The 124,254-nt window shown below is 41.9% G+C and overlaps 2 protein-coding genes across 7 annotated transcripts; one reads left to right on the top strand and one right to left on the bottom strand.

Annotated features, from left to right (window-relative positions):
- Positions 1-26,773: 26,773 nt before the first annotated feature.
- Positions 26,774-55,879, top strand: FRRS1 (ferric chelate reductase 1). 6 transcript variants are annotated; one of them, XM_065409721.1, is made up of 19 exons: positions 26,821-26,850; positions 27,664-27,771; positions 34,342-34,637; positions 35,435-35,578; positions 37,475-37,670; positions 37,977-38,113; positions 38,659-38,753; positions 39,906-40,056; positions 41,607-41,786; positions 43,381-43,479; positions 44,438-44,585; positions 45,186-45,302; positions 46,977-47,089; positions 47,404-47,490; positions 48,426-48,523; positions 48,756-48,814; positions 50,881-51,024; positions 53,489-53,550; positions 53,637-55,879. In XM_065409721.1, exons 4-19 carry the CDS (start codon positions 35,561-35,563, stop codon positions 53,727-53,729), a joined length of 1,797 nt encoding a protein of 598 aa, XP_065265793.1. In that variant the 5' UTR covers positions 26,821-26,850; positions 27,664-27,771; positions 34,342-34,637; positions 35,435-35,560; the 3' UTR covers positions 53,730-55,879. The 6 variants fall into 6 exon arrangements, with proteins under 6 accessions (XP_065265792.1, XP_065265793.1, XP_065265794.1 ...); XM_065409724.1 differs by lacking the exon at positions 27,664-27,771 and adding an exon at positions 28,391-28,532 and having other exon boundaries at positions 26,826-26,850; positions 37,995-38,113; XM_065409719.1 differs by lacking the exon at positions 27,664-27,771 and adding an exon at positions 28,391-28,532 and having other exon boundaries at positions 26,826-26,850.
- A 3,719-nt stretch (positions 55,880-59,598) lies between these two features.
- PALMD (palmdelphin) lies at positions 59,599-97,477 on the bottom strand. The gene is made up of 8 exons (XM_065410096.1): positions 97,433-97,477; positions 90,572-90,652; positions 81,302-81,432; positions 68,491-68,605; positions 67,371-67,404; positions 67,150-67,263; positions 65,160-66,266; positions 59,599-59,642 (listed from the first exon to the last, which is right to left on the bottom strand). The coding sequence occupies exons 1-8, from the start codon at positions 97,475-97,477 to the stop codon at positions 59,599-59,601; spliced, it is 1,671 nt and encodes a 556-aa protein (XP_065266168.1).
- Between the last annotated feature and the right edge of the window lie 26,777 nt (positions 97,478-124,254).

The following is a 124,254-nucleotide window of genomic DNA, read 5'->3' as shown; positions in this document are numbered from 1 at the left end:
GATAATTTTAAATGCTGTGCAACTAGCTACTGTATTTATTTAAAAACAGACGCCTGTGGGTGGACTATCTCCGCCCAGCAGGTCGGGAGGGAGAGCTGACAGGTCAAGCTAGGGCGCCTCAGCTTCCATTCACTACTATAGGAGAAGTTACCCCAACCCTACAGTTTTAATCATCTGTCTGCCCGCCCTGACAGCTGTACCCATTCCACAGTTCTGTCTTCTTCCACCGCGTGTAATTCACTCTAAGGTCCCTGGACACGAAAAGCTTTCAGAGATGGGGGTAGGTAGTGTTACCATTATTCAGTTTTTCTAACGGATACTTGCTACTAACTGTGCCAATGAATTTAACATGGTGTAGGTGTTTGCATATTATACAAATTAAAGCACCCACCACAGATTATGTAGCAGCTGTAATTAAAGAAACGTTTCTGGTAATATAATCTGTCCTTAATAGCAAAATGGACCCAAATTTAAGTTAAGTTATTTTAAACCGGTTTCAAAACCACATCACATAGAGTTGTCTCTTACCAAAGGCCTAATCATTTAATGTTCTGTACACCACCAATTCTCCACAAGCTCTTTCAGCAGAAAAAGGGACAGCATACAGTACACACAGATAAGGTGACAGTGGACAGAAGTTGTGGTAAATAGGCACACTGCTCCATGCTTCCAGGGGACAAAATCATCCATAGGTTCCAGTTCTTCTGCTATACTCTATGGTAAAAAGGTGATGTCAGCTGGTGTATACACCACCAGCAAATAAGATTAAAGTATAAGGATCTATACTGAGCCAGAATGTAAGGAAGGAAAGAAACCTTAAATGTCTACTACATGTACAATACATAATCTTGCTTTTGTAAACTGCACAACTTCTGTGAAGGCATTTTCATAGTTTTCTGAAGAATACTGTAATCTGAAATATGGTCACCTAGCCTCTCTGATCACTGCCTTAGCAGCCTAATATTGCAACAAAATAGTCAGAACAGTTGCTACGAGCATCTCACCACTGATCTATCATTAACTGACACCACCAAAAAGGTCAATCTTGCAGCTAGGGAAGGTCAGTCTATTTTCATTACCTAGGACTATAAAAACACACTTCTCAAGTTACAGTCACTGTCTGACTGTTTAGTGCTTTTTATGTTTGCACAGGCAGCATGTTGCTGAGTGAAATGAGTAATAAGTAAAAAGCTAGTGAGAAGAGAAAATGGAGATAATTGTTGAAAGGTTTCTTCCTCTTCTTCTACAGAGACTGTGTACCTCACAGAGCACACAAAGCAGCAGAGCAAGCAACTCTTCTTGTAGTAATTAAAGCAGTTAGAGTGGTGTCTGAATGCTTTCACCACTACAGGAAAGTAAAGGTTTGTGTGTTGGGAGTAGGGTGACCAGACAAATGTGAAAAATTGGGATGGGGGGGCGGTAATAGGAGCCTATATAAGAAAAAGACCCAAAAGTCAGGACTGTCCCTATAAAATCAGGACATCTGGTCACCCTAGTTGGGATATGTGAATGAATTCTAAAAAGTGTAAATAAGCATATTTTTAATTTCATTGTTCAAATGTTTATTTTTGTAACAAGCTAAAGAGACTAGTATCCTATTAAGTTAAAATAATATATTATTCTCCTAAAGTTCACCAAGACGACTCCTAACTTTATATACCAGGTTTAATATTTTTCAAAAAAATTAAAAAGCTTTCAAATTTATGAATTTTAAAGATTTTATTCTCCATAAAACCACCATTAGAACAACTTTTCTCCATACATAAGCACCCCCAAAAGAGCAGAAGGAAATCATACAAGATTATAGGAGAAATTTTGAATCCTAAAGAGGATTAGGACATAAGCAGGTAACATTGCAATACTTTTTTCAAATTGAAAAAACTCAGTAATACAGCATCTGGAAAGATATACTGATCGAGAAACTACCCTGTTCATCTAGCACATGTTCAGTGAATGATAGAAGGCAAAGCAGCTAGCCATTACTGGACATACAGCAAAAGTCCTTGTGGGTCTGATTCTGCAAAATACCAAGCATCTTCTGAAAGGTGATGACCAGCCTCAAATTCCAAAATCCATTTTGCAGGATTGGCCCTATAGTCCACATCTGTAATACATTTAAAATAAAATCCAAATATAAAAGTGTGGAGTTACTTAATGCAAGATTCCAGTGCTTGTAATCTTACATGAATACCGAACCAGATTCTCCCCTTGGGTACACCTTTTCGCACATTAAAAGTCAACAGGAATTGCTGGGGAAGATTTTTCCAAGCCTGTACAGGGTTTAGGACTATAAATCTTGGCTTGTCTCTGACATCAACTGGTGCATGTCTAATAGTCAGCTCAAGCTCAATGTGGCTAAAACAGTGCTCACAGAAAAAGAAAAAGAAAAAACCACACATCCACCCCCCCCCACCCCACACACACAACCTCCCTGCTACCTCAACATGATCATGATTGTCGCTCAGGCCCATAACCTGGGTGTCATCATTGGCACAGACCTCTCTGCAAGTTCTCATATCCAGGTTATGTCTAAATCAGGCAGATTCTTTTTGCATTGCATCTATAAGAGAAGGTCTTTCCTATCCATCTACACAGCTAAAACTCTTGTTGCAGTAATCAAGACACAAGCTGAGAGCCTGGACATCTCTCTGGCCTTGACAAATATAATCTTGCCCCGCTCATACACATTCAGAATGCTGCTGCGAAGATCATTCTTCTGAGCAATTGCTTTGACCATTTCACACCCCTATTTGCATCTGTCCACTAGCTCCCTCTTCTCTACCATATCAAACATAAGCTACTTGAATTAATTTTTGACCTATCCCCATCCTACCTGTAAAGGGTTCGTGCCGGGGCTCAACCCTCCTGGGCAGGAGGGGAGCCACACCGACTCCCTACTGACAGAACAAGCAACCAGTTAGCTCAGGACTCAGACCCTCTGGTGCAGGGGCTGAGCAAACAAGCAGTTCAGGAGCCCAAGCCCTCTGGAGCAGGGGCTGGGCAGGCAAACAGTTCAGGAGCCCAGGCCCTCTGGTGCAGGGGCTGAGCAAACAAGCAGTTCAGGAGCCCAAGCCCTCTGGAGCAGGGGCTGGGCAGGCAAACAGTTCAGGAGCCCAGGCCCTCTAGTGCAGGGGCTGGGCAGGCAAACAGTTCAGGAAGGCCCAGGGCCTGGATCAGGGCGGGGCACACACAGTCACAGCTCAAACCCTTTTGGGGCAGGGGTTGAGCAAACAAGCAGTTAATCAGGCCCAGGTTCCTACCTGAGCATTGGGTGAGGGGGAAGCCTGCCACCTGTGAGTGGGGGTGGCAGGGGGGGACGCAGGCCCACCCACTCCACTGCGTCCCAGCCCGGGGCCCTAGCAGCGGGTACTGCCGCTGCCGGTCAGTGGGGTATCCTGACCGAAACACACTGACATTGGCTCACATGCGTCTGCAGCCTGACCGGGGTCGGCTACCCCCGGGCTACTTCCAAGATCCCCCTCAGGGCCTACCTCGTCCGTGGCACTGGGCCCGGTCCAGTCCACCAGCATGGGCTCCTCTCGGCCGGGGCTTGGTGGCAGGTCCGGCAGCTCCGTTGGGAAATCCGGCCAATTGCACTCGGGCGGCTCCTCCGGGTAACAGCAGGGGCGGAGGGGCTCCGGCACGGTCTCGTCTTCGGGGTTTGTGTGGGGGAGTTCCACGGGCTCCTCCCAACGACGGGAGGGGACAGGCTCCGGCAGCTCCTCCTCGTAGTGGGCCCGGGGTAACTCCGGCCAGTTAGGGCAATGGCCTCGGGCCTTGGAGGTCTCCCAGCCCGGAGCTCCCTGACGCACGTCTGCTCCCTGTGGTGGCTGGACCCAGACTGAGCTCCGGCGGCCGGCCTTTATACTTCCTGTCCCGCCCCTTGACTTCCGGGGGCGGGAACAGGCGGCGATGGCTCCGCCCACTCGGGGGCCTGCAAGGGTGCTCCCTCTTCTGGGCAGGAGGGGAGCCATACCGACTCACTACACTACCTATCAGTCCTTCAGTATAGAGAGGTTGACTTGTGCTTCTGATTGGCTCATGGTGCAATTCTCCATCAGAAAAAGAAATGCACTTGTCTTTGTTGAACCTCATCAGAGTCCTGCACTTAGGACAGAATACCATGCACTGCTACAGACTAGGGACCGACTGAGTGGGTAGGCAGAAGTTCTGCAGAAGAGGACCTAGGGGTTACAGTGGCCAAGAAGCTGGATACAAGTCAGTGTGCCCTTGTTGCCAAGAAGGCTAATGGCATTTTGGGCTGTATAAAAAGGGGCATTGCCTGCAGATCAAGGGACATGATCATTCTCCTCTGTTCAGCATTGGTGAAGCCTCATCTGGAGTACTGTGTCCAGTTTTGGGCCCCACACTACAAGGAGGATGTGGAAAAATTGGAAAGAGTCCAGCAGAGAGCAACAAAAATGATTATGGGTCCAGAGCACATGATTTCTCAGGAGAGGCTGAGGGAACTGGAATTTAGTCTGCAGAAGAGAAGAATGAGGGGGGATATGATAGCAGCTTTCAACTACCTGAAAGGGGGTTCCAAAGAGACTGGATCTAGACGGTTCTCAGTGGTACCAGATGACAGAACAAGGAGTAACGGTCTCAAGTTGCAGTGGGAGAGGTTTAGGTTGGATATTAGGGGAAAAAAATTTCACTAGGAGGGTGGTAAAGCACTGGAATGGGTTACCTAGGGAGATGGTGGAATCACCTTCCTTAGGAGTTTTTAAGGTCAGGCTTGAAAAAGTCCTGGCTGAGATGATTTAGTTGGGAATTGGTCCTGCTTTGAGCAGGGGGTTGGACTAGGTGACCTCCTGAGGTCCCTTCCAACCCTGATATTCTAGGATTGCCCACTTATTAAATTTTCCAAAACAAATATTTGTGTGCTCTCTCCCCTGCTGCCCTTCATGTTTGGGAGGTACTCCCTGTAATGTGTAAAGCCACTTTGTTGTTCTCTTTCAAATCCCCCCTTAAAACTCTTTCCCATGATGCCTACAACTGTTATGATGCTGGAGTGTTGAAGCCACACTCATGCCAACTAATACAGTCTCTTTTCTCTGTGCACCCCTAGCAGGCTGTTATCTCATCTTATATTTGCAATGGTCAGATCTTTAGGGAAGGAACTCTTTGTTTGGGTTTGTATGATCTAGTACAGTAGGATCCTGATCCATGATTAGGGCTCTTAGGTATTGCAATACAAATTAATAAATCCATGGGATTTGTGCTCCTAAATCCCTTAGGCCAGTGGCTCAATCTTTCCAGGTTACTGTACCCCTCTCAGGAGTCTGATTTGTCTTGCATACAACACTCCTCACCTAAAAAACTACTTTCTTACACCAGACACGAAAACGCAAGAGTCTCAGCACTTGTTACTGAAAACTTGCTTACTTTTTCATTTACCATATTATAAATGATAAGTACAGTATTTATATTACATTTCACTGCATAGTATACAGAGCAGTATAAATAAGTCAGTCAACATGAAATTTTAGTTTTAGTGACTTCGCTAGTGCTTTTTATGTAGCCTGTTATAAAACTATGTACTCCTGGTTGGGAGCCAGTGCCTTAGGCTATTAGAAAAATCTCCTTTGCATGCTTGTATCTAAAGACATTTGACCTTAAGTGTCCAGGTTACCTGGAGAATTAGGCTGAAATGAAGTCCTTTTGTGGAGTTTACGTGCCATTTGAGTCTACATAATTTGATTTTCTTTTGATACATGCTGCTAGTTAACCTGTGTTAAGACATATTCCCTTGAAACCTTGCACAGCATCTACAGGATACTCTCTCAACGTACTTTACCAACCAAGAGATTAGTTTCTTCTGGTGTCCCCCATACCAGCTTCTGCATGCCCCATATACACGACTTGTTTGAGACTCTTCTCCCTCCCCACCCTCCCCCACAAATGTTGCAAAGTTTCCTTTGCCTTTATTGAGCACCTAGACTATAGTACCTTCACTGTTAATCTCTGCTGTGATTATCCCTTAGCATTGCAGTCAACACTTCTAATCTGAAAGAAATCAAGCTTATTTAGCATACAAAATAAAGGGAAAATATAAAAAGTAGTCTAACATTGTGAAAAATTTAGCTAACTAGGCTGGATCTTTTAGTTACAGCACATTGGTTATACAAAAGCTACCATATCAAAATCCCATTGCGCACACTCTCTCTCTCATATGTACCTGTGTGCATGTATACGAGAGAAGGTTTTATGCTATGGCAGATTTTATCTTGTGTGTGCAGAACAAATAAAGTCACCTGAACCATGTTTGCTATGTCAGTTCCAGTCTGTTGATCAACCTCCTGTCTCATGGCTGCCTCTCAGACGAGCATTGTGTAACCCAAGAGCACCTTTTTATAGTTCTTTAAGCTGTGTGATGCCAGGTGTAAAAAGTCTTTCATTACCTTGTTAGAGGTTTATCGCAGACATCAATGCATGATTAACATGCTTGCAGTTGTGTCACCATGTATTTAAGGTCATCTGATTAAACTCAGAGCCGGATCTTAAACTTGTTGAAGTTGATGTAAAGACTCCCACTGACTTCTGGGGTTTTGGACCAGACTCTAAGCTCACTACCCCAGCTAATGAATCTTTCTCCTCATTTACACACACTGGACATCGGAGTCCTTTTGCTCCTGCATTATGCTTATCCAAGCAAATATCCATGTCCCCCTCACATATTTTGAGAGAGAGGAAGGCACTTCAGGGAGATAATATTCAAGAAGAGGTCCCCCTCACATTGTGGGGGGGCGGGGGGAAGAGAGAAGAGTAGAAGGGGAGACTCTGCAGCTACTCTGAGCTGCATGCCAGGGAAGGGAGGCCAATTTTCTATGTGGCCACAGTTCCCTGTAACACCCCTAAAGTTATTTTACCTTTACCTAGGAATCTCCATGGGGCCAGAAGGATGACAACATGCGCCACTCCTCCCCACCATCCTGCCTATTCCTTAGCCCAACCCAGTAATCTGTGTGCTCTGATGTACAAGGCACACTTGAGTCCTTGCTTGGTGTAATTTAACATGTGCCAAATTTCTCACCCTGGGATGAGAAAACAATGAACATCTTACACATGCTTAAGTTCTAGGAGGAAAAAAGTGCTTTGACTTGAGTGCAGAAAACTATACAATTTTGTCACACTGTTTTCAAGCAGTACTGAGTATGATGCTCCCAATGGTGACAAGAGCATGACTACCAACCTCTGGGTAAACTGTTAAAACTCAGGGCAGTATCCCTAAATTGGTTGGGAGGTCTCAACTTAGATTTCACCAACCAGCTGCACCAAATGCAAACTCCTGAGTTGCCTTAACACATACTCCAGTCTATCTTGCCACCCAGGTGAATGCATCTCTGTGATAGATAACCCCTTACACCAAGGGGTCACAGCAATACTCAGGTTACTTCTAATCCCAAAGGATCAGTCACTCACCGCAGGTCAATTATGTTTTAGGTCTCACACCAAAGACAAAGCTTGTTGCCAATCCTATAGTAAGCTACATGAAGATTTATTAAATAGGAAAAGGAAATTAGAGAGTTATTTACAAGAGTAAAGCCAGAAAACAGACATGCATAAGTTACAATTTTGTGTTTCCAAAGGTAATGTAGGCTTCTATAATCAGCAAACTCTGATTGTCCTTTAAGGCTAACCTAGCCTAATCATCTGGAGATCTCTTGCTTATGCCTAGAAACATCCCCCCCCCCCCAATATCCTGAGTCCAGGCAGCAGAGAGCCTTATTCCCTTTGGTTTGGGGTTTTTATCCCCCCCTCTTGCCTTGTGCTCCGAGCTGCACATTCAGCTGATGGAGGAGTCCATTTGCATGACTCCTTTCCACAGGAAGCAGAGCAGAACAATAAGTCTTTAGTCCTTTTGCTGATGGTTTCTACTTGTGAGATCCAGTATAGCTCATCTAGTATTCATGGGTCTCCTCATTCAGAAGGGACCATTTCTGTAGGTGAGCAGCTCTTCAGACTAATGTCCCTCTCCTGTATGGTGATTCAGACAGTCAGAGGTTCACAATGCAACTGCTCAGATATTTTCTGTATTGTAATGTGATATTCCAAGAAAGATTGATTAATTAATTAATGCAGCAACTCAAGCAAGCCTAAACACTTCTGTAGAATTCTTATACTGGTCCTACCCATATCAACCCACAAGCAAGCCAGATAGACACATAACTGGAATCTGTCCAGGTCTGGTTGGGACATGGGGACCTTGGTACAAGTTGGCACCTGGCCTGCAGTAGTCACAAACATAGGTACTTTAGTAATAGATTTCTCTATTAAATTTTATGTTTTCAAAAAGTACTCTGCATTTACTGTAGGTAGAAAGACCTTTGGTTTTAAAACAGTTTCCCCACTGTGATAGGGTTCCCTCACCAATCATGGCACCTCCTATTAGCCATCCTGGAGATTAGTTCTGCCAGGTACTGTACCCTCCACAGCACTCTCTCAACATACCTTCTTCTCTCAGTCTGCAGTCTCTTTTACTCACAGAGCAGCAGCAGCTTCCAGTTCATGTCTCAGTCCTCTGGCCAGATCACTAAGTTCCTCCATTCCAGAGGAACCACAGTCCTTCTGGACTAGCTACCTGGCTGACACCTGTGCCACTACCCAGGGGCTGGCAGGGGAAACACAGAACCATCCTTTACAGTGGGTTCCTGCCCAGGATCCCTATAACATACAACCAAGGCCTGTACTATCTTAGCATTTGCTGCTATTTGCTTAGGTATCTTCCTACATAACTTGCTGCCTTGCCTCTCTGGGTTTGTTAGTCTACTCACCTACCTCTTAGGAAAAGGCTATAGATTCCTCCCCTACAACCCCAACTACTGGTGGCTCCTGGGCTTTATACAGGCACTGTCTGTTCCTGTGCAGCTGAGCCTGTTTCTAATTAGTGGCCTCTTTGTAGCCTATATCTCTCCCCAACCTGCTGCTTAATTGGTTAATTAGGCCTGTCTGGCCTAAGGTACCCTCTCATGGCCAGTGTGAGGAATACACTCCATCACACTCACAACATTTAATATGGGATTTGCTATTTCAGGAAATAGGCATTTAATTTGCTTTTTTGAAACTAGTTTAAAAAGAATTTCAGTATTTATCTAAAGTACAGTGAAACAGAAGTGGCCGTCTCCATAGAACAGAGTTAAGCTTGATACAGCACCTTCATACTTGAGTTGCTTCAAATCACTTTACAAAATAATGGGTTAGATTCCAGCAGTGCAGTGGCTGAAACCAAACACTACCATCATTAGACAGACATTGTACGTTCAGTGAAAGTTCACAAACAGCCTTTGGACAGAACCTACAATTGAGAAAGACATCATTGGCCAGGTCACCAGGGCTATCCCCTCTAGCCTATATTGTTCTAAAAGAGTCACAAAGATCTTCAGCTTCCTTCTAAACAGCCAGGTAAACTGAAACAGCCAGATAGGCACATTTAATAATGTAGGCAAGGAGTCATGGTTTGAAGGAGTTAAAAAGCCATTTAGGTGAGCTACAACAACACTGCATACATTTAGGTGAGTTATCAGATGATATGTAGAGATCTGGAGCCTGGCTGATGGTATGCTAATACAAGTAAGTGCCTTTTACTCTGGCCACCTGACAATAGCTCTTTGACCTTTGAAATCTGAACCTTACATTGTTAAAAACATTTGGATCAAAGAGGCTTTTTCTAATCCCAACTCTGCCACTATTTGTGTGGCTTTGGGCAAGTCATGCTATCTGTTTGCTTCAGTTTCTCTATATACAATCTGGATGACAATAATTACTTCACCAGGAAGTTGGGAATTTAATTAGGTTATGGTTGTTCAGCTTTGGTCATGTAATGAACTAGTTAAATACTAAGTATAATTATTATAATTTTCAGCACAGTTGCTGAAGACGTGTTTGTTTGAGCTTCAGCTAACAGCATCAGTTTGACTAATTTTGCTATGAATATTCTTAGGGGAATGTGGTGGGATGGCAAACAGAGTTTTTAAAAGTGTGGGTTGATACCTTTTAAAATTTATCCATGACATTCTTACCTGCACAACTTAATTTAATGAAAAAGTGTAAAAATGGAGAAAAAAAATCCTGTTTTCTCTCTTATTTACATATCATACAGCACCAGTTTTCACTTACAAAGTGAAATATGGTATGTTCATGTTCAGGGCCTCTCCCATAATTTCTGCTCTTTTGGTTCCTATGCATACTTGTCAGATATGCCAGTCCTTGAGATTTTTTTTAAAAGCCCTGTTTCGGAAGGAACTCAGGTATTATTTCACTACACTGAACTGTGCTTTAGCCATCTGAACTTCTTCCTCAAAAAGAAATGTTGAAAATATGCCAATGGTTCTTGTAGCTTTGCCATCACATTTCTACAAGAGCCTTCAGATCACTGAGCCAATTTATGGTCAAAACATAGTGAAAGAAATGGCCAATAAAAATAAAAGATCCTTTAATTTCATCTGTGTAGCTCTTAATGGAATTCACAAGCTAAATAATTGAATAGTCCTGCTGCTATTCTATCCTATGAACACATGATTGTTCACCAAAAAGTACAACATGTTCAGGTAGGGGCAAAATCTGCCCTGATATATGACATTCTGCCTTACTGAAGTCAATGAGGTTGTACAGGGTGTCAATGCAGGCAGAATTCAGACCCTAATATTTTGAACAGTCTATGTACAGGGTGCCAAAAATGGGACATTGCATATGTTGTGGTGGGACAGTAGGCTGTACATCGTTAAGAATGTAACTAGCTTTAAATTATAAACTCAATTTTGATCTCTTCCTCATCTGACTTCCTCAAAACAAATCCCTTGTGGTATCATGCCTTAAAAGAACTGACATTGCTAAATTTGCAGTGAGTTGGGGTGAGGTGCTTTATAGAGTTTCAGGCATTTGAAATATGGAAGGTTTTTGTTACTGTGGTCTAACATTTGTTAGAACTTCACGTCCCAGGAATGGCTTGGCGTAGAAACTCCAATTTTTTTATGCACTTATCTTAAATAACTTGCCCTTATGAGTATTTTTGAGAAACTGGTCCTCAATTGTTGATTGCCAGATGATCTTAGTTATGTGTTAACTCTCTTCTCAAACTTTACTGGGCATTTCAAATGCAAAGATACAACAGTGATGGCACATATGATTATAGTCTGGTCTGGTAGCACCACCTATTATTAAGGTTGCCCGACACTTCCCATTATAAGACCCTGTTTTCAGTTGCTCATAACTTTGCCAAACTTTAACTATTTGGACTGAAATTTCTTATGCTGTGTGTCTGCATTTTTTCCCCCCAGCCAAAAGTATTCAGCTATTTCTGAGAACAAGATTGGGGGAAAATATATTGGTTCACTCATGTTAAAAAATTCTTGAGACTTTTTTTGAAATGCTCTAGTGCCCCATATTTTGGAGCAGGAGCTTGAAATTTGGCAGTTGGGTGGCCTTTGTGTCCGTGATGTGCCTTTTGCTATCCTGGAGACAATCCACCCAAATTTGGCCAATTTATAAGCCTTTGAAACTTTTCAGTTCACGTATATTCAACGGAGACTTGGTTTTAACAGTTAAAATTGCTGTAGATCCTATCCTCACTGAGCGTGCTTGAGCCTTTTACAGCTCCTAGTGCTGACCAGACTGTGCAACCAACATCTGCACAGAGTGACCAAGAATGCTTGAGCCTCTCACAGCTCCTAGGGCTGACCTGACTGACATGCATCATCCTCACAGAGCACCTACTGAATCCTGGGAAGGGGGGCCAGGCACAAGCTGAAGGCCCCTCCCCCAGCCTAAAGAGAGAAGCCACTGAACCCAGGGTTCAACTGTATGCGGGGAACAACAAATGAATAAACAGGAGCGGGCATGGAGGTCATAGGGACATAATAAGGGATCTGGAGGGGGACACTGAGCAGAGAACCCCAGACAGCGCCCACTGCTCCTGAAAGGTGTCTAGGGAGCCAGCAGATGCTGCCCAGAGGAACTCTGCCTGGATACGTGACCATCCACACAGAACAACCGAGCATGCTCTCATCCCATCACAGCTCCCACATGTGACAGGACTGCGCATGTGCCTTGTCTGCAGAGCAACTGAGCATACTTCAACCTAGGCCTATATGGTCAAAGCTGGACTTTCTCTGTAATGACCGCTCCAGGCTGGGGTGGGGTTGGGCATCAGAACTGAGAGCAGGAGCTGGTCTCTCCTGTGCTTTCAATGAACCTTCCCTCCCCCTGCAGACACCCATAAGAAGGAGAAAGCCACCTGACTCAAATGTAGAGGAGACAAGAGCTGGACGGGGGAAGGAAAAGAGATTGAGACAAAGGAGTCTGGTGAGGCTGGAACTGGGAGGGGCAGAGAAACTGCGTTTAGGAGTTGGAAGGGGAGAATGGTATTGGCTGGGCAAGGAAACTGGGACTGGGAGCCTGGAGGGAAGGGAGACTGGGATTGGTTGAGCAAGGAGACTGGGTATGGGAGTCATGAAAGGGAAATCTGGGGCTGGGAGCTGGTGAGGGAAATGTGGGGAGTGGGAGCCAGTTGGCTGGGGGGACCTAGATTGGATGTGGAGCTCAAGGGAGTAGGGAGACTGGGACAGGCTGGACAAGAAGGCTGGAACTAGGATTTAGTGGGAAGGGAATGGGGCTGGGGGAGAGAGACAGACAGATCTCACAAGGAAATGAGGTTTGGGGGCAAAGAGACTGGGACAAGGAGCCAGGGAGAGGGATGGAGGAGGAGCCTGAGATTGGATGAGGAGCCTAGGGAAGAAGACTGGGACTGGGAGCCAGTGGAGGGAGAGAGACAAATCGGATGAGGGTCTGGGAGGGAGAAACTGGGACTGGCAGGGAAAGGAGACTATTATTGGGTGTGGGGAGGAGGAGAGACTGGGATTCAGGGAGGTGGAGAGATTGGGACTTGGACAGCAAGTCTGTAGTGGGAGACTAGGCCTAGTTGTGTAAGGAGAATGAAACTGGGATGAGAAGCCTGAGGAAAGGAGACTGGGACTCAAGTAGGCAAGGAGAATGGGACTGGGAGAAGGAGCTAGATGTGGGTGAGGGACGGGACTGGGACAGAAACAGGATGGGGAGAAGGGGTCAAGGTTGGAGGAAAGGGGCAAAAGCGTCTGTGCACACAAAAGTACACTATTCTTGATCCCGGAATGGAACCCAAAGCTCCTGAGTCTCACCATTCCTCTGCTGTCAGCAATTCTCTGTAAAACACACTGTCACAGCATATGTCTCACCCCCTTCTTGTGTTGGTACACCTGGAGGATGACAACCTACTATTGCTATCAGCTACTCCATTAGCTAAAGCAGCAGAGGTCTGTGCAGTGGATCTCAAGGTTCTAACCCTGCTGATGAACCATGTGAGTGTCAATATAATGCCACATGATGGAATTTCTGTTTTTTTAGTTTTCTTTTTTAAAAACATAGGAAATTACACAAAAACTATAGAACACTAAAGAACATTATTAAGGTTCAAAGTCAAGCTCTGAAAAGTCAGGAAATGCTAGAATTAAGGTTGCCCCCCCCCCCATTGTGCATGTGCATTATGATACTGTCTTTAATTATGTGATCACAGAGTTTTTTTTCCCACAGGATCCCTGCCTCATTCAGTATACAGGATAGACCTCCTTTGGAGATGAATCAGGCTTCTGTAGTGAAGGAGGCTGCTCTCTGTAGGACCCTTACTTCATTTGTTGCAGAAGTTGGAGGGTGGGTAGGGAAGAAGGCAGGGGATTATAGGAAGAGAAAGGAGGGTCTTATGGTTAAGACAGTAGAAGTTGCCCTGGAGAATCTGATTCGATCTCTGCTTCTGTCACAGAGTTCCTATGTGATGCTGGGCAAGTCACTTAAATAAACTTTTCATAAGTGGTCACTAATTTGTGTTCATCATTTTCTGGGTGCCCAACTTGAGACCCTAGGATCTGATTTGCAGGAGTGCTGAGCACTCATAGCTGCAACTGAAGTGAATGGAAATAGTGCTTGAGTATATATAAAGTGCTATTATAATGCTAAGTACTCTGGAAAATCAGGTCCTTGACATCCTAAATTGGGCACCCCAAATTAGTGGTTAATTAATGTTTGTGAATAAGTCAGATACCATAATGATGAGTGCCATAGGAAAGCCCATGAGGAAAATTAATAATTTTGTTTTCAGAGCAGGGTTTGAATAGTGTGCAGTAAATAAGGCATAGGGTCACACACTGGACAATGAGGATAAAAGAAAATATTGAATAGCTGCTCATTACGTGAGCATTGCCCATTCTGTGCACTGAATGGGGCAGAGGTCCCGTGGAAGAAATAGCATGTGATTAATGATTGTATCATAATGCCGTGCACAAGGGGCAGAATTAAGGTTACCTAGGCAACCCTAATTTTGGCATTTCCTAATTTTTAAGTACTTGACTTTACAATGTTACTAATATTATTTTAATGGGTGTGTGTAATTATCTGGATAGAAAGAAGTCTCTAAAGATATAGGTCTCTTTTAATCTATGTGCCGGGGTACATAATGTCTATGCTAATACTTTGCAACAGTGAAAACTTTACAGAATATGCAGATTATGTCTGGGTCATATAACACAGTTGGAATATGAGTGGAAAATTAACTTCTGTGTATATATGTTTGAATATACTGTATACAATCTCTCACTGCATCTAGCAGACTTGGCAGAGGTAATACTGAGGAGGGAAGTTAAGATATAAAACTTGTTAAGCAATTTGTGAACATCTTGCTAAGAAGCTATTGTGTGTGTTCCTTAGCTGTTGTCTTTCAATACCGGTGATTCAAAAAGAAAATATGTTCATATTCAGCCATTATGAAGTGGAGAAGCATATCCTGTTTTCCTGGTGTCTGATGCCATCATGTGGCCATTTAATGTACAGCATGATTTGTTTGTGTCTTTTCCATAACCTCTTCATAAATAAACTTACATGTACATAATTCAATTAAACGCACATAGTCTTTTAAAAGAAAAAGTAAAAAAGAGGGAGTAAAGAAGTGATTAATATTAAGAAAAAAGTGCAAACGAAAAGGAAAGCAGATAAGTGATATGAAGATTTTAGAGACAAGGGGAATAGGTTTAACTAGCTCGCAGGGTACAGGGAATAGCAGGTGGCAGGGCCGGCTCCAGGCACCAGCCAACCAAGCACATGCTTGGGGCGGCACCTTAGAAGGGGCGGCCAATGTTGGGGTGGCGGGGGCCGCTCGCGGTGGTTTTGTTTTTGTTTTTTTGTTCGGCGGGGCGGCGCTCAAGGGTTTTTTTTTGTTTTTGTTTCGGCCGGGCAGTGTGGGGGGTGTTTTGGCGGCGCTGGGGGGGAGGCGGGGGCTTCGGCGGCTCAGCACTCGGGGGGAGCGAGGGGGTGGGGGTTTGGGCGGCCCGGCGCGGCGGAGGGTTGAGCGGCCTGGCGCTCCGGGGGTTTGAGCGGCCCGGCGTTTGGGGGGGCGGGGGGTTGAGCAGCCCGGCGCTCCGGGGGTTTGAGCGGCCCGGCGCTCCGGGGGTTTGGGTGGCCCGGCGTGGCGCTCGTGGGGGGGGCGGCCCGGCGCTCTGGGGGTTTGGGCGGCCCGGCGAGGCGCTCTGGGGGGCGGGGGTTTGGCTGGCCCGGCGAGACGCTCGGGGGGCGGGGGTTTGGGCATTGCGTCGCGGTGCTCTGGGGGGTGGGGGTTTGGCTGGCCCGGCGAGGCGCTTGGGGCAGGGGTTTGGGCAGCCTGGCGAGGTGCTCCAGGGGTTTGGGCAGCCCGGCGAGGCGCTCGGGGGGCGGGGGTTTGGGCGGCCTGGCCCGGCGCTCGGGTGGGGGTTTGGCTGGCCCGGCGCGGCGCTCGGGGGGTTTGGGCGGCCCGGCCCGGTGTGGCCCTCCTGGGGTTTCGGCGGCCCGGCGCAGCGCGGCGCTGGGGGGTGTTACGGCGGGGCAGCGCTCTTCTTTTTTGCCTGGGGCAGCAAAAAAGTTAGAGCCGGCCCTAGCAGGTGGTCAATAGATTCTACATCTCTTTGAAATGGTCCCACGTGAAAAATAATATATATAAAAAGTCAAGATCATCATTTCAAGACAGTGTAATTTTCTCCATAATTAATGCTGCAATATCTTGTATCCACTAATTTGGGCAAAGAGGATCAGGATTCTTCCAATGACTCAAAAGATTTTTTTCAAAAGAGCTAAGGCTGTTAAGGCTGGTTTTCTTATGTAGGTTGGTCTGGGTGAATCATCATCTAAACTCATGCATGTGTTTTACTGAGAGTGTGACAAAAAAATTAAAGCTAAGATAATTAGGCCTATTAAGAAACTTCAGACCAAAGTGTAGAAGCTTTGTCACCGAACCATAGTATGCATGATAGTGACATGGGTGGAGAGGCAGACATGTAAAGTGCCTCCACATGTAGATCAAGTCCAGGCCTGTAGCCAGCCAGGCATAAATGTGCAGAGAGTAGGGAATGTTGTGGGGAGCTATGGAAGGCACCATCTCTCATGTGGTACTGGTATTAGTGGTAATAGATACCCCTATACATACACTAAACACATGAGAGGAGATTGCTAGAATAAGGTTAAGAAATTTGTAACCTATTTTTCCCTTTATGCATAGACCTTTACATTACCAATTTATAGTCTAAGCAATATAAAATACAGTAACCTGAGAACAAGGTGTTTACTGGGGGATTCTCATCTTCAGCTCCTAGGGCACTATCGTAATACAAATAATAAATACATAATAATAATGGAGATAAGTTCCATTGAAATCATCCAGAATATCTCAAACTTATTTGGTGTATATTTCCATGTATATGAACACATCCCTTCAATTAGAACATTCTGTCATAAATCAAAATGACTGGAGATGGCTTCTGAGAAAATTTCCTGTAGATACACCAGGGAGATCTAATATGGGTTGTTAGATCCTAATTAAATGCTAACCAAATAAGATCAGCCTTTCTTTTTTTCCAGCATTGCTCAATGATGTGGTGTAAGTATCCAGATGAAAATAGGGAATGTGCTGTCACAGGCAGCAATGCCAGTGTAGTGGAATTACAAGTAAGCTAAATCCCTAGGTTGACTTTTGTCTATGCCTCTGGTCATTTTGTGTTTATATAAACTGGCTATATGTGTATTGAGCAAGTACAGGACTGAAACACCAGTGTGGTTGTATAAACACCCTAAGAGTTAGGAGACAACCTGATTGCCAGGAGCCCCAGAATATGGGGACGACCACTCCTTTTACAAACTGGACACCATCAAATTAGGCCTGAATAAAGACTGAGAGTGGATGGGTCACTACAAAAACTAATTTCCCCCTGCTGATACTCACACCTTCTTGTCAACTGTTTGAAATGGGCCACCTTGCTTACACTGGCCTCATTAGCACTACAAAAGTGATTTTTCCTCCCTTGGTATTCACCCGTTCTTGTCAACTGTCGAGAGTAGCCCACTTCCACCTTAACTGAATTGGCTTGTTAGCACTGACCCTCCACTTGGTAAGACAACTCCCATCTTTTCATATGCTGTGTATTTATACCTGCCTACTGTATTTTCCACTCCATGCATCTGATGAAGTGGGTTTTAGCCCACAAAAGCTTATGCCCAAATAAATTTGTTAGTCTCTAAGGTGCCACAAGGACTCCTCGTTGTTTTTGCTGATACAGATTAACACGGCTACCACTCTGAAACCTATATTATATTGCTCAGCCACTAGATGGCACTGTATAAAATACAATAAATTTGTTAGTCTCTAAGGCCTGGTCTACACTAACCCCCAAATTCGAACTAAGGTACGCAACTTCAGCTACGTGAATAACGTAGCTGAAGTCGACATACCTTAGTTCGAACTTACCGCGGTTCAGACGCGGTCCACACGCAGCAGGCAGGCTCCCCGTCGACTCCGCGGTACTCCTCTCGCCGAGCTGGAGTACCGCAGTCGACGGCGAGCGCTTCAGGGATCGATTTATCGCGTCCAGACCAGACGCGATAAATCGAACCCGGAAGTTCGATTGCCAGCTGTCGAACTACCGCGGTAGTGTAGACCTGGCCTAAGGTGCCACAAGGACTCCTCGTTGTTTTTGCTGATACAGACTAACACGGCTACCACTCTGAAACCTATATTATACTGCTCAGCCACTAGATGGCACTGTATAAAATACTTTATTTAAATGAACCTCAGCTATACCTGGCAGAGCATTAAAGGATCTTATGACGAACACATCTGGGGTCTATACCATATCTGGTACAGGAGCATGACAGTCACCACTTGATAGGATCATCTAATAGTCAATCCTGTAATAAGCAGATGAAGTTCCTTAGAGTCTCACTTCACATCTGGGATAGCTGCTGTCTCCATTAGATTATACTTGCTACAAATAGTCCAGACTAGTCGGATAAAATGGGGTGTATAACCACCGAAATCATAACATATCTGAAAGACACATATGGTACAAATGAAATTAGAATACCTTGAGTTTTTATAGTGCTTACATTTGGGGTCCAGGTCACCCAGGCCTGGCTCACCTAAATCAACCTTCTTTTTATAGTACCATTGGTAGCCCTTAATTCCTGCAGTGAATTATTTGAAGCAAGTTCTGTTCTGTATCTTACCTCTGACTATATGATCCAGTTAGCTGGGGAAAGCGAACCAATGATCTGAGCTACAACAGGCCATTCTGGTTTGTTATTTTGACTAGTAAAGCTGCAGGCTCAGTAGATACCTTTTAATCAAGAGTGGTTAAATCCTGTATATCGGTGGCTCTCAAACTTTTTTACTGGTGACCCCTTTCACATAGCAAGTCTCTGAGTGCACCCCCCCTTATAAATTAAACACACTTTTTTATATATTTAACACTATTATAAATGCTGGAGGCAAAGTGAGGTTTGGGGTGGAGATTGACAGCTCATGACCCCCCATGGAATAACCTTGCAACCCCCTGAGGGGTCCTGACCCCCAGTTTGAGAACCCCTGCTGTATATGGCTTAGCCATTCCATTGTTTCATCACAGGACCACAGAAATAGCCTATTGTATAAAGATACCCTGTCCCTCTTTGTCTAGGTCTTCACTGCATGCTAACCATGGGTAAACTAACCCCTACCATGAGTCCACTTTGTCACTGGCCTTGCATCTGGCTGTGACAAGCAATACAGCTTTCTAGACGTGTATCCTGTGATTCACAGTGCAACAACGCACTGTATCGCTCGATGCTCATCGCTGAAGACTGTCGTGGGTCATCTTGTCTGCCCACTCTGGGGACTGTGGGAGGAAATGAGCTAGGCCCAGGAAATTCATTTCCTGGCAGGACCCACTCTGGCAGGGTGATGCATTGTTATGTGCCGAAGGTATGGAGCCCACTCTCCCTAATAATTGGGACTAACAGCTGCTGCTTTTCAGGGAGACAGTGTTTATTTGGCATGCCTCTGCAGACACTGCTTCCAAGAGATGGTGGCAGGTGTTTCAAAGGTGGCATTTAGCCTGCAGAAGATGGAGGCAGTGGCTTACAGTTACAAGCAGAATCACAACAACAGACTGGGATCATGTGGACATGGATGCATGGAATGAGCTGATGCTATTTTGCACCAAGATTCTGGTATCATCCCTGGCCAGGTAGGTGCACATTGATATATGGGCTTCTTACAAGGCATTCTGGAAATGAGTGAAACTGAAGGAACTGCAGGCAGGCAAGCAGTGTGGGATTAAGGATGCTGAGCAGAGGCATATGAAAGTAGACTACTTCCGGTCAGGGGTCAAAGCACAGGTAGATTTCAAGATAGTACACAGGAATGGTTGCCCAGGCACTTGTTGAAGGGAGTGGAAGACCATCATCTATCAATTGCCATGACTGGCTGTGGCTGTACATTTTCACTGCAATCTCCTGAGTTAGAAATACACAGGATACGCTATCTCAGTGTCTGCCTTAGGGCTGCTTTTCCATATGGCACAGATAGAGGCATGTGGATGTATGAATGAATAATGTGTTATGGGGAAAACCCATTGTTGAACATGAGTTAAGTCTGCAGTGAAGATAAAGCCTTTGTCTAAGAAGGCTTTTAAGTTTCTGATCACTATAGACCAGAGGGGGGCAATCTGCGGCCCATCAGGGTAATCCGCTGGCAGGCCGCCAGACAGTTTGTTTACATTTGCACGGCCGCCCGCAGCTCCCAGTGGCCGCGGTTCGCTGTTCCTGGCCAAAGGGAGCTGCGGGAAGTGGCAGCCAGCACATCCTTGCGGCCCGTACCGCAAATGTAAACTGCAGGCAGCCATGCAAAGATAAACAAACTGTCTGGTAGCCCGCCAGCAGATTACCCTGATGGGCCGCATGCGGCCAGTGGGCCACAGGTTGCCCACCACTACTATAGACCAGTGGTTCTCAAAGCCGGTCCGCCACTTGTTCAGGAAAAGCCCCTGCTGGGCCGGGCCGGTTTGTTTACCTGCTGCGTCTGCAGGTTTGGCCGATCGCGGCTCCCACTGGCCGCGGTTCGCCGCTCTAGGCCAATGGGGGCGGCGGGAAGCGGCGCGGGCCGAGGGATGTGTTGGCCGCTGCTTCCCGCAGCCCCCATTGGCCTGGAGCAGTGAACCGCGGCCAGTGGGAGCCGCGATCGGCCGAACCTGCAGACGTGGAAGGTAAACAAACCGGCCCGGCCCGGCAGGGGCTTTCCCTGAACAAGCGGCGGACCGGCTTTGAGAACCACTGCTATAGACTACTACATTGCTTCATATGCCTTCGTATTGTGATGAAGGCTTATGAAGCAAAATCAGAAATTATATCAGTAGTCACATACTAGTTAAAGTATGATTAAACTTGTTGAATTTGCTCATGACATGGATAATGAGGCAGGTGGCTATGACAGAGGTTCCATCTTAGACTTAGCATTTTACCAGAATCCACATCAGACTCAGTTATTACAAACAGAAAACTGTTTGCCAAAGTCTTAGGATCCAAGAGCTCCATATGTATTACATCCATCAGCCTTTTGATCACTATCCCATGGAGACTATTCCTATGCCCACAGGAAAGGTTCTCAGTGTTAGTACTATATTGGTAGCCACTGGAGTCAGTGGATACTGACCTGTACCATATAATGGGGTATACCCTTTTGTAACCTTGGCTCATGTCATACAAATGGAGAGAAATAAAAAAAATCAATCATTTATCAACACTTCTGTGTCACAGCTTTATTACAAATGTAATTTCTGCCTCCATCAGTCTTGAATGATTGTGGACACACCCTTTCTCTGCTTCAGTTTTATGAACATCTTCTGCAATAGTTTCCCTGTTCAATGAGGCCAGGGAGGGAGTAACCTTCTTCTGAATCTCTAGTAACATATTCCTCACTTCAGCATGGATTGTGATACCCTGCAGCCAGAGTAATCTTTCCACTTGGATCAACTGAAGAGCTGAAAAGAAAATAACTCAGAAGGGCTGTCAATGTGCCATTCTGATCCTGCCACCTCTCAGCAGTTGTTCATTCACAACCAAGGAATGCACAGCCTCTGCTACTGCTGGACAGAATCCATTACACTCAAAGAGCCCCATACAAAGTAAAATGCTGATGTGGGTATTAATCCATTTCCTCCTCTGTCTCGCTTCCCAGGTGCACCAGGCAGCTTTGTATTTAATGAGGAAACATGCGTTCCAAAACCTCTAAATGCCTGCTTCCAATTTTAGTATCTTGTTGTGATGAAGGCATATGAAGCAGAATCAGTTCGTGCAGCTGGATTTGCAAAATGACCAAACTTTCTACAAAAGAAACAGAAGTTGGCATTCTTCTCTGAGTGCTTGTGTTGTTCCCTTCTTGAGTGCCATGCTGATCACAAGGACTGCAGACAAGTCTAGTTGCCAAACTTTACATTAGGATGTTAAGGGAGAATCAGACAGATCTGTACAAGATCTCTCTCTATCTGTATAGAGAGACCTTGAAGAGAGGACATTTTTATTCTTTTGTACTTATTGCTGATCCCAAGAGGATAACCATAGTCAAATGGAAGATACTGTACAAAAACAATGTTTATATTTACACAAATATTGTATCAGTTACTCTCCAATTATAGGGCAGTAAGACTATGAAACAAGAAAGCTGTTCTGACCTGGGGAAAATGACAGAGCAACCCCCGAGGAGCAGTTTTCTATTCCTAATAATAACTACAATTTAAATGACTGCATATGTATACACTATTACCGAAAGAAAAAAGCATATTTAATCCAGCCTTGAAGTCTGGCTGCAGCCTTCTTCTTTTTCTTTTCTGGGGTATGAGTCCTGGGTTCACCTATAAGGGCACCAGATCCCTCCATGCAAGGAAACCCCTTCTAGTGCAGACAGCACAGAGGCTCTGTCCCTTGTGTAAATATTCTCATACAGAGGAGTGTCAGTGAGAGCACACAACCATAAAATAGCTATCACAATTCCCAAAGTAACAAAACTGTACCTGGCCATTATTAAGTATGGGGCACTCAGGATAAGGGACAATGGAAACCAGGGATCAGGATAATAAAAGACAAAAACAACAATATATAAACTGTATCCCTCCAAATGTTCACAGCCAGTACACACCACCCTGCGCTCTCTCCCAGCACCTGCCTAGGCAAACAGTGAGTTTAGGCACAGTCTTTGCTGGGCGGTGCAGTGCTGAAGTCAGAGAATGGCTTAAAACACAATATCAAAATAAACAAACAAGGGTGTTCTTAAAGTATCCACACTAAGAATTGTAAGAGTGTCTTTGTGGCTCTCTGGTCTGGATTCAAATGTGGAGTTAGGCTGCCTCTTGGTAGCCTAACTATGACTCTCTCCTCAGGCTCCTGGGTTTCTGGTCTCTGCTGAGATGACACTGTCCAATGTCCCAGAAATCCCCAAAGGGCTCAAAGTCTTCCCTTGGGTAGGAGTGTGGATAACAGAAGGGTTCTCCCTAGCTGTGATGGTTCTCTCTCTGCTACACTCCATCTCCAAACAAAAGCCAAAACTGAAAGCAAAACCAAACCCGTTGTCTCTGAGTTCTAGCTTATGCTTGGGTCTGGTTGTGTTGCTAGCAACTTCCATCTGTGCCCTGGAGCCTAAAATAATCTGAGAAGCGGGGTCCTGAGCCTCTATCGCCATTGCTTCTGGAGTCCAGGGGCTAGTCTCCCTGAGGCTCAGTGTGGTAATACAGGAGCATCTCCTCTAAAGCAGTGCTTGTCAAAGTCGGGCCGCTGCTTGTTCAGGGAAAGCCCCTGGTGGTCCGGGCCGGTTTGTTTACCTGCTGAATCCGCAGGTTTGGCCGATTGCGGCTCCCACTGGCCGCGGTTCGCCGCTCCAGGCCAATGGGGGCTGCAGGAACCCTGTGGGGGTATATTTCCATGATATAACTGTTACACTCTTTTCTGGCTTTGACTGCATATTGTGCAGAAATATTAAATTTAAAAATGATTTGCCTCCTACAGCATAAGAATCTTGTTTATGGAAACATTTTCACTAGGACTGTGCACCTGTTCGTGTATTTTGGAAATGGGATCAACAAGCTTGAAAAGCTGCAGAATCCCTGGAGAAAGATTAAGGGCCGCTGTTTTAGGGGGAGCATATGCACCTGTTCTCACTTATTATTATTGGTTCCTTCTTTTTTGTGTGTGTAATAATATTTGCCAAACTGTTATAAAACAGTCACTAATAGCTATTGAAATCAGAGGAGCTGAACAAGTGAGCAACAACAAAATGTCATCCCCTCCTTTTGCCCAGTTTAACATGGAGGGACAAATGGATTTACTTTTCCAATGTCTAACTACTGTTATCAGCAAAATGTACACTAAAACGGCATCAAGGGTTACATTTCAAAGCTGAGCCTCCCTCTGTGAAGATGAAAATCAGGTAATTAGCTGTATCTTTTATAATTCCAGCCCATCGTTCAGAGGCACAGATCTTCATACTGTAATGAGATCTGCACAAGCCGACTGCTGAGACCTTAATTCCAACTGAGTTCTCCTAACTTGGCTATATTTTAAGTGGTTTACAAATAACAGTTACAAGCAAAGTGGTTGTAAATTAGAACAGAGAAATGGATTGGGCACTTTTCAATTCAGATTTACCTTATTTTGGTGGGTTTTGTGACTCATAATTTTATCAAAAAGACTGTATTTTTAGGTTTACTTATGAGTGGAAAGTGGACATGAAGTAACCTTATTTGCTACTGACCTGGAACAAACACCCCTATATTTTGATTTTGTATGGTGTTTCTTTAGATACTACACAATAAGGATACTACACTGCTTATGCAATGACTTCACTGAGGAAGATCACTGCAGGATCGGGGCCTTAAACACTAACAATTTGATGGCTTATGGAATCGATATTTCATTATTATTTTGCACCGTAAACCTACCTTGGAATATGCTTTTATAGATCATCTCTAAAATGCATCATAGTATTGAAGTTGGTTGGTGGTCGACGTAATCTAGGAAAAGTGGGACTAGAGAGAAATTATATGATACTAAGCAAGTCTCCTATATTTCAGTAGATAGTTATATTTTTCTAACTAGCATTAATTATAACTGAATGCCAATGAGGTCATAAAAATTGTTCCAGTTTACTAGTAAATAAGCCGCTGAGTGGATTAACTGCACATCATGTCAAAACATAATATAAATATAATATTGCTACTGTGCATCATCATAAGTGAAATTCACTCCTGTGCAGAGGCCAGCAATGCATTAGGGGAGTTAGGAAGGGATATAGTAACTCAGATCAGTATCTTTATTAAAGTCATGATTTTTCATTGAGAGCACGCTAGGGAAATCATAATGTTATGTCATAATGCTCAGTTTAAATTCCCACACACAAAAAAATCTTTAATTTACAGTTGAGTTTGCATAAGTGCATTTCCTAATAAAGCAACATCTAAAACTCCAGGAAGTCAAAGTCACCATTTAAGACAAGATACCCCTCCATACCAGCCCCAAATACCACATCAAGATATCTAAACACTCTCAGACTCTTCGTTCCACAACAAACTCCCCTTCAATTTTAACATATAACCAGCTAAATATAGATATACAGTTTTGCCCAGCACTCAAACACACAATATGAACATTTGATTAATGTAATTCATTGGAAGACTTATACTCTCTCTTAAAGTCTGTGGGCTGAGACTTCAGCTGTGCTGAACTATGCTCCCTTTATTGGCTGGTCTGGAAAAGAGGATAAGAGCTTGTTATCTCATGGCCCTATGTTGTTATCTCAGTGAGTGGGGCTGAAACTATGGAAACCTTAATAAAACAAAAAACTTCTCTCTTTGCAGTAAATAGGAGAGGCTCTACAGGGCTGAAAAGGGACGTACTTACTGCTTCTGAATATCTTTTGAGTTTTTATGAATATTTGCTGCGGCTACTTTCCCCTCCCCTCCTTTTTTTTAAGGATACTGTGGTTTCTGAGCAATAAAAGATTTAGTCAAAACATGAGGGACATTAAAGTTGTGACAGAAGATGTCTGCATAAATACTTAGGGCCCCCTGGCAGTCTTATGCAAGCAGACTTCCAATTAAAGACAGTATATATTTGCTTTGCTGGTAATAAAAGCTGCAATCTGGCAAACATGCACACCCAGGACTAACTTTACACTTCTGAGTAGTAGTCTCATTGAAGTCAGTGAGATTTCTCACAGGCATAATGGTTTGCAGGAAGGATCGTTGCATAGCCACAGAGGGCCAGATCCTCATTGATTTCAATGGGAATTAAGTGCCTAGATGCCATTGAGGATCTGGACCAGAGCCTCAATGAAGTTAACAGGGCACCTCACAGGTACAAAGGTCTGATTGTATCTTGAGAGCATTACTAGGTAACATTTAACATTTCAAGTTTGCAAAACAAAATATGCTTATTGATTGCACTGGATCCTGCAAGGTTGACTCCTACAAAGCCCCATTGACTTGATTGGGGGGTCTGTATAGGGGTGCAGCTGTATAGGTCAACTTGCAAGATCAGTCCTAAGTTTTACACAAACCATTTTAATTTGCCTTTCAATGGAAGCAACTGGGGGAAGTTCTTATATAATGATAGCAAGACAATGCCCTTAATTACAAATTAACAATTATTAGAAATAGTGCCCCCACCAATAAATTATTCTAAAATATCCTCAAATGTTTTCATTTGGAGGCAAATATAGCTCTCCTGCTTCTATAACTTTTTAAGATTTCCCTGCAATTTGCTTTAACACATCTTATTATTAATGAAAATTAAAATGAAAAATACATATTAATGAAATATGAATTTGATCTTTTAGGACCCAATCTCAAAATGAACATGCAGGCAGAGGCATGTGCACACATAAAGCCCCTCAGAAATTAATACAGCTATTCATGGAAATAGGTCTGCTTGCCTAGAGCTCATTACATGATTAGGACTTTAGCTTTCAGATCCTCAGATTGATTTCAATGGGAGTTAGGCACTAATTAATACCTGTGAGGATCTGGGCCTTAGTTCTCAATTCTGCAAACATGCATTTGTTTAACTTTACTACTCTGAATGGTCCCATTGAAATCAATGGGCTACATCCAGTAGTGAAGTTAAGTGTGTGCATAACTATATGCATTAATTGTTGCAGCCTGGCAAAATTCTTCTTGCCTATTTGCCTAAGAAGAGTGTTTTTCCCCCCAGAGTGAGTAAAATATCATGTATTTTTCATTAGGGTAAAGGGAAGTAAAGTAGACTTTATATGTGGTGTGGTAAATGTTTATGACAATTTATTAAGACAGGTATTTCTAAAAGTTAATTTAAAGCATTACTATTTTTTCCCTTTCTTCCTAACCTCCTGCTTGCTTTAACGAGCTTTCCCTAGGGCCTGTTCCCTTCTGATTAAAAAGCTGTTTGGCTCCACCCCTCTGCTGAAGCATGATACAACTTGTCAGAAAGCAGGAAGTCTAGCTAGAGCATTCTGCATGATTTGATAAGGTAAGCGTGATGTTAAGATTCTCTTGGTAGCCAAAATGCTTTGAAAACCATTTACCAAAATACTAGTTTTAAGAGTGTTTGTGGTACTGGGAGAAGTGACTGCTTTATGTTGAGCAAGGTGTATGTAGCAAGTAAAGAACAAGTGTCCTACAGTCTGGTTCAAGAGCTTCTGTTGAGATACTGTAGGTCAGGCATAAGGTTAATGATTGCTTTCCTGTGATTAGAAAGTAATAACTGTAAATAGAATTTTTAAAAAATGTATGTTGATGGGGGGGGGGGGAGGACTCAGTTTCTGTGTTCCTTGTACTATAGAGAACTGTAGGTATGTATAGCAAAAGTCAATTATTATAATTTGGTATCTGCAGAGAATATAACTTTTTTATTTTAAGCTTTATATATATAAAGTTTTTCTGGAAGTCCAGAATTTGTGTTCATTCAAAAGCATTAACTATTTTAATGCCATACACTTCCAGCATTGTTTCTATATTATACTAAAGTCTAAATTTCTTAAGACATGTGCAAAGAGAAAGCTATGTTTCTAACCATTATAAAATAAATGAAAATGCTTTGCATTTAGTGTTTTATAATAAAAATGTTTATACAATGCCTTTCACGGAAGACTTCAAAGAGGTCTAATTATTTAGTAAGCATGTTCATTGCTGTAAGTTTGAAATAGTAACAGAGATACTGTTTAAACTAAATTTCAGCCTACTTTATATTGAAACAATTTTGACTTTAAAAAAAAATACATTTGCCTCTAAGTGTTTTACAATTGTATCTTTTTTTTTTTTATTATTATTATTATTATTAAAGAAAACTCTCTTCTCTATTCCTGGGGGGGGAACTATCCAAAGGCCCTGATCTTGTAACTCAACCTGCACAAGTGGACCCTATTAACTGGATGCAGGATTGGAGCCAAAGGTGGGAAAGCTGACTCCCCTCTTGCACATATTCTAAACCTGTGTGTAACTTTACTCCTGTAGTAACTTTAAGCATGTGCATAAATGTTCGCTGCAAGCCCCAATCTTGCATAGTATTATTAAGTGACCAAAGTAAACTGGATAAGGAAAAAAGAGAACTTTCTTCTCTACTCTTTCACTTCTATACCTGTTCAGTGGAATATGTTCTGAAAGAAGTATGGCTTATATTTGTTTTTTAAGTTGCTATTATCCCTTTCTTTCTTTTTAAAAAATATGAATTTTACCTGGCACAAAGCAAAATGTGTATTATAACCAGAAATTATTGTATGAAATTACAAGGCAAAAATGCATTTTCAGGAACAAGTTGTCAAAGAAGCTTCCTGATTTGTACTAGAAAAACACGTGTGTGCTTAAAAAAAACAAAAAAAAGCTCTGATCCTGTACTAGCACAGCAGTCTGCCAATGTGCAACAAGTTGCAAGATTAGCTCCTTGTTCACCGGTGTACTATTTTACATACATGCATATGTGAAATGTTTGTGGGTTGAACTTGGGAGGCTTTAAAAATGACAATGTCAGGTTTCTTTATTTTAAAGCTAATGCACTTTGCTCTTTTGTGTAGCTTTTGTATCTCTAAGAGTATGTCTACACTAACCATGGATTGATGCTGCGGCGATCGATCCACTAGGAGTCGATTTAGTGGGTCTAGTGAACACCCGCTAAATTGACCGCAGATTGCTCTCCTGTTGACTGAGAAGCGTAAGGTAAGTCGACAGGAGAGTTTCTCCTATCGACCCAGCGTGGTGTAGACACTGTAATAAGTCGACCTAAGTTGCATAACTTAGGTCAACTTAACCTTGTAGTGTAGACCTGCCCTAAAAAGACACTTTTAATCTTCCATGTATGCAGCTTTAATGTTAACTGAAATAAAAAACTTTGTAATATGTCCCACACTACAAACAGCAAATGAGACCCAATTTTTCCTTTGCTCAGACTTGAATTGGTCTGATTATTCCTGCTCTTGCACTGAAATGTATATTTGTCTTTTGCGAGCTAACAAAGAATGTGGACAGAATACAGAGAGCTTCTAATTTAAAAGGGATACTATATTGCTCAGGATGATAGGACTAAAATATAACCACCTTCCTCTATTATAAAATAAATTTTTGAAATACAACTTTTTCTTTCACCCAGATTGTGAAATATGTATCTGTCTTCCTATTTCTCAGTCTTAAAGTTCCAACTTCTAAGTGACTTACTAGTACAGGGTGCTGAGTTTATTGCTAACCTGAATATGCAAACAGCGCTGTCCTTCTGCTTTTTGTGACTGCTCTGTTCTTTAGAGCTGGCAGGGGATCAGAAGTGACCACAACCCTCCTTTTTGTATTGCTCAGGGACGTGGAGCTCAGACAGCAGGGCTCTCTGTTCCCTGTTGCCTTGTGAGAATAGTGAAAACATGGCATAGTGTGATATGCACAGAAGTGCATGCAGAATCTGAACAGCAGCGCACCCAGTTTCTAATTCAGATGCTCAGTCTCCCTCTTCTGAAGAAATTCCTCTGGGATGGAGTGTGTGAACCTAGACTGTTCAATTTGGGGAAGGGTGGGTGAGCTCTGCCATCACGCCAGTGGAACTAGTTGTTGGTTTCCCCCCCCCCCCCCCCTTCCTGCCCACAAAACCTCATGGAGCTTGTGGGACCTGCTGGATGCCAGGGCCTCCGGTATAGAGGCCGGTGGTTATGCACTGGCGCTCTTTTCCCTCTCTGAATCCCTGGCAGTATGGCTTGAATGAGGCCATGCTCTCAGAGCTTCCTTGGCAGTTGCTTCAGGGCCCCCTTTATGAACATTTCCCCACGTGTAGGGGTTTGGCATGGAAGATAGCACAGACTGAGGCTTTGCTGCTTTTTCTGCAAATTCTCCATGCGTCCATCTGACTTTTTCTCTTCAGCTGAAGATTGTTTATCTTGCAGAGAACCCTCCATGATGTCCTGGGAGGTGGGATAGTGCTGGTGCTACAGAGGTACCTGACTACCTAGTGTGGGCCTCTCATCTAGGGGTAGTTTGTGTGCACACGCATGTCAGGTGGGAAAAGGAATGATTAGGTCCTGGGATTCTAATCCTCTTCTTACAGCCTTTAGTTCTCTAGAAAAATGTGTGTGAGGGGTGAGGTACGGGTGCATCTTTTTAGCCCATTAATGTTAAATATTGTCCCTCTAAAAATGCAATATGGTGCTTGGGTGTGGCAGGATGGAGAGGGAATGTTGGCACAGCTGGGCACATTCAGCAGGAATCCATTTTCATTTTTTAAAAACCGATCTTTTCTGTGGTTTGTTTTATTTACAACTTGTGATCTGCACAAAATCCAAAGCTAAAAATTCTCATACCATACATTGTCCTGATAATAGCTGAAGTCAAATCCTGTATCTTTCAGTCCTCACTGTCCCACATCTACTAAGGGCCTGATCCAAAGGTCATTGTAGTCCATGAAAGTAGAATCTCTTATTTTCCATCTCTCTCCAAAGGACTTAGCCAGTGCTAGGTACTTCAGTACTTAAAATGGGGATAAACCTTTAAGTTGGCAGGTCCTGTTATGAACAATCTGGCTTCTCGATCATAACAGCTTTTGTGGACAGACCCTTCTGTCTCTCTTCTGAGGTCAAAATGACCTCTGTAAACTCCATCAGTTAGAGGTTACAGGTAAAGAGGTACTCTTGCTCTGCTCTATTACATATCTAAATAAGCACAGCTGTTTCCCCTTAGTTCAGACAAGCTGAAGAGCGAGGGACTTCAGTTCACCAGTTGTTCAGGAGTGTCTCTTGCAGGTACCCAGAAGACCTGACTGGAAATCCAGATCCTGTTTAGAACCAAAATATCTGTTCCTCACCTCTGAAATAACTAGCTTCCTGGGAATAATATTTGGGTTTTTAGGCAATCCTTGCTGGCCTACTAACATGTTTACCCTATTTGCATGGATTGTCCCCAGTGCAGGAGTCAGGGCTGGGTGCCTCTAGCACAGAAGGCTCCTGCTTGAGCCCTCAGTAGCTTGCCTATCCTATGGGAGACTTCTTAAAATGGAAGGCATTGGGTAACACATGGCTCGGGGAATAGACTGAAGATTACAATTCAACTCCAGCTCAGGCCAGTACTGATTACAAGTTATCTATCAGCTTTTGGCTGTTTAGGTGACCTCTGTAAAACTTGTTTTATAGTCATAGTCCTGTTCCAAGTAAACAAGTGTTTGTACCACAAATACTAGCACCAGAGCTGGCATTAACTGTTAATTGGGTTAATCTGATCATGGAGAAGTGAAGGATGAAATGGACCTGGAAACTAAGCTATATTCATTTCCAGAGAGAGTCAGTCCCTCCTGAATTAGGATTGGGCGCAGAGACAGGAAGTAGGCACTGTCAAATATCATGATCTACTGAACATTGCATAATTAGAAGGCTTTCAGACTCTGTGGAAAGTTCCGGATTCAGTACTTTTTATAGCTCAGTGTTTGAAGCATTGTTGTATAACACTTCTGCAAGTGGGGGTTTATTTAGATCAGTATATTTTGAAGCTAGTGGATTACCAATTCTCTCTAATGAGAGCGTGGAAAAGGAGTAGTGTATTGCATAGAAATGAGTTACAAAGTACATAATGAACATACAAAAGCCCCCCTCTAACTGGCATGTTCTGAAGCATTTCCCAAGTAACCACTGTAAATAAAGATATAAATCCTGTAACAGTTTGATAATCTACTGTGCTAGAATACATAGTTATAATATGATTAACTGTAACTAACAATCTGCTGACATTAAGGTCTGCCAGTGCTCACACCATATAGGACAACCATGTCATAAGGTCATAAGAAAATACTTCTGGACTCTGAAAATACTTCTGGACTGTAAAAAAGCTAGGATAAAACAGCTTGACTTTCTTCTCGTGATTTACTGCAGTTTGTTGTTGGATGGTGCAGTTTGGTTAACTTGTGAACAAAACCTTAAACTCAATGATGGTTTTTCCATTTCAAACTGTATATAGATGGCTCTAAAGTTAATATAAACGCTAGAGAATATTAGTTATCCAGTACTGCTGTCTTCTAATGGGTGTGTTCCTGTTAAAAGGTCACTATGGATTTTTCACGTATGGCACCAGCTGTGGGTAGCCTTCAGTTTTATTTGTAGTGTGGCTTAAGGGCTAGTCTTTTCCCAGTTAAATGCTACTAAATCTTATCTAGAGTCTTGGATTGAATGTGACCTTCTGATTGAGCTTTCCTTAGGAGATCAGCTGACAAAAATCAATTCACTGCTTTTGAGCTGGAAATAATTTAATAAGCCATACTATTGGGAGAGAAAAATCTAACTAAATCCTATTTTTCATTTTATTATAAGACATTTATAGCTGCCAAATCACTTCCAAATTATTCAATACAGGTTGGGGGAAAGGAGGCGTGTTTAAAATTTTTGAAAGTCCTCTTCCCTTTCATGGTGAATTATAAAAATAAACAACAAAATGCGGTATTCAAACAAAATAACTCAAATGTGATCTATGTGCATTTTTACCCCAGAAGAGCCTGATCAAAAAATGGGATGCACATGAAGTCTAATTTTTCTGGTGTGTTTTCAAAGCACCGTGATTAGGAACAGTGTGGTGTTGGTTGTGGTTTTTTTTTTTTTTTTTTTTTTTTTTTTCCTTCCTAATTTTCTTCCTTTCCTTAATGTAAGTATATCTCACTGTTACCCTGGAAAAATAAATCTCTTAAGCGCTACAGTATATTGTGTATACACTTATTGCAACTTTAATAGCTTTTGGACAGACTATGACATTTGAATTTGTTCACCTACTGGGCAAGTGTAGCAATAATCTTAATGTGTTCAGAGTTTTATTTTTTTTTTCTATGATGGTTGCTCATTTTTAGCAAATAACATGAATGACTTCATGTTTTGGAAATTGCCTATGATGATAAAGCAAATCTATGCTACTGACTGGAAAACTGTAATTATTGGAAAAAGTAGCCCTATTAATTTTATGGAGGGAAGGGTAGCTATTCTAGATTCCATTAAGATGTTACATGAGAAAGGGTTCAGAGAGTTTGGCTGTATTGAGTGAATACAAATGTTCCATAATTTTACTAAAGATTGATACAGATTTACCGGGTTTGTTATCTTACCACTCTTGATTTCAACACATTATTTGAATTATTGAGATCTTATGGTATTTCCATCATTGTTTATGGTGACTTTTCTGAAGCAATTATTACTGGTTCAGTAAGTTAATTAGCTAATTCCCTTAAAACTCTGAATATCATACCATTCTGACCTACTGATGATATATATTCAATTTTCCAAGCAATTCAATTTTTCCTTCATGGCTTTTAGTTAATGTGTGGTTAATGGTGTCATATTCACAAGGCTGTGAAGTGTTCTGTCTCACAGTTATTACTGCTATGGACTTAACGGCAAACAAGTCACAAGTCTCAAAATGTACCTATGCTGAGGCTTTATTGCAAGTCAGCTCCTTGATATTCTCTCCTAGTCTAGTTTTTCTAGTCCCTTAAGGAAGGTAAGATATGCAACAGATTGGAGGTGAGATTGATCTTTGGCTCTACACTTTAATTCCCAAACTTCAAGGTGTTTAGGTTTACTACTACACCTCTACCCCGATATAACGCTGTCCTCGGGGAGCCAAAAAATCTTACCGTGTTATAGGTGAAACGGTGTTATATTGAACTTGCTTTGATCCACCGGAGTGCGCAGCCCCGCTCCCCCCAGAGCACTGCTTTACCGCGTTCTATCCGAATTTGTGTTATATCGGGTCGCATTATATTGGGGTAGAGGTGTATGTGGAATGGTGTCTGGCATGACATTCTGCTTTGGATTGGGTTTCAAACACTGAACTACTTTCAGAGAATTTGGGCAACTTTGAATCTGAGGTATTTGGTTGGACTCAAATCTTACAAAAATTGTCTTCTCTTCAGTGCCAAATTCCTCTTCTCTCTGACATTCCACAGAAAGTGAATCTCCAAAATAATCAAAATACTGCTGTATATACATGTACTAGAAGGAACTGAGTTTCAGAGAATAACTTCCTGTTACTGGGAGAAGAACCCTGAGAAAAATGTTATGCTGTGAAAGAATCTTAACTCAAAGAAAGTAAGGGACTTTCTTAGGAAACTTAGCTGTTTTTGTTTTTGTTTTTTGAGGACAAATAAATGTTAGTAGAAAAATTGGGATACCTAGCAGAAACTCACTTATTCCTGTGTAAATGTCTCCCCACCCCATCTCCCGTTTTAAATTACTGTTCAGCATAACAATTGTTTCACATCTCCCTCTTCTCTCCCCTCTGCAAAGCCATTTTTATCTTTATGGGAAAAAGTAGCATTGTTACCAATTCAGTTTGCAGAAGAATAACCTTGGCTTCTCTTAAAAAAAAAAAAAAAAAAAAAAAAAAAAAAAAAAAAATCTGTACCACATCCTCTACTATTTAAACTGGAACCCTAAACATTGTTTTGTTATCGCCTTATCACATACAAGTCTTATCTCTTGGCAACTGTCAACATGTTGAAGCTTGTTATACCTTCTGTTACTAGGAGCTCATGCCAGTGAGGGGAAAAGTTGCAGTGACTTGAGCCATCATACAGTGATCTCAACAAGGACTATGCAAACTTTCTTTACACCAAAAATCCAGTGCAACTTAGTTCTTGCATACTATATCCTCTATGTGCTCCTCTGCCTCTCCAGCGCAGAACTCTGGTGGTGATTGAGAATTGTGACGGATTTTTGAGACGTGCTCGAATGGGGACTAGGAGGAGCTCACCAAATTCATTTTAATTTGTCATCTGCAATAAGCTTGGAAAGCAGCTCTCTAGAAGTAATCGATGACACAGTGAGTTTGTATACTAGCCTGTCTTGTGTCTCAATATTCTTAGGGAAAACAATGGTTTTGTTTTTAGGGTTGTTGTAGTAGTCGTCGTCCCTGGAGTATAATCATTCTGAAGACCTGGATTTTTCTCAAATTTACTGAACATAAGAGCTGTTTGCTGTATGTAGAAGCACAAATCCTGCATTGTTTTGTACAATTGCATCCAGCACTCTGGGAAAAGAGCTAATATTACATGCTTCTAGAGCAGCAGTTCTCAAACTGTGGGTCAGGACCCCAAAGTGGGTTGTGACCCTGTTTTAATGGGGTCGCCAGGGCTGGTCTTAGACTTGCTAGGGCCTAGAGCTGAAGCCGAAGTCTCACCCCCTGGGGTCAAAGCCCAGGGGCCTCAGCTCTGGGTGGCAGTACTTGGGCTTCGGTTTCAGCCCTGGGCTTTGTCTTTGGGCCACCCCCCCTCCCCCCCCCCCCCCCCGGGCTCAGGCTTCAGTCCCCACTCCTGGGGTCATGTAATAACTTTTGTTGTCTGAAGGGGGTCGTGGTGCAATGAAGTTTGAGAACCCCTGTTCTAATGGTTACTCTGGCCTTGTAGCCTTTCTGGTTTCTCTTTTATCAGAGGGCAGGGCTCATGTTATCTGAGAAATGGTGCTGTGCCTGTGTTATCTTTACATCCATAGTAAGCTTCCTAAGCACATAACTCAGTTTTTCTGATCTATTTGTGTAAAATAGACTGTACTTCCCCAGAAAGCAGATCTTTGGACCTCACATTCGTATACTTCTGACTTGGGTATGTCTCTCCTACACAGTTGAACGGGGGCACTCTACTCTCTGGTAATCTGCTTTCAACCTTGATGCCTCAGTGAGGGTGAAGATTTCAAGAGTCTTTCTTACCATTTTGTTTGACCATAATAGAAACAAGTTCTTTTCATCATATGGTAAAGATGCACCAGGTACATGTCAAAACCCCAGATACCATTTAATGAGTACACCCTGAAATAATGCTGCCACCCTCAGCATCTGTCTTGGAACAATATTGTGCATAATATCAAATGTCTACCTTATACCTGTAAGTACAGAACGTATTGTTGTGTATACAAATAATGTTCATGTAACAGTACCATAATGCAAGGAAACACGAGGATGAGGCAAAATCAGTATCAAATGTATTCTTATTTTGAACAATTTCCTCATAATAATTGAAAACTTTATTTACAATGTTCTGCTTAACATGCAGAATAGCAACCCCATCAAAGATCCGACTGTACATAAATGTAACATTAAAAACCCAGACCTACCTTTCTTTCTGCCACAATGGGGAGTATGGCAGAACAAAGTAAATTTTCCTTCTTTTAAACCTCTGCTGTGAGATCTACATTGCCCTTCGTCATGATCTTCAGTCCTAATAGATCATGGTTCTTTGCATCAATATTTGTTTCTCATGATGAAAGGTGGGGAAAAAAAGTCCAGAACTACTCTGTTCAAATTCCATGGGGGAGTGCTTTGGGAAAACCTGTTTGTAGCTAATAGAGATACAGGTTTCCCCCCCCCCCCCCAAACTAATAAACAGACAAATATTTTACTAGAGCATAAGATCAGAGTTTAGTTCTAGTCAGAACTTTGTACTTTGAAACAGTAGCTTGATTTTTTTAGGATGTCACAGTAATAGTTTGTTTCATCTGACTTTAAAGAAATGTTTTCCACTACTTGGCCATTGTAATCACTGGGGAAGATCTTGTCACTGGCGAATCTTTAGTCATGTAAAAAGGAATAAATATATACTATGTGACTGGTTCACCATCAGTACTGCATGATGTAGATTTGGACTTCTTTGTCACTCTGATTAATAAACATCTGGACTTGTCATAGGCTTTGTTGTTCCTCAATACTATGATCCTTTGCATTTGTATTTTATTAGGTTGATTTTGAAGCTGCATATGTCCCATGTAACTGGTGGGCTTCATCTGACTGGAGTGGTCAGATGAGAAAGGGTGTAATGCCATGTAGGGAGGGTTTTGAGTCCAGTCCCTGCTTGAGGCTGACTTATCTTTTCTAGGACTGACTGAAGAATGCAACTGAAGATTGTAGCATGGGCTGAGCACGAGACTGGAAAGCAGGAATTCCTGAGTTATACTCCTAGGATGCAGATTCTTTGCAGCCTTGATCATGTCACATAATCTCTCTCCCTCTGTTTCCTCATCTGTAAAACAGGGATGATATTTACATATGTGAGAATGTTAGTGTTTTGTGAAGCATTTTGAAAATCGAAAAGGAAAGTGAGGAGTGTCCTGTACCGTGTAATAAGTGCCAAGTATACTCATTTCAAGTATATGAATATAGAAGAAGCAAAGGATGAGCCCACACATGTTTGGGGGCTATTGCTCATGGTCCTATCTTCTCTCCACTGTTGAGAAGACCCATAAATATCAGCAGGAAGGCAGAAAAAACTCTTCTGAAAGTTGTGAAAGGGCTATTTTAAAAGGAGGAAAATAAACATAGACCTTGCTTTAAATGGTAGCCTGTCCACAACACAAATCTGGTCAGAGAGGACAAACAGTACCACATGACTGGATGATCTGCCACAACCACAGGAGTTCTTGAACAAATAATCATTCATACTAAAATTTTGTTAAATGCTTGGTGTCTATAAACAATCTCATGAATGCCTGGCAATTGTCTGGATACTCCAGTTTGCTATGATTCTTGAACCTGGTGCCTTTGCTTGTTTGCAAACCTATTTTTTTTTTAAATTTAATCATGTCTACTAAAGACAACATTAGTCTTCCTACTCTATAAACAGCATAGCATTTACAGTGTTGGTTAATAATGTGTGACTTTAACTTATTCAGATGGAGCCTCCTGTACTGGCTTTCACTCTTTGGATATTTGCCTTTCTTTCTGTTCCTGCGGCTGGTTATCCAAATGGAAAAGTAAGAGAGGCCTGCAGTAGTATGATGCCTCGCCATGAACATTCTCCACAGCCATCACCTGAGCACACTATATCAGTGAATGAGACCAAATTTAGACCAGGGGACCATATAAAAGGTATTGTCCAGCATTGCAGTTGTGGTAAAGTACGGTGGTCAAAGAAAGTGCTTTGTCTTGTCTCACTCACCTTTTGGTTACCTGGTTCAAGGAACCATAGACAGCCCCATCCTGAGAAAGTTGAAATGTCCTGGTGATGCTCATGAGTGTTCATCCAAGTCAGTACAGTTAACCTCTAAAATAATGTTAAACAGTGGTCATTGCTAAGGCATGGGGTTCAGGGGGCAGGGGAAGCATATTTGTTCACTTCCACTTTTACAGATTACATTGGAAACATCTTACCTTTCCCCCGCCTCCTTATTTTAGTTAATTTATCTGGTCCAGTTTTTGAAGGATTTTTCATACAAGCCCGGAATGCAGAGAACTTGGCAGGCCCTGCAGTTGGCTCTTTTATGCTAGCTGAAGAAAGGATTTCTCAGCTCCTGACATGTGGACTTGTAAAGGTATGATATGTGCTTCAAACAGGAACTAAGATGCATTGGTGTAGCTACACCAATAGCTAAAATCCCCAGTGTAGACATGGCCTAAGCTGTTTAGGCAGGCGGCTCAACACAGTTGGGCAGTGACTTGCAGATGGAGGTGTGGCTCTCTGCACTTTGCTCCGGCCAAAGCCTCCAGCTTCCACTAATGTGAAATGGTTAGTGCCAACTGTCTCTGCACACAGCAAGTAGACTATACCTCTTAGTGTGTTAATATTAAGTAGAACACACAGCACTCCATACAGCATATATTGCAGACATTGATAATTGCCACAGCCAGGTTATAACTGATTCCCTTTCATAGGACCCAACTGATTTCCCACTAAAGTCAGTATGGAGGCTTTCCATTGAAATCAATGGAAGGTGGGGTGGGTCTGTGGGCTTGTTCAGGACTCAGTTTAACTGCATCTCTGGTGCACCATTGTGTTGCCTTGTAGAATAACTATAGGAGGGTTGCTATATGACTCCTATGTGCAGGTTCTCTCTGATTCTGGATATATCTGTTTCAGAATTCTGCTGTCAGTCACACAAGTAAATCAAAAAAGACCCATGTAGAGGCTTATTGGATTGCTCCTACAGATGCACCAGAACATGTACAATTTCTGTAAGTAAACACAATATTGGAGATCCTTTATTAGAAATCCAAAGTAGGTGAATATATAGTGTTCTATCTGTCATAAATATTGATTAGCACCCAGGAAATGTCTCTGGGGGAAACTGTTTGTTAGCTTCCTCCCTTTTCTGCCCACACCAACTCCTGCTCAAGAACTGGCTCTGCTGCCTATGGAAGGAGCTGGGAGGTTTCAATGAAGAGTCAATGGTTCCACTTGGGCTGTATGCAGGGCAGCTGGCATTAAACTGGGCATGGACTCCATATTGTTTGGAGCTCACAAAATAAGATGAGGGTTGGTTGATCTCCTACTCACTAGTGGTGCAGCAACAGCTACAACCGTCACCTGGTACCATGTCAACAAGAAAGCAGCATGTTTGATGTCCTCTTATTTAGCTTGGTTAACTTTTGGCTTCTGTGCTCAATTACTGCATCTGGAAGGACAATAAAAACAAGAAGCAATCTTAATACAGAACCTTGTGGAAGAGAATATCAAGGCAGAAGATCTTTTTTGTGCATTTCCCAAATAAAATTACAATCCTGAAGGAGGGTTTAAAAAAAAGAAAATTATCAACTTTCTCTCCTCTTCTGAAGTGGGGAAGTTGCAAGGCATGTTACTGGCTGACAATGGCCTACTACTTGGCAAGGGGTGATTTACAAATGTAGTGATAGAAATATTTTTTTGATGTGGAAATTTTAGTTTAATTCCTAACCAAAATTGCACATGTGTTCTACCGTTATATGGCTTTACATTTTGGACCCAGAATGTATGGTATGAGCAGTGACACTCATATGTTTTGAAATAGAAATTAAATGCCACCCTTCTGTGATGCTGCAAGTTATGCAGCAGGCAGCTGAGAAGTGACTGCCTTGAATCCATTTCTGAAGCTTGATCTGCTGTGTGGTGGATCCTTCTGGCTGGAGGGTTCTCCCTCATCCCCCAAAAAACCCATCAGGTGCCTGTGTAGATGCCAAGTTTGGAGAGATTAGTTGTATGACACAATATGACAAGTATGTTTCTTTTTGGCCAGCTAAATAAAGGAGTTTCTCCCTCCTTTTTTGTAAAGCATGATTTAGTAATTCATTTAGTACTTGCACACCCCTCACAGTACTGAATTTTTGTGTGGTTTCCTCCCTGCCCTTCAGAGCCACAGTTGTAAAGAAATATAAAATCTTTTGGGTGAAGATTCCTGGTCCCGTCATTTCCCAACCTAATGCACCACCTTTGACGACACCTACAAGTATTACACCAGAGACTCTACCAACTTCACAGCCAGTTTTCCATCTAACAAAATCAGTGGGTATATTTCTCTATTATGAACTAAATTCTGCAACCTTTATTCAGTTCTTATGCCTGGCTTCAATAGGAGTTTTTCCCAAGTAGGGCTGCAGTTACGGCTTTCTTAGCCACTGTGTTGACAGAAGGTGGAAGATGGGAAATGACCTATCAGATTATTGTATGCAGTGTTGTTGTAGCCAGGTTAGTCCCAGGATATTAGAGACACAAGGTGGGTGAGGTAATATCTTTTATTGGACCAATTCTCTCTCTTTGTCTCAACTTGTCTTTCTCGCCAACAGAAGTTGGTCCAATACAAGATATTACCTCACCCACCATGTGTGTCTATGAGATTATTAACTATTGAGATGTTGAGAGAAAAGGAGTGGGGGAAGGAAACTCAGTTCAAGCACCATTTAGTAAGATGGTGAAAAAGACAAATACCTAAGCTCATCTGGGGAGTCATGTCATGCTTTATGTATAAAGAGCCATGCTGACCTGTGGTTCTGTATAAATAAAATTCAAGTTTAATAAAATGAGGGTGTGGGTGGGCAGGAACAAAGTAGATTATTTCTATATATGAGTGGGTAGGCTTAATTTATAATTGCTTGTTCACATGGGTTTGTCTTTGTTTGGACTTCCATTACTGGTTCTTGAAGTTCTAGTTAAAGTTGGGCCATAGTATTCTCATTTAACATGACCAGGCTTAGCAATATGACATCTTTTCCACTTACTGCTATCTTGAACATGCTTGTTCTGAATTTGTTGTATTTAAAGTACTCCTAAAGTTAAATATATGGAGATATACCTATCTCATAGAGCTGGAAGGGACCCTGAAAGGTCATAGAGTCCAGCCCCTGCCTTCACTAGCAGGACCAAGTACAGATTTTGCCCCAGATCCCTAAGTGGCCCCCTCAAGGATTGAACTCACAACCCTGGGTCTAGCAAGCCAATGCTCAAACCACTGAGCTATCCCTCCCCCCCATGCTATGTATTGGGCATTTGTGCAGCTTAACTTTTCTTGGTGGGTTTTTAACCAACCATTCAGGAAAAAATAGACACTTTTTTCTCTCCCCAGAATGTGTTATTTCAGGTTTGTAAGAGTCCACAGGAGCATCTTTCTAATAATTTAAGCACTATGGGGCTGTTAATGACTTGGAATAGTCTAGGGAAAGTGAGACACCAGGAAGTCTGAAAAGTATATAGAAACTTTTTACTTGAGTTAATTATAACTTATTTTATTAAACAGAAGAAATGTCCTTGAACAGGAGGGGATTGTATTACACTTCCAAATTATAGCCTTGTTACCACTATGATGTCGAACTCTTTCATTTAAACTGATTGGTGAATTCAAAGCTCACAATTTAATAACTACCATGACAGTGAATTCTAATCCTGGTTAGTAATTATTGGCTATGTGGGGTGGGGGAGAAGGGGGGTTTCTTTATGCATTTTCTGTGTAGATCTTCACTTCTATATTAGTTGGGACTATAGTAATTTTAGTTGTGGGTGGGGTGGGGTGGAGAATGACCAGCTTGTTTGTTAACTTAATTTTCTACTTGTCCGTCCAGTTTAATGCCTCCGGCTGTGGAAGTACAAAGTTCTGCATAAGGAATCCTCCAAAATGTGATCCTGGGGCTGCCTATTGTTTCTTTCTGTCCTTCAAACAAAATAACCACTCAGTACTTATTGAAATGAGTGGTCCTAGTGAAGGATATATAGCCTTTGCATTATCTCATGACCAGTGGATGGTGAGTATCCCTTTTACAGTATTTCCTATGCCATCTAAGTAGCACAACAAAATACATAATTTATTCTTAGTCAAGAAATTGAGGATGAAGACTGGTGTAGCCCCACCATTCTCAGCTGCATGTCCATCAGATTTTATAAGTTAAATAGACCTGAGCCTGAGTAGTAGTCAGATGAGAACCCTTCACGAGAAACTGAAAAGGTGATAGTGGGACTTCCCCCACTAATAATTACTCCCATGTGGTGCTCGAGAGCACTGCTGGATGGAGGTGGCCTCTTACAGGTATGGATAGAAAAATGTAGTCCCGGACTAAACAGTTGCATTTAAGATCCTCTGGCACTCTCTGAAAGAATGAGAACTTGCCTTCTGTCTTGGTCAAATTCCAGACAGTTATGTTGTGGCATAACTAAATTCCTGGGTAGTTGCAGTTAGAGGTGGTGGTCTCCACTGCCTATCCTAAAAGGAATCTCTGTAAGGTGCTCTGTATGTTCACTGTGGTTTCTGTCCAAAATAAGTATGCAGTTCAGGGGTGGATGCAGTCATTCCCGAAAGCCCTTTGGAGATTCTTATGGCTGAAGAGAGTTACAATGTGCAAGAGTATTATGCACTAGTCTGTATATCTAACTTCCTTACTGAACAGAGTAACATTCTTAAAGCATTTCTATGTGTCCATTGTCACAAGAAAAAGTAGTTCTTCACTCTACAAATATAGGAAGAAATAACATTCTCTTCTTTGACCTCAACAGTTAATTCCAGTTTTAATCACATAATTTGATAATGTAAATTGATCTATTTAGCTTAAATAATCAGAGGTATTTATTAATACTCCTAGAAGTATTTGTGACTCTGGCGATGTGGATGGGGATACTTTGTAGAAAAAGTAATAGAGTAATTTTATTTATAAACAAGTATCCGAGGGGTAGCCGTGTTAGTCTGGATCTGTAAAAAGCGACAGAGTCCTGTGGCACCTTATTGACTAACAGATGTATTGGAGCATAAGCTTTCATGGGTGAATTAAAATGCCACCCCTTTTTGGCACTGATGTTCAAAAGGTCTAGATGAAAACACTTTTAGCATCCCCAAAACACTGTCAATGGGCTGTCAGATACCAGGATCAAACCATTTTACAGACTATCCTGGTGCTCACTGCATAAATACTTTTAAAAGTACATGTACCATTGACCCCTGGTGGTAAGCCTTTATCATTTCAAGCACTATATCTTACAGTGTAGGGTGTATTGTGTTGGAGTAAACTTTTTAACTATAACATTATCTTCTTCAACTTAACAATGCAAAGATTGGTATTGGCATATAGCGTGCAATTAAATAACTTTTAATACCTTGTATATTTCTAGCCAATGTCATTCAAAAAAGTAGTTTTTCCATTTGATTTTGAAAGTTCAAACTTTCAACTCTTACAATACTTCAGGCTATACTCTCAGTTTAGTTGCACCATTGTAAACTTGCTGTAATGGCAATGAAGTTACTCCGGGTATAGTGCAGGTGGAAAGGAGAGCTTGGACTAAACCATTCATCTGCATATAGCTTTGCCTATAATTACTATCTAAATTGGGGGAAAATGCTTTTATTTTCAGGGTGACGATGATGCATATCTGTGTATTAATGAAGATCACCGTATTAATGTAAACACGGCCTATCTTAGTGGGCGAATTCCTCCTGTGTTGGACTCAGAGGTATGGTGTGTGACAGTTAAGACACTTTGCATGCAGCTGGGTTCTAATTTGTCAATATTTCACTGATGTAGTCTTCTTTTTTTTTTAAATCCAATAGCTTTGAATGAAGCTAGTAAGGCAGTAGTTCTATAAGTAGCCATCTTATGATAAAGACCCCAGGATTTTTCCCTTTCTGGACTCACTGACCCACCTCACATAGAAGGTGCTTATTTCTGATGCATAAGACATGTCGAGACCCAGATCTGTTGCTGGCTTCTTTATTACTTCTATTTGAACAACCTGTGAGGTAGTTGTCTGTTATTGCCCAGTCTATGCTAGGGAAACTTTCTAAAAATCTCCTACCATTGCTGATGGAACTCCACAGTGTAAGTGATTTTTCAAGAGCCCTGCAGTGACTCTACAAAAGGTTAACTGAGAGTAAAAATGGTAGGAGGGAAGTGACTTGCTCAAGGTCATGCTGAGATGGCAGACAAATGGGTAATACAATGCAAACTTCCTGATTCTGTTATCCAGGGAAGCACTCTGTCTTTACCCTTATGCCCTCTGTGTGACCTTGAGCAAGTAATTTAACCTCACAGTGCTCCTGTGCATCTATTGTCTTTTTAAAATAGCTTTCTGTAAATACACCCGTGTAAGACACAACTTTGTTAGTCACCATTTTGAAGACCATGCCCTAAAATGTAGTGTGTGAAAGCATGTCCCTGCAGCTGTTGCCTAGAAGCCTACCACACCAAGAGAACTCTCAGATTCTTGCTGGCATCGCTGACTATGCTGGTGCAGCTAACTCTTTTTATGATATGGGCTATTAAGAGATAGTGAACATTGGCTCATTGTCCAACATTGGTCAAGTAGAGCCAGGCCAAAATCACTGGCCTTGAGGAAGGAGTGGAGTAAATGTGTTTTCAAGTTTGAAAGACCCCACACAACGAGTATTAAATGTTCATTGTATGTTTCATAGAATGGCCTTGAAGATATCTCATGGAGGGTGGCTGACGGACTTGTTCAGTGCTCTTTCAGAAGAAACCTTCGTCTTCCTGCTTATAAAGGGAGGTTTAATCTAGATGCTAATTATTATATATTTCTGGCAGATGGGGAGGCGAGTGAGGGTAAGTCTGATTGAAGATATGGGTTAAATATTCACATTTCTCAAACCATGCTAAACAAGGACTATCCCCTATAAGGTGTATTAAAAATAAACATGAGAAGTAATCTGACTTCTGTCTCAAGTTTCACATGTAACCAGTGAACATGACCTTAATGTGATGAGCTCTGGCTCATCTCTGGAAATGTAACAAAAATCTGGTTTGCTCTTAATATAAATGTGTTCCATAACTATCTGGTGCTTGGAGTAGTATTCTTGAGAGAGAATCCTATACAATTTTTAATAGGGATTAAACTAAAATGGAAATAAATAGCATTGTGTACAAGATGTTCTTCAAAACCCTATAGATCTAATAGAGAGTGATCTCTTTTCTTTAGGTAGATTATGCATGTTTATATTTTTTTGAAAAAATCTTGGGGGGCGGGTGGAGTTTAATCCAAAAGATTCCAGTCAGAATCTGCAGAGGTGAAATTTACAAACACAATCGCCATCCCCCTACAACACATGGTGCTCACTGAATTGTAAACTAAGGATAGGAGGGGAAGGGATACAAGCACAGCAACTTTCATTAACTATCTATAAACTACTCTGTATCTTTGCATAGGAGGTCTAATTCACAAACATCATCGTCAGCCTCTGATCACCAATGGAATGTACAATGTCACAGACTCTCCAAAGGATGTAGGGGGATCCCGCTCTCCACTTCTTCTTAAACTCCATGGCAAGTTACAGTTCTAACAGCAAATACTAGATTTGCCCAGTGCTGAAGAAGCTACTGTTGATTGCAGAAAGAAGGATGAAAATTTTGTAAAGAGGCTATTTCCTGTGGTGTCAGTCCACTGGGGTATCTGCTTCCCCTGATATAAGAGCTGGTTTGGAAAACTAGGGGGGAAAGTAGGGAAACTTTTTTTTCTTAATTTTAAAAAAACCTGACAAACTGTAACATGGTTTTGCAGGATTCTACTCATCCAGAGAGAGGAACTTGTTTTACTCATTTGTCAAGCATATTACTAGCTCCCTTGTTTTAAAGGAATTTTGTCGTCTTATTTTTAGGACTTGGCAGTCTAAATTTAGAATTGCATCTCTATTTTGAAGTTCCCTTTTTCCAATACTATGTAAAGTAAATGTGTATCATGAGTAAGGCTACATTTTAGTCATAGATATTTTTAGTAAAACTCATGGACAGGTCACAAGCAGTAAACAAAAATTCATGGCCTGTGACCTGTCCATGACTTTTACTATATACCTTTAACTAAAACTTTGGGCTGGGAGGCTGGTGGTGCTGGGGATGGTGGTGGTCCGAGACCACCGCAGGTGTGGTGTGTGGCCTGGGACCCCTTCTGTGCGGGGGAGAGTTGGTGGGGCTGGCAGGCTCCCTACCTGGCTCCAACCAGCATGTCCTCGCAGCTCCTAGGGGGAGGGGTGGCCAGGGGGGCTCCATGTGCTGCTCCTGCCACAAGCACCAGCTCCCATTGGCTGGGAACCGCAGCCAATGGGAGCTGGGGAGACCACACCTGTGGGTGTGGGCAGCGCATGGAGCCCCTTGGCTCCTCCACCTAGGAGCTGCAGGGACATGCCAGAGGGAGCCCCCCCAGGTAAGCGCCACCCCGTACCCCAAACCCCTGCCCGAGCTCCCTCCCACACACCCAAACTGCTGCTGACCCAGGGACTGCCTGGCTCAGCTGCAGAAGTCATGGAGGTCACGGAAAGTCACGGAATCCATGAGTTCCATGACCTCCGTGACAGACACGCAGCCTTAACCATGAGACACTCATTAGGTGGTGGTTTGGAGCCTGAGCCAAAGCCCATTGAAGTTAATGGGAGTCTTTCCGTTCACATTAATTGGTTTTGAAACAGGTCCATAAAGAGCTGAATGAAAATTCTACTTTCTGTCAAAGAAAGACCTGTTTTGAATTAACCCGTTAAACTTTTGATACTAAAATCTAACTCAAAAATTCTCTGTGTAGTTGCTCACCAAAAAACCTGTGGTCAGCAGATGAAGCACAGGCTGCTCATTACTGCCTCTGTTTTGACTTGTGCTATTGCACAGTGAACCGGCTCATGGAGGCAGCAATAGACTGCCCTCTGGTTTGGAAGTGAAATCTATATCTTCATGCATGTGCTTTCCCTGACCTGGCACCGATCTCTCTACAGTGCTATCCATACAGATTAGTCCTATTATTGACTGGTCTCCGCTCAAAAATAGATATATAACATAGCAAGAGTACACCAATGTGTGAGGCATTTTTGAACCAAGTACCAGAAGGATTTGACCCTCTACTCTTATGTTCTTCTAAAGTTACATTTTGAAGCTTGTCCCCTGCAATATTTGGTCAATTGTGTTCATATCCAGTGTTATAACCAAATTTTCACATGTGAATATTTTCTCCTTCAGCTTCATTAATGTTTGTTGCATGGATGACTACAGTTAGTATTGGTGTTATTGTTGCCAGATTCTTCAAACCAGTTTGGCCTCATTCGTTGTTTCAGAAGGAGATTTGGTTCCAGGTGGGCAAAAAAACTCTACATAAAAGTTTAGCTGTATGTATTAATCTTATTACAAATAGAATAAAACACAAGAGACTGTCATGCTCCTTAAACTACATCTTCTTTTATTTCTTGACCTGGGGTGCCACGACAGGTCATAACTTTCATTTGGACTTGTGAAGTACAATGAGTTCAGTTAGGTATTGTCTCCTATTTACAGTGGACTTTGTCTTTACTAGTAATCTCTGCTTGCCTGCCAATGTAATGCAAACTCTAACAGTTTCCTCTAAATACACTGCCACTCCTTCTTTTTAAACCTATTTAAATGTTCATAGGTACATCGTATGCTGATGTTGACCACAGTGCTTCTTACGAGCATCGCTTTTGTTCTTCCTTTTATATACAGAGGAGGCTGGAGTGAAGTGAGTAAAACCTTTTTGGGCTGCCTCTGAGATTTGAAGTCTGTATTGTTTCCCGGATAAATGTCATTTGAAGTATGAACAGTAGATTTGGTTTTTTTTAATGTCCATGACATAAGTAGTTATTTAATTCCAAAGAAATTACCATGAAAGCGGTTACCTCATTGCTGTGCTTGAGTGGTGATCTGAAGACAAAGAAGTACAAATCAGGCATTTACCTTGTTTTCCTACTTACTGCTTCTTTCAGTTGAAAAATTGCACTTGAGTCACCTTTTCTGGCTTCCCCCTGTGTGTGAAAGACCTTGTTTGGAATTATTCTACCCACTTTGAGCCCACTTTTTTTTTTTTTTTCTAGTTTCACCACAGAAACTAGAGATGAAAAAGATCTAGGTCCTGAATCAATCTGCTGCTTCTTCCCCCTCCCCTCATCCAGCTAATACAGGATTCTTCTGTGTGGTATAATTTTCTAGTGCTTTATCTAGCCTAATTTTAAATGATGGAATGCAAAGCACTTCTCTTAAGAAAACTGTTCTATGTGTGATGATGGTAGTTGACAGCAAGTTCATCCCAACACTGTCTGAATCTTCCTTTTCCTGTTTGTCCTTTGCTCTTAGTTTTGTCCCCATGTTCCACTAGTTCTGTTTTTTCTCAAGCTGCCTTTTACACTATAAATACCAATTCAGTTTTAAATTAATTTAAAAACATACACCAGGAGAAAAAGTGCTTCTATTCATAGCCAAGACTTAGACCAAAAGGTATGTGAGATGGGAACACTAGTAGCTGAGGATAGGGGCTTGGAATGCACCTGAAAGAAACGGTATTAAAATAAGGCTTTGCAATTGTGTACAGTTGTTCCTGACCTGTTCTTTGGTCTGAATGTTGCTTCCATTGTTTAGTATGAACGTCACAGTATTAATAAAAAGAAATCCTTTGTTCAGTGGGCAGGTTTTCACCCATACCTTGGCTGTACCGTGATGGCTCTGGCAATCTTTCAACCTCTGATGGCAGGTTTCAGACCACCTCCTCATGCACCAAGGTACACGGATATTTACACTCCTTAAAATGTTATAATGTACTTCTCCAGGAGATTACACTGATAGTATACAAAACAAGTTTTAAACATGTTTCATACAGATACAAACTTTATATTTTTTTCAAGATAACATGGCATGTTTAAGGATCTTCTTTTTTCCCCCCCAACCTTTGGAAGATTCCATGTTGGCAACTAAATTACTTGATATAACACTGATTATTTTTTCTTCTTGTAGAAGGCAAGTATTTAACTGGGTTCATTGGAGTACTGGCACAACAGCTAGAATACTAGCTGGTGAGTAATTGTAATCCTGTCTAGGCATATCTAGTGTACCTCCTTGTTTATAGCCCATTTGTAACTTGCTTAGGCATCTTGAGATACATTGGTATTGCAGAAATGGAGTGGTGGTTGAACACTAGTTACTCAAACATGGATCTTAATGTAGATGACTACTTCAATCTTGTTAATCACCAAAGTGGTCTTAGAATAAGGGTTTTGTCTGTATGGGCTATACAAACCAGACTTAACCCTGTACAATAGCAAGGGTAAGCAACAACCAGACAAATTTTTACAAGCTTGCTTGTATATTCAAAGCTCCTCCTCTTTCCCTAAGTCTCCACCTATCGATATGGAGTACTGGGACCCCTTATGTGACTTTCTTGTCTTCAGGGACTCTGGTGGCCCATCTCCTGCATGAGGCACCTCTCTCTCTCCTCATCTTGTAGTTTTGGGGGGAACCATTTGTTTTGTTCTGTTTTTTAAATTATATATAATCACCAGAGTTTTCAAATCAGTTGCGGTCCTCCATTTATTTGGAGGAATTTGTTACCATTGTGGCTGTGTATCACATCATTGTCCTTTTAAACCTCTTTTTAGATTAGCATGTTTACAATCTATATAGTAAAGTAGCTCTGGACTCTGAGGTTATTTCATAGGATCAATGTATAACAAGGATCATGGTTATCCTGAGCCATACAGTTAGAGATAGTTGGATGTGGATTTTCACTCTTAAGCCTCCAGAAGTATATTTAACTCTTGATAACCATTCACCCACTAAGCCATAAGCTTGTGTTACTTTGTCTTAAGGACAATACTGTGACGGGTTGGATCACAGAAACCCCCTTGGGAGCTGCCACCTAATGTGCAAAGACTACCTCTGCTCCTGTTTTCCCTGCCAGCTCGGGACTCCAGCACCCTGTCTTGCTGAGTCAGACACTCCTGTCTAGCTCCAGCACAGACCCAGGGTCTGAATCACTTGCCCCAAAGCTGCAAGTTTACCTGAAAGCAGATCACAGAAGTCTGCTTGTCTTTAGCACTCAGATGCCCAACTCCCAATGGGGTCTAAACCCAGATAAATCCGTTTTACCCTGCATAAAGCTTATTCAGGGCAAACTCATAAATTGTTCGCTCTCTATAACACTGATAGAGAGATATGCACAGTTGTTTGCTCCCTCAGGTATTAATACATACTCTGAGTAAATTACTAAATAAAAAGTGATTTTATTAAATACAGACAGTAGGATTTAAGTGGTTCCAAGTAGTAACAGACAGAACAAAGTAAGTCACCAAGCAAAATAAAATAAAATGCGCAAATCTATGTCTAATCAAACTAAATACAGATAACTTCCTCACCAGTTCCAGAGCACTCCCTTTTACAGGCTAATCTCCTTTTAGCCTGGGTCCAGCAATCACTCACACCCCCTGTAGTTACTGTCCTTTGTTTCAGTCTCCTTCAAGTATCCTGGGAGGGGTGGAGAGGCTCCTTCTTTAGCCAGCTGAAGACAAAATGGAGGGGTCTCCCACGGGTTTAAATAGACTCTCTCTTGTGGGTGGAGACCCCCCCCCCCGTCCTATGCAAAGTCCAGCTCCAAGATGGAGTTCTGGGGTCACCTGGGCAAGTCACATGTCCCTGCATGACTCAGTCTTTACAGGCTGAAGCCATTGTCCACATGGTATCTTGCATGTCTCCAGGAAGACTTCTTATGTGGATTGGAGCATTCCAAGATGCATTGTTCCCCAAGTGTTTCCTGATCAGGTACTTAACCTGGCGAATTCCTTCCTAAAGAAGCTGACCAAATGCCTCACAGAGCTTACTTAGAAACCAAGCAAGCATACAGCCCATATTCTTAACCTCAAGTAGAAAATGATATATATGTACAAATAGGATGAATAGATACAGTAGACCATAACCTTTACGGAGATATGTTACATGGCACAGGCAGCACAAAACATATTCCAGTTACGTCATACATACATTTATAAGCACCCCCTCCCCATGAAGCCTTATGGGGTACACGGTCACAAATACTTCTCAATGTTTCTTTTCACGTCTTTAAACTATGTCTTTGTTTTAACAACAGTCGTAACTATGTTCCTGGGAATGGACCTACCAGCACTCAACCTTCCAGACCCATGGGACACTTACACAATGATTGGATTTGTAGCTTGGCATGTCGGTATTGATATTCTCCTGGAGATACATAGCTACTGTCTCATTCGCAAAGGTACAAACCAAACAATACGGCTAGTGTCACTGCCTTGCTTGCCAGGTAGTGCAAAATAGGACTTCCCAGGTGAAATGCAAAAACTTGGATAATTTAGTTCACTCAGTTAAGAGGCTTAAACCAGCCTCTAATTTTGTGCTTGCAAATATCGGCTCATTTAGGTGATTTTGGATATGTGAAATAGATGCATGGATGACTACTTGTATGTAAATTTGGTGACCACTCTTGAAAACAATAAGTGAATTGTTTTGACACTTTTTTTGGTTAGACTCTCCTGGCTATAAGTGCTGGTACATTTTTGAATTGGCCTGTGTGCCATGAAATCCCAAAACTTAGTGCCAGAGGGTCACGCGAATCTCTAAAATGTACACCAAAAATCTTCTGTTTGTGTTGCTAGCTCAACACAGCCTTTGTGATAGTATGGGGAAAGTCAAGCATAGTGTGGGAGTGAACTCAGTCCTTTGAAACTAGGTGGGAAAGCAGGTACTGTCGCTTGAGATCCTCTCTGATAAACCATTACTGTAACTAGCTGTGGCTGCCTACCTATGAACAGACTGGTCAACAGCAGGGGACCTTAAGCACAAACACTATTTGAGCAAAAATGGGTAACTCATTAGCTGCTAACTACAGGGCCTCTGGCCCCATTGAAGTCTGAGAGTTTTGAAGTTAATTTCAGTAAGGCCCAGGATTTCATCCCAAGTTCTTATCTTCACTTTGGTCAGTATCTCACCAGGAGTCAAGATTACACACACAAGTAAATAAACCACTGCATAGTTGTCAAGAAGGATGGAGAACGGTTGTTACAGTCGGGGTGAAAATAATATTAAACTCTTACCTGGAAGGGGCAGGGCCTCGGGTAGAATGGGCAGGGCTGGAGGGGTCATCCGCCCCCAGCCAGCCCATCTGTGCTGCCTGGCCTGTGCTGCCCGGGGCTCCAGCAGCAATTTAAAAGGGCCTGGAGCTCCAGCTGCTGCCGTGGTGGTGGTGGCTGGGAACCCCAGGCCCTTTTTAAATCGCTGACCCTGGGGCAGCTGCCCCTTTTGCCCCCCTGCCCCCAGTCAGCAGCCCTGCCGGTACCAGCTTCTTACCGATACACGGTACCGGCCTACTTTCACCCCTGGTTACAGTAGACAGGAAGGGTGATATTTACTAATAAAATAGCTAAATTGGTCTCTTCTCTTCATTCTATTATGTGGAGAAGTGGGAGGAGTTAGATGCTGTCTATACATGAGGGGAGAAGAATTGGGTGACTCTCTGGTTACTGACTTGAGTAACCAGAGGATAGCAGCATCAAATGCCTCAAAATGAGGTGTGTGGGGGGGGGACAGAGGATTTTTGGAGGAAAGAGGAGTTAAATTCCAGCTGACCATGAGAAATCCAGGAGACGATGTAGAAATCCTAATAGAATTGTCCTTTTTAGCAGTGGCTCTCAACCTTTCCAGAGGACTGTACCCCTTTCAGGAGTCTGTTTGTCTTGCATACCCCAAGTTTCACCTCACTTAACTACTTGCTTACAAAATCAGACCTAAAAATACAAGTGTCACAACACACTATTACTGAAAATTGTGTACTTTCTCATTTTTACCATATAATTATAAAATAAATCAATTGGAATATAAATATTGTACTTACATTTCAGCATATAGTACATAGAGCAGTATAAAGAAGTCATAGTCTGTATGAAGTGTTTGTTTATGCTGATTTCGTGGTGCTTTTTATATAGCCTCTTGTAAAACCTAGGCAAGTGTCTAGATGAGTTGATGTATTGCCTAGAACAGTGCTTCTCAAACTAGGGCTACCGCTTGTTCAGGGAAAGCCCCTGGCGGGACAGGCCGGTTTGTTTACCTGCCGCATCTGCAGGTTCGGCTGATCGCAGCTCCCAGTGGCCGCGGTTCGCCGCTCCAGGCCAATGGGGGGCTGCGGGAAGCGGCGGCCAGTATGTCCCTTGGCCCGCGCTGCTTCCTGCAGCTCCCATTGGCCCGGAGCAGCGAACCGCGGCCATTGGGAGCTGCGATCAGCCGAACCTGCAGATGCGGCAGGTAAACAAACCGGCCTGTCCCGCCAGGGGCTTTCCCTGAACAAGCGGTAGCCCTAGTTTGAGAACCACTGGCCTAGAAGATCTCCTGCGTACCCCTGGTTGAGAACCACTGCTCTTTAGCATTGAAAAGACAAAACACCGAGTGTCCTTTTATGCTTCTGGCAAGCTCTTCCAAATTTTCATTAACCTTCTATCCTTATTTCTACTTAACTGTGAACACTGAAGTGTAGGCCATGAGAGGATGCACTGCATGAGGCTTTTTCAGTGGTGTTTCTGAACTGGCTGTAGAGACGCCTGTTGATCAGGCTTAATACCATGCCATCCATTGAATTAATCAACCATTAGCCAGAAAGAAGTATGTGTGAAACATTGCATCTCTTCTTATCAAGTACAAGGCTAACCATATGTTTGTTTTTGGTTTTACAGTTGAAGTGATTGATGAGGATAGAATACAAATTCTGCAGTCGCTTACATCGGCAGAGGCAGAGGCAAGTTGCTACCTTGTAAAGAAAAGCACATACCGTGAAATACTTTCCAACACTGTAATTGTGAAATGTGTATTTTTCTCTTACAGGGTCATACATTTAAAGAGATTGTGTTAACCATCTACATCTGTGGAAATATAGCATTCCTTATTACCTTCCTGGCAGCAATCCACCAACTATGAAAACTATGAATTTCTGGCAAGGACATTAGATGTTGAGCATTTGCAGTGAAATCAAGAGTGAAGCACCACTCAAGGAATTCTTACAGATACCAGTGTTGCCTCAATACCTTCCTGAAGTTATACTTGAAGAATAATTGTGTGTGATGATAATTCATCTGTCTGTGCTATCATGATCATCAACAGAGAGAATGTATGTTTAGATTCTAAAGACTGATCCTGCAGTCCGGCCCAAACTACTTTTGATATATATATATTTATATTTTTGGGAGTCTTTTCCTGAGTAAGGACTGCAGTAACTCTTTTAACCCAGTAACTTAACTTTTTGTTTGTTTTGTGTAGGCTGAGAGGGTATGATTATAACTACTGGTTGGTATGGGTGGAAATCACTGTTTTGAACTTTTGTCGTCATTCTCTGTACCTACACGTATATTATTTGGAATACTGAATAGACCAGTCCTAAATCTGCTTGTCATATAGTTCAGTTTACCATGTTGCTTAATGAATAATGTATTGCCTAAATGGCTCTTATTTAAAGTATGTGATGTTGGTATTGTGCACTCCAAAAATCTGTGCTCAGAATGATTGTCACAAACACTAGTTGATGCATCAAAGACTACATTGGCATATTTCTCTGCAGTTAAATGCAAAACCTACACTTTCTGCTCTAGGAGCAGTTCCATATAACACACAAACTGGGCTGAGCTTCAGTCCTGTAACTTTGTCATTACTTGCATCAATCATAATTTTTTTTTTAATCTTTAGACTATAAAGAGAAGACACACTGCAAACTCATTATGAGAAACTTTTAGCGAAACTATTCCGCAATGTGTCTATATAGTCATAGTGTCTTCTGGCCACTTAAGTCAAAATATCTGTTCCATCACTTTGTGATTAAACATGGTACTGTTAGAAAGGAGGAGTTTTCTTGACCTCTTGGTTAACCTGATAAAAGCTGCTTTCCCACAGCTCTTTTTGAATTAACATGTCCATCCAACAGGAAAATGACCTTTTGCTTCATGTGCACGGGAATACTTGTGCGTGGGGGGGTGCCTCTCCGCACTTTAAGCAGTAAGGGATTCCCATAAGCAACATCGGCTAGATAAAAGCAACCCTCTCCACTTCTTGTTTTAAATTGTTTGGTTTTTGTTTTGTGGGTTTGTCTAGGGGTGGCAGTAGCTCTGCCAAGTATATAGTCAAAGCATTCTATAAGCAGTGTTTTACTAGTGTATAACTGCAATAATACCCCCTGTGAACCCTGAACAGCTTCCTTTCATGCTTTATTCTAGTTCTGATGTTTCAAAGCCTAAAGATCTAGGTATAATAACAGAATATTTTGCCAACCAGGGAATACCTGACTAGCTGTGAGGGGTGAGATTTGGGATGAAGAAAGGTATATAAAACCAGACCTATCCACCCACCACTCTCTTAGCAAGCATGATGTAGCTGTGGAATTTGTCACAGATGGGGATTAAGTGGTGGCTACCGATTGTCTCCTGTATAACCCATCTGTACTCCTTCCATTTGGTACCCACTAATGTAGTTGGTTAAAGGAGCAGCTCAGTGTAGGGCTCAGGCTGTTGGTTCAAGCTTATTTTCTTCTTGGCTCCTCCAGAGCTATCTTAACATGTGTTTCAGCCCCCAGCTGTTGATTGGTAACCTCACGGGCAGCAATGATAGCCTTCAAGTGGCTGTAGGAATGCGAGAGAAGAACCACCACCAGCAGAAAGGAGGGAGTGGGGCTAACAAAAAACAAAAACCCACCAAGCAAAAAGAGGAAATACTTACCAAAAACCCTAGGTGTGGATACAGAAGGAAAGAAATGGCAGGAACTATACTGGGATATGAGTATGGGAATTGATTGCAATGGAATATGGGGATTTCATATGAGCAGAGCAGATCTAAAGTCACTAGGGACTCTGCGTACAAATGTATTTCTTTACAGAAGAGAGAGCTGTCAAACCAGATATTTCACTAGGTTTTTATTCTTGTTTAATTATCAGTGTTGAGTTCTTTTGCATGGTTTTTACACTGATAGCTGTATGTGCTGTGTACTCTGATACCTCAAACATTGTCCATTCTGTCATGGAAATGTGAACACCGTCTTGATTTTAAAAAAACCAAAACATTAATATAAGTACTTTGAAATTAAAGTTTCTCTTGTCTTTTTTTTAATGGGATAAAGACACTTCAAAATAAAAGCAAGAGAATAGCTTTATTTAGAAAATTCCCCTTTGATCTGCTGCTGCTTTTCTCTCTCGGACATCACTTTTGTACAGTTATGAATTTATTTTCTAAATTAAAAATATTGTGTAAGATTCCTTCCTACAAAAGAAAACCTATTCAACTTTTAAACCTTAAAGGTCTGTTTCTTTTTTTATTAATCTCTTGCACTACTGGCCTTCCCCAAAAGGGTTTCCAGGGATTGCTGCTCATGTCACCTTCCCAGATGATGATAGTGAGACTAACCTGCTCATCTCAAAAGGAGGGGGGGAAAAATCACTGGATCATTCAGCTAACATTTATCACTTGGTGCTCCTTATTTAAAGTCTCTGCACAACGGGCCTGACCAACACCCAGTGAAGATAGTAGTTTTTGAATGAATGACAATGGGTGTTGGACCAGGCTCAGCACAAATAGGAGTACAAAACACTGCTCAGGTATGTTTTCTGGAGCTTGCCCCCCTTTCCTCTTTTATAACTCTGTTTAATGACTGATGGGCCATCCCATGGCAGCAGCAGAACAGATGGCACTGGCAGCAGGTTTATTTCCAGAGCCATTGAGAGCTACTAGTATTCCTTTCCAATCGTTTGGTAATCTAGCTTTAAATAAAGGCGGGTGAATTATTGTTGGGCTGTATCTTTCTAAGGCTATATCTTGCTATTAAAATACATTCAGTCAAAATGATAACTAATTCTGTGGGACTGATTTGATCATGACACAATCAAAACTCCCAGCTGAAATCCAGAGGAATTTTGCCTGTGTAAGGGAGCATAGAATTAGGCATACCGATTTTTGACTTCCTCCATGCAAGTCATTTCATGTTTAATGTACTATATTACTTTACTACCAGCATCAAATCCTGCTTCCTTACTCCTGTGTGAAATCCGATTGATTTCAGTGGGACTACTCCAATGAGAAGGTGAGCAGGACCCCTTACTTCCAACTCTTTGTGACACAAGATGTAATTAATCACATGAATAGTTTCATTCTGGTAATGCATTTCTGCTTTAAAGCCATATTCTGGCTCCACTTACATTGTGTGATTGATGTTAACAGAACTGCTCCTCTGAGTTAGGGTTTAAGGATCAGGGCTTTGGTTAGAAGTCATTTCTTCTGTAATCTGTTATGCTGAAGTTCTGTCACCCTCCAATATTCCCAAAGAGGAAACGAAGGATTCTGAGGTGCAGTGTAAACTCACTCCTGGGCCAAATTTTGTTCCCAATAAAGTCAATAGGGCCAAAGTTTGCTCCTTAATGCAAAACTCCTATTGCTGAAGCAGTGTTTCACCCTGATCTACTTTAGAGGAAAAATGAGTGGTGAAAATACACACAAGTGATGCTATAAAGGTGCTGGAGACTGTCAATTCCCTTGACTATGAAAACTGTTCAACAGAACTTTAATTTAAAATTATATGCAGTGGTAGCTTGTACAGTGCACTTTAAGTAAAAGATTTCTTCCTCCCAATCACTGTGACTTCCTGCATTGTTGCTACCTCGTTTGTTCTTGTCAACAAGTACCAGCTGGAGAAAATGTATTTAAAATTACTCCATATTTCCTCTTCCTCTTAGGATTTGAAGCTATCAGGGATACATAAGTGGACAAAGTTGTTTTGTCCTCTCTTTCCTGCTCACTGCAGCTTTTGTGACACTACGTGGCGCTCTTGTTCAAATAACATGAAGTCAGGTTGTTGGGGGAGTTTTTTTCTCCTCCCTCCCCAATTTTTAGAACTGTAAATGTGGGGCAGGTATGGGAGATATGTACAAAAGAGGGTCAATAAAAAGAAATTAGCCTAAAGAAGTTTATTATAATTAATATCAAAATATTAGATAATTGGGTGAATAAACTGAATATTGAACTGACTGCGATTTGGTTTACAGAGCTTATATTTTCACTTGTACAACTTCACTAGGGTTAAGTTCCAAAAGTCTTTATTTAGTGGTTTAGTAGCAAGGAAAATCCCAGTCTTCTTTTAATGCTCTTCTCTTCTCCTCCTCCCTGCCCCCCCCCCCCACTGCCCTTCAGTTTAGTGATGCACTGAGCTCTTGTGTGCTGAGATGAGGAGATAAGTCACTGTTAAAAACTATGCTACCACTGAAAAATGCTGGTGATTGTTTTGCTAATGATAGTCTGGCCACAGGTATTGAGGGTGTAGGGGCAGCATATTTCCCCCAGCTGTGGCAGCACAGGCAGCCTGTGATTAGGGCATTGTACCACGCATTTCTCATGAATTCAAGCAATGTTTATGTTGACCGATTTTTGGATCAGCTCTGAAATATATTTAAATTGGGCATTAATACTGGAGCATTTTCCTTACATTGTGGAAAACTACTTAAACTACAGTACTTAATATACAGAAAAAGGAAGGGACTCAATCTTCTTAGGATGGAAATGCCTGAGAGCAAATGTGGTACTAGAAGGAGAACGGGGTGGTCAGATTAGGGGGAGAAAACAGACAAAAGGGAAAAGCAAAACAATACGAGACTGTGAGATTACTAAAGATGGAAGGAGAGAGAAAACAATGCAAGTGGAAAAGAACTACCACCCAACAGCTTCTGCCTTATTCAGTTTTATTTGTTCATTTTCCTGCATTTGGCCAAGTTCTAACATTTGAGATTTTGCAGCCCTACATTTTAAACACACGTGTGTATCTCTCAGAAGGTGTTTGTGTCAGGTATGATGACAGCTCACTAGATGGGGAGCTAAATAACCAGACCTGGGTTTGCCAAGCACAACAGGGTGCTTTGTGTGAGTTACACCTAAGTCTATCACCAGATTCAGCACTAGCTATTGCCTGCTCACTGACTATGTGTAGGAGTACAGCTATGGAACGCCCACCCACAGCCGGCACGGTGACAGACAGTTACTACCTACTGAGAGAGAATTTGGATTTGCTTTTACATCCCTGCTGGGTTGCAGCTGACTTGAGAGAGCCTCCTGATAGGAGCTACAGCCTGAACTGTAATTATTGACCAAAACATTTTTGAACCAAGTCCTCAGCTGTTGGCAGTTGCTACCAATCCATCGGAGTCCAGTGGTGCTACATCCGTTTATGCTATGGGAATCTCTCTGCATATTTACATTCCATCATATTTCTACTTTAAATAGCTGTTTTTTTACATTAACTTAATAAACTAGAAATACATTGCAACAGCATCTTCAGTTAGGTTGGTTCACTTTCACACTGCATGTGTCCTTGAAAATTGAATACTGGAATTTCCTCAAGGGGTGTTTAATTGCTTATCCGTGCTGTACTCATGGCAACTGTTATTCTTTACTCTGTGTGTGTGTGTGTGTGTGTGTGTGTGTGTGTGTGTGTGTGTGTGTGCTTGTATAGGGCCAAAGTTGATCGTTCTTATGTGGCCAAATTTCCTATTGACATCAGTAGTAGTTTTATTTAGGTGTAAGGACTCCAGGATTTGATTGCACTGTTTTTCTATGCAGATGCCCCTTATGTCGGGGGGAATCCTAGTGAAGTCACTGGGTCTCTGCAGAGGGACAGGGCTTCATATGTGTAATATGTAATTCACATTTTCATTTTAGAATAAGCAAAACACATTGAAGTCCAGAAAAAACAGCCGGAAAGGAAGTCTTAACTTTATTCTCTTTTGATTAACAAAGCCTAAATTTTAGTTCCATGTCATTCCAGCTGTTAAATCACCTTTTTCCCCAGCTTTGCCATTCTCATCCTCAGAGCTGTGGATAGAAAAGAGAACAGAAAACCTTAGTGAATAGTATGATTCGCTTTCTGCTTCTGAATATAAATCTCCTTGTTTAGAATAAGGAAGAATGCACTTACCCGAATGGTTAGATCCAACAGACTAAGCATTATTTTAGTATTATAGAAAGAAATTAGTAGACAGGATTAGTGCTGGTAATTTCATAGCATAGATGAAGTACAGAGAATGAATCCATTAACACTTTTAGAAGATAGGTGGGCTAAATTTCAAAGCTTATTAATTTTTTTTTTGCTTAATTTAATGCACAGCAAACAGCTGGTATGGTTCTTGATTGGATAGGTGACAAGTTTAAAAGAAAACATGAGTAATTAAACTAAACTCTTTGTTTATAGCCTTCACTTAGTGGTTTAGTTTAAAATAGGGCTGTTGATTAATCGCAGTTAACTCACACGATTAACTCAAGAAATTAATCGCAATTAAAAAAATTGCGATTAATTGCAGTTTTAATTGCACTGTTAAACAATAGAATACCAATTGAAATTTATTACAATTTTAGATATTTTTCTACATTTTGAAATATAGAGTTCAATTACAACACAGAATACACTGCTCACTTTATATTATTTTTTATTACAAATATTTGTACTGTAAAATGATGAACAAAAGATATTTTAAAATTTACTTCATACAAGTACTGTAGTGCAACCTCTTTATCATGAAAGTGAAACTTACAAATGTAGATTTTTGTTGTTGTTACATAACTGCACTCAAAAACAAAACAATGCAAAACTTTAGAGCCTAGAAGTCCACTCAGTCCTACTTCTTGTTCAGCCAATCGTTTACATTTTACGTTTACAAGTTTGTTTACATTTATGGGAGATGCTGCTGCCCACTTCTCACTTTCTGGTGACACTGTAAATAAGAACAGGTGTTCATGTGGGACTCTTGTAGCCGGCATTGCAAGGTATTTACATGCCAGATATGCTAAACATTCGTATGCCCCTTCATGCTTCGGCCACCATTCCAGAGGACATGCTTCCATGCTGATGACGCAACACTCCAATGTGGACCTGATTGGCTGAACAAGAAATAGGACTGAGTGGACTTCTAGGCTCTAAAGTTTTACATTGTTTTGTTTTTGAGTGCAGTTATTTTTTGTACATAATTCTACATTTGTAAGTTCAACTTTCATGATAAAGCGATTGCACTACACTACTTTTGGATTAACATATGTAGAAGATTTGATTCCGTTCACACTGGAGTAGGACTGGGGCAGCAATGTCACAATCTTACCCCAAGTTCAATTTGTCACGGTAATGTGGTTTCTCTAAGTACTAAGGGACTAATTATAATTGTGACTGGAGCGCTGTAGCTAATTTCAAAGTTACAATGGAAATGCAGGTGATTAAATATTAAGGTTCTTTCTAAAACAATGATATACTACTACTTTATTTAAAGAAAATTTCTATAGTATGTCTAAAAAAGCTACAGTCATAGATGTGTTCTCCCCCCCGCCCCCATTGCCTAGCTCTATCTACTGCGAGATAAGTGGGCTCAAGGATTTAGTCATCTGTTATCTGATTTATGAGGATCAGCAAGTTGTCCTTGGGGAGCCACTAAGTGTGCATATGAAATTTGAAAGTTATTGCTAATCATAGGTTACACTCTACATCTATGGGGAAAACCTGCTCAGCAGACCACAGTCCTGATTAGGCTTTGGGGAAGCCAAAGGCCGAAGGCTCTGTAGCTACCACCTTTAGATCTAGGAATTTTGGATGATGAATCCTATCATGGTTTGGAAGAATGATCAGTTAAGCACGTGATTTAAAAACGTAATTTGACCACCTGGATGTGCGTTGCCCCTTGCTTTACAGAAGTAGTGTGGAACACATTTTTTTTCTTCTGTATTGAGTTTTTATTGCATACTGTTTGTCTCCACATGAATTTAGTTGCATGTCAGTTGTGTTTTCCCTTCACAACAAAGTAATAGGTAAGGAAAACATTAGTTCATCCACTCCAACTCCCTGCCCAAAGGCCCAGACTTTCACCACTTCTCCTGATAGAATGTTCTACCACCCTATTAAAGGTCTCTGGTAGGAGATTTTCCTGCTATTCAGCCTAAATATTTCCTTTATTTGTTTCATCCCATTCTTCCTAGTTTGTGTGACCCTAAGTGCACGGGTGCCAGGTTTGTATAATTTTTAGTGGTGCCTAGAAGAGCTCCAAGTAGAGCCGTCCCATCCATAGGACGGACCGGGACAACCGCTCTGGGCCCCATGCTTCAGGGGGACGTGGGGTCTGGGCAGAGCCATCCCATCCCTAGGATGGACCGGGGCAACTGCCCCGGGCCCTGCATTTCAGGAAGATGCGGGGTCCAGGGTGGCCCGGTGCTGGCAACAGCGAGTGACCCGGCCCCAGCCTGCCCCACTCCGCCCCGCCGGTTCCTAGTATTGCTCAGGGGAGGGTGCTCGGGGGAAGGGGTGCAGTAGGGGTGGGCTGGGGCTGGGTTGCTCGCTGCTGCTGGCGCCAGGCCTCCTGCTTAGTCCCCAGGCTGCCCTAGACCCAAAGCCGACACATCCATAGGACGTACTGGGGCAACTGCTTCAGGGGGATGCTGGGTCCAGGGGGGCCTGACACCAGCTGCAGCGAGCAACCCAGCCCCAACCTGCCCCTGCCCCACCCTGTCCCCACTCCACCCCTTCCCCCAAGCCCCTGCCCTGCCTCTTTCCAGTTTCCGCCCCCCTTCCCTGAGTGACACCAGGAGCCGGCGGGGCAGGCTGGGGCTGGGTCACTCGTCGTTGCCAGTGCCAGGCCCCCTGCTAATCCCCCAGGCTGCCCGGGACCCTGAGTACCCCTGAAGCATGGGGCCCCCCAAAGCACGGTAAGCCCAAACATTGGTGGAGCTGGGCCCATGTTCCTAAATATTGGTGGAGCACGGGCACCATGAGCTTTGCCTCTCCCTGAGTGGTGTTTGGCTCATGCCAACATTTGTAGACCCTAATTCACATGCTGGAAATTAAATGAAGAAAATGAAATGTTCTAATACATTTTTTTTTCATTGAAGTTGTAATCCTAGGGCTAGACCCTATGGAAGCAGTAGACTGTAACTGTATCTTGGTGTCCTGAGTACACCACCATTCTCAGGGGGAGGCAAGTATGGTTGCCATGTGGAAAGGGGAGGAGTTTGTTCTGCAATTCTAGTACTGCATGGGGATGTGTAGGAAACTCTGGTTCAAACCCATGGATCCCCATATACATAGGCAGAGAACATGGCTCACGTACCTCTGAGCTGACCCTGACTAGCATTAACCTCTACAGCAATTTACTCTGGAGATTCTTTTCAAATTAATTTTGCCATAAGACATCTGTGCCCTAGTCTCATTTGCCATCCACTTCCCCTTCATTTTTAGCAGAGCACATGTGCACATGTAACCATTGGCTCCTCAACCCTCTAGTGCCTAGTTGATTGTTTTCCTCTCTATGCTACATGAAGCATCTGACCCAGAGTTACTGGTCTAAAACACAAAACAGGAGCTTGGAATGGGATAACAATTAATGGTAATGTGCCAGATTCATTCCTGGTGTAACTTCACGGATTTCAGTGGTGTTACCAGGATGAATTTGGTAGTGGGATTTGAGAGAATTATTGATTTGTAAACAGTTTTTCTTTCTCTAAGCAGTAGCCCTTTGTAATACATTGTTACTTTGAATATAAGAGGTTTTCCTGCTTTTGTTTCCTTTTTAGAACTAGCAGTATGACTACAAGGTTATTTGGAAAAATTAGTCATTTCCTGGCTTTTTCCACCATCTAATATGGCAAGGGGTGGAGACAAAAAGATGGGGGAAGGAGAGGGATGTGGCCCTGTTCCATGTTCCACTGGGAACTTTAAAATACATTGTTAGAGATAGTATTGCACATAGTGAGTGAAATTCTGTCCCTATTGAAGTCAATGACAAAACTCCTATTGATGTCTATGGGGCCAGGATTACATCCAATGACCTGTTTCTCCTCTCTCTCATACAACTTTTAAATCAGTAGAATTATGCAAAGATAAAAATGGTTTAAAAGAATGGAGCAGATTCTCTTATGTTTTTACTACATGTAAGGCTTGCCTTATTCCCGCTGAAGTAATTGTTAGTTTACTGTTAAAATGAGGCAGGACCAGCCTGTGAGTGTATTTCTATCTGCCAAAAGAAATTCAGCTTCTGAAAGTGAAAGAAAAGTAAACTTTAAAATTTCTGACTGCATGGTGCATGAATGCACCATGACAACATGAATTAAGTGAATGCATCCTTTCACAGTAGCTATGCAGAAACTTCTCCAAGTACAGAGATACACAGGCAATATTACTTGAAATTGCTAGCTTGATACAATGAAGTATACATGTCCTTTGGAGATATTTACATTTAAATTGCTACTCCTTTCCTAATATTCTAACTATTGCTAGATCACCAGTGGCTTGTTAGCTAAGGTCCAATCTTGCATGTCTACTGCAATCAAAACTACTGGGAATTTTGGAGGGTGGGAGGGGGGTGCAGGATCAGGACACAATTGAATACATTTGAGTTATATTATGATGATGTCTTTTTCTTTTAAATGTAATATAACCTTTACCAGTTGATTGAAACATGCTCCTCTTAGTCTTTAGATATATTTCACTGATAGCTAAATTACAGTATAAATATAAAACATATTAGCTTACTTTGATAGACAACTATTGCTATTTGAGGATTTCTTTTTAACATTTTTATAAAATTTTACATCAAGAAAGAGTGCAAGACTGTATATGTTAACAGATTAGAAAAAAGTAAAGTATTTTAATAATTAAAGACAGACAGACAATACAGACAGACTGAAGTTAACATACAGACAGGAAAATGACATTTTATCATAATTTAAAAATTATAAAAATATCTAAATAACTCAGGCTAGAAAAAATATTAAAATGTGCATAAACATAGTCAAGGCAAGGGAGGCAAAATTGATCCAAGAAGAATGTAAAGCTGCTTGCTAAACAGTCTTTCTAATTTAAGGCATAAATTAGATTATACAGGAAGTAGTTAGAACACAGGCACAGATATGTCCCAATAAGGAGATACACAGTGTAAGAAGCAATGCTATTAGTCACCCAGAAGCAAAGTGAATCTATTCTTATATATCATATGCCAAAAGAAGAATTTTAAATTGGCATTTCTAGAAGAACCAAGAGTGTCAAGTTTCTGTTTCATTTTTTTAATCTTTGAACATTATGGAAATAGGTTTTTGGAGATTAATTTTCAAAATGATCATTATTTCAAAATATGGCAACTAGTGCATTTCTGAAGGTGAAAAAAGCATTCCACAGTACTAAAAATTCAGATTAACATATGTTAACAAATAAAAAGAGTAAAGACATAGACCAATAATTGTGTAATTGTCCATAAGACAGCAGAAGAATGGGAAAGTGATAAGGATTGTTAGTAGGAAAAAAGAGTGAAGCAATCAGTTGTTACATGAGTGAACAGCAGTGACATGACTTTCCTTTTTTATTACCTGTTAATGAGGGATCCTCTGTACCATCTCCAGATAGCTGGCCATCGAGATGAGTATGGTACATAGGAGAGCTCAAACTTTCCTCTTGTTCTTGCAGTGATATGGAATTTTTGTGGGATGATTTATTCATGTTTCCACCTAGATTGCCCTCTGGGATCCTCTGTGGAACTTCTGCTATTTGTTTGTTGGGTGGCTGGTAAACTTGACTGTAATGGCCTACAGGATGATATGACGGTCTCTCAGATTTACTGTCTTCTTCATCATCATCATCATCAATGACAACCAGTTCCGCATGGATAATTCCATCATATCTGGACAAGTTTTTGTTTGCTGCTGCTTCTTCATCATCATCATCTACATGCTGATAACCCATGAAAATCATTGTAACCGGTTCTGTATCATCCACATAACATGGCACAGCTTGAACAATGCTGTACCTAACATCTTCATCAGCATCCTGAGTGACAGGAGACTTTTCACTGGTATTCTCTGAGTTCATAAACATTGCCTCACAATCACTCTCTCTTGTTTTCTGATAGGGTTCCAAATCCTTTTGTAGAACTCCTCTTTCGTCATTATGTATTATCCTGGTTTTTGGACTAATGTGTACCTTTCCCTCTTTTTGCTGAGACCCTGGAGAGGGAGACTTTGGCAGTATTAATTTGGGAAGATCAAAACCATTTTCTTCATTGTGTTGCCTGTTGCCTTTGTTATAGAAAGATTCATTTTGATGATTGCCAAGTTCATTAGTCTCTTTTTTAACAGTGTCTTCCAAATTTGGTCCAGGAACTAATTTGTCTTTCTGGGGAGTTGTTGGCCTATAAAACTGGTTTGCATACACAGGCTCATGATACTCTGTAGGAGATTTAGCATTTTTTTCAGTTGCTTTTCTTAAAAGATCTTCCACCTCAACAGGTGCAAGCTCATCTATGCCATTGTGTGTTACACTGCCATTGGACCACGTTGCATAGACTGACTTCCTACCATCGTCATAGACTTTTACTCCTGTACTTTTAAACTCATCAGATGGAAGAGGTATGGTAGACAAAACTGTGCTTTCCCCAGTCTTCATGTCTTTCTCAACTTTAATTTCCATGGCAAACAATGCTGTTAAGAGAAACAAGAACTTAACATTGATAACATAGTAGCTGCAACAAATATTTAGATTTTATCCTTATGATAGGTGGTTTGGATAAACTGTCAAATCTCGTAGTCCAGTTTTCAGCAGAGATTGGCCTGTGCCACAGAATTTGGATCCTGAGTCTAAGGCACCAAAGAATGAGGCATGCACTCAGACCTAGGCTTTTGGTTCAGCATAGTATAGCGAAAATGGTCAACCTTGTAATTTGAATCCAGATCTCAGTTCTGAGATTGAACCCCCACTTTATCCCCTGCTGCCCTCCTCAAAGTTTGAAGATATTAAGAAACAATATTTTGGTTGGGACTCATCTCTGATAGAAAATCAGCTATTTGAGGCTCCATTATGCAACACCAAATGAGAAAGCCAGGTTAAACTTGGTCTCTTGAGGCCAACTCCTACAAGGTGCTGAGCAGTGGGAGTCAATGGGAATCGAGGGAGCGTAATACTATGCAGGAGTAGAGTCTCAGTCTTAAAGACAGTGGGAGATAGGAAGCTTTGTGGAGGTCAGGGGATGGTTAGATTTGGGTTATTCAGCAGGCATAATTGCTCATAGAAAATGCATTATGTGGACTACTATCAGAACCAGATAGGGGTTACATCAAGTACAGTAAGTAAGTGCTGGATGAAAGTGCTAGAAAACATTGGGCCTCATTTTTAATGGTACACTAGTTATACAGCAGTGCCACACAACTGACTACAATGGAGTTACTGTGTGTAAGTAAGAAGAGAATTATGCCTATTATCTGTAGTCTCTCTATTCTTTCCCTAAATAAGTTAGCTTTAATTTTTTAAGAGGCTTATGAACCATTACAAATCTGCACTCTTTCTAGAGTTACTACCAATCTGTACCTCTTCTGTTTTCCTCCTCATCCTCAGTTCCTGCATGTCCTGCCCTTTTCAGTGCAGAAGGTCTGAAGGATTTTGGAAGGTCAGGTATATTGGTATATATGTAGTCCACTGCCTCTGTTAAAAATAAATAAATAGGAGATCCAGAGTACTTTTCATTGCCTTCATGCAACAAACATTAAATTTTTATTTTTTTTAATATAAAATGCTTTGGTTGAACATACCTTCTTGAATTTCTGCTTTAGCTGCCTTCACAGACTATGAAGAAAGAGCAACAAAAAGTGATATGTGATTATTGCGGTTTTAAGAAATTAACTCAAAACACAAGAGACTTTTCTACTGCACAACTGTTTAAGTTTTTGTGTAGCTCAGTTTGAACTGGAAGATACCTGGAAATGGAAATAACCTCTCAACAGGACAGTTGCAGTTGTGGGACAAGCTTTCCCATTCCACTTTGACAGCATGCCTTATCTATCCCCTTAGAGTCTGGCTCCTGACGGCCTCTCTCATAGTTTCACATGGCACTGGAGAACAACCCATAGATTTGTACATCTGGAGTGTAGAGGACAGGGTGTTCTTAGTGGAGGGCCCTCACTTCAGGAATTACATTTTCCCCTGGAGCTGACAAAGCCACAAGGCAATTATGGCCGTGAGTAGTCTCATTGAAGTCAATGAGTCTATTTGCATGAGCAAGTGTGCAATCTGGCCCCAAGTTTGTTGACTTTCAGGCATATTGCTGAAAATCTGTTTAGATAGGGTTTTCCTGAAGTTATGGGATAAGGCTTCTCTTTTATTTCAAGTGGGAGATAGGAAGGTTTTAAAAAATGCTGTTGACATTTTGTCAGCATAGCTGACTAATGATTAATGGTTCCACAAGATTTTTATTGTAAGTGCACTTAGGATCTATGACAGGTGCACAATATAGTGTAGCTGTAGCCTTGTCAGTCCCAGGATACTAGAGAGACAAGGTAGTTGTCACAATATAGTTGCTTGGAGTGACCACCTCAAGGGTTTAGATAGCTCAGTGTCCATGCTCATTATTCATTCCGTGCCCTCTCTGCTGAGATTGCCTGCAAAGCTGCCAATTGTCGATTTTGTGATGTGCTGTAGATATTTTTTCCATTGAGTAATGGCTGAAACCACCAAACCCTTTCCATATAGATCATGTAGCCATTGGATGGTGTAATCTTTTGGTCACTCTTCTGTGTTAGATTTGAACTACTGAGGTGAAATACCTTGTATCTCAAGATCAGTCCCATGATCCATTCAATTCCTCTTTACTAAAATCTATTTGTTATAATAATGAATTAAAGAATCCTGTTTCTGAATTGTTGTAACACCAACCTTTAAGATATCTTCTGCTGTTCTCTCAACTGATTTAAGCTTCTTTAAAATTGCCTGTTCATTAACTGAGATTTTCATCTCTTCTTTTTCCAGAGCTTCAATTTCTTTCTCAAGTCTGCAAGCATAATTTATTTTATATAACAATATTTAAAGAATATGTATTAAAATGCAATTAAGCTTACAGTATATTTCCTACAGCGATATCGATGCACCTGATTCCTCTCACACTTACACCATTTTTACACTGATGAAACTGATTTGCTCTTGATTTAGGAAGGTGTGAAATCAGAATATGCCTGTTGTTTTTACAGGCCAATGTGTTTGTCACAGATCTCTTCAGAGGATACTTTGAAAATAAACAGATTAAGGCACCCTGGTAAAATTTCCTTATTAACTCTTTTAGAAGGGGGTGGAGGGAGGAAAGGAGGCCCCTAAAGGATTTCTTCACCTTCAATTAAACTCTCTCAAGCATTATCACAACTAAAATGGTGTTCACCTCCCCATAACAATGACTTAAGATATTAGGCCAGTTCACAGACAGTGGGGTGAATGTGTTTATTTGCTCACTTCTTTGTTCTGGATCACCATTCTCCCATGTTCTAGAACAGGGGGTCTCCAACGCAGCGCCTGCTAGGGCGTCTAAGTGCGCCCGCGTACTGGCTGGCGGAGGAGCATCCGCCGAAATGCCTCCGACAAGCAGCGTCATCCAGAGGGGTCGCCGCCGAAATGCTGCAGATTTTCGGTGGCATTTCGGCGGCGATGCCTCTGGATGACGCTGCTTGTCGGCGGCATTTCGGCGGTGACTCCTATTGACGTTGCCGCTTGTCGGCGGCATTTCGGCGGATGCTCGTCCGCCGCCACGGTCCTCCGTGGCTCGTCGTCTGGTGCCCACCAGACGAAAAAGGTTGGGGACCACTGTTCTAGAACAAGCAGAGCAATTTGATTGCTTGGTGGTAGGAAAGCAGGGCTGCCTAGAGGATTCAGGGGGCCTGGGGCAAAGCAATTTCGGGGGCCCCTTACATAAAAAAATGTTGTAATACTATAGAATACTATATTTTTGTGGGGGCCCCAGTGGGGCCCGGGGCCTGGGGCAAATTGCTGCACTTGCCCTCCGCCCCCCTCCCCCACCCGGCGGCCCTGTAGGAAAGTTATAAACAACAATTTACACGATTATAATTAAGGGGCCAGATTCTGACAATTTTTACATAATGTGGATTAGTCCCTTACTACATAAATAGCCGCAATGATTTCAGATGGACTTCTTGTGGAATAAGGTACTACTCTGTGTGAGCAAGGATGGCAGAAGTGAGCTCAAAAGAATGGAGGAAGATACAGAGAGCTAAACTGCTGCCCTTGGAGATAAAATTGCATTCCTTCCTTGTAGCTGGCACACACTGGAACTGGGATTATGAGCACTTGTTTGAGTTTTAAAACCCAGCTACAAATAACTAAAGTTCACTTTGTAGGACTAAAGTAAACCAATAAAGTGATCTCATTATCTTTCTTCAGTGTAATTATTTCAATTTAGAAAACAATTGTAATTACTAATCATAATGGTGATGATAATAGTATTTTAAATTATACTAGCACAAATGCTTCAAACCAGTGTTAATTGTGTATCTGGCAAAAACAAAGTCACCCACGTACAAAAGCTTCTGTGGAGACTGGGATTAAAGCTTTACTTCTTTCCCTTTCATTTGTTTGGGACCAAGTACAACTGATTTACAGATACTCAGTGACAAGGGGTTGCGGGATGAATATTCTAACACTTGCTCTTCTGTATGTGTGTGCACAAGTCCACATATAGAGGGTGGGATTTGAACATTTACCTTCCCCCCATCTCTGTCTCACACTTTACAATCCGTAAACAGGGTGTAACAATACCTGACTCCCAGGCATGTTACTGCATGAGGCTTGATTAATTGTGAAAGGAAGGGTGATGCATAAATGCAAAGTACTGTGATGATGGGGTTTTAGATGTGGCACACCTTAGTACAAGTAGAGAACTGGATGCATACCTTCTACAACTTTACAGCATTGACCAGCTTTAAGTAGATGGAGCCATGTGCCAGCTATCAATGGTCTCTAAAATCCTCCTTCCTGCCATGTGCCCTTTACCATTATAACTCAACATTTCTATACATCCTGCTCTGTGGAAGAAGTGCTGGCTCCACATCTCTGGAAGTATCTCTTTTCAGAAGAACAGTAATACGACCAGAAATGATGATTCAATGCACCAAGGACAGGCAGCTGAATGTTAATTGTGCTTGCTGAGACAGGGCCACAAGTGTACAAGGTAATGTCCTCACAATTGCAGCCAGTCTAGGGTTACCATTCGTCCGGATTCTGCCGGACATGTCCGGCTTTTTTGAGTTAAAAATAGCGTCGGGGGGAATTTGTAAATGTCCGGATTTCTCCCCAATGCAGAGAGCGCGTGGCTGACAGGGCAGCCGGCCGGATCGTGCCACTCGCACGGGGCTTTGACAGCCAGAGCCCCTTCTCCCCTTCCCCCTCCTCTCCCCTGCAACTTGAGACCACTCCCCTCCTCTCTCTCCCTCCCTCCCCCTCCCTGCATTCGCAGATCGCCGGCCGGCCGTTCGCCTCGGGCCTCCGGCAGTCTGGAGCTCCTCCCCCTGCTCCCCCGTCCCCTGCTGCTCAGCGCCCCGCTCCGCAGCACTCTGTTCTGAGCGGCATGGTAAGGGGGCCAGGGGGTCGGAGAAGGGGCAGAGAGGTTCTGGAGGGGGCAGTCAAGAGACAGGGAGCAGGGTTGGATGGGTCGGGAGTTCGGGGGGGGGGCTGTCTGGGGGTTGGGGGTGTAAGGTTTTGGGCAGTCAGGGTACAGGTAGGGGGTAGGGTCCTGGGGGGCAGTTAGGGTGGGGGGATCTCAGGAGGGAGCAGTTAGGGGACAAGGAACAGGGAGGCTTAGGTAGGGGTTGGGGTTCTGGAGGGCAGTTAGGAGCAGGGGTCCCAGGAGGGGGCAGTCAGGGGACAGGGAGCAGAGGGGTTTAGATGGGTCGGGAGTTCTGGGGGGGGGCTGTCAGGGGGTGGGGAGTGGTTGGATGGGGCGTGGGAGTCCCTGGTGTCTGTCTGGGGGTGGGGGTGTGGATAAGGGTTGAGGCAGTCAGGGGACAGGTAGGGGGTAGGGTCCTAGGGGGCCAGTTAGGATGGGGGGAAGGTCTCAGGAGGGGGCAGTCAGGGGACAAGGAGCAGGGAGGCTTAGGTAGGGGGTGGAGTCCTGGGGGGCAGTTAGGGGCAGGGGTCCCAGGAGGGGGCAGTCAGGGGAGAAGGAGTGGGGGGGGAGGGTTGGGGGTTCTGAGGAGGGCGGGAAGTGGGAGGGAGTGGAAGGGGCAGGGCCAGGGCTAGGGCAGGATGGGGGCAGGGCTAGGGCGGGGCTCCTCCCGTCCTCTTTTTTGATTGTTGAAATATGGTAACCCTAAGCCAGTCAGTTTGCAAGAGAAGCTTGTCAGCTTCGATAAGCAGGATATATGTCAGTGGGTTATTAATGACATCCCCTTTTTGAACCTTCTTCCCATTTGGATGACGTGTTCTGTAACAAGAAGGTAATTTTAAGGGACCCATTTATTACAGGAAAATCTCTTGGGTCATGCCTGGCTGTAACCAAAGGCCTCTATAAGCAGATTAGATACAATGCAAGCATAAACCTAAAATACCACTGTGTTTTGCAAAGAGTACAGATATTCCACGAATATTTAGTAAACTAAATTTGGGTATTAAAAGACAGTGTTTCCATTACTGGAGATCCTGCTACCTCCCTTCCAGATTTCAATAGTACTAACCCAAAATAGCCTCCCTGCCAGACACGTTGGCTGTCTGGTTGCTTTTAAAGCCTTTATTGTTACAGAAGAGACACATTGATACCCAGCTGAAAGAATTCATCTCTTGGTCTATGCTGGATTTCACCATGTCTTCTTACTAGTTGTGTGTGGCCTCTCTGTGCATCCTGTATATCTATAAGAAATCACAGTTCTTTCCCCCCTCCCTCTCTTTTGTTGTTGTTATGCAGAACTGTATGTTAGAGCTGGTCAAAAATACTTCAGCACAACTTTTTACCATCAAAAATGCCGTTTTGTTGAAAGTGAAGTGTTTCACAGAAAGGGACTGGATTTGAGGAAAATGTCATGAAGGTTTTGAAACTGTGTAATTTTTTGTGAAAAGGAAGGCTTGTTTTCTCACCAGCCCCGCTATATGTTATTCAAGCCCAAAATAGAGAACAATAACTATGGTCCTAAGCCAACTCCACCTAAGTCCATAGGTACATTTCAACTGGATTCATTGAAAGATTCCCATTGACTTCAGTGGGCATTGGATCGGGATCTAAAATAAATGCTTTTGCACTTGTTCCTGCCATTTCATGCTTATGTCTAAAATTTTTAGGGTCAGTTTGCAAAGAATTTTATACATTTTCACACTGAAACTTGTAGGGATGCATTCTTGCAAAAGCCCGGTGCTGTATGTGTTCAAAGATTCACATGCATAGCTGGAGAGGCTGAAAATTGTGCCAGAACAGCTTTTTGTAATTATATTTTTAAAATCTGATTTAGAAATGTTTAAATGTTCTATTTGGGGAAAAAAGTTCTGATATTTAACTATTTCCCATTCTTAGTGTTTACGTTTTAAAAAATACATATGCTCTAAGAGGAATTTGGCTGCTATGGGGTACTTATCTTTGGAGGTTTTCACTGCTTTGTACAGGTTTCAGGTGTAGGGAAGCTGGGCATATCTACTGATATTAAATACATGATGTGGGTATTTGTCCATCTGCCCTTGAGTAACATTCAGGGCATGAGGCAGTTTTCCATTTCTATCAGGAATAGATTAAGGCAGGATCTTTGGAACTGGGACTTCAGGTCAGAGGGTGCCCAATCAGAGCAATGACTGACTCAGGAAACAGTACAGCACACAACTGATTGCTGCTGCCTGCGGGAAGAGGCAGCTCTGCCTCACCTGGAAGAAAGATCAAGGACCCAGGAGTGGAAAAAAAAAAGTCTGACTGGAGGATACCAGAAAGAGAGGAAAAGTCAGTTTGGAGTTGGGGGGGGGGGGGCAACTTGTTTTGGGTGAGCCCAACATTTTAGCAGCTCTGGGCTCCACCTAGCCATAACTTCCCTTCATAAATTACAGTATGCTTCTGTTTTTCCAAAACCCTATTATCCGAACCTCCCCTTATCTGAACCCCTTCCTTTTCCTGCAGCATGAGATGCATGAGATCCATGCTGCAGAGGGCAGGTATCTAATGCTGGGGGACAAGGGGGGGATTTGGATAATGCAGACGTTCAAGTAATTAATCAGAGACCCTGGGCCAGGACTGCAAGGAGGAGGACTAGACTCTGTGGCAGGGGATGCCACCCTGCTGCTGAATGGCTCCTGTGGCAGACCACTGTCACAGGAAGGACTAAGTGCGGCCATGACAGCAGAGTTGCAGAGGGCTTCCTGGCTGCCATTGGGCTAGGGACACCCAATACCTGCAGGTGCAAGGTGCAGAGAAGGTTGCAGTCTTGGTGGGCAGAGCAGAAACCCCTGGTCAGGACTGTGAGGAAGAGGCAGAGGACAAGCCCCAGGCTGCAGGGGAGGCCACTCCACTGCTGAATGGCTTCTGCCCTCTCAATTATCCAAATTCCTGAGTATCTGAATAAAATCCATGTTCCCATTGCTATTTGGATAATTGGGAGTATACTGGATATTCCCAACTGGCTGGATGGTGCTTGGTAACATTATGTTGTTTGTGATCTTTTTTAAATAAGTTGTTTAGCAACTAATTCTACCGAGAATGAACCTTTTTTGCAACCAAGCTGTCAAGTTAAGTGACAAAATATGTCTACCTGATTCTGCAGCCAGTTTGCACCCTCAGCAGAGAATGTTTGGCTTTATGCCCTGTAACCTCTACCATGTAAACAGGGTATTATGGGATAGACACTGTGAGTGCTATTCCTGTCCGTAACCTGAGTGTTGAACTACTTGCCTGCCGTTTTGGTTCAGGCCACTGTTAATTGTTCAGTATTGATACAAAGAACGGAACTCTCTCATTTATCTAAAAAAACAGAAATCCTGCTTGTGTACTGGATGATTAACAGGCACGAATTGACCTACTGGACACTCCAAAAAAGAAATGCTTCAAACTGGAGGCCCCTTAGGGGGAAGAGAGGGAAAGATATATGCATTCACTATGAATCTGCCTGCAACAGCAGAAAGAAACCAGGAGCTAAAGAAATGCTGCAATATTCCTTAAAGGAATTTACATGTTTTTCTTAAAGAAGAGTGAGAAAGAAAGAAGCACAGAATAACTCACCTCTTGGCAGTACATGTGCCATCCACTCTCCAGTTTGACATTCAGATGAACAGTAAAATTCTTTCTCTGGGATTTTCAATAATATATTGTTACTCAGTGGCAAGTGTGCACATGAGCAGTGTATCTGTCTTCTCTTTCAGAGCTGTTGGATAGGTAGTTATAGCATAGTGGTAGGAAGATGGGCTACTGGAACGGACATTACACTAAGATTTGTAAGACTTAGGTTCAACTCCCTGGTCACACACTGACTTCATATGTGATCTTGTGCAAGACACTTAGGCCCAGATCCTTAAAGGTATTTAGGAGCCTAACTCCCATTGATTTCAATAGGAGTTAGGTGCCTAAATCTTTTTGTGGTCAGGGCCTTAATCTACCCCATGCTTCAATTCTCCATCTGTAAAATGGGGATAATGACTCCCTACCTCTCACAGGTGTTGAGGATAAAATCCATTAATGATTGTGAGGTGCTCATGTTAGGTGTTTCTTGTATATTAAGGTCCTGAAAACCTTTAAAGCACAGCTAGATCTCCACCAATGGTAGACAGAGCTATTACACCTGTATAATGCAGAACAGAGGGGCTGGGAAGTCTGACCAGGAGTAGGTCTTGCTATATCTTTTTAAAGGTGTAATTGTGCTCACCTGCAAGCACTTACCAGTGTGCAGGAAGGTTGGACCATAGCCATACCCATTCTGGCCTGGTTAGTGTTAGGAGGTCACTATCTTTTGTGCTCCTGTGTGCAGACAGCTGAATTACGCCTAGCAGGCTTGGTGAAATGATGGGAGTTTCTTACACCTTCTCTCCTCTTTGGCACACCCACACAGGGCTTTCACTTTCAAAGATTTTAATGCTTTTATGCTATGTTTTGCTCTGAATGGAGTTTTAGCTTGTTACAGTTTGAGCGAACCCCAAATATTTTGTGGTATTAGAATTTAATATATATAAATAATAATTTTAATAATATAAATATTTATTGCAATAGTGTGTAGGGTGTGAATACAAGGTACCTAACGTCACACCCAGGTCTGACATAATGCAATTTAATTCCCAGAGAAGTTGATGATATTCAGATCATGCTTTCAACAGCTAGCACCATCCCATTATACCTTTGTACTTCCTGGAGTGTTACTCATTTCAGCTTGTTTCCTGTTTGTGGTCTTTTAAATTCTCTGGGAATTAAATTGCATTATGTCAGACCTGGGTGTGACCCTAGGTACTCTTGTATTCACACCCTGCACACTATTGCAATAAATATTTATACAAAATATGCCTTGTGAGGTATCATTTGACAAGTCACAACAGACTGGTCAATAATATCCTTGTGAAATGTATGTGACAATGCTGAGTGTGGATGGCCTCGATATTGGATTTTAAAGTCTGTATTTGAACAAAGTAGAAAACAGGTCTGCCCAGGAGTTGAATACAAACAAAGCATGGTTGATCAGCGATGGTGGGATTGCAATTTATGTGTGTGGTAAACAGAAGGAAGGACAATTCCCAGTCATTTGGCATGGGGAATTGCTACAGGGACAGTTACATTGTAAAATTGCAGCAGGAACCATCACATTGGAATACACCAGAGGACACCTTAATCAAGATGGAGTTGGTCTCCTGGAGGAGACCGCAGACTGAACCCCAGGGGATCAATTTGACCCTGGAAAGAAAGGCAGACTTTGAGATATAAGGACACACACAAAGACTAAGTTATAATTCACCTGAGGAGACAAAGAAAGCCAGGACCTGGCTACGAGCTATCAGCCATTGCTCAAAAAGGAATATTGGTGAGGATGAAGACTTGAATGAAGACTGCAGCTTGCTAAATTAATTCTGTGCCCTTTAGAAAGCGTATTCTTTCTTTTGCTTGTTTGTAAACCTTTCTACCTTTACTCCTAGTACTTGGTATCACTTAAACCTATGGCTTTTTATATAGTAAACTTGTTTTACCTTTACTATAAACCAGTTCAGTGCTGTGACTGAAATAAGAGTGTCAAATACCAGCTACATTAATGAGCTGAAATGCATTGACTCTTTAAAGGAGCAACAAATGTAGTATTTTCTGTGAATGTGCAATGATGGGCTGTGCGTTGAAGAGAGACATCTCTGAGGAGCTCTGGGGCTGGAGTTCACTGACTTTTACCTGCTAGGCAAGATGAAGATTGGAAGAGTGTCTAGTTGGCTGGTGAGGAAGACAGATTTGGGGGGGGGGGGAGCTGACACACACTCTACTCTCCAGCAAAACCCACTCCTGCTGAGGCAGAGAGAGAACACGATGGCTCAGAGCTCTGAGCATCTCCAGCAGTATTTTACAATGGGTCTGAATGTAGTTCTTTGGCTGCCAAATGTGTTAGCTTTAAGAATGTGAGTTATGTGAAAGAGCTCTGTGTGTGCATCTGTGTGTGTGATTCGTTCTACACTTCGGTTCGCTCATATCTTTTTTTTGGAAATATTTTTGCTGAGTAATAGCACTGATTCCTTTCTACATTCTCTCAAACACAGCACATTCAAAACAAAACGAAGTGATATTTACTGATCCTCATTCTATTTAAGTAGCATTACATCATAACTAGATCTTTTCTTCTTAAAGTGAGTACAGTGAATTTCTCTGTGTTGTATTTCCCTTGGCTGTTAACCTTTTGCATTTTATACTCATGCCATTTGTGTCAGGCTCTCTTTGCACTCCAATTAAAGCTAGGATATTTTGTATGTGCATCAAGAAGAAGTGGAAATCATCTGGAGGAGAAAATGATCTAAGAGTGTTTGCAAAGAAAGGTCAAAGTGAAGGAAAAGTTAGCTGGGCAACAAAATTAAGTAAATGACGCAAATAATAATAGCACAGAGCTGTGAAAATGTCCATATCGCACTGCAAAAGGTCACCTGCCCCAAGGGTGCATACAAAATCAGCAACAGTTCTGGGTTCTACTATTCATGAGTAGCAAAATGAAGTAGCCTAATATGAAGAGAGGAAGCTTTTAATATTGGGGGGCAGTGGACTTTTAGGATGAAATTTTCACCCTGAGTTTAACTAAGCTTCTGATTTTGCATCTGTAAATGATTGTGGGAGTAATTAAAATTATTTTAAATCTAAATAACTGATTTATAGTCACAGTCAGGTGTTTAGACACCTATGGCATGTTAATCATGTCTGTAAACAACTGAAGGCTCAAATTTGCTTTTACAATTGTTAGTACCTGAAATTTACAGGCACAGCAATAGAAGCTAGCTTTTTAAAAATTGGCTTCCCGGTATACAGGAAAACACTGTGTTTGGGGAAGGGATTTGCGAATAGATCTTCAGTGAAGATATAGTGGAAACAATTAAAAACTTTCAGGCTAAATTTCCACTAGGACTATAATGGATATTTGTATTCTATAACTAAGCTATTTGATAGTAAATGTAAAAATAATGGAAAACTAGCAGAAAACAATCAGAGATGGGCTAGTCTTTGGATCTGTGTTGGAGGGTTATGCTTGGGCTCAGGTTCAAGGCTGAATCATGTCTAGATTATGGATTAGATGGCACTTATATCTATGAGCTGATTTGATGTAGTTTTATTTCCAAATACACCTCTACCCCGATATAACGCGACCTGATATAACACAAATTCGGATATAACATGGTAAAGCAGTGCTCGGGGCGGGGCGGGGGGGGGGGGGCGGCGGAGCTGCGCACTCCGGCGGATCAAAGCAAGTTCGATATAACGCGGTAAGATTTTTTGGCTCCCGAGGACAGCGTTATATTGGGGTAGAGGTGTAGTAGAAAACTTGCAAGGCCAGCTGTGAGATTTTCAACATCTCGGGGCCAAACCTCATGAGAATTATTGTTGCTGTGAAGCTTTGGCTACATCTGAACCAGAATCACAAACTAGGCTTTGGTAAAAATATGATCTAGAATACAAAAAGTGCCTAACTGACCTAGGAGCTTATTGGCCATATTTTTAAATATACGCATTTAACGATGCAGATAGGTGCTTAGTGGGATTTTCAGAAGTATCTAGGTGCTTAACTCCCATTGAAGCAAATAGGATTTCAATGTCTAGGTGCTTTTGAAAATCTCACTAAGAGCCTATCTGCACTAAGTCACTTTTGAAAATGGACTTTGGAGCCTTAGTCACTTAAGCACTTCTGAAATTTTTACCCCTTGTCTACTTTTGTACTCAACCTGCAATGAAAAGTAGGGGCTCTGATTCTAATCCATCTCCCTGAAATACAAAGAAGTATTTAGTTCTGTTTTAGGGGGGTTCTCGCCTTTACAATATATTGGCTTTATAGTAAGAACAATGATAAATGATATGCAATTAAAATGTTCCATATGGTGCAAAAGAAAGTGTACTATCAGTGTATACAACCTCCTGTGCATGAGGAAATAATGGCTATATTTTGAATAAAGGCAGCATCAAAGGACAGTATGTACTCTATAATGAGATTCTGCAACATCCTTAACAGTCCTTAGGAACCAAGCATAGTAAGATGTACAAAAATATCATCACTACATGGGTGATTCTAGTAGGATTTAACCTTATTAGAAACCTGGTTAGGTAAATATTAAGAATGTAGAGTCTTTTTTTTATGCCATAGTCTGACCATTTATTATAAGGACTTAAAAACTTGCTGAAAGCTTTGAGCTAATACTGTAGGAGTTATTTTGATGCTAACTCTAAGTCCTCTCTACTGATAGGATGCAGGAGACCTGCAGCAACTGTTGCTATGAGACCTGCCAGATACTATGACTCAGGCACAGAGAGCACTTAAGGTACCTTGATCGGGTGACAAATTGGATTTATACTCTGGAGTTACAGTATTTTCCCGCTGGGGTGTCTCGGTCTCCAAGGCATTTAATCTGTCAGGAGTTCAATAGCTCTCATTTTAGCTCTACTACTATTCACAGAGCTGCAGGATAAGGGCACTGTCTGTTCTTTATTTAGGTGCCACTGAATGAATTTGAAACAGTGCAGAGGACTGCTACAGGGAGGAGAAAGGAAAAACATGAACATTCTTGACCTGATTTGATGGCTTTAAAAATAGCATTTAAAAAAATTGCTGGGGAGGCTAGGTTTTTTCTTTCTCTTCCCAAAGGCTCAAAGCGGAGTTAGATGCCCCACTCCTACTGAAAGTCTGTGAGCCTTTGAAAAAATCTCCTCCTAGTATATCAGAGCAACAGGATTCCTTGGGGCCTTAACAATAGGACAGCAGCTCACCGCGTGCTGTGTGTCCTCTGCTTGGTCCTGAGCCTATCCTTCCCTGTGTGTGTGTGTAATATTTGACAATCACGTTGTCAGTGGAATACATTGATGGTGCATTTTCACTGGGTCTTACAACCAGCTAGGCACATATACCCTTGTCACCACAACAAAGCATTCCATTGATGTACTCAAAAAGTGATTCTCCTTGAGAAAAGTGTTTCATGGAAGGAATCAGTCTAATTATGGGACACAATCTGGCACAGCAGTGCTGCCTATCAGCAAACAAATATCACTTGTACCAATAAGACAGGAAGTAGGGAGAAGGTGGATGGGAGATAATCTTGACGACAATTTAGCCAAAGGAGTGTGTGGCGGAGGAGAGCTGAGGAAGAGGACTCTTCAGATGAAGATGCCGTTAAATTAAAATAAAGTAGGAAGAAGCCTCAGCAAGACTTCAGGGACGAGGCAACTTTGTGGATCTAAAGAAACAGCTCTTCATCTTTGCTATAGTCCTCACTGAGCAAATGTTGGTACGCCTAGCCACAGAGGAGCTACAACATGTGTACAGTACAAACCCCACAGCATTCAAGAAGTACTGAATGCGGCTAACAATCCTGAAGAACATGCCTGTGATCAAATAGGGCCGCCATGTCTGAATCTGCTTATGTTGCTTTAAAAATAGCTATATGTGGTGGAGAGTCAAGCTGTGAGATTTGTAGAAACTGGTAAGATGAGGTAGCAAAAGGGTAAAGGAAGGACTCTGCGGGAGGGTTCTGAGGATTACATTTAGGACACGCTTAACACTATGGGTTATGAGTGAGAGCATGACAGGAGATAATCACAGGGCACAAATGATTACATGACTTAGATGTGGAATGCTTTGCAAGGGGTCAAGTTTTGAAGGCTACATGTTCTCTAGCTAAAATTAAGAACTTATTGGTTATCTTAATTTTAAGTGTGCATTATCTGACTTACTGTTAGCATCTCTGAGCAAAATCCACACGCTGGTGCTTGCCTCTGTAGAGAACAGTACGAATGGTGAATGTGGAGTCAGGAAAACAAATCCTTTAGGGGTATTATATAGATATGTAGGAATAATAACTTTCAAACCCACATGCTATACTTCTGATTGTTGCAGAAGCCCTTCAAATATATTAAAGACTGTATCGCACCCTTGGAATTAAATAAAACACTGCAAATTATTAGCCTTAGCTGATACTTCATTCTACCTGTAACAATGGAGAGTGGGACCTCTCCTTTCCTTCATGCTTTTAAGAATGAACCATTTTAATGACTACAGAGGGCCACAACAAATTTGTGCTGTACCTGAGGATGCTTTGTTGCAGCTCGTTGGTCCGTTCCTGGTCTTCCCTATTGTGCTTTTGCATTTTTTCTTGCTCTTTTGGAGTGAGAGCACTCAGACCATCCAAGAGCCATTTCTCCCGAAGGGCCTTTTTCTAATTTCAGAAAAGATAAAGACAAGTGTGTTTAAAAAATGCTAATCAGTAACTTTCCCTATCTGCTTCCTAGACTGTAAGCTCTTTGGGGCAGGGACTATGTCTTTGTATGTGTTTGTACAGCACCAATGAGACCTGATGGGAGCATCTGGACTCCCATAATAGAAATAGAAATAAACCAGAGTAAACTGTTGTTGTTTAGTGATTGGTTTAACAATAGAGTAATTAACAGCAAAACATTTTCATTATCAATCATTCTGCCTTTACAGATGGGTTGAATTAACAGGTGAGCAGACCACATGTCACTTATTAGCTGTGATGGTTAACATTTGTAAACTGACCCAGTGTTTGAAATTTTTTGTTTTACTCTGTGCTGCATTAAAGCATAGGTACTATGGGCTCATGCCTAGGGCCCTAGCTCCTGAAGTCCTGCGGTTACATCTGTGTATATATATATCTTTTTATTTTTAAATGACAGTTTCCAGCCAGGATGGTTATAAAGAAAACCTTGAAACAGTCAACAAAGTGATGACTGCCTGAGTCTGCAGACAGCCTGAAACAATAGCTCTGAGAGCTGTCCCTTGCTCACTTGGAGATTGAACGTGGTACCAGAGTGGGGCTGCAGAGGTGGAACCATGGTGTAGGGGAATGGCTTGTATCAGCATGCCTAGAGCCCCAGGTTGCCTTGCCTTTTTCTCATTGTGTCAGTCTTCTGCTCTGTGTGCAAAATTCCCGTTGCAAGGGTTATTTAGAAGAGCTCCTGAAAATACCAGGAGAATTGTTGCCTGCTGAGCTTTCCCAGTGCAGGACTGGAAGGACTGAATTATTAATGCAGATCCTAGGATAAGACATGTGGGACTCTTGAATACAAGCAGGGTTAGCCTATCTGAGTTATTACACAGACCTAAGGGGGGGCTGTTGGATTCCTGAATTTAGAAGAGGAGGTCTGCCTGAATTAGGTTTGCCCTTCTTCTGGGTGCTGAGGGGCTAGAGAGTTTGGACTCTGTATGAGAACTAATACATAAGTCCCAGAAAGCAGGAATCCAAGCCTTGAGTACTCTGGTGCAGAAGTAAATCACTGCAAGACAGAAAAAGGGTAGTAGGCTGTGAAGGGGCATGCTTGAGGATGGTGCTCCATCATAGCCTCCTGAACCATAGCAGTACAGATGGAGACCTCCCAGTCCTTTTGGAATGAACTGGCACTCATGGCTGGTTAACGAGTGGAACCGTGCATTAGTAGTAGGTGTTTGGACTTTTGCACCTGTAATGTTAATGAGCATTACTTAATTAAAACATGAGTCTGTCTTTCATCTGTGGTTTAGATTCTTTTGAGCTGGTGAATCGATCACACAGAAGATGCTCTGAGTCACTTATTCATTTATGTATTTGTCAATTGCATGAAGTGGCTGCTGATCCACTTTTCACGGGATTATAAAGCACACTCAGTTATTACTCCCATTGCTTTAGAACTTGCTTTGGATCAGATGGCTATAGTGTTTCCTATGCCAGAGTTGTGCTTGATGCAGGAACGGGAGCTGCTCTGGTCTCAACACAGCTTAGAGCAGCTGCTGGGCTCCTCTAAGTTGCACCATTGGTGTAGGGTTGTTAGAGATATGTTTCAGCATGCCCCTTCCTACCCTGATGCGTTCCTGTGCTGGGAAGACGGGGGGAGTGGGGAGAGAGGGGAAGGATGTGTCGGGTACAGGGCCAGATCTGTCATGTTTATGCCATCAGGGAGCTCCCTTCCAACAGGTGAATTCTCTGTGGGGTGCTGGTGAAAGCTATGGCTCCTTTGCACACCGGAGCAGTGCAAAGCCCCATAACTGTGTGTAGAGAATCTTGCCCAGACTTTGTAAATGAAAGACATCTAGAATGAAATGTGTAGGTATTCATCACTAAAATCTAAAATAAATAAGAGGAAATGTGTTATTTTCTCAAAGTGCTTCTGAGAAGCTACAAGTGTATTTTTACCCATATATACATTTTCCTTCACTGAGTAGATTCACTTTCAAATAGAAATAGGATTGAGCTGTGAGAAGCTGATTAGGCTCTGAAACTTTCCCCAAGACAAATTCAATGTGCCTGCACTTGGAAGGGCTGGAAGAGTAGCCCTGAGGAGGACAACCAGAAGTAGCCTTTCCTTCCCTAGGAACTGCACTCCCTGGTATCTTTCCAACCTGCTGCTGATCGATGGAGATGTGGCAGAGGAAGGATGGTCCTATGGTTAGGACTTGGGAAACCTGAATTAAGTTCCTGCTCTGCCACAGACCTCTTGTGTGACCTTGGGCAAGTCACTTAGCCTCTCTGTGCTTTAGTTCCCCATCTGAAAAATGGAGAGAACAGCTTTTCCCTACCTCACAGTGGTGGTATGAGGAGAAATACAAAGATTGTGAAGTGCTCAGATAGTATGGGCCATAGATGGATAATGCCTCTTGCCTTGCAGGACAATATTGAAATTCCTAGTGAAAACAACTAGGAAGAGATGTTAACATAAAATTCAGTCAAAATGCCAGTTTAACATAATATTTCAGCCTAAGATTGGAGGCCACCCCTGGGATGTTGGTGGGTACTGAAGCCCTTGGCTGACCCCTAGTCTGTTCACCCATTGCTGTGTTCTGCGAACAATCTTTAACTTGACAAATGATTCCTTCATTTTGGCAGCACAGCATCAGCTTCCTAATGAAACTGTTTGAATGGGAAGTGACTTTGTTTAGTTCACCACTAAGCCATCACAAGAAGCTAGTTCTGTGCTTGTACAAAGAGGAGAGGCATGCAACCTATTTTTTTTTTTTTTTTTGACTGGGCTGATTCTGAAAATCTTTCCAGTCACATTGAACTAGATGTAGGGTTATTGATTGGGGGCAGTTGAAGACAGAGGGCATATTGGGGCAGAGTGCAATCAAAAGACCTGTTTCAAACTTGTTCCATGTAAGCATCTGACAAAGGTGGATGTTGACTGCTAACACACACCTGGATTCCTCACTCCCTTCCATGGAAGTACCCACATGAGGGGAAATCTGGATAGATGATCTGTGAGATTCTTCTTGCAGTATTTTCCTGAGATGGTTCCTTTGTGAAGTACAAGGACAGGGTTTATCCCTCCCCACTGCAGAATGGCCAGCTCTTTTCGCCTCCATAAGCTGTGGATCTGCCTGTGGAATCTGAAGCCCTGTGTCTCCAAAAAGAACAGGAGTACTTGTGGCACCTTAGAGACTAACAAATTTATTAGAGCATAAGCTTTCGTGGGCTACAACCCACTTCTTCGGATGCATATAGAGTGAAACATAAACATAAACATATGCATCTGAAGAAGTGGGTTGTAGCCCACGAAAGCTTATGCTCTAATAAATTTGTTAGTCTCTAAGGTGCCACAAGTACTCCTGTTCTTTTTGTGGATACAGACTAACACGGCTGCTACTCTGAAATGTGTCTCCAAACTAGCTCTGGGGCCTCCTGGTCCTTTTTTCAACTCCGAGGTAGTACAACTCCATCTCAGTGGTGCTGCCAAAGAATCCCCAGCTAGCAATCACCCCTGGGACCCTACCTTTAAGAAGGGAGGCCAGTGCAGAGGGGGCAAAAAAAATGTTACTAGAGCTGGGTGGATTTCTTTACATTGAATATTAAATTTGTTAAAGAGGCAGTGTTGGAGTGACCGAAACTTTATGAATTTGGGTGGAATTCGGCAAATCTTTCAGCTGACCTCCCCCCTCCCCCCGAATCCTTCCCTTATTTTTGGTTGAAACTGTTGATTTCAGCATATTCAAAACAAACCATTTCAGTGCAAAATGTTACTCTTGAATTGCCATTCAACATTTTGTTTCACCCCCAAACAATTTTTGAATATTTGGTTTGGTGAGGGAAAAACTGAAAAACCTCAGTTTGGTTTAAAGAAACCAATTTTGGGTTTTTTTGGTGGGGGAGGGTTAAATTTGGCCACTGGCCCAAAAAACCCCCCCAATGATTTGTTCAGCTCTAAATATTAATGCACCCTCCACTGGGCTTGCATTTGATAAGTTTGATTAACAGAACTTTTTTTTTTATCAAGGGGGTAGAGACTTAAAACAAGAGAGAAGACAGAGTATATCTGAAGACAAGCACAATCCTCTTACTGTAACTGTATCACCAAGCCCTGTCAACGAATGTATCTTGGTCTCGGCATGATCAGATGTGTGATTGTGACCAGAAAGGAGATGACTGGGATTATGCCAGAATATTTGGCACTCAAAGAGTGTCTTCCCCTTGTCAAATCGGGACAATTCCTACAATAATCTAGTCTGATTAGGAACCAAGGTATCTTTTATTTAAATGTTTATGATAGGTAGGGCTTTCAGGGTAATGACTTTCCAGGTATTGCTCTGCTTTGAATTGACCTAGCACTGCTTTTGGGGAAAGGAGATTATAATTTCCAAATATGACATAAGATCTGATCCTGTAGTTCTCAGACATGCATATTAGAGTCAATGGAAGTTTTTTGTACAAGGACTACAGGGATAATCCCCATCCATATAAGCACAATAATATAAAAAATAAGCACTGTGGGTAAATTTCCTATTATAGCTTTTTTGCACATTTTATTTCATTAGTCGCACTTTCATGAATGGCTTACATGCTGTATATCTTGGAAATGTTTGTTGTATAAAGGGAGAAGCTCTGGCTTGAGACGAATCCTGCATGGCTCCACTGAAACCAGTATAATTCATTGAGGTATAGCGATAACAGCTGCCTTTAGGCATGCAGAAACTTTCTGCAGAGCCATCTTGCTCTTCCTTCATTACAAAGAATGAAAGTGGCTCCAGTACGGTACAAAGTTATGCATGCTACAGTATGTTTGTACCTCTGATATCATGTTGACTTCTGTACATTGTATAGAAGAAAAGGATGCTAATACAATATGATGTGCTAGCATTCCAGCCATTCTGAGAGTGTTATCATTGCCCCGTGTGGTTCATATTCCATCATGCTAGTGGTACTGACAATAGATTACACTGCTATGAACAAACTCCTGAGCATGATCTGAGGGGGGTGTAGCTGGTCAGAGACCATAGAACAAGTCTGGAGTAATGTAGCAGGATGTCATTATTTTGTCCCCTGCATAGGTGTTCCAGAGTCTTATGTAAATTTTGTGGCTGGCCATCAGGTGCATATTCTATTTTCCCAATGTGCAAAATGCAAACCCACACACTATATCTAGGAAAAGGTCTGAGTTTTTCATATTTTAACAGCTTTGAAAAATAGAGTTACATACTATTCTCACAGGATAAACCCCTGGGATGGTAACACATATGACCTCCATGAGATAGCACTTGGAGAGACATTGAAGGGGGTGGGGATAAACAGATTCACCAGGTAAAATGAAAGGATCCATAAAATCTGCTGGAAAGTCTTCCCAGATGGCATGCATCTGATGAAGTGGGCTTTAGCCCATGAAATCTTATGCTCAAATAAATTTGTTAGTCTCTAAGGTGCCACAAGTACTCCTCGTTCTTTTTCCAGAACTATATGAGTCCCATCCTCCCTGCACATCGCCTCCAGCAGCATAACTGTGGTCCCTATACCTTTCCCCATCCTCTCAATAGGAATGATTGTAGGTGCAGAGGGGAGTTACTGCTGGCTGCACCAGTAATCACTCCCATGCAGATTTAATGTATGCTCTGTACAGGGGAGGCATGCTACCCTTGGCCCAGGGACACATCTTTTCCTGACCCACAGAGCCCTAATCTAACTGATCTGGAGTGAGACTGCTGTAAGGGGGCTAATCCATGAAAGCCTCATTCAGGTTGGGGGCTTACCTGCCCTGTTTTGTTTCCCTCTACCACATACTGGAGAGGAGCAAGTAGCCCATAGTTGTGGGATGGAGAAAAGTGATGCAATGCAAAGCAATTTAGTGAAAGGGACAAACTTGGAAAGCCAGAATGCTGAACTAGATCTAGGGTGATAGTGGATGGTAAATGAGACATCAGTTTGCTGTGTAATATGCAAGCAAAACAGGCCAACATAATCTTGGTTTGTATATTGTTGTGTGCTAATACAACCAGTCATGGAACAGGGGATGGTAATACCTTTCCATATGGCTTTGCTGTGGCCAGGGCCGACGAGAGTGGGGGGAAGCCAGTACAAATTTTCCGCCAGTGACATTGGGCCCCATTTGCCATGCTGCAGTGATTGCAAGATCATGTGGCCTCCCCTTACTTTGGTATAGGAAGATATTTCACTTACTGCAAGTGCTTGGGGGCAGCAAGTGACAAATCTTTTAAATCCACAATTTGAGTCAAGGTAGGGCCTAGAGCAGTGGTGGGCAACCTGCGGGCCGCACGTGGCCCATCGGGGTAAGCTGATTGAGTGGTGCAAGACGTTTTGTGGATGTTGACCGTCTGCAGGCATGGCCCCCCGCAGCTCCCAGTGGCCACAATTTGCCATTCCCGGCCAATGGGAGCTGCGGGAAGTGGTGCGGCCACTTCCCGCAGCTCCCATTGGCTGGGAACGGCAAACCGCGGCCACTGGGAGCTGCAGGCGGCCGTGCCTGTGGACAGTTAATGTAAACAAACTGTCTTGTGGCCCACCAGTGAATTACCCTGATAGGCCGCAGGTTGCCTACCACTGGTCTAGAGGTACCAGTCAAGAACAGAGCCCTGTGATGCCATCAATATTTGAAGTGTATAAGAATAGGGTATTATCCCCTTGAAATTTCTACTTCATATGTGTATGTGCTAAAACAGGGACAAGCAAATGATATGCCTGCAATCTGTTAGTTGCAGGTTTTATGGAGTAGGGTGTTTCTTTTCCCACATACAGCACTGCACAACTGGTCAGGTTCATTGCAGTTTTTCCTGCCTTCCTCTAAAGCAGCAGGACCCGGAACTGAAGGATGTAATGATCTAGCGTGACAAACTCAGCTTCCTATGTTTTTGTGTGGGTGAAAGAGGAAGATGAATGGGACCAGGCTACATGTGCTTAATTTGAAGATGATTCAGTTTTAGATACACTTCTGTGTCGTGGGAGAGGCAATTCTGTGTAACTTGTTCAGGAAAGCAAGCCAAACCCCTGGTCTTGAAAACAATACCACTTTGCTGGATCCCTCCATCCAGACACGCAATTAATATGGGTCAAGATATGCTTAGGATCTTTGATAGCAGAATACCAGTTCTGCATACTTTCAAGAAGCAAGCCTTATGTATTATTTAAATTACTTGAAATGCCAAACTGCCCTAGACAGAAGGGAAGCCTGAGAAAATAGTCATCCCATTTTTTAAATAATATGATTGAAGAGGTGGATCATCTGATTCATTAGTTGTGACGCTGACAGACCAGCCAACGTGTGTATGACCAATAACAATGTAACAGAAGGCATTACAGTGGTAATCAAGACAATCTACTTGTATGTGAATTTCAAAGAGCTGTACTAGACTAGCAATCGTCAACACTCATTCATTTGTAGTAATAGAAATCCAGAGTAGAGGCTAAGTGTATTGGTCTGTGTTTATCTATATCTTGTTAGAAGTTTAACAATGTAACCGGATTATCTTGTAGGTGCTAATTCCCTTTCATGTCTTATTTGCCTTAATTATGAATGTGACTGTGTCCAGTTAACCTTCAGATCAAAGATATAAGATACTGCAAGAAACTAATATTATCCACATTGTCTTTGGTTTAAATATCTCTGTTATAATGCATGACTGGTTAAATGCCTTATGTGAATGAGTGTAAGTAGTTTACCAGTGTATGCATAGGAAATAGAAGATTAGCTTCAAAGCATCTTCCTCGGGAGAAGGCCCTACTGTGACAATTTCTGTGAGGAGGCTTGTCAGCTTGCTAGAAGAACTATAAAGGAAGCCCTGGGCCTGATCCTTTTCATCTCTAGTTTGCTTAAACTTTGAACAGAGAAAGTATAAGTTGTAAGACAGACATCTTCCAAATAATGATTTGGAATAACCTGGAAGATGCGTGGAAAGACTGGGACAGACTCTACATCTGGACTGCCTATTGGACTATAAATTTTTAAATTGATTCCAGAAAGACTTTTACAAATCAGCAGCCACACCATCTCTGCTATGAAACTGACCTAAGGATTTTACACACATTTGTATGTATATTGATCTTTTTAACCATTTGCAACTCTTTTTTTCACCCCTTTATTATTAAAATCTTAGATTTAGCTATTAAGGATTGGCTGTAAGTGTGATTATTGGGTAAGAGCTGAGACTTGTATTGACCTGGGGATAAGTGTCCGGTCCTTTGGAATTGGTGAACCTCACCTATGGTGAATCAGGTTTTCAATAACCCCTCACTATATTAGACTTGGCTGTCTAGATGGGAGTCAAGGGCTGGAATGCTTAAAAGGGACTGTATTTGGTTTCTTGTTAACCAACGTGGTATTAGAGAAGCTGTTTTGTTACTGGCTTGGTGAATCTAATTACAGGATAACCCCCCAGTTTGAGGCATTGTTTGCCCTAATCCTTGGAGTCAGCCCTGAGTGAAGCATTCTCAGTGTGGCCCATCCAGGCTGTCCGGTCACATCAGTGTTTTGAACACCATACTGATGTGAACTTGCCAAGTCTGACATCAGTGCGAAATTTGCAGATGCTTCTCCTATATGCTTCCCACACAGGGTCACAACATTATTTCACTAAGGAGATGCATTAAATAAATTGATAGATGTTTTGCCAGATAAAAATAATCTGCTACTTGATGATTTTATCAAGAAGCTGCTATTTGCCATTTGGTTGCATCTGGTGATTATATTGCATTTTGTGCTGAAATTATAAAGTGAACACACTCAGTCTGACATGTGAAGTCCAGTTTAAAGCTGGGAATTATTTCTGGTTGTGATCTTACTTTAAGCTACAAAAATTATCAAACAACATTAGCCCCTTTATGTGAAGCTTTTGCACGATGCCTATTAAAGTCAATTGGAGTCATTCTGGTAAAACTCAAAATAGTTCTGCAAATGTAACAGTAAACGCATGACTTAAACCCATAAATGGAAGGACGCTTAGATTGAAGGCTGAAGCAACACTTAATTATAGCAGTCTTGCCTAATGTTAATAGCAGGGCTAGGACTTTCCTTGTGTTTATTATTTGACTCTTATAGATATTTTAAAATGTTGAATAACTTAAGCTGCTGATATTGACAAAATAATACCTTCAAATGCTGGTATTTTAATTTTTCTTCTTCTACTTTAAGACGCTTCTGTGTAATTTCTTCTTGAAGCTTTCTCTTGTCCTGGAAATTAAAAAAACCCACACATTAATTTTTAAAGTGACATGTCACTGCTTTGGTGCTTTAACTTGGACCCCTGGGGGGAATTCTTAAGTGATGTAGCACCACCACAGCACCACCTTCCTTCCTATTTACAGCGCAGAGGTCATGGCTAAGGAAAAGGGTTATGCCTGGGGTGTCCCTACACCCAGGCAATACCCACCTGCTGGGATGGCCCCTTGGAGCCACAGATAGCTGCCATAATATAAAATAACCTTGTGGTTGCTCTACCTGTCACCAGGAGACTACTGATTTGGTGCCCAGTGTCATAGGTGCTGGAACTAAGGGTGATGCCGCACCCCCTGGCTTGAAGTGGTTTCCATCATATACAGTTTGGTTCAATGACTCTCAGCACCCCCACTATAAAAATTGTTCCAGTGCCACTTTCAGTGGCGTCCAGAATCTGGGGAGAACATACTATGGTGATAGATGACTTGATCCAACTCCCTTTGAAGTAAGAAGAAAGACTCCTATTGACTTCAATGGGCATTGAATCAAACACAGAGTAACTTGTACCATTACAAGCACCCCTAATGGGCCACTCTACTGCCAATCATTGCTTTCACAATGTATTGCTATTAGATATAACAACTTTGGCACCTATTCATTTACATTAATGTGTGGTAGGGCAGTAACTAACTCATGTCTCACCTGGTGTTCTATACTATGATGCACCATAATAAGAACTGACGTAATGACTAGAGGTTATAAAAGACTGCATATAGGGATCTCTGACAGGGGTGTATGTGCCTCCTATGTGACTTAGGAAAAGGTTATGTCCCTCTACTGGGCAAAAAATTGGATGTTTGGTTCTCAGACTATCTGAGCTGCCAAATGTGGTGGGAAGAGCTGTCAGGATGAGCCTGGCCTAGCTGCTAGGAGGAGGAACTGACAGCTGTGGAGGAAGACAAGAAAAAGGAAGTGGCATCTCCCAAAGGATTGCTCAGTCTCTTTTTGGAAGGGAGAGGAGCTGGTCTTTACTCCACTGTCTTGCCTGGGAAGTGCCTGATCCAAGCAAGAAAAGGAGTAAATAGGGGAATAGAAGCCTTCCTTGGTGCAAGGCGATCCTGTTTATATTTTGATCATTTATGAACATTTTGGACTTAGGGCAGCCTCTCCCCACCCCTTTGTTCGTAAATGATCAAAATATAAACAGGATCGTCATTACAGTTAGGGGCCACGACTAAGGCAGCTGCCCTGCTGTGATGGTTTATTTTCCCCCTCATGATTGAGATGGAATGTGTGTGTTTGACTGATGTTGGACCTGCCTTAATGGACATGTAGCCCCAAGCCCCAGGGGTTACTAGTGTCCTGTCAGAGAAGCCCTTCACTTGCTATTGAAAGTCAGCCACTTCTGGTGTGAAGGCTGTCAACTGTGTGTCTGTTGGTAGGAACAGTACCTGTCTGGGGGACAGCAAGTGATAAACACCTAACCAATTGGAAGTACATGGGGAGGAATGTAGCTTGGTAGAGTATGATTGCCCCCATGTTAGACTGTAGTAAGTGAATTAGCATTGACACACTTTCTCTTCTGAAAAGTGTCAAATTACAAGCGGGCATAACTTCTGTTTTCCATCTCTCTGAAAGGTGCTACTGACCCATCTCTGCAATACAAGATACAACTTTTAAAGGTGAGTTTAGATTTGGAATATAGCTTGACACAGTCCCTATAATACTTATCCATCAAAGATTCTTTGTTCTTCTGTAACTCATTTAACCTAACAATCAACGGATTTAAAATATTAGTGTGTGATGTTTGTCAGCAGCATCTATTATAAAATTTCCTTTGTCTAAGATCTGCTATCATAGATTTCTTACTGTTCCACTTATCCTGATTTCAAGAACATGCCATCTCTGAACTTCACAGCTTTCTTTAATACAGAACTTTCCTAATATCACTGTATAAGTGTTCTTGAATTAATCCAATCGTTAGATGAACAGGTCATGAAGTCAGCCCGTGTTTACAGAACAGGATACAGAAAGCTTCTCAGTTATTAGGAAAGTTACTTATCACAGTCCTGAAATCCCACAACATAACCCTCTCAACAAAAATAAAACTTTATAATTCTTTTGTGCTCACATCTCTACTCTACAGCTGTGAGACCTGGACATCATACAAGTGGCATATCAAACTGCCAGAGGCCTTCCATATGCAGTCTCGGCGCGCCATTATGGGGATCCGCTAGCAGGACAAAATTACCAACTTAGAGGTTCTCCAAAAGTCAAATGCCATAAGCATTGAGGCCATGCTGATAAAGCTCAACTACACTGGGTTGGACATGTCATTAAGATGCCTGAATATCGATTCCCCAGAAAAATTTTCTGTGGAGAATTGGCACAAGGACATTGAAATCAAGGCTGCCCCAGAAAGCGCTACAAGGACAGCATCAAGAACAACATACACTTTGGTGCAAAAAACCCAAATGATCTTGAGAAGGCTGCATTAAATAGATCAGCCTGGCAGCACAAAACACTCAGAGCTTTCCAATTCTTTGAAGAGGACAGAAATAATCGATTGTTAGTTGCAAGGGAAAAGCGTCATACTACTGCTATAGCTACCAAGACGCTCACCGATGACTTTGTCTGCCCAATCTGCTCACGGGCATGCGTTTCATGCTTTGGACTTCAGAGTCACTCCAGAATCCACAAAAAGAGAGAGCATGAAAACATCATCGTTGAACCGACGGACTACACACATTTACAGACTGGTCCACTTTCTAAGGGAACGCATTTTCTTAATAGTCACCTTTTAAGCCAGAGAATGCACCCACCTTAAGTTTATGCTAAAATATACCTGTGTTAACTTTGGTACAAATAATAAATTATGAAAGATGCCTTGGGAGTCCACATACTCACTAAAAAAATCTTATTTTAGCATTAAGAGGTCAAAGTAAACAATCAGGCAGCAAATACATTTCAAAATGACAAAAATCGTCCAATAACAATCATTTCCCCTTGAACCATTTTTCTATACTGTTTACAAACTAACACAGAAGAGTGGTATATAAGAATACTGTACAAAAAGGCAATCATAAAGGGATAAAAGTAGAATGCAAAGAAACAAAAAAAAATCCAACTGAAAATGAGATCAATGTACAACATTAAAAGAAGGAAACATTTTTTTAGTGAACACCTTGCACATTTGTTTTACTTTTATCCCCAGGTTTCCTCCTATGCTCTGCTTCATCTTCAGGTTTTGTACTTGCATCCTTCATAATAGCAATTGCCACAGATAACACCTCCCTAAGTAACTACCCATTAACTAAGTAAAGTAAAACAAATTTTTGGTGCTGTATGGACACCTGTTCCTCTGAAATTGATTGCTGAATATAGTGGGCCAAATTCCACACAGAGGCTGAACACAGGTGCAGCCTTCTAGTCATGAAAGGATTTAAGGCAGGTTGGGGCATTCCCTAGGGTGCACTTTGCTGTGCCTTGTCTAGTTCTTACTGCAGTACAGGCTCTGCATTTTAAATAGCTGAATAAATGTTAAGTATTAGTCAACTGGGTATGGACACTCCCCCTTGAAGATTCAGCTTACAGGCAAGAAGCCTCTTAGCGCTCTTCACAATGGAGAGAGAGCTGCTCTGTTTGTGTGATGGTAAAGAGGTACCTATGCCCCTTTCTCTCATCCATATACCGAAGTGGGACATGGCCCTATGCCTTAATTTTTGACTCCCATTATAGTCTATGGGAGTCTTGCCTAACTAAATACTCAGGGTCACCTTAAGTCCTTCAAAATTCATGTGCGGAGGGGAGGAACCCTGTGCAAACCCTAGGGGAGGGGAAGGGATGAGACAGCAGTCTCACATCATGGATCTTCCAGCCTGTCATCCAAGCTAACTGTATACGGTTTTGTGGTTCCACTGCTTGTGAATGTGCATCTTTGGGAGGGTGGAGCCAACGTTTAGCCACTCTCCATGGTCCCCTCCACCACCAGAGCCGGAGAAGTATACTTCATAAGAAAATACAGACCCTGTCAACATTGTCTGATGCAGAAATCCTACTGCACCCATAGTCTTCCACTCCCAGCAATTCCAGCTTCTTCTCCTGTCTGCTAGGCCCCACAGCAGAGGGTCTGTATTGTTAGGGCAATCAGTACAGCTAGCGAGCCAGCCTGTGCACCTTTGCTTTTACAAGGATTCCTGGGAGTGCTTGTTGCTCATCCAAGTAGACAATAGCCTTTTGAGGACACACCCTCATCTCTTCTGCAGGGAGGGAAATGCCCCCCTAATGGGATGAGGCCAAGGAAACACCATTATCTAGAACTGTTCCCAAATACTTCCACTATTACTTTTCCCATGGAAGGGAGGACTTAGCCCTGTTTTTTGTCTCAGTATCAGTTTGCTAAAGCCAATGTTACAGATTCTACAGTTAGGGGGCAAGTACTTGCTTCAGGCAGCAAGCACAATAAATAAGAACCTGGCTAAAACCCCAAGCCTGACTTCTCATGTCTTATAACAGGCAGCACAGGGTATAGGAAGTAGTCACAAGTCTTTAAAAACTGCTTCTCAAGTGTTTCTAAGGAGAGAAAAGTTCAACCCCTTCCAGCTATTCCATCTGCTAGCCTCTAAAAAACTTCTCCGCATTGAGGCTGTGCGCTGAAAACCAGGTTCCAGCTTGAGCCTGGTCTAGATGTCATTAAAGTTAATGAAAACATATCCAAAGATCTTAGGGGGGGAATAGATCAGGCCTTAAATGAATATGCTGTTACCTTTGTTTCCTAGTGCAGTGGTTTTCAAGCTGCAGGTCATGACCCAGTACTGAGTCGTGGAATGTAAGACACTGGGTCGCAGCAGCTCTGGTCAGCACCACCAACCGGGCCGTTAAAAGTCCTGTCGGGGTGCTGCCTGGCTAAGGCAGGCTAGTCTCTACCTGTTCTGACACTGTGCTGCACCCCGGAAGCGGCCAGTAGCAGGTCTGGCTCCTAGGTGGGGGAGCAACGGGGCTCTGCGCGCTGCCCCTGCCCCGAGCACTGGCTCCATACTCCCATTGGCCGGTTCCCAGAGTGGAAGGACCCCACACCATGGGTCTTCAGGGCACTTCGGCGGCGAGTCCCGAAGCAGAAGGACCCCCCGCCGCCGAAGTGCCGCCGAAGATCCAGAGAGGAAGAAGCTCCGAGGTCCTGGACCCCGCAAGAGTTTTCTGGGGCCCCCGGAGCGAGTGAAGGACTCCGCTCCAGGGCCCCCAAAAAACTCTTGTGGGGGCCCCTGCGGGGTCCGGGGCCTGGGGCAAATTGCCCCACTTTCTCCCCCCCCCCCCCCCGGGTGGCCGTGGGAAGCCTGCCTCTGCACCCCGGCTGCGCCACTGAGCGGAAGCTGCCTGAGGTAAGCCCATGCGCCAACCCCATGCCCCAATTCTCTGCCCCAGCCCTGAGCCCCTCCCACATCCCAAACCCCTCATCCCCAGCTCCGTTGGGTCATGCGCATCAACAATTTTCTTCAGCTGGGTCACCAGAAAAAAAGTTTGAAAACCATTGTCCTAGTGTCTAGTAGATGGGTGGTGTTTTAAGATGCAACAAGTAAAAACAAAGTCCAGTTCAACTCTTTATCAGAATTTCCATCTAGGATCCTTCATGTTTATCCGTGATGTGCTTAGTGCTGGTAGGTTTTTTTTTAATGCCATTGGCTATTTATCCAGGCAATATAATCTATCTTTGACCACTAATTGCAAGATCAAATAATTCTAACCCACCATATGGAGTGTGTGTGGGGGGGGGAGGGAGGGGGGAGGCTTGAAAACAAAGGCATTGACTTAAAGGTTGCCTGTAATTAATCAAACCTGAACTATCCTACTACAGATTTTCTTTTCTTTTTGTCTCCTCCAGAGCTGAATTCTGCCCCAATTTAACCCTTCTCTAATCTAATTGATTTCATTGGGGGTTAAATCAGGGTCCTGTAGATTTGAGTGACTTTTGTTGTTGTTACATCAACTTTAGCCATCTATGCTCCTTGTTTTAAAGAGATCTAAAAGTTCCCCCCATACATATGCATCCGAAGAAGTGGGTTGTAGCCCACGAAAGCTTATGCTCTAATAAATTTGTTAGTCTCTAAGGTGCCACAAGTACTCCTGTTATTTTTCCCCCATACATAAACATTCAGACTTTCAAAGCAGAATTCTGTTTAGAGCAGTAATGAAGGTGTCTTCTACAGCCTTTGGCATACATTACATTCTTTATAAATATCCCTCAATCTGTTGTTCTACGGAAAGCTGATAGCTTGGAATTCAGTCAGCCCTATGCTCTTTCTTCTGACTTTTACAATGTAAGCTTTAACGTTTGTAGAAACTAGCAATCCTGCAGTGTTACTTCATTCTATGATATAGGGGGGCAAAACGATTTTAGGGCCCTAGTTACTTTTTGCCTGTGAAATATGGTAATTTATCAGTTGCAGAGCTTGTAGATCAAGAAGACCTGCTTTTTGACCTGGCATCCTTCATACACACACACTCTGGTATGAAGATAGCATTATGTATGTATGATCTGAGGTGTAATAATGACTTCAGTGCACTGGATTTAGTCTTTAAACCTAGTAAACCACAATAAAATGAGTACTGGCGAATTTACTGTATCACAGCATATAACTTACAAAGCAAATAAAGGAAAAGTAACCATTTCCAGCAGAAATAGATGATTTTTTCTTGTTCCTTTAGGGAACAAATGATTCTTCAGAAAACATACAATATTGTATTAATGCATTGATTTTTCTAAGCCTATCCTCATGAGTTATAACTGTAAGCACTTACTGTTATGGCCTGGAACCTTTCCTTCAGCAGTTCAGCTTCTTCCATTCTGGAAATTAAAAAGAGACAAGCGGTGAAGGGAGAAGAAAAGATACCATAGGCAAAGAGCCACCTGTGAGGGTTTCAAGAAAAGCTGGGTGGTTTGTGATCCAATTCCACAGCAGAGAGAAGGGAGAATTCCTGACTTATCCGGCGAGGCTCTGAACAGATGAGCAGATCAGCCGAGGCAGACACATGTAATGAGGGTGCGGTGGGGAGGCAGCCGTGGAGAGTGCTGGCATGAGCTGACTGACAAGTTTGAACAGTGGAGCACAAGCCCTTTTCCTTCAGAAGCTGCCAACTCTTTGTTTTAATGTGCACAGTTAGCTGGCCATAGTTTCTTTAACTGTTTCATGCCCAAAGCACAGTGTCCAGGAACATGGTACAAATGCACTCAGACACAAGCCACAATTCACTTTTCCTTATATGTATGTCTTTAATGAAAAAAGTTTAAAGCAATATACTGTAGACTTGAAAGCACCAATAATTGTACATAGTAAAGGAGTCAGATCCTCAGGATTCAACAACCTAGATAAGGACTACAGAGTCAGGCTCTCTACCTGAACATCACCAGTATGCCTTTTAGAATTCTAGTGCTTGTGTTCTAACAGAGCTCTCATATTGGGTGGCTGTTCAGCTGACTGGAATGAGATGTGTATATCTGTCATGTGCTTTGGAACTCGGTATTATGCTGCTTAAGGGATGGTGTACGTTTTCACCTTTCTGGTTACATGACTGGGAGTGAGCCTTCTAAAATCAGACTAGGAAACCTGCAAAATGGGTGGAACTGCCTCAAATAAAATCCACTCACCGAAAAAATCCTAGCACATGTGTAAAAGCTGAAGCTGGGTACACATAAGATGTAATGTGAGTCTGGAATCGCTTCAGACCTCAGCAATGTGTAATTGTAATCTCTGCAAATATGCTGTATGCAAGGATCTGTCAGTGTCTCCACTCTTTTTGCACTTAATGCACAGACACTAAATACACTGTGATTCAAATCATGGGATCGCTTCATATGTAATGAGTTGGTGCAAGGAAATGACTTTATAGATGTGTAAACCTCCAGCAAGTACCTTGGTATTTCACTATCTTTCCCTCACCCCATGTTCCATTCTGAGTCAGCACCACCAGTACCTGCCTATAGCTCATCACCTGGACTTTGCTTCTGAACCACATGCAAGATCCAAGCTGCTTCCAATCCTACCTGCCTCAGGCTCCTGACTTAGCACTTTTTATTCCCCTGGCTGGGTCCAAAAGCTGCCCACCTACATAACTAGCAGTATATCACCATAATGGGTATAGACCAGCTACTGACAAATGCTGAGATGCAACAGAATTGACAACTTACAAGTGATCTATCCAGTGAGTGAATCTTCCCTCTACAGATCCTGATAGGATTCAATACTTAATTGCATATACCATATTTATGCTATGCCATCATTTGCCCATGCATCTAAGCAGTATGCTTCCCTTCAGGCAGAGATTAGGGATGCATTAATGTCTTCAAGATCCACCTTGAACTTTTGTTCAAAACTTGACATTATCCCATGTTCATTGTGTGATGAGAGAACTAATTTTTTTTTGTTTCACTATTAACATGTTCTGCTCTTCCTGGTTTGGGTCAGCACCAAAAATTAAAAATAACACAAGAAAGGTGAAGTTTGCTGTTCAAAGCCCGAAGTACTGAGCTATCACAAGAGCCTGATTGTGCAAGTGTGGCAGGCCATGGAAGTTTGGATATGTCCAGATAAACATTCCCTTATGGATTTAAAAGAAAACAACTTAACTACCCCCATAGAATTTAATAATATCCCTGTTATAGAATCCTAGTGTGAGACAAGCATTTTCTGTAACATGATATACTTCTATCGAACCTATTACTTTTTCATAGACTCCTACTTGCTTCATCCTTATTAAAATCTATAGATGATCAGAGATCCCTTCTGGCCTTTTAAGATAATTCCTATAGATTCATGGTTTGGATGCTTACCTGAGTTTTAGAACTGTAAAAATAAATATACCTATTCCATAGAACTGAAAGGTCATTGAGTCCAGCCTCCTGCCTTCACTAGCAGGACCAAGTACTAATTTTTGCCCCAGATCCCTAACCCGCCCCTTCAAGGATTGAACTCACAACGCTGGGTTTAGCAGACCAATACTCAAACGACTGAGCTATCCCTCCAATTCCTAAAGGAGATGAATGCTAATGACCAAGATAAAGAAGCCATTTGGGGCCAAATTCTGCTCTCTGTCATCAGTGGAATTCCATGGATGTAAAACCAGTATGGGTTCAAACTTGACTTCAAATGGCCCCTTGATTTCCATTATCTTGCACCTCTTGTACACTCTTTCCATAGGCATGAATGATTACAAAATTCTACCATTCTGAACTGGTTTGGTAACACTCTCTGGAGAAGTGTAAATGACTACACAACGTGCAAGGCATTGGAGAACTAGGCCCAGTGGAGCTATTGATGTGATCTTTTTCAAGACCAAGACCCAAAATAGTAATTACATCTAGGCAGACAACTTGTGTGCAGTGATTCAGCTAGATGTAGTTCATGGTGGCCAAGTGACAACCCTCAGGAAAACCAGCCTAACTTATGATCTGTATTTCCATTATATGTGTATAGTAAGCTTGAAACAAAGATTTGAATGTTCTAAATCTACAAGCAATCTTTTTGTGGAGAAGGAGTAGCTCTGAGAAGCCCCCATTCTGTCCAAGGTATTGGTCCTGATTCTCCCTTTATCTGCACCTTTGTGAAGTCCATTGCATAGTGGGTGTAAAATCCTGTCACTTGGATTTGGGAGCATTTTATACTTAGCACTGATGTAAATGACTGCCCACAGTGCGTGGGAACAGAATCATGTGTTCTCTATCTACCACATCTCCAGCTGAAAAGAGCTAGATGAGACTTCCTTTGGTGTCTACCAGTATCATTCAAACTTCAACTATAGTAGATGCTATCGATGTATGGTAACATTTTCTTAAATTGCCTAAGTCCAGTTGACTTTCAAAAGGAAGTAAGTTCCTAAATCACATAGTCTACAAGTGGGATTTATTAAAGAGTACTTTATTAGCAGTTAAGTGGCCATAAGGAGATGTACTAGCTAAGATTTAATGTTTTCTTTCCCTCATTTATGTTGCAGAGTTCAAGGTTACTCTAAAAAGGAAAGGCAAGTATGAGTAATGCTACTGGGCTCTGTAAGTGCCCATTATTATGAAAGTATTTAAAGTGTGTTTCTCAATTAACCTGTTGCTAGGTAGATTTTTTGGTTCAGCCACTAGGTTATTTTCCAGTTATGTTAATCCTATTCTAAACTGGATTTACATGGCAAAAGAAGAAATGGGCCAGCTGTCACTTTGTCTGCCCTTAAGCCTGCTTCGCCAATGACAGTGCAGCAACCAAGACATTACATATTATCAAATCAGTGGATCCAAACAGTTGTGCTTTCAGTCTGCAAGATTCCTGAAAGCTGACAGATAAAATAGTTTCCTTTGGAAATATCTTACCTAGTCCATAAATTAAAGGGGGAAAAAAATCTTCTAGTGGAAAAGTGTATTTAACCTGTCTTTTCTATTTTGGGTGGTCATGCAATGTATATTTCTGCTTTGGATGGACTGATATTTTGAGTTACTTAGAAAAGGGTGGTTGTGCCACTTGATCTGTCATGCAAATCACATTCTTTTGTGTTCATCCCCTTTATTCATTTGTTTCCATTTTGCCATGGATTCCTAATGTAGGAGTCAGATTGCCTAATGTGTATCCAAGGCAAATGGTGAAACAATTGCATTACATAGTCATGTAATGAAGTGGGTGGGAATTTAGGGGAACAGAACATTGTGATAAAAGTTCACAAGTGGGCCTGAAGAAACACATTCACAGCTGGAAATGAATATGGATCTTGTTTCTGAGATTTGTGCTCCTAAAAGCAAATTCTAAAGAGCAGCACAGAAAAATCATGCCACATCAGAACTGCACGAGCTGTCCTTTCACCCACTTTTCCATATCTTTGCTTATGGATTTTAATGGTAATTGTAAAAATAGTGTTAAACTGTGTAATCCAGCATAACTGAAAATAGAAATGGGCCCTGAAAACTGAAATTGCAGTCTGAAGGGAAACATTAAACTAAATCAAAAGAGAATTCTGTATTATTGAGGTTATAAACAACTCCTCTTAGTCAACAACCCCTTTGTTTGTTAGGGAATAGACGTTTGACTACAATTATAGGACCAGATTTGCAGTGGGTGTAAATTGGCAAGCTCCCATTAACATCTTTATGGTTTTTTTTAAAAGCCAATGGAGTGAGTCCAATTTACACCAGCTGATGGACTAGTCTCTCTTTCCTGCTAAGTGCTGGTATTGTTTTTAAGAGAGTAAACTTGCCATCACCATGAGTTTGTCTATATGTAGCTTTAAGTTTGTCTTTTTGGCGGCGGGGGGAGAGAGACAATAAATTCTAGAGTTGTGGCCTCTCTCACTGAGAATGCCTTGCCATAACCTTTTGTTAATTAAACCAGAAGGCTGCTGGCTGGAGTGGCTTAGCTGACCTTGAATGCCGTAATACCACTGAGGAGTAGGTGGTCTCTTGCATAGCCAGGATCCAAGCAATTTAGTTCTTTAAAGATAACTAATAGAACAAATAAGACCATTCTTATGGGAGATTGACAGGAAAAAAAATAATGTTGGAAGTCATGGTGAATTTATGATAAACAAAAGCAGCTTAGATAAGCATAAAAAACTTTTGGGCAGTTTCTAAACAAGCAGTGCTAGGGGAGATCTGCCCATCAACTATGAGTATTCTTGCTCAACACTGAGGAATGAAATTCAGCAGCTACACCCTTAGGCTACCCAGAATGTCTTTCAAGGTCAAGGGCCAATTTCATTGGTATTCTGAAATTTACTTCGGGCTGCTTCATCCAGCTGTGCTTTCAGAGTGTTGTGGCATGGGTCAGTTTTCATCCAGAGGTATGCCCTGATAATTTTACCCCATCTAGAACTTTTTTGCTGGTTTATAGAGGCTCTTTCTGACCAACAAGCACACCAATGAACAGATGTTTCACAAGTAGGCCAGAACAACCTGCAAATGAATTGGATATTTGGTGTACTGGCAGACTTAGGCAATGAGAGAAGACTCAGTTACAGAAACATAAAATCTTAAATGCAAGGAATGGAAACAAATAACACAGGGACAATACAAAATGGGAGGAAGTTACCAATAAGCAACACCCAGCACATTAAAAGGAGTTTATTTTCATTGGATCTTGATACTGCCTTCGGAAAACACTTGTATCCACAAGGACTACAAACTGCGAGCAGGATTGGGAGTGGCAATGGCTCATGAAAAGATTCCATAATAAGAAATGGTCCCAAATATGAGCGAGCTTTAAAACTATTAGAAGAACTAGGAACACATGGCTTTTTAAATATCACCCTTAGAATATGGGTAGTTACTGGTGGTGACTAAAGAGTTTATGAACATTATTAGTGACTTGTAATATTGCATATTTTGAAAATGGAATGTTTTCCAACCATACCCATGGTATCATCAGGATGGGAGATTTGCTCTGACTTCCTTTAGCTACTGTTAACTTGTTTGCAGATGTTCCCTATTATATTTTACAATTACACTACAGTAGTCTGTATTCTTAAAGGTACCCAGTAGATTTAACATATTACCCCATATTGGCTTTCCATCAAATTACATAGTAATGTAAATCTCTCTCTCTCTCTCTCCTTCTTAGGTAATAGGGGTGAAGTCCTGGCTCCACTGAAGTCAATGGAAAATCTCCTATTGATGACAATGGGGTTCGGATTTCACCCTTGGTGTCAGACTTTTCCAGAGCTCAGGTCCAGACTTTCAAGTGTTTGGTACCCAGCATGTTGAGCTCCCTTGAAAAAATCCTGTTTTCCTTGCTTGCCCAAGCAAGCCCACACCCTGAATGTTTGGGAGGAAGAGCTCTGAGTGATTGTTTCTGTTGGTGGAACTCCCTTCCTGTTTCTATTCATAACCCCAAATCTGTTATAGCTTTTAAACCAAACTAAAGAAACAGCTGTTTGCCATTGCCTTTTTGATTATTTTAAAACTTTGATTATCTTGATCATGTTTTATAGTAAAATGCCTTGTCCCAGTTCATAAAAGATGATATATAAATGTTACATTGCAGATTAATTTCTCTAATTGTCCTAGGAATATTTGCTTAGCATAGCACATCCTAGAGAGTATCTACTGTGTATATATCTGTGTTGGATCTATATTCAACATACCTGATATTGCACAGATTAATCAACCTCAAAAAGTGATTGTACTAACTGTATCTTGTCCATATTTTTTTAGGATTATTCAATAAGCTGACCAAATATATTCAATTTTTTGAATCATTTCCATGGTTTACCATATATTCCTTGACAATATAACAATTAATGGGCCATAAATACCTGGAAAAGCATTTATATATTTCTGAAAATGGAAATTCATCCAAAGAAAGTAACAAATGGTTTCTATTTTGTATTTAAATGTCCCACTTCAGCTGAAACTTTAGTTTAAAACAAGTTGCTCTTCTGATTATGAATATGGTTTTTTTTAATAGCAATTGTTCAAGTGCCTAGATCAGGGACAGGCACTTTTTATATAAGATAGCAGCCCTTGAACATGTTGTGGGATGTGTTGATTGCAACCGAGCATTTTCCAACTGCTGCAGCTCCATCTAAGAATAGTGCAGGACTTAAAACTCCACAATGCCAACTGTGCTGGGGAATATTTAGAAGCGCGCTTTGAGACTTAAGCCTAAGTTGTTGTAGTGGAGTTGTTTCATTTTAGCCGAAATCAAATACACTGTAAGTGAGGTCAAACCCTAGGGAATGGAGCAAAGCTCACATAAAAGCACTATGCTGCACGTGCACACACACATTAGATGGCTTGAGGCTGAGCCTATGCAGCTGGGTTGCAGCTATTCAAACAGAGCATTGGGGGAAAGCAGATGCAGCCTGCTGTTCCCCTTCCATATGGGGTGTTGGCCCAGTAGATCAGTAGTGTGTGGGTGCACAGTAAGGAGCTGTAGAGATCCATTACTGAGATCGCCACAATGCTCACGGATGAGCAGTGTCCCTCTGCCTTGGAACTCTGCTGTTTATGGCCTCCATTTCATGGCTAATCATTTTTAAGTCTGCAGGTGTGTAAGGCAGGTCAGGATTTCTGTACAAAAGTTAGGGCTCAGTCCTAATAGTCTTACTTGGGCAAAATTCCCACCGATTCCAGTGGGAGTTTTGTCTTAGCAAGAGAATGATTGGGATATTAAGTATCAGAGGGGTAGCCGTGTTAGTCTGAATCTGTAAAAAGCAACAGAGGGTCCTGTGGCACCTTTAAGACTAACAGAAGTATTGGGAGCATAAGCTTTCATGGGTAAGAACCTCACTTCTTCAGATGCAAGTGAAGTGGGATCTTAAGTAAATTATAAAGCTCAGTGGAGGTGAGCGTCCATTCTCTTTCTCTCCAGCCCCAGTCCTTTTAGATGTAACACTGATTGTGGAATGCTTAAACTTACTGAAAACATTCATGCAGTTGTATGGCCTGCAAATATGTAACACATGTAGCTACATATGAAATAATGTCTTTGGATTATCTGCACTTGTGTTACAATGTATGGAGACTTTTCCAACAGTACTTTGCTTAAACCTTCCCCTAGCTTCAAAACATATTGTACTTACTTTTGGAGCTTTGGTCAGCTGTGTAACAGTTGTCTAGCTACTGTTTACTTCCTTTATGCACCCAGCTGTTTGTTTGAAATTTAAAACTGCTTGAAAGAATGGTGACTTCAGACATCTGTCAATCCCTACCATGCTCTCAGTTCCGCACTATGCTGTGGAGTGTGGGTGGTCAGAAAACCAGCTAACACAGGAGTCACTTTGCTTAAGCTTTTCATAGTACTAAAGAGGAAAAAATAAATGGCGGGAGCTAATGTGTAACATTAATGTCAGTGGAGCAGAACAAATTATTTGTAGCAAGTAACATTCTCTGCAAACCAATCCTGACTTTTTTTGGCTAATGTATTCAATATTGGTAAGTATCCACCAAATAGGCTGAGAACAACTTGCATCCCGTCAGTCATTCTCAAAGAATTCACTTCAACTCTTCAGTGTTCTATATTTGTAATGCAGTTCATGTCACCTACATTACACAGGATTGTTTCTGCTCGATGACTGGATCTCTTTAAATAAAGGAACAATGAATAGCACATCATTCATGCTAACATTTGCAAAAGATTCATGAATACCTGAAATAATCTAAATACTCATGAACAACAAATGTCATCATCCCACAACCAGCAGGAAACTGAACTTCTCACTTTTATTCTCTAAAATTATTCACAAATTACACAATTGTGTATTTATTTAACCAGCTTTTACTGTGACCAATATCACAAAATAGTGAGAACTATACAGAAGCAAAGAATGCACAGTTTAATGCTGTTGTCTAGTATCGCCCATTTATGACTTTTATCATTAATTTCACAGACTAAGTACTATTAATTACTTACATCATTATGTTTGGTAACACTACAGCTAAGCACCAGATATTCATATTCATCTCATTTTCATTGGCTGAAATGAGGAGACACTCCACTGAAGTCAATGGAGTTATACTGGCTGTACACCAGTCTTTTAAAGAATAAGGCCAAGTATATTACTCCTGAGGGCATTCTGCTCTGGGTAAGGTGTCCACTGGTTACATTCACCTTCCTTACAGCATTGTGGAGGCATGGTACATGGGGACAATAAGGATAAGATTCAGGATATGTTCACAGGTTGTGACTGCAGCTTGTGTAGACAAACCCGAGCTAGCTTTAATTTAGCTAGCTCAGGTCCCGATGCAGCGAAGCTGCAACTGCAGTGTAGACATACTCTCTATTTATATATTTTTATTTTTAAAAGTGTGCAGTGCAGGTAGATTTAAAGAGGCTGGCTCCTAGGGTAAATCTGAGCACAGGACTCAGCGGGTCCTAACCCTAACCCTAAATTTAAACTGGAGTAAGAAAGCTAAAGTATGACTTTTTAACAGCATCAATTTAGACAATGATGCAAGAGGTGGAGGGCATTTCCTAGGACTTAATGACCAGCTGGAAGGACTATATGGCTTAAAACACAGCCAAGGAGCCTCATGTGGCCACTAATCCCCAGGAAATGCCCCACATCAAGGTCATTATTGTTATAAGCTGATTATTTTTAACAAATGTAATTGTATGGAATTATTTCATGGCTGGTGCAGATCTTGAGAACTAATTCCTGTTAATCATCAGGCAGATTCCTGAATTCATCTCCCAGAGTTTATTTTAAAATTCCTTATAGATCTCAGTACAGTATTGACTGACCAGGATTACAGGCTCCTTCCTGGATATTAATTGCAATACACAAGCCTGAATAAGTAAAATTAAATTGACTCTTCAGTCCCCAAACCAGTTAAAGCTCTCATTCTGTCCCCTTTAAATATAAAACTTGGGTTCTATTCCTGGGTCTGACACTGGCTTTCAGGGTGCCTATGGGTAAGTCACTTCATCTTTCTGTCTCTCTTATTTTTTTATCTGTAAAACAGGGATGATCAAATTTACTTCATTTTGTAAAGTGCTTTGAGATCTACAGAACAAAAACATTGTATAAGAGTGAGGTGTGATACTCTCTGCATGTGATACAGGACTCTTTCTCTACAAGGTTTTTCATTATCTGCAAATTCTGCCCTCATATAGACCCTGAAAAGCAAATAGTCCCATTTGTCTTCAATAGGAGTACTTGGATGCTTTAAGTTAGGCACATGCTTACATGCTTTGCTAGATCAGGGCCCATTGGCAGAATTGGCCCTAAAAAGCCCTATGTGGGATATCCAGTCTGACTCCTTAACAGCATCAAAGTCACTAAATTCCATAAAGTCCACACATTCCAAGACCCAGATTCAAATGAGAATTCTGCTCAAATAAAGACTACAGAAATGTGCCCATTTGCTAATAGTTTGTTTGATTTATTTTTATATTTTAGATTAATAGCATTCTAAGCAAATTGTATATCTGATATTTTTGATCACATCAATTTGGAATCTGCTTGTATCCCTTCAGAAATATTTGATCACAGTGAGGGCATGGGTCAATTGTTAATGCAATTCAGACAGTTTTGAGGAGACAGGAATGAGAATAATTGGACAGCCCTGGCTAAGACGTTTTTCAATTTAACAGCTAAAGTTTTCTATTGGAGGACTGCATCCTAACCTGGTAGTGAGATACAATCTTATTTCCTGTAATAAAGGTGTAGAGAGCCCATGCAGAACACCACATAACTCTTATTCCCATGTGGCAATAGACAGCAGGAGGCCTAGAGATGAGTTGGCAAAATTAACTAGCTTCTAAGCTTGAAGTTTTATGTTTCATGTAGGAGACACCCAGGGGAGTTTTCAAATGGCCCCCTTTGGACACTCTGAGGAGGATGTGAGCAAGTAGTTCTGGTAAACTCAGACAAGGCATTTTCAAAGTAGAATGAGATGGTGCTTTCTGTAAATCTAACCGCTCTGGGAGCCTGTTTCATTTATGTATTCAGTTCTGCTGGGTACCCAGGCACTGGGATTTTCACATCTTCACCGCTAGATGATGTTGTGCTCCGCTGTTCTCCCTATTTCTAAATGCACTATCTTTCCCTGCTGCTCTAAGGTCACTCATTCAAGTCACCTCAGCAATTCTCTCATGGGGCACCTGAAGCCTGCTGGAACAGTAAAATGGCCTCACCAGCCTCTAAATTCATGGCGCTTCAGAAATAGCATCAAATAAACAGGGAGAATTGGTCAGCTTTCAAAAGTGAAGACAACTTTTCACACATTGCTCGAATGTAGTGGAAGTGGAATGTGAAGCGGATAAGGAGCAGTTTCTACACACTGTGGCTCACTCTCTTAAAAAGTTTGGAGAAGCACAAAAAGCAATGTAGGTCTCGATCTAGGGGCTAAAGTGGGAGTTGAGCACCCAGGGAATTTTCAAAGCTGGTGTTTGGCTACACCCAAATTGCCTGAGCACCTGGTGCTTGCACCCATGCCAATTACCTGAGGAGTCGGAGTTGAATAGAAACCTGGCAGTTGTAAATTAGCACATCACATCTGAGGCCTGGATACCAGTGGTGAGCAGGGTAAACGTATGCTATTTTAGGCACCTTTGGAGATTTGCCACATGCAGGGACAGGTCATGAGGGAGATAGCAGAGAGAATGGGGACAGACAAAAGGAAGCTTATCTAAGGAGACTAAGAAACTTACACCAGAATGACAGAAATGCTCCTTCTCAAGGATGAGCTCCTGGGCAAATATTTACGAACCTTCTGTGCTGACAGTATGTAGAGTTTGTGCCTTCAGGCTATGTCCTGGATAAATGCTGTGTGGGTCTATGGCAGGGTATAAAACTTGTGACATGGTCTTGGGTAGACAGCCACCATAACTGTCCATCTATCCATGGAATAGGTATGTGGTCTATTTATTGGCTGTATTGTCTCCCCTTGGTCCCTTCAGAACATGTGTGTGCTGTGCTCAGTACAGATGGGAAGAGATCCATGGCAAAGAATAACTATATAATTTGGTGTTGGATCTATCTATCCATAGGGAAGCTTAAACCCCTGTGGATTGTAGCCTTTAAGCCATCTCCTAGGTACAGAGAGGGTCCTTTGACAGGGCAAGTGGCAAGAATTACTGGATGCTATGGTGACCCTGACTATTACAGAGAAGGCATGGCTGCCCCCATGGCTCCCCCTTCAGCTCGTACAGAGATGCTGGATGACTTCAGCAGTGAGTCTAGGCACACAAATACCACTATATTGAGTGTAGTATGAGAACCTGAATAGACAGGGTAGAATAACCTATATCCCTGTGTGACCTGTGCCTTAGGATGATGAAAGTCCTTCAAGGCTCATAGATCCTATTAGGATGGTAAATGCACCTCCTTTTCTGAGCCTTGCTTCCCCTTCGGAGATATAGTCAATGATTTTTTGTCAAGGTCCAAATTTTTTGGTCAAGGTATAGTTAAGGTCCAGACTCCAGAGAAAATAATAACAATACTGATAATAATAAGTAAATACATTTTTTGGGGGGGGTCTGTTCAAAAGCATCTGGTGGTCCGGATTTGGCCCGTGGTATGCCTATTGATTACCCCTGGCCTACTGGCTCCTATCTAAATTGTCTCATGATGTATCAGCCCCAGCATGATCACGTGCTGCACTAGAGACTCTTCCTGATACTGTTCCCCTAACCCACAGCATCTCTTCTCTGAGTCCCAGTCTCTATCTCCTCTCCTAGCCCTTCCTCCTTCCCCATACTAATCCTATAAAACCTCAGCAACTCCTGTCTGCCCCTTTCTGTGTCTTTCAAGTTACGTGTGTGTGTGTGTGTGTGTGTGTGTGTGTGTGTGTGTGTGTGTGTGTGTGTGTGTGTGTGTGTGTGTGTGTGTGTGTGTGTGTGTGTGTTGGGCTGCTGTTTGGACACTGTAGCCTGTGCCTCCTGGCTTAATTGTATCTAGACTGCAACTAATTTTTAAGCAATTAGAACAGCCTTGGAGCTGTCCTGGGCCCTTCTGAAAAATCCTCCATGGGCATCTGTCCACCAGACCATGCTTCCAAGCCATCTTCTTGGCGAGTTCCAGCCACAGGGCTTTTTGTCAGTGTGGGTGCAATCAAATGCCAGCTTTGAAAATGCTATGAGCAATGAATGAGGGATAGACCTCAATAGATTACTCACATAAGCAAGGCTATTAGGATTTGGTTTGTGTTACATGGAGCCTTAAAAGAGGAATCACAATTCAGTAATGTGATTCAAGAAAATGCTTTGACTTCATAAAGTTTTTTTTTTTAAGGCCCTCTTCTTGACTCAAAATTTCTCACCTTAACTTGCTGTTTTAAGTAGTAATTTAGTTGATTGTTTAATTGTTGCAGGTAAAATTTGTGTATAATGCAGTTATGAAAACCATTTGGTGCAGAAGATAGAGACATCTGAGTTGCGTTTGTAGTTCTAACCCTTGTTTTTTATTTGCTTTCTCCTCACATCACCCCCTTTGGATCCTATAATATCATGTCTAGATTAATTTATCAGTTTTATCTGAAATTTACCTTTGCCTTTAATTTACCTGATTCACGTTTTGAATGACTAGCCAATAAACTTTGGTCTGGTTTATAACGAAATTCCTATTGTGAGACAATGACTAATTCTTTGCAACTCACGCACTTGGTCCCTAGTTAGCGAGAGCTTCAGATATGAAAGTGGAATAAGAATTGTTTTAATTCTCAGGTTTGTAAAGCTTTAATTATTCAATTATGTTGGCATTCAATCATCCTGAATAATTGGATCTTCCTGCATAAAGGAAAAAGGTTTATAAGGACTGTTAATCCAGGTGCCAATTCTTCCTTTGAATTAGTGGATGTGGGATGGCATTGTAAACAGAATGGGAGCTGTGTGTCATGCATGCACCTTTTATCTGTAGGCTAAATTAGTAATCAGCCTAGTTTGATCTCTCTCCAGCCACAGAAGTTTACAGAGAAAATCTTTGATGGCATCTGTCTGCAATCTGCTTAATTATAAAACCATTAGATTTGTCTAACAAGGGGTGTGCCCGTGTGTGTCTGTGTGCACGCGCACACATGTCAGCTTTCAAAAGTGAAGACAACTTTTCACACATTGCTCGAATGGAGTGGAAGTGGTAGGTTCTGTTTCACATTTCCTATATTGACAATGTACAGTGTAAGGACAGATAAACCACAAACTTTTTGATCTCCTTTGGGTTCCTAGAACACTAGGAAGATTCTTAACTGAAGAGATTGTTTCTCGTCTTCCTTTTGCCAGTTATGACGATATAGGGACAGAGTTTTTATGATTGCTCCCTGTGCAGTTCAGAAATGAAAAACTGCTGGGAATATGCCTGTTGCAGATCTAGGAAAGTGAGTCCTCAAAAAAAAAAAAAAGTTTCTTGACATAGAAGGAATAATGTAAAAGATAGTAGCTGTCTCATGATTATTATAGTTCCCAAAATTAAATACTTTGGTTGGAGCTAAAGTAGCTGTTCAACATCCAAAATGCTTCATGTCACTATGCAGTAGGAAAACTATTATGTATCTCAAATTATAAGAGGAGTTTTGTACTATGAAATCTATTTGGCAGTGGTATGTGTTTTTGTTTTGTTTTTTTCTAAATAGAAATTGATTAAAAGCAAACAACCCCAAAAACATTTAACACAATTGGCAAGGGCTTCTTTGATAGATTTCTCAACTAAAGCGGCATGTGCTTTAGAATTAATAAGTCAGTGGTGGAAAATTACTAGCATCTCTAAAAGTTTTTCTTTGTTGCATTACGTTGCAAGGGTAAACAAGTATATTGATGACATACAACTTATCTTCATAACTATGGGAAAGGCCTTTTTTCACTGCTTGTATATCACAACTTCCTCTTGCAAACTGACAATGCTTTAGAAGAGTTCAGTGAAAACTGAAATTAATCTTCCTCCAGCACTCTGGGTGATCATGGTTAGAATTCAAAGTCCAGCAGCAGAATGAAATGTGGCTAAGGATACCAGTGGGAGAAACAGTCTGCACATCCATCTCTCTTTCTATGCACTGCAACTACACAGATTGCCATATGGCTTTCTAGCTGACTATGTTACTCTCCTGCTGGACTTCTGTAGTATTAAAACCAAACCTAAAGTCTTGGCCTTGGTTCTCTCTCTTTTGGTGGGACTAATAGTCACTCTCTCTTCCCCCCAAATCTCACCCTCAACCATTCCTTGGAGTGTCAAAGGCTCTGATATTGCTGTCTTGCACAGGGGCCATTTATTAGTTTATTGGTTGGATGGGTGCGTGGTTGGCTGAAGCAAAATGATGAATTTGTGGCAAAAACTCTGAATTGCTTTGGATGTTGTTGTGTGCGGGGTGGGGGTGAGGAATGCCAAATTAGAGAGATGCGGAATTATTAAATCCACAGTGCTCTCAGATCAATGGGGCAGATGACATTTGGCAAAGCTATTGTTTCAGGCTCTCTGCTGATGAAACTGAATATGTTAGTGTTTGAGGTTTTCTCTGAAACTATAAAGGCAAGAAACTATGGTTTGTAACCTGTCCTTTAAATCGGCTTCTGTACCCAATGACTGGAAGATAGCTAATGTAATGCCAATATTTTAAAAAGGCTCTAGAGGTGATCCCAGCAATTACAGACTGGTAAGTCTAATGTCAGTACCGGGCAAATTAGTTGAAACAATCATAAAATCACAGAATCATAGAATATCAGGGTTGGAAGGGACCTCAGGAGGTCATCTAGTCCAACCCCCTGCTCAAAGCAGGACCAATTCCCAAATAAATCATCCCAGCCAGGGCTTTGTCAAGCCAGGCCTTAAAAACCTCCAAGGAAGGAGATTCCATCACCTCCCTAGGTAAAGCATTCCAGTGCTTCACCACCCTCCTAGTGAAATAGTGTTTCCTAATATCTAACCTAGACCTCCCCCACTACAACTTGAGACCATTGCTCCTTGTTCTGTCATCTGCCACCACTGAGAACAGCCGAGCTCCATCCTCTTTGGAACCCCCCCTCAGGTAGTTGAAAGCAGCTATCAAATCCCCCCTCATTCTTCTCTTCTGGAGACTAAACAATCCCAGTTCCCTCAGCCTCTCCTCATAAGTCATGTGCTCCAGCCCCCTAATCATTTTGTTGCCCTCCGCTGGACTCTTTCCAATATTTCCACATCCTTCTTGTAGTGTGGGGCCCAAAACTGGACACAGTACTGCAGGTGAAGCCTCACCAATGTCGCATAAAGGGGAATGATCACGTCTCTCGATCTGCTGGCAATGCCTCTACTTATACAGCCCAAAATGTCATTAGCCTTCTTGGCAACAAGAGCACACTGTTGACTCATATCCAGCTTCTCGTCCACTGTGACCCCTAGGTCCTTTTCTGCAGAACTGCTACCTAGCCATTCGGTCCCTAGTCTGTACAATAGTAAAGAATAAAATTGTCAGACACATAGAAGAACATAACTTGTTGGGCAAAAGTCAACATGGTTTCTGTAAAGGGAAATTCTGTCTTACTAATCTATTAGAGTTCTTTGAAGGGGTCAACAAACATGTGGACAAGGAAGATCCAGTGGACATAGTGTACTTAGATTTCCAGAAAGCCTTTGACAAGGTCCCTCACCAAATGCTTTTATGTAAATTAAGTTGTCATGGGATAAGAGGGAAGGTCCTTTCATGGATTGAGAACTGATTAAAAGACAGGGAACAAAGGGCAGGAATAAATGGTAAATTCTCAGAATGGAGAGGGGTAACAAGTGGTGTCCCCCAAAGGTCAGTTCTAGGACCAATCCTATTCAATTTATTCATAAATAATCTGGAGAAAGGGGTAAAAAGTGAGGTGGCAAAGTTTGCAGATGATACTAAACTGCTCAAGATAGTTAAGACCAAAGCAGACTGTGAAGAACTTCAAAAAGATCTCACAAAACTAAGTGATTGAGCAACAAAATGGCAAATGAAATTTAATGTGGATAAATGTAAAGTAATGCACATTAGAAGAAATAACCCCAACTATACATACAATATGATGGGGGCTAATTTAGCTACAATGAATCAGGAAAAAGATCTTGGATAGTTCTCTGAAGACGTCCACGCAGTGTGCAGCGGCGGTCAAAAAAGCAAACAGGATGTTAGAAATCATTAAAAAGGGGATAAAAAATAAGACAGAGAGTATCTTATTGCCCTTGTATAAATCCATGGTACGCCCACATCTTGAATACTGCGTACAGATGTAGTCTCCTCATCTCAAAAAAGATATACTGGCATTAGAAAAGGTTCAGAGAAGGGCAACTAAAATGATTAGGGGTTTGGAATGGGTCCCATATGAGGCGAGATTAAAGAGGCTAGGACTTTTCATCTTGGAAAAGAGGAGACTAAGGGGGGATATGATAGAGGTATATAAAATCATGAGTGATGTAGAGAAAGTAAATAAGGAAAAGTTATTTACTTGTTCCCATAATACAAGAACTAGGGGCCACCAAATGAAATTAATGGGCAGCAGGTTTAAAACAAATAAAAGGAAGTTCTTCTTCACACAGTGCACAGTCAACTTGTGGAACTCCTTGCCTGAGGAGGTTGTGAAGGCTAGGACTATAACAGCATTTAAAAGAGAACTGGATAAATTCATGGAGGTTAAGTCCGTTAATGGATATTAGCCAGGATGGGTAAGGAAGGGTGTCCCTAGCCTCTGTTTGTCAGAGAGTGGAGATGGATGGCAGGAGAGAGATCACTTGATCATTGCCTGTTGGGTTCACTCCCTCTGGGGCACCTGGCATTGGCCACTGTTGGTAGACAGGATACTGGGCTAGATGGACCTTTGGTCTGACCCAGTACGGCCATTCTTATGTTCTTATGTTATGTAACTTCTTTTTTAAATTTTAAGGTCAGATTCTGGAGCACAATTCTTTGTTATGGGGGTGAATTTGTGGTAAATCCTGCAGAATGCAGAGGACCCTGATTATAGGAAACCACAGACAAAACAGGCTTCTACAGAACTTGAGTGCCAACTTTGTCTCCAATGTTTACTAGGGACCACACACAGTGTGACACACTAAGGCATACAAAGATATCTAGTAGCTGAATAAAGAAATTAACATATTAAAGTATATATTTTCTAGTGTCAGACTTAGACTTCCTTTACTTCGAGAGCCAGATTCCTCTTTATTTGCAGGGTCTCAGTCCCTATTGTCTTCTCTTTCTAGAGCTCCATTTCTCACTATCTTTCTCGGCTTCCATTACTCTTTTCCCTAGCTCCTATATTTCGATCTCTTCTACCTTATCTCAGATGATCTTTGCTATTAGTTCCTCTCATCTAGTTCCCAGCACACATCTTTTTCCATTCCTTCCCTCAGTGGAGCAGCTTAAAGATATATTTACAATTATGGTGAAATTGCATGAAAACTTGATTTTGTGGAGGGAAAAATAATTGATGTTGCCTTTCTCCTATTCCTGACTGATGACCTTAGCCTTTTGGATGATGGACTATATTTCTGCATGAAGGGACACCTCATTCTGGTGTCTCAGTACACAACATGATTTTCAGAGCTACTGCTATTCTGAACTTAAAGCTGGGGAGCTGAAAATGTGAATATGACACAAATGCAGAATACTCACTTACATATGTATATTCTCATGAAGCCATGACACTTGAATGACATTTTGTCATCTTCAGCCATCTCTAAGGCTCTCTGTCCTTAGTTTCTCTAATGCAAGTTTTAAGAAGTTGTGGCAACTCCTAATTTTCCCAGAGAGTTCTCAAATATCAATTTTTGGTTCTAATAAGGCATTTTCTTTGCCTTCCTCTGAAGAAACATCAGTCTAGTGACTGACAGACATGAGCAATACTGCAAATAAAAAAATGACTTATTTTAAAACTAAGTTTAATTAAGGCTAGCCATATCAGAACAATATACCCACTGAATACAATTATCTCTTCAGCTACTCCTTTACAGGAGATTAGTATTAGTTGAGGATTATGAATTGTAGATAAATGAAAGCATTCAGTCTTAATTATTCATAATTACTAGGGACTGGCAAGTTGGATGGTATCTTGGGTTTTGTGACACCATTGGCACTTTTTAAAAAAAAAATTCTGAAATTTCTCAGTTAATGAAATATTTTTCTTCATAATTGAAACCATTATATCCCAGGAGCAAATTTAGTTTTAACCTTCTCCCTAATATATTTCTAATAACATGGCCTGTACTATGTAAATATTGAAAATTATGTTTAAAAGTAATTTTTGCCTGACTTCTAGCATAATCAGGAAAATAAATTAAAAATATACAGGCTAAAACTTGCTATATGACAGAGGCAAATGGTATTGATGGTTAATTGCATTTATTTTGGTAGCAGTTAAGATCTCAGTCAGGCTCCCTTTGTACATGTCAGTGCACAAACATTTAATAGGAAGATGGTTACTGCTCCAAACGGCTTACAGTCTAATGCTTGGAACCTTGTACATCTTGAGTTCTCTTTTAAATCTAGAGCCAAGGGCTTTCAAGTGGGCTCTGAATTTGGGAAAAAAAGTTTTGTCCTTCTTAGTATTAAATCAAAAGTATAGGTCCTGATTCTCCTCTCACTCTATTACTGTGAATGTAAATTGGGAATAAGTTTATGGAAATCAATGGAGCTGCACCAGTGGAAAAACTGAGTAGAGAATCAGAGCTGCTCCACCACAGACTTCAAGTGTGAGCCTGGTTAAGTCACTTATTCACTCTGGGGGCTCAGTTTCCCCATCTGTAAAATGGGCAGGCTAATACTTCTCTACCTCACAAAGGTGTTGAGGACAAATACATACAAGATTGTGAGAGGCTCTCATATTATATTAAGGAGGACCCTATATGTATGATAGATCCACTGAATCCTCTTTTTCTTTTATTGGGCTTTTCATCCTGAGATTCCAAAATGCTTTCTATAGGGTATATAGAAATCACTTCATTCATCAGAATAATGCATTCCACCCTTGGGGAGGAATATAACAGCTATTTAACGGTTCACTGCATGGCAATTTAGGCTAGAAAAGAACACTGAATCCAACTGAAACTAGTTTGTCAGTTGGAAAAACAAATGTACTTTCAATAAGGCTGATTGCAGCAATTCTTCCTTACTAGTGTTCATGCAGAATACCAGTAACAACTGACAGTAAAGAGCTAATTATTGATTGTTGCTAAAATTATTCCACTGAAGTAGCTGATCTCAGAAATTATTGTGACTTCAATCATTCTGCTACTGTTTCTCACCCCAATCCAAAGGAGTACTTAAAGAAGTGCTTTAACTCCCACTGAAGCCAATGGGACTGAAGCACGTGCTTAAAGTTAAGCACATACCCAAGTATTTTACTGTATCAAGCCAATAGTACATAGTACCTTTCAGGATAAAACCCTACTTTGTGATTGGCAGTGATAAATCTAAGCCTTAACATATTCTCTAGCTTTTTAAATAACATTCTGACTCCAGAACACTTCTTCCCTTCCTGGTATTACTCTATTCCCAATGCAGTATACCACTCTGCTCTGTTGGAATCCATAACTTATGATTTTTAATGAATTTCTTGGGAAGAATCCTTGACTGAGGGGATGGCTCATTCCCAGCCGCAGCCACATAAACCAGAGCTGTCATCAGCAAATGTGATTTGCCCTTGAACAGACGCGCATATGCTAATCCTTTCATGATCTCACCATCCTTTTTTAGTAGTAGCTTCATTTAATAAGTGCAACCTGCACCTGTCACTCTGCCAAAGGAAGAGCCTGTCATGTGATTTAGTGTCTGAAAAATTTCTGAGGCAGTGCGGCTTGGCTGGCTCCTCAATTCTCTGCACTCTGAGGCTGCTCAAGTACAATAGGCTGACTGTCTGCCTGAAGGGCCACAGTTCAAATCACATCTTCGTGCTCTCCTAAATCAGCCCCCAGACTGATGTTAGGAATTCACAGATGTCGGAAGTTGGAATTGGCAAGGAGGGATGTGTTTCACCCTGAGAGGACGGAGGTTCAGATATGGGCTGCCTTAGCTGCAGGAGAAATCCTGAGCTTGTGCAAAAGCCACCATTTTGATATGTGGGGGGAAATATAACTAGCAGGGCTTAAGGCAACTCTGTTGTCTCCTTCAGTCTGTTTGTCTCTGCAAGGGTCAGCTTGATGAGATGATGATGGATGGTAACAGGGAGAAAAGAATGATGCAGATACACTCATTCAGCAGAACTACAACCTTTGGAATTAAGTGACTGCCTACTGCAAGATCTCTGCACTGCACAGCAAAATCTTTTTGACTTTGTATAGCTGTTATAGCACACACAACTACCTTTTTCAAAAGTCATTGTGAGGGCATGAGGGGCCAGATTTTTCAAGTGCTCAGTATTCACAACCGGGGGAAGATTTTTTCAAAAGTTCAGTTCCCATTCTGTCACTTACGGCCTGACTTTTCTAAATAGTTCAACCCCCAACGTACTGAGCTCCTTTTGAAAATCCGGCACCTAAGTGAGATGTGAATGCTTTGGAAAATCTGCTTGGAATGTGGGTGTCAAACTTCTGAAAATTTGCCTCCATGTGTAATAACTGCACATGTGTAGCAACTGCAGGTTGCTTTATTTTCAAAGACTTGGGTAACTGTGTTGGATTCTGAAGAGCATTTGACATGCCAATGCATAGAGACTCTCAGACATATAATTGCGTCTGGCTCAGTAACTGGCACTGCACAAAGACAGATTATATCTAAGGTATTTATAGAGCACAAGTCACCACAGTATCTAGGAGACGCGATAGCAACATGTTACTCAGTACTAGTCACCTGCTTTCTGTGCACACTGGGAAAACGTGTATCTTTCTACTTAAGTCCCAGAAAAATCAGATATTTCTCTTACACATCTACCATAAATAACCTCTCATTTCCTCCAGGCAGCTGTGGTATGCAGAGAAATCACAGGTTCTTTATACACCTACAGGCCCTGATGAGGATTGGGGTCCCATTGTGCTAGGGTCCTACAAACACAGGCAATAGTCCCTGCCCTGAGGAACTTAGAAGATAAATGGACCTTCATGGAGGCCTTGCCCCAATGCCTCCCAGCCACTGGGTTTGTGATCCAATCTGCTTCTCCCTGCCTAACAGAATTTGCCTTGCCAGCAATAGAGGATGCCTTATCTACACTGGGGAAAGTGCAGTGTGTTAGAACATGTGTTAATGTACTTTAACTAACACACCATAGGTTTGGGCTTAGTGTGATCGAGGATTGTCATATTTAAAAACATGTTAGCTGATTAACCCTGGGCCGCCTCCTAAGTTTAACGGCAGCCATACAACATACTTTTAAACCCTGCCCACATTGGCTACTAAGTTGTTTAATGTCATGTTAGAAAATATATTAAACACATTTCCCCACTGCAGACCTGGCCTGACAGGGTGCGGTAGAGCTTATCAAATGAAATGGGGGCAACAGCGGGAGAGACTCTCAGTCAAGATCCTGGACAAACACAATGTAAGACTAGCCTCAAGCTATTTCAAAAGGAGGCAGATGGGTTGGTGACGGTAGGGAATTGGCATGTGAGTCCATCAAAGGGCAAGTATATCATTATGGGAGACATGGCAGGGCTGGTGGTATTGACAGATGGCTGCTGGTTGGGGGTAGAGGGTGGGAAATTAGCCCAGAATGGATAGTGCAGAGCCAGAAAAATAACAAAGGATAAAATGAAACCAAAAAAGCAACCAGTCTGCTTCCTATTTGTTGGTTGCCTTCCTCTGACTTTCAGTATCACTTCTTTAGCCACTGGTCTGCTTTTAACTCTGGCTCCCTGACTCGAAGCAATAAATACTTCCTGAAATGTTCAAATAATACACTACATTTGGACAGGGCATGGCTGTGTATGGAACAGATCTTAGAGTTTTTATCACTCCAAGAAGTGGGGCTCTCGGGATGTGATCATTCATACATTCCAAAACAAAAAGGGACCATTGTGATCATCTAGTCTGACCACCTGTATTACACAGGCCATAGAACTTCCAGCGTATCTTTTAGAAAAACATTCCGTTTTGGTTAAAAAGTTACCACTGATGGCGAATCCACCATAATCCTTGGTAAATTGTTCCAAAGTTTAATTATTCTCACTGTTAAAAAATTACTCCTTATTTCCAGTCTGAATTTGTCTAGATTCAACTTCCAGCCACTGGATCATGTTCTACCTTTATATGCTAGATTGAAGAGCCAATTATTAAATATTTGTTCCTCATGTAGGTACTTATAGCTGGGAATCAAGTCACCCCTTAATCTTTTCTTTGTTAAGCTAAATAGATTGAGGTCCTTGAGTCTATCACTATAAGGGATGTTTTCTAACCCTTTAATCATTCTCATGGCTCTTCTCTGAACCCTCTCCAATTATCAACATCCTTCTTGAATCATGAGAACCAGAGGTCACACGGGCTGTTTGGAAAGAATCGATGGGTATAGGAGGAAGCAGCCTGCTTGTGAAGCAATGCTCACATTCTGCAGTCTGGTCACTGTGATGAGCAAAAACAGATGTGGCATGTCAGAAGTAGAAAGCTCTCTAATCAGTAGTTCCTGCTCACACCCTGAGAATAAGGCAGGCTAGCTTGCTCCGCTGATCTCCCCATTCTGACAAATAAATTGAGTTACAGGGCAAGCAATAAGCAGGAGCCACTGTGGCATCGGGTGGAATAATAGCAGAGGAGTGACAGAGTGACAAACCATTGTTTGTAGCAGAAGGGATCGAATGAAAGGGATGACTGACAGCACAGTTAGCATTGCCAATTCAGCAGGAGTCAGAGGCAGCACTTCCAAACAAAAATCACAGAGGCTGGGAGTACTGCAGAGCTGAACCTGCCGAGTCTTGCAGACTTGCCCTCTGTGGCAGATGGGTAGATTCTATGTATATCATACGGCACATCATGGTAAGCTCCAGTGCTGCCCATGAAGAAAGCTGGATTGTTGTCATGCCATGTAAGGATGGAGCATGACATGGGCTGCAGCACGGCTTGAAAAAAACACAAGGGCACAATCCCCAGCTGATACAAAGCCTACCGCTAACAGAGACGCACTGTTTGAGCTGAAAATTATAGTAGTAATAGGTGATACCCGTCTTCTGAGATCCTGAAATGGTGACTGCTCACAATGACAACTGCCAGCAGTTATTCCTACCATTCCCATTATTCATTTTCATGATGGAGATGAAACCTATTTTGCTAATGTATACAGCGCTCAGATACTATGGTTAGCGGTGCTGAGTACCTGCATGGGTGGATAGATATCACTTGTACACCAATAACATATGAAAACCCCATATATTAATTCTAGTCTTTCCAGGCTATGTTGTTGGGGAAATAGTATTATCAAATGAATCAGCTGAGAGCAATTTGGCAAAGATTAAATATAATGAGTCTGATTCTCCTCTCCTTGACACCACTTCAAAACTAACTTAACTCCATAGACTTCAAGGGAGTTACTTCAGATTTACATAAGCATAAATATATGGAGACTCGGGTTCTCTGTGAAAAAACAACTACGAGTGGTGTTAATCCCAGGTCTGAAATGTTAGGTTCAAAGGTATTTTAATCCATTGATTACAACACTGAACTAGCTCTCACTTGGTGGGGGAAAACTATAGCTTTAATTATTTGGAGAGAGCAGTCTCATTAAGAAGGTTCTGACTGTGCAGCATAATTTCTCTTCTTTATAACATCACCGGGGATGAAGCTTCGAAAAAAAAGAGCTTAGAAGTTATTCTATGCATAGGGGACTAACCACAAGGTAACTGTTGTTATTATAACACTCAAAAGTGGACTGGGAAGCTAGATTGCATAGGGTAACTTTCAGAGGGCGAAACAAAGGCAGTTTTTATTCCATTTGTAGGCCCTTTGGGATTAGCTTTTTTTCATGTGGGTTAGTTTTATAAAGCCAAACATCTAGTCTGGGTACCTCTAGAATGGTGTCTGTAAAGAAAATTAAATACCACAGCCTGTTGCTTTGATAGATATGGTGAAGTTATACTAGTCATAATAGAGAATCCAAATCTTTCCTGCACCTGAGACCTTGAAAGGGGTGTGAAATACCACTTTTTACTTCCAGCTGAATTCTCACTAGATAGGAAGGTCCCCTCTGTGCACACTGTGGGATCATGGTGAGGCATGAGGTGCCTTGCAGTGAGCTACATATTTTGAAACAACTCTTTTTGAATGTGTGTGTGTAAGTCCCATTCGTAGGTGCTGATTTCTGGCCCTATCTACACTTATAGCTTTGCATGTCAAAAACCAGAATTGTCATAGAATTGTTTAATTCTAAAGTAAAGTAAAAATGGCCCTCTAGCAACTAATCAAGTTAGTTTTCAGCTTGCTGCAGCGAAGGGGCCATCTTGAAAAGTGAGGAGGAATGAGAGACGTCTCCTATCTGGGTCCTGTTATAATGAGCAGTACAATGGTTAACAGGTTATTTCATTTGATTTGTTGTTTGACTTCCTCTTAGACTATACAGACCTATCCACTTCCTGTGTGGTGCACTGACTGTAGAGGTGATCCTGGAGTTCTTGCCAGGTGCAAAGGTCCGCACATGCAGATCCAGTGTCAGACTCAGGCCTTGGGACAGTACTAGTGCAAGGCCTTTATGAAAACAAATGGTAGCAATAGCAGGATTCGGTCTGTAACAGATTTCGTTTTGGCCCCCAGTCCAAACCCCCTGACAAAGTGCATTCATTTGCTGGTAAGTTTCACTGCACTGTTTAAGTTACTCTCCAGCTGTAAGGACAATTGGAGAGGATTTGTTTGGAAAGGATGAATCTTTGCTCTCCCGCAGCAGCATGTGAGCAAGTGGTAGCCAAGACACAAATCAGCATGGCCATTCTGAATCTGCTGGGGAACTCTCTTGTTTGCATACAGTACATTAGGGGAGAGGGAAACCTTATTGGTTTAGTACCTCTTGAGACTTTTAACTTACTACTTGGAATATAATAGTGAGGCAGAAAAGACAGAAGCCAGCTGGACTAAATTCATCCCTGATGTAACTACTGAAGTTGGAGTTATAATATAGCTGAATTTGGCCCATATAGTCTTAGCACTGAGGATTCAACAAAGCCCTCAGGGAGTATCCATGTTGAAAGCTTTTCTTTAAATTATTGCATTGCAGCTCAGTTCCTTTATTATTCAGCATGAGTCACCCTGGTCCCTCTCTCTAAGTCTGATTTGCTATGGATATATGTGACAGTGTTCTCCTCTCATCAGTCAGTAAAATATAAATCATATGAAAACACTTTAGCATTCGGATTGAACAGTCACTATACTGTAGTTTAATGAGAAGACAGGCTGTTTAGGGTGGAGGTTATTTTACTGGTGCTATTCCATCTCTGTTATTGCATTTAAAGGACTCCTAATGCCAAAAATACTGGCTGGAGATGGGATGTGCTCCACACACTGGCCCTGCAAGAGCTGAATTGGGCCAGATGGCCCCAATAAGCTAATTAGGCTGCAAATGGAGGAGCTTTAGGTTGGATGCAGCTAATTAGAGAGAAACAGCCTCTCCCTGGGAAGAGGGAGGAGTGCTTGGAGGTTGCCAAGACAGGTTGCCTAAAGTTACTCCCTGGGAGAAGGGATGGAAGAGACTGGCAAACCCAGAGGAATGGGGAAGGCCAGGAGGTATGGAAGCAACACAAGAAAAGGCAGAAAGGTGCAGGAAATGGACCTTGGTTGCTGTGTAGAGGGTCCCTGAACCAGAACCTAGAGTAGAGGGTGGGCCTGGGTTCCCCTGCCAGCCACTGTGGGAGTGGCACTGTGAAGCAGAAGACTGCCTGGGACTACTGGAGAGCAGGAACCTTGATATGCTCCTCTCTGCCCCCTGGGAGGGGATATCACAACAGTGACCTGGGTGGAGTCATGAAGTGGACAACTGCAGCCCCTGAGACAGAGAGGAGCTACAGAGGAGAAACTGATAGGATGTAACCCTGGAAGGGGCATCAGCCTGACTGAGCTAATCCCCAGAACCACCAGGAGGCAGCGCCATACAGCGGTAAGTAGAGCAACCAGTGAAATGGCTAAACAGGGTATTCTGTACACAATCCTGTATGAGGGTTAAGTAACAAGCAGCACCACCCCACAAGGAGCTCCCCAGCACTCTCAGGGATAGGTCAGGATGTGGCTCAGTGCTCTTGGTCTGTTCTTTTGGGCGGTACAAGTGGAGAAGGATTTGGTTTCAACTCAACCTCTGGCATGGGTTGCACCTCAAGAGTGAAAAACCTGT

Source organism: Emys orbicularis, chromosome 8, assembly GCF_028017835.1.
Source record: "Emys orbicularis isolate rEmyOrb1 chromosome 8, rEmyOrb1.hap1, whole genome shotgun sequence".
NCBI lineage: Eukaryota > Metazoa > Chordata > Testudines > Emydidae > Emys > Emys orbicularis.
The sequence above is the reverse complement of the archived record's forward strand: the minus strand, read 5'-3'. Positions and strand labels throughout refer to the sequence as shown.

Bases quoted from the DNA above. Each gene is read 5' to 3' on its own strand.
- FRRS1 (XM_065409720.1), top strand. The intron at 38,114-38,658 runs GTATGATATGTG...TATCTGTTTCAG, and splicing joins TGACATGTGGACTTGTAAAG to AATTCTGCTGTCAGTCACAC. The intron at 38,754-39,905 runs GTAAGTAAACAC...CCTGCCCTTCAG, and splicing joins CCAGAACATGTACAATTTCT to AGCCACAGTTGTAAAGAAAT.
- PALMD (XM_065410096.1), bottom strand. From the start codon at position 97,477: ATGGAAGAAGCTGAACTGCTGAAGGAAAGGTTCCAGGCCATAACA. The intron at 68,606-81,301 runs GTACAGCACAAA...TTATGCTTGCAG, and splicing joins CTGCAACAAAGCATCCTCAG to ACTTGAGAAAGAAATTGAAG. The intron at 66,267-67,149 runs GTACAGATTGGT...TTCTCTTAACAG, and splicing joins TGAGGAGGAAAACAGAAGAG to CATTGTTTGCCATGGAAATT.